Source organism: Aethalodelphis obliquidens, unplaced genomic scaffold (genome assembly GCF_003676395.1).
Source record: "Aethalodelphis obliquidens isolate GAN/ISIS:26980383/991018 unplaced genomic scaffold, ASM367639v1 scaffold10, whole genome shotgun sequence".
NCBI classification, from domain to species: Eukaryota; Metazoa; Chordata; class Mammalia; order Artiodactyla; family Delphinidae; genus Aethalodelphis; species Aethalodelphis obliquidens.
In genome coordinates, this window is record NW_020837954.1 from 11386149 (window position 1) to 11525001 (window position 138853).

General features: G+C 37.6%; 3 protein-coding genes across 9 annotated transcripts in view; 2 read left to right on the plus strand and 1 right to left on the minus strand.

The window, feature by feature from the left end:
• Positions 1–49779: 49779 nt before the first annotated feature.
• LOC113622672 (uncharacterized) lies at positions 49780–75344 on the minus strand. 3 transcript variants are annotated; one of them, XM_027111061.1, is made up of 8 exons: positions 74803–75344; positions 63646–63767; positions 61928–62066; positions 58836–58957; positions 56838–56948; positions 55122–55228; positions 51594–51684; positions 49780–50092 (listed from the first exon to the last, which is right to left on the minus strand). In XM_027111061.1, exons 1-8 carry the CDS (start codon positions 74897–74899, stop codon positions 49976–49978), a joined length of 906 nt encoding a protein of 301 aa, XP_026966862.1. In that variant the 5' UTR covers positions 74900–75344; the 3' UTR covers positions 49780–49975. The 3 variants fall into 3 exon arrangements, with proteins under 3 accessions (XP_026966862.1, XP_026966864.1, XP_026966863.1); XM_027111063.1 differs by having other exon boundaries at positions 74731–74834; XM_027111062.1 differs by having other exon boundaries at positions 50033–50092; positions 51590–51684; positions 74803–75009.
• SRP54 (signal recognition particle 54) lies at positions 75306–121510 on the plus strand. 2 transcript variants are annotated; one of them, XM_027111055.1, is made up of 17 exons: positions 75308–75586; positions 80591–80727; positions 83936–84045; positions 86495–86586; positions 87558–87642; positions 91552–91656; positions 92460–92526; positions 92604–92661; positions 103911–104061; positions 105139–105287; positions 105608–105708; positions 106196–106282; positions 109751–109824; positions 110035–110143; positions 115026–115196; positions 118598–118693; positions 119540–121510. In XM_027111055.1, the coding sequence occupies exons 3-17, from the start codon at positions 83968–83970 to the stop codon at positions 119629–119631; spliced, it is 1515 nt and encodes a 504-aa protein (XP_026966856.1). In that variant the 5' UTR covers positions 75308–75586; positions 80591–80727; positions 83936–83967; the 3' UTR covers positions 119632–121510. The 2 variants fall into 2 exon arrangements, with proteins under 2 accessions (XP_026966855.1, XP_026966856.1); XM_027111054.1 differs by lacking the exon at positions 80591–80727 and having other exon boundaries at positions 75306–75586; positions 119540–121484.
• Positions 121511–133732: 12222 nt separating this feature from the next.
• Positions 133733–138853, plus strand: part of FAM177A1 (family with sequence similarity 177 member A1) — a 27876-nt gene continuing 22755 nt past the window's right edge. For 2 of the 4 annotated variants that reach the window (XM_027111065.1, XM_027111064.1), the window contains exon 1: positions 133770–134052. In XM_027111065.1, coding sequence (XP_026966866.1) covers positions 133888–134052 — 165 coding nt within the window. In that variant the 5' untranslated portion in view covers positions 133770–133887. Of the gene's footprint in view, positions 134053–134884; positions 134972–138853 lie in introns of all 4 variants that reach the window. The other 2 variants (XM_027111067.1, XM_027111066.1) reach the window with 2 other exon arrangements.

The window sequence follows — 138853 nt, forward strand, 5'->3', positions numbered from 1 at the left end:
TCAGAAATAATCGTTTTTGAGAATTATCCAGAAAGGCAATAGGAGTAATACGAATCTTAAATTTGTCCAACTGAAGAGCTGACAAATCCTATCTCCATGCTTCAGTTAACACATCTAACAAATATAAACACTTCATGTCCCTTACCTCTAAGTAGCAGTGATACAAGCATTTAGAGTATAGCTGAGAAAGATGTCTTATAAATATATACAAGGAATATCTTCAACTTTATAACTCCTTTCCTTAGTATCTTTACCTGACACCTGTCTCAACTCTTCTGTGATCTCTTTTTAATGTCTTTCTAATTCATGGCATTTTGCCTATAAAAGATTTATATATATTGTTCTTTAGAAGCAATGAATATCTGTATTCAGCCTAGTATTAGGATAGTGGTGCTAGACCTTAGCTGCCCATTGAAATCGCCAGAGGGGTTTTTGAAAGATACTGATGCTTAGGTCATACCCTAGACCAATTAAAACAATTTCTGGGGTAGGGACCCAGGCGTCTGGGGTTTAAAAATCTACTCAGATGATTCTAATGTACTGCCAAGGCTGAGAACTACTATGCTTAGAGGAGATTGGCTTGTTAATGCTGAAGTAGTAATGTTGGCAAATTTGGAATTCATTTTTTATTCAACCATTTGTGATTAAAGTCATGAATTATGGGATGGTAGGAGGGGTTGAAAGAATGTCTATGGCCATCATCATTATCACAGTAATAGTTTACATTTAATGAATGCTTCCAGCTTGTCAAGCATTGTGCTAAGGGCTTTAAATGAATCATCTCATGCAATTCTTACAACAAAGTACTATTTATTACTTCCATTTTATAGATGAAGCCATTGAGGCTCAGAGAGGTTAATTAAGTAGTTTGCCTAAGGTCATACAGCCCAGAAGCAGAAAAGCCAAAATTATCAACTCTGGAGTCCAAGCTCCTTACTATTGTACTACTGTATATTTCCATGGGACTGATTTGCTAATCTAGCTCAGATATAAATTGAAACAGAGAACTTGAGCCAATGCACTAAACAGTTTAGAACTTGTAATGATCAAGAATGTTTGTTAGAGGAAACCATGGAGAATTTAAAAAATTATCTCTTAGTGGGGAAAGCTAAGTACCATAACACAAAGCCCAGAATCCATAAAGATAATTCTATAAAATAAAATTTTCTGCATGAAAAAAGCTACCACAAAGTTGGAAGATGAATATCAAACTTGGAAAATAATTATTTGCAACTCACTGACAAAGGGATAATTTTCCTAATATATAATTTCCTATTTCCCTGTCATCTACTAATAAATCACAATAACCTAAGAGATACAGAAAAAAATATACAAATGGCTTTTAAAACATAAAAAATTCTCAGCCTCACTCATAATAAGAGAAAAGCAAATTAAAACTACACTGAGATGACATTTTTCATCCTTCAGATTTGCAAAGATCACCATCATATGTTGGTAAGTCTGGAGAAACAGGCACAACCTCTATAAAGGGCAAATTGGTGATATTTATCCAAAATTACAAATGTACATAAAAGTTCCATCGCTAGGAAGATATCCCACAAGTATATTTGAATATAAGCCTCTTTAGGGACTTCCCTGGTGGTGCAGTGGTTAAGAACACTCCTGCCAGTGCAGGGGACACGGGTTCGAGCCCTGGTCCGGGAAGATGCCACATGCCGCGGAGCAACTAAGACTAAGCGCCACAACTACTGAACCTGCTAGAGCCTGCGAGCCACAAGTACTGAAGCCCAAGCGCCTAGAGCCGGTGCTCTGCAACAAGAGAAGCCACTCACAATGAGAAGCCCGCACACAGAAACGAAGAGTAGCCTGCGCCCCGCAACAAAGACCCAACGCAGCCAAAAATAAATTTTAAAAAACCCCACAAAAACTTTAGTTTGGCTTTGTTAGGAATAGCATAATGTTAAAATTAATGGAAATGTCCATGATTAAACAAAATTATGATGTGTTCATACAATGGAATGGTATGCAGACATAAGTAAGAATGAGAAAGTTTTAAAAAGTTCATTAAAATATGTATGGGGGGGCTTAATGTATATACATATTTGCTTGATACATAAAATGGACCTGGAAAGATATATTGGAAAATAACACATTGGTTGCCTCTGGAGAAAGAGTTGCTAGGGGACAGGGATCAAAGGAAGACTTCTCACTTCGTAGAAAGATGAATAAAAATTTTTAAGATACAGAGATTAGATGCTAAAGCGGCAGGTCAGGACAGATAGCTGATGTAATAAAGTCCTCCATGCAACAATTGGAAATAAGTTTAGAACTGCAAATAAAAAGTAAGAATGTCTGTTAAATTTTTTACAGGGCCTAGCATAGTGCTTTTCCCATGACAGGAGTTCAATACAAATTTGTTGGATGGATGAACTGTTAGATGGATATATAAAATACAAACTTAATTTGATTATAGTAAAAGAAGCAGGGTCACATGGGTGGTTGCTTTCATCTTAACCTAGAAATAGAATTTAGATTACACATTTCCAAGAAACTCCCTCTAGACTGTTTATGTTAATTATTAGCTATATACCAATTTACAGAACAAGTCATACTATATTCAGCCAAATAGATTTAGTATTATTTTTTAAAATAAGACATATAAGGAACAAGTAGAAGGTTTTAAAATTTGAAGTACAGGGTTCTTTTTCTTATTTTTATCAACTGCAAAGCTAATTTTTAAGTTTTAATCTGGTAAAATAGCTACCAGACAAAAGTTGCACTAATATTTACCATCTCATTTACTAATTTCTGTTAATACTGAGTATAAAATACTGGAATATACTACTTTGTTCCTCTTTTTCTTTAATGTTCAGGCTATAACCTATTATCAGATATTATCTTAATATTACTATATAATTTTTTAAATCCTTTTAAAAAGATTTACTACCATGCCTGGAACACAGTAGGCACTCAAAACCTATTATAGAAAAGTACTAAGTTCTTTCCTTTTTCTTATAGTATTTAAATAAATATTATTTATAATATTTATAATTAGGACCATGTCTTTTTTTACCAGTTAGCTCAAGTGGTTGAAGCATGGTTATTCATGGTATACTGCAAGTGTGACACTGATAACTAGCCCCATATTGTAATGCATACATGGACTACCTGGCAATTATGGATGAAGAGACAGAATTAAGACAGTTAAAATTCAGAAACCAGTTCTGAACATATTACCGCTAATTTCTAATCTAAGAGTTCCTGGTGAAACACGTGCTAATGCTACAGGCACGATAAGATAAAGTATTTAGGGTTTTCTCCCTTTTACCTCTGTTGCCATCATCATACCTAGAACCCAGGAGTCATGCTACTATCCTATTTTCTCTAGTCTAAATGTTTAGGTCAAAACACCCATCTTTGGGTGTATCTTGGCACTGTGTCTTGACAACTGAAATTTATCTTTTTCAGCTGAAAAAGCTTTTTTAGCTACGAGTAAACTCTTTCTCAGTAACTTTTTAGCATCTAGAAACCACATACCTGGCGTCTAGGAACTGGTTTACCTACCAGAACAAGCATCTTGCCTATTTCAAGTACAAAAACCAAATTCCCCAATACTAAACATCTCTCTTTTTACCATTTCAAACTTCCCTCTTAAAATAAAGACCTCACTCTCGGTCCGGTGTGGTAGGCGGAATAATAGCCCCCAAAGATGTCCACAGCCTAATCCCCAGAGCCTATGAATAGTTATCATACACGGCAAAAGAAACTTTCAGATGTGATTAAGGTTAAGGACCCCGAGATGGGGCAAGCTGCCTGGATTATCCAGGTGGGCCCAGTTTAATCACTTGAGTGCTCAATGTAGAGAACCTTTTCTGGGTGTGGTCAGAAATAGATGGGAGGACTGAATAAAAGTTAGAGGGATATGATGTTGCTGGTTTGGAATGGAGAAAGAGGGCCACAACCAGAGAATGTGGTGGTCTCTAGAAGCTGGAAGAGGCAAGGGAACGGATTCTCTCCTAGAAGCCTCCAGAAAGGAACATGAACCTGCCTACACCTTTATTTTTGCCCAGTGAGACCTGTGTTGGACTTCTGACCTACCACTAAGTTTCTGGTGATTTGTTAAAGTAGCAATAGAAAATGAATACATCCAGCATGAAAATATTCTTAATTCTCAACTGATTTTCATAGGAATGAAAATCATAATGAATGATATCTTTGAACTTTAATGAAAGATTTAGATTTTTCAACTGAGGTTATTAGCAACTCCTATTTCTAGAGTTTTCTGTCATGATTCATCCAACTGCTACTTCTCCAAATTGCAAAAAATTCATCTAGTCATTTCATAATGCATCTTCACCTTAACCATATACAACCATAACATATATAGAGTCAGAATTAGCATGTATACAGTAAGAGGATGATTATAAACAGACAAAGACTTTTTTCCCTCATTAGTTTCTATCTCCTCAGACCTCCAAAGGGATCTTGCTCCATCAATCTTCCTTCTATCCAATATCAGGCTTTCCTTCACCATTGAGATCTCTGCCCTTAGGCTGTAATCTAGTGCAAGTTTCTTTCATGGGGTGGGGGGGGGGAGGATTAAGTACATCTTTCTTTATCTTCAGCACTATTTCTCTTCTCTTCTCAACCAACATTTAAAAAAGGAAACCTATGCTCCTTGTTTCTACTTTTTTATTTCTTAACCCTCTGTAGCCTCCCCATCCTCCCCTAAAGCTGCTTTTGATTCTTGAATCCCTAATTGCCAAATCCAATAGACTCTAACGAAGGAAGAGTACACCTTATTCATTCTGCTCCTTGACATCCTCTCCTACCTTGGCCTTTGTGACACACTCTCCCCTGGTTTTCCTCCTACCCCTCTGAACTGCCCCGAGTCTCTTTGGCATCACCTCTTCCTCCTCAGCCTATTCCCCTAAACCCTGGTGTTTCCCAGCTTTCTTCCATCCTTTCTCGTCTCCCGTCACTCCTCAGGGAAACCTGTTCTAAACCAATATCTCCTCCTGACTACATTAACTGCTCCTATTCTCACTGGAATATGAGCTCTTCTAGGGTCTTCTTGTTTCCTTGGGGACTCTACCACAGCTTCTTGAAGATATTTTGAGATGAGGAATGAGTCATCAAACTGACATTTTATAAAGATTAAACTGGGTGTGGTATGTAAGACTGACTGTATTGGGTAGAACCTGGAGGCAGGGAAACAATTGAGAAGACACAGGAAAAGTACGAATATGGAATGACAACAGCCTGAATTATTGCCAGGCTGAATTAAAGCCAGGGGAAATATTTCAGTGGATGTATTTAGTGACAGAACTTGATGACACATTAAAGAAAGGAGAGGAAAAGTCAGAGATGACTCAAAAATTTCAGATCTAGGAGACTGGAAAGGTAATAACATTAACAAAATTGGGGTAATCGGGTATAGAAATAGGTTTGGGAGGAAGATGAAGCATTGCATTTTAGATATGGAATAGCAAAGCAGTAGGAAGACTGGGCTCTGAAATCAAAAGAGAAATCAGGATTGAGGCTATAGATTAGGGAACTGTTTCCAGAAATATGATTTTAAAAGCTACTAAAGTTGATGGGTATACAGTAAATAGTTAATACTTGCTAAATAAATAAACCTCTTGATATTCTTTCCTCTACTCAAGTGCTCAGCTCAAGTAGCAGGATGCTCTAGACACTCACCAGCACTCCTATTCCCACCATGAGTAACCCCCAGCATTTGCTTTCTGTTGCCTCTTCCTGATTGATCACTGGAAGGTACTACAAAATGTGCTCTCTAATCTTAGAGCCTCACAGACACATCTTAGGGCCGCACAGACACGCTAACCTCCTTTAAAGTCATCTCACGTTGACAATCTATTGAACACCCTACAACAGTTTTTCTAAACCTCTTTTCATTTTTCTCAAGCCTCTCACCTGATCTTCCTTTCTTAGCCACACCTTGACTCCTAATTTATTTACAAAATCTGGGCCGGTCAGATTGAGAACAACTTCTGTTCTCAGCCCAAATTTCCTTTTCACCCCACCTTCTTTTCCTTCCCTATTGTCTTCTCCTTTCCAAGGCTACAGCTGTGCCTTTGATCATATTTCTTTCAACCTCTAGGTTCTTATTCCATGACTTCTTTCTCTTGTATCTCCCCACTTCAGTTTCTCCTTTTTTTTTTTTTTTTTGCCTACTAACAAATTCAAGCCCACCTTATCCTTAAAAAACCTTTTTTCCTTCACTTTGATTTCCTCAGAGCTACCATCTTATTCCTCCTTTTTGGTGTTACTAAGTAATATAAACTTTACCACTGTATGTCATCTTGATAGTGGTTTGAATTCTTGCTGGAGCAGTTTTACTTAGGTGAGTATGTCCTATATATTTGTGTCATAGTCTCCAAAATGTAAGTTTCAGTAGGGCAGAAATCGTGATAAATTAATCATAAAATATTTTTAGTTATGACTAATCAAGAAATAGTTGTGATGCTGACTTCTGAGAAACAATAAATAATATAATACTACTTTGCCTTTATCTGTTTCCAAGGAGTTAAAATTGTAAATGCACTTAGAGTTGTCATATGATGGTTATCTCTTGGTCATAAGTCGGGATTTTTCTGATGTCTATAACAATAGCAATTATACTCATTTAAGGCTGTAAGCAAGAGCTACGGCAATCCCTACGGCAACAAATGCAGAAGTTAGCACAAGAAGTGGGCAGTCAAGTTTTAAACCTAGTAGGCACCTTGAGAACACTAATTTTTTTCCACTATTAATTTAGATACAATTAATCTTACTTCACAGAAGTTATTTATGTTTTAGAACTTTCTAGCAGGAAAGTTGACAGTGCCTTCCCCTCTGTATGCTACACATACACCTACGTTTCTCCTTCTATCATAAAAAGCTACCTTTTCGCCCTGGTCCACTATAGCTGCCTTCCTAATTGTTGATGAAGTTAGAGAAAATGCCAGAATGTATTGCTAAGTATTTGGGATTTAAGAGCTGAAGAATGAGCTATGTAAAAACTAACTAATTTGTATAACCAACTTTTAGAAAAAGTTATTTTTATAATTTTACAACAATAAAATATGTATTTTATGTTATCTCAACAAAATTAAGGCCCCACAGCTAGAAAACTTCTGAAAAATATCTAAAGATATTATGATCTATAATAAAGCAAGTTTAGTCCTTATAATTAAGTATAAAAATTCAATTAAAAATCATTTAGAGAGCAACTGCTAGGTATAAAGCACTTTGCCAAGCACTGAGCTTAATATTTAAGTATAATATAAGAAAGTCATAATGCATATATACACTAATATGTATAAAATAAATAACTAATAAGAACCTGCTGTATAAAAAATAAATAAAATAAAATTCAAAAAAAAGAAAGTCATAATGGCTCAGATTAAAGGTCTATGTTACAAATATGTATAGGAGAACTACATTCTATATTATTATTCTTGTCTTAGAGATAATAAAGCTGAGGTAAAGCAGGGTAAAGAAATCATCCAAGACCCCATAGTGTGCAAGTGGAAGGAAGAGCTGGGATTCGAATTCAGATTGATTAGCCGTCAAAGTCTATATATTCAACACATACTTCTGAGTGCCTTTTTATATGTTAGATACTGTTCTGGAGACGGGCTACATCAGGGAAGAAGACAGAATAAGATCCCTGCATTCTTGGTGTTTACATTTGTTAACTGACAACACCTCTGTCTTCTCCCCTGCCACCCATCTACACAAGTAAAGACGAATTTACTCTCCCAAGATTAACCCTTCCACCGAAGTTGTTGATTTTATAACCTTTATCGCAAGTCTCCTTTGAAACCTGGCTTAATTATTGTCTCTTCCACTGGATCCGTCCAACTACATTAAATACACAGGTCTCGTCTTGAAAAATGACTCTACTTGTCCCTATTTCCATTCCTTTTTCTCGCTCCACACCATACCCCATATTCCACAGCACTCTTCTAACCATCTGCTACCTCATTTTCCTTTGAAAGGTTGTTTACAGTCCTCATGTCTCTCAGTTTGTCTACAACATTTAACCATTCTGACCACTCCTGAAAAGTCCTTTCTTGATTGATGAGAAGTGACCTTATCCCGGCTTTAAAAGAATTGTATTTTTACATCCATAAGAGTATCTTTTTATTTTATTTTATTTTTTTTACATCTTTATTGGAGTATAATTGCTTTACAATGGTGTGTTAGTTTCTGCTTTATAACAAAGTGAATCAGTTATACACATACATATGTTCCCATATCTCTTTCTTCTTGCGTCTCCCTCCCTCCCACCCTCCCTATCCCACCGCTCCAGGTGGTCACAAAGCACCGAGCTGATCTCCCTGTGCTATGCGGCTGCTTCCCACTAGCTATCTATTTTACGTTTGGTAGTGTGTATATGTCCATGCCACTCTCTCACTTTGTCACACATAAGAGTATCTTTAAGAAAGGAACAGGACCATCTCCTGTAAATACTGTCATCACAGTAAGATGTTGGATAAGTCAGAAAATTGGCTAACTTTTTTCTTGAAATCAACTAGAGGAATTTTTCCTTTCACATTTTTTTAACATCTTTATTGGAGTATAATTGCTTTACAATGGTATGTTAGTTTCTGCTTTATAACAAAGTGAATCAGCTATATGCATACATATATCCCCATATCTCTTCCCTCTTGCGTCTCCCTCCCACCCTCCTTATCCCACCCCTCTAGGTGGTCACAAAGCACCGAGCTGATCTCCCTGTCCTTTCACATTTTTAAGAGCTTTCTAATACAAACAAGAAGATACAAATTCATATTTATTGTATCATGTATTTCATTGGAAAGTAGAGATAACTACAAGCTAGTATAAAAGTCAGATTTCATTTCTACCACTCAGAAGGTGACTCAGACCGCTTCTGACTCAAGATACACACTCAGAACCAGATACAAGAATTTAAGAAGCATGGATTTGGAGTCAGTTAATGGTAGGACAAAAAGTTCCACATAAATCAAGTGTATTCCAGCCCAGAAATACCAACAATTTAGTGCCTCTAAATCATTAAGAAAAGTTAAAATTATATTCAACATACTATTCAAGAGTCTGAGCGTGTATATACTATATATACCATATATATGTATATATACTATATATACACACACACTTTTTAAAAAATCCTTTCTATTGTGAATTACATGGAACAACGCACAAAATAAATACACAGCTCAATGAATTATCTCTCTCTCTCTCTCACACACACACACACACACACACACACACTACCCAGGTAAAGAAAGAGAATATAGCCTGTACTCCAATGTTTATGAGATTCATCTATGTTGTTACACATAGCAGTAGTTTATTCATTTTCATTACTATGTGGCATTCTAGCATATGCATTCACCACAATTTATCCATTCTTCTGTTGATGAATATTAGTTTGCAGTTTTTGCCTATGAATATTCTTGTGCATGTCTCTTGGACATGTGAATGTATAGATAAGGGTGAAATTGTTGGGTCATAGGATATGCATATTTTTAGCTTTAATAGATAGTCAAACTCTCCCAAAGTGGTCATACAAATTGGCACTCTCACCAGCAGCATTATTTAAGTTCTAGTAACTGCATATCCTCACTCATATTTAGTATTGTCTCTCTTTTTAGCCATTCCGGTGAGTATGTGGTAATACCTCACTGTAGCTTAAATTTGCATTTTCCTGACTGCTAATGAGGTTATCTTTTTATATGCTTACTGGCCATTTAGATTTTTCTTTGGTAATACCCTTTTTACATTTTAAAAGATTTTTATATTAGGCGGTAATAAACAGAGTAAATTTTGTTAGGTGGAACAGGGACAAAAAACAGCCATTAAAGTGCTTTAATTTTGCTACTGGTCTCTCCGAGCAAGGCAAGAAAGGACCAAAAGCTGCTCTGTACAACAAAGGAGAGTCATTGTTTCCATTGACTGAGCTTGAGGCCAGCAAATACAGAGAAAATATTATTTTCTCAACAGGCTTTAGAGAAATTTAACTATGTTTCAAAGCTTCATTTGTAAGTTTTGTGGAGTCTAAAAGAACAAGGAGGCTGGAGCCATAGGGATACTACTCTATCATATCCCCTTGTAGGCCTGAGGAGAGAGAAGGCATTAGCTTAAAGAATGGACTTCAACCAGTTTCTAGTGGCTTTCAGTAGCAGCAGAGAGTCTCATAACCTGGAAGAATATTTTCAAGAGAGAGTATAAGCCTGACTGGTCCTCCCCCATAGGCTAAAAGTGAAGCTGCAGTGGAGGCTGGGATGGGAGGGACAGCTAACCACGGGGTGATCATATATGGGAAATTCACAAATACAGAAGTTTCATTTCCCCTCCACGTCAGATTATTGAAGCTTTTGGTAAATTCTGCTCTATCAGATGAGAATAATCCCTTATTTTCCAGGTATCCCTATAATAGTTAAGGCTAATTAATTATGCTAGAGAAGCAATAGGCTGTTGCAGAAAGCAAATGCCTTGGTAAGACTGGGGTTTTAAGTTTCTATTTGGCACCTAAAGCCTTGGGAAATGAAGTTTCCTCATCTATAAAGTGTAGAGGTAGATTCCAGGCTCATAAATGTTTCTATGCAAATTCAATCAAAACTTTGAGGCATACATACATTATAATCAATAGTATCTAATCTATTATGGAAAATAGAATGCTATGGAAAGCTTTATTATTATTCATTTTATAAAGTTAGCATAACCTGAGAACAAAATCTGAGGCACATAGCACACACACGCAAAGAAAACCACAGATTAATACCATTTATGAAAACTGATGCAAAAAAATCCCAAATAAAATATTTGCAAACAAATTCAGTAGTATATTAACAGAATAACACACACTAACCATGAGGGCTTATTGTGAGAAAGAATAGATTGTTCAACATTAGGAGATCAATAAATTAATTTCAATACATTGATGGATCAAAAGAGTAAAATCCAAGAGTGTTTTGAGAGAGAACAAAAGAGAACTTGATCAAATTCAATGTCTGTTCCTGGTTTGTAAACAAACAAAAGTGTAAATGAAGACACAATAAGGCTTATGCTTTATACAACAAATTTCAAACTTAACATTAAAACTTTAGTTACATTTCCACCAAAATCAAGAACAATAAAAAATCCCCACTATTGTTGTTATTCTTCATACCTGTTCAGGAAGCTAGCTAATAAATAAGACAAGAAAAATAAATAAGAGGTATAAGTCTTAAAAAAAGAGAGAGAAATTTATCACTATGTGTAGATGATCTAATTGTCCAGAAGACGAAGTGTCAACTAAAAGACTATTACTACTAACAAGAGAGGTTCAGAGAGATATTTGGTTACAAGAAAATTTTCCTATATAGTAGCAATAACATTTGGAAAATATAAGGGAACTGAGGGTGAAGGTACATGGAATCTCTCTGGCATTTTTTTAAACAACTTCCTGTGACTCTACCATAATTTCAAAATAAAAAGTTTAAGATGTTACACAGCCCACAAGTGGAAGCTAAGAAAATGAACTTCTAGAGTCTGTGGTATACCAGACGCTTACTGGACTCACCTAGGATGTTTTTCCAGTGAAAAATGGGACTTAAAAACAAACACACTGAGATAGATAGACCACCCTTTCTACATAGCAGCAAAATCAAAGTGGTCAATGTTTTTATTTGTCCTCCTACCAAGAGAGGAACTACTCATGCCTTATCTCTGCAACCTGAGATATGTCTTTTCTACTTTTAGGGTTTCATGTTCATTTTAACCTGATTTTACCTTTTAAAAAATGGTGGGGAAAAAAAAAATGTTGGGCAGGCACCCAGTTTAACATGATCTGGGCTCAGCCCCCTCTATAAATTGTGCTAGTGTCCTCCCCTCAAAGTTATAGCTGTGGGCTTCCCTGGTGGCGCAGTGGTTGAGAGTCCGCCTGCTGATGCAGGGGACACGGGTTCGTGCCCCGGTCCGGGAAGATCCCACATGCAGCGGAGTGGCTGGGCCCGTGAGCCATGGCTGCGGAGCCTGCGTGTCCGGAGCCTGTGCTCCGCAACGGGAGAGGCCACAACAGTGAGAGGCCCGCAGACCGCAAGAAAAGAAAAAAAAAAGTTACAGCTGCACTCACACGTTTCACCTCTATTCTTATGCTGTTTCTGTTCTTCCTCAGAGTTCGTGTAGGCCCCCTGATCTAACTCACTAAGAACACCTGCTCTGATGCCTCTATGCTACAGCAACAGCAAAACTTTACTTTTCTAGGAAGGTCCTTGGGTCCCATGGTAGCTCAATGCTACTCACTTTAAAAGTAAGATTCTTTGGGACTTGCTCTCTGTGGAGTATTTATTTAGTCTCTGACTCTCCCAGGATTTAGCTTCCCAACAAAAAGCATATTCTCTCTATTCTAACAAAGTAGGAGGTTTTGTTTTAGCCTGAATATTGCTTCTCTGTCTTTTCAGGCTTACAAATCATCTATTAGTAGCATAACTTTCTATGCATGTCCTCAAGGACAGCCTAAAATTTTGCTGTAATTTAGCTGTAACTCTGTTCTTCTAATAATGGGGTTTCTCAATTACGTAGGCTCCTGTATCTTCCAGCGTCTACTCCTACCGTATGCTTGGACCTTGGGAAGTATATTCAAATGTTAAGATTCCAAGAGGCAATCAGCACAGAAGGTTCTCTGCAACTTGCACTTATCTGTTTTTTGCATTATCTGTGTACAGTTTAAAGCCTGAAGCAAAGTAGCAGGCCTAATAAAAAGCAAATTTTGAACTGTAGTGTTTTTGTTTGTCTTTTAATTTTATAAACACATTCCAAAGCTGTTGCGACCAGTCTGTTCAAGAACAAAAGCTCATTAGTATGTCTCAACAGTCAGAGAAAACATAAATTGCAATAAGTAGGCCTAAAATTTCCAAAATAATCAGGACCTAGGAAAGTTCTTACATAACTTTAATTGGCCCAAATAAAAACTACTATTGCGTTCAAATTTTGTACGTCAGATATACTTGCATGGCCCAAGCCCTTGTTTTGCAAGTACAGATTAAGAAAATGTATTAGACTAAGCACTATCTTCTCAAGGAAGCACTTGCTGTGCCTCCAACCCCAAACATCCATAATTCTCCTGTGGCGCTTACTCCCCTGCAGGCCTCCTATGACACATTGTATCCATTTGTTTATATGCCAGTCATCCTGGGATAGGGGTGGGCAGGGACCCTGCCTTCCTCCTCTAAAACAAGACCTGCCATACTGTAGTCCCTTATTTAATGTATCCTGAAGGAAGGAATACAAATGAATGAATGCTATGAAAAATCTGGACTGTATTTTTGCATGTCTATTGTACGAATTTATAGAGAATTTGAAATAGTTTTTCCTTTCTTGAATTATGAACAAGGTTGAAATAGATTCACGTTAAAGGTGGGATGGAAAGAACACCAATGGAAGCCAAGAGATTTAGTCTCTTCCATTAACTCTATTCACCAAACTTCTGGTGGTGGGTTAACAAATCTATCAAATAAGAGGTTTAAATCAGATGCTTGTCACAGAACTAGCTGATTCATTGATTTTGTGAGGCCCCTCATTATTCCATAGTACAAAAATGTAGCTTTGTGCTTTAGAGAAATTGGTGTTATTAACAGTCCTTGGAGTGATTGTTATTAATTATAGGAAGGTATTTTGTCTTTTCACATGACATTGTCCTTGTGCATTAGTAGAATAGCACTTTTGTAAATACCCCTGTTATAGCACTTGTCACTGTAAGAGCTTATGGGAAAGCCCGAACGAACTTTTTGGTCAACCCAATATAATTATTTGCCTCCTTGATGGTTTCCCTCATTAGACAGCTAGTTCTTCAAGGAGAGGCGCCAGTGCTGCTATATCTTATGCATCCTTGTATTACCCCCTCCAGCACATGTCTGATGCACAGTGGGCCTCTACAAATATTTCTTGAAGAATGAATTAATTTTCAATATCTTAGGTCCACCTTGAACTAGTGCAAGCATAAGGTTTCACATATTTCTAAAGGAGCTCTATTTTTGAATTTAGGAGCATTCATGGTTATTTTAAACTCCTTTGTATTTCTCTGTGGCTTGCGCTGTTATTGTTATTTAAATTTTTAAATTTCACTTTAAATACGTAAGAGAGCTTATTAACCAAGAACTGATTCATATATCAAGTGGGTAGAGCACAGAATTTAATTACTTATTAACTGTTTGTCAGAGGGGTTGTGAATTTTAATATCTGCAAAGGCTTTTACCATGCTGGGATAAAAGACAATCAAGACTAATGCATCATTAGCAACAGGGCTACCACAATCTACGTGCACCAGTTTGAAAGTACATCTAAAATACCATTTCAAATTTTGTAAGAAGACATGTAAATGTGCCACATCACAGCTACCACACAAAAAAGAAATAATTTAGATTTGTACTAATGCTTTTTATAGTCAATGACTTCTGGGTAAAATATTTTATCTTTGTTAATAGAACTTAATGTTCAGCTACATTTTTGGAGAGTTTTTGTTTTGATTTATTGCTGCGGTGGTTGTTAACACAATTAGCCCCCAAATTACTTTATCTCTAAAGCATGCCAATATTTCATGGCAAAACCACTTCATTGTCCCTTAATTCCCATGATCCAATCCATAAAAATACTTCTTTTCTTTTAAATATCACTCAAATCAAATTTAATTTTCCTACTTATCACCGTGATCACCGTCCAAACGCAAACCAATCATCTCTGGCCTAAAATAGTTCCATGCCTTCTTACTCTACCTGTAGTTATTCTTCCTTCTCTCTAGCAGCTCTCCATGCTACAGATTTTTTTCTTTTTAAATAAGACCTAATCATGTCACTTTCAACTCTACAACCTTCAGTGTCTTCCCATTGTCCTTAAAGCCCACACTCGTTAGCACAGCCTTCGAAATCCTGGTCATTCTGGTCCCTCACCTACTCCAGGTTGCTATTCCAATCACTGCTCAGGCTCCCTTCTTTGCCAAACTCACCTTCTTTCATTCCCTGGTACTCCTGATCTTTCCTGGTGCTGCTTTCTCTGCCGGGAATATTTTTCCCACTGTTTTTTGCCAGTTACTTGTACTCATCCTTCAGAGCTCATCTGTCTCTTCCTCATGGAAGCCTAGCATGACTTCCTTAACTAAATTAAATCTGTTTTCTATAATTTCTCAAAGCACCATGTGCGTCTCTTCATTACCACGAGGACAGTTTTACATTTATTTGAGTGATTATTTGATCCTTCTGCTTCTCCCACGAGACTATATACTCCATGAGGCACCATTTGTTCACCATTAGAGTCCCAGCTCCTAAACAGTGTCTGGCACATAGATGCTCAATAAATACTTGTTAATTCTATTCTATTAATGTTTCCTCTAGATTTACCACTGCACTAAAGTAATAAATAAAGATTTTGAAAAGCGGAATCCTAAAAAATGAAACCACTTTCCAGAAATAATTTTATTAGTTTAATTATTAAATCTGATAATACAGAATTACATGAGATCAGAAGATTTATGTTATAAAACTTTTCACCAGCAATAACATTTTTACTGGCACATATCAATGTCACCCTCTCCTTTGAACTGTTACTATGAAATAATCATAAAAATAACATGACATTTATTGAATGCTTACTATGTACAGGCACTGTGTTAACTGCTATATATGTATTATCTCATTTAATCTTCATAATACCCTCGACATAGGTATTATTAAACCCATTTTACTCATGAGGCTCAGAGAAGTTAAGTTGACTTGCTCAGTCAGACAGCTACTAAGTGGTAGAGGCCGTATAGGCAATAGTCAGCCCAGATCTGTCTGACTCCTGATTCCTTTCCCCATCATTTCTTAAACACGAACATCAGTATACTAAGAGGTACTAGGACATCATAGGCTATGTGAGACCAGCTCTGACTTTGAGACTCAGTTGCGGCACTGACAAGCCATTTGATCTTAGACGAATTATATAACCACCTCACTCCCACCCCCAACCCTCAGCTTCTATGAGTATAAAATGGAAATAATAGCACCTATCATGCAGGGTTGCTGTAACAGTTAGGTATACTACTATACTGTATATAAAGTGCCTGACATATGATAGTCAATAAATCACTTTTTATTATTGCCTTATATGGTGTCTTTATTTTTTTTCAAGTAACTTGTATTTGGCAACATTGTGTTTTAGATTGTCCAGGATAGTCCTCATTCCTATGATTCAGAAGCACAGTCACCAAAGATATATTTGCCAGAGCATGTGTCCTAGTTTTTTGGTTTAGAAAATAGGATCGTTATACTCAAATATCATTTAGTCTAGTGCTATGCCTATAAAAGATACCTAATAAATCCATGTTAAATAACTGAATGATTATTGTACAGCAAATGTTTGAAGAATTCACAGGTAAACAGAAAAATCTACTTAAAGTGGATCAGAAAGAATAAGCAGAGTTCACAAATTACCTCTGAGTTTTATCTCTGATTTATTCAGTTCTGAAAATATAGATCCACTTTCATTTTTACAATTTGATGCAATAATGAAAAAGCAACATCACTGTCTTCACATTTAAATCTATATTACTGATTAGTCATAAAGTTATGATTCACCATTCATACGAGCAAAATAAATGAGCAAATATAATGTTAAAATGATGCACAATATTTAATCATGCTCATGGGAAAATACAAAAAAAATTTTATTTAACTGAAAGAAATACATATGATTCAAATTGTCTACAAAAGTGCTGAAAGTTAATTGAACTATCTGGATGATGGTAAACATATACAGGAACTCTCCAAAGTAATTACTGAAAACAACTCTGCTTTCAAAGCTATGTGATTTTTCCCCCAATTTCTCCCTCAGGGAGAAACCCAAATTAGGTACTACAGTTTAAAACCAGATTCATGAGGTCTACAACTGATATATACACTACGTATGAAATTTAAAATTATAACTCAGTTTATATCAATCAGCAGTATTGATTTAAAACCTATAATTAGTGCTAATGTAAAGTGCCACTTGTTTTCTTATTTTATTGACTTGCTAAGTAGGGAAAAATTTCACACACACAAAAGTTAAATTCTATAGCAAATTCATTTTGAGTGTCTAACACTTCCAAAGTTTTATCCACCCTGATTTAATACTGATATTAATTAACATATTATACACGTTTTAAATTAGAAATTTATAATGCTATATTTAAACCTGTGTACTTTTATAAATGGTAGTATTGTAGAAAACCACAAGATGACGATTTTAATCTCATAATTGTTATTTATTTTATATTTATAATGTAATGAATAATTATTCATTGCCATTACATTCCTATGAATAGGACCACATTTTATTCCTATTTTATAAAAGATTAATATAAGGATGCATATAGGATATCTACTAGTAACAAGGCCAGGAAAAAGATGAGTTTCTACTATGTGATTTTGGTATCAGTTTCCTAATTCTTACTTCAAATCTGGATGTTAAAAAAATTATTCCCACATGGAAGACACAACTAAAGCTAAGCAATAGCCCCGTAATAAAGAACTATTTTATATTTAAACAATACATCCTCTCCAAATGTAAGTACTTGTCAATTAATTTGGTTAGGAACAAGACCACTTTTGGAGATAAGCTAATTAATCTGTCTCCCAGGTGGGATTTGAAAGCCATAGGGAGAGGCCTTTCTCAAACCTCTTCCCTAGATTCCCAAGGCAGCTGTCAGCCACTGACGTGTTAGCTTGAATCACTTTATCAGTTACCAACCCGAGTAAGACTTGCAGGAAACAGGAGCTCAGTGCAGAAAGGGAAAGAAAGGGACAGCTGCCGAGCTAGTGAATCTGCAGTGGAGACAGTAGGCAGTTTGGGGAGCAGTCCCTGGAAGAATGGAGAATGTGGAAAGATGCCACAGAAAAGGAGATAAAGGATTCATGGAGAAAAACTTCACCTAGTTCACAATTTTTCAGATAAGCTGGAGTATTTAGACAGTTGATTCCAAGCCGTATTCAAAATAGTCAAACTGTAAATACTAAATGCAGTTACAGATAACGAAAGTTCTAAACAGCTAAGAAATACTTAAATAATTACCGTTTTTTGGTGTTGGAAAGTTATAGGCTGAATTTCATATTGCTGTGAATGTATTCTATTTATTCAACTGGTTTTTTCCTTCTAGCAGTTAAAAACCAGTAACTTACAGGAAAACAGTACTATAATCTCAACATTCTATTAAAGTCGCTCATAATCAGTCGCTGAGCCAATACTGAAGTGGTAAGGTGATTTACTGTCAGTTACAGTGACGTAAAGATATACATGTGTTTTTAATCTCTTTTATTAGAAAAGATGAGATTACTCAACCCTTAAGTTATTGCAGAAAAACATATTCTTACTCTTTCTCAGTTATTCTTTGTACCCAGTTCTGATATATGGGCTATAATCAGGTATTGAGTTCAAAATCTGAAAACGTAATATAGATAAAGTATTTGGGGGAGGGTATATGTCCATATTTTTGTCTGTTTCAGATATGTGCAGGGATGCCAAAGACAGAAAAGAAAGCCTATATTCAATAGGCCCTCTGGGCACTATTGAGCCCAAGAAGCTCTCCTCAAAGAATAGAGCAGAGGACCTAGAAAAGGACCATCCCCCCCACCCTTCTTTTTTTCATATTTCCCTGAAGGAAATCAAAGTGTGTTATTAAAACAAAACAAAACAAAAAACCAAAAACCACCACCACAGACACACAATAAGGATGGAATTAACAAGAGATGAAATTGCTTAGTCAGCAGCTTCCAAGCATCATTTCAAATCTGAGTCTTCGATATCCCCCTGACAACTTGAAGGCAGGCAGGAAGGTAGGATTTACCCACTAGTGTAGCAAAGAACAACAGCATATAAGAGAGCAGTTGGTATGATGCTTCCTCACTTATGCCCTGAAGTCTGGCAGGCTGGGGTTTGAATTTCTAACTCTGGCACTTTAACAGCTGTGACTAAGCAATGTGTGTCAGTGTTTATTTCCTGATCCTGTGCCTATTTCCTGACCAATAATGGAAGTTAGTGCCTTCCTCAGAGGGTTGTTCTGAGGATCAAATAAAATAGGCACCTGGCATGGAGTAAATATTAGCTATTCAGGCATCATAATTAGCTCTCTCCCCTACCACTATTCTGAAGTTGGAAAAGGCAGATTTTGAGGCAGATCATAAAATATGTTACGACTGACTTGTTGATAAATATTTGTTGAGCCAAGTCTGCCCTTAGCATTCTAACTGTATGCCCAAGACACTGAAGATGTTAAATTTCTGTCTTGATAATAAATATTCTTTCTTTATCTTTCACCTACAGATTCTCTTCAGGAGTTTGTGGGAAGAAACGCTTCAAAGAAGAAATAGGTCTACTGCTTGAGGGAAATGATATGATTTTAGTAGCTGAAAAAAAGAGAGTTGAGCTACTTGATTACTATATTGCTTCCATCTTCTAAGCAAAAAGAAATATTTTCAAGCTGGAAAAAAATCAAACTACTACTTGGAAACAGGTCTCCAGCCCCTTCAAGATAAAACTCTGAGCATTATCCACACCCCTAGGACAAGCTTTAAAAATCTGCAAATATCAGTATCAGTATCAGTATCAGAAATTCAGAACTTTAAGGCCAGCTACACACAGAACTTCATGTACCCCATCCAATCTACTTCATTCACACAAGAGTGTGTATTGGTTGGGGACATACATATCGCCACCTTCAGATGGAAAGTAAACTCCTTGATTATTCAAGTTTGTCCAAGTTCAGCACACTGTGGTGCTTCATTCATGTATGTTAAGTGAACAAACCTAAAGGCAGACTAGAAGCTCACAATATGTGAAGAAATAACAAGAATTAGCCATTCCAATAGAGTTCAAGACTCCAGGACTCCTGAGAATTACACATTTAGATGCTGGAAAAATTTGGCCATTGATTTCAGTGTCAGTGTTAGTAATCTCTGAGAAATAGTGCTTTAATAAGGGATAGCGGTGAACAGGTTTCTGGAAAACTGTAGACTGGTTACTTTTCAAATTTTCAATAGTATATATTTCAATAATTATGCAACGTAAAGCTTGATTCTGATAGCCTGCAACATGGAAGTACATAGTGATTATTAGAAGCCAAAATGTATTCCCTCAGAATGTCATTCAAAATGAATCCCCTTTCCTCTTTTGCTGAAGTTACTGGGTTGGTGTATCCAGGGAATTCTATAGACTGCCTTCGCTAATCACCATGGGTGAACAGTAAGAGGAGCTGACCGCTATGAGAGCCATTCATGAGTATGGAATTTTAACTGTACAAGGAAATAAAATCTCTCAAATCAAACCTGGAACTAGTAGGCAGGGATCAAATTATATCAGGTTCATGAACAGGAATTTTTAAGGCCGTAGTACAGAAACACAGGCAGGAATCAATCTATGGCTGCTTATTAGAAATGGCAGACAAGTCAGAAACCTTTACTGGGTGTCAGAACAGAAAGATGAAGAGGTGGTTATCAGGAAGCAAGAGTCATTTATCAAGGAAACCAAAGAAATGGTGAGGGGAAAAGGCAAGCCAGGTAGGCATGACAACTAAGTTCTGGGGATACAAGTTACATGGATAATGCTTTTGGATCACAGTTTTTTTTCCTAATGACACCACATCAGATGATAAAGGCATCCTTCCTGGTTTTTAAGTAACCAGGACCATAACAATGGCAAGCTGTAATTCTAGAGCACTGTTTCTCATCTCTGGCTGCAATTAGGGGTTTTTAAAAATACCAGGGCCAAGGGTCCCAACCCTAGACCAATTAAATCAATCTCTAGGGATACAGTCCAACCTTCAGTATTTTTTAAAAGCTCCCCCAGGTGAATTTAATGTGCAGTGAAGGTTGTGAATTACTATCCTACAGGGAAATCTCTATTGTACACTGCTCTCAAACTTTAATGTGTATACAAATCACTTGGGGAATCTTGTTAAAATGCAGATTTTGAATTAGTAAGTCTGGGTTAGGGCCTGAGATTCAGAATTTATAACAAGTTCCCAAACGATACTAAGTGGGGTTGGTCCATAGGCCATACTTAGAGTAATAAGGCCTAAGACAATGCTATAGGCCTCTAGTTCTAGCCCTTTTCTGTTGAAAATTTTATATTGGATTAAGATCTATAGGCATGGTTATCAAATATTATGATCATACAAAAAAGAGAGATAGCAAAACAGTATCTCAGAATTAAGATTCAAAAATACTTTCACAAGCTGAAGTAAACAAGATGAAATTTATTCCTTAACAGGGACCATCTCAAATCTATCCTATAAGCTAAGACAATTGTGAAAGAAAAAAAGATATTAAAATATATTATAAAGCAATAATAATTTCACATTGTGGCAATGGCTTATGAATAGACAGATTAAATAAATTGAATAGTAATTAGAGAAATACATTTTAAAACAAAAGAATTTGGAATATGACAAAAGTGGCTATTTAATATGGGGAGGATTGTTCAGTTAATCAAACTGAAACAAAAGAAAAAATGTCTGGCTTATTTCACTTAGCATGATGTTTTCAAGGTTCATCCATGTTGTACCATGTATTAGAATTTCATTCCTTTTTAAGGCTGAATAATATTCCATTGTATGTATATGTGACATTTGTTTATTCATCTGTTGATGGGCATTTGGATTGTTTCTACCTTTTGGCTATTGTGAATAATACTGCTGTGAAAATTGATGTACAAGTATCTGTCTGAGTTCCTGTTTTCAATTCTTTTAGGTATATACCCAGAATTGGAATTGCTGGATCTTATGATAATTCTGTTTAATTTTTTGAGGAACTGCCATATTGTTTTCCAGTATGCACCATTTTACATTCCCACCAGCAATGCATGAGAGTTCCAATTTCTCCACATCCTCACCAACATTTATTTCCTTCTTTTAAAAATAATAGATAGGGGCTTCCCTGGTGGCGCAGTGGTTGAGAGTCTGCCTGCTGATGCAGGGGACGTGGGTTCGTGCCCTGGTCCGGGAAGATCCCACATGCCGCGGAACGGCTGGCCCCGTGAGCCATGGCTGCTGAGCCTGTGCGTCCGGAGCCTGTGCTCCGCAACGGGAGAGGCCACAACAGTGAGAGGCCCATGTACCGCAAAAATAAACCAATAATAGACATCCCAATGGGTGTGAAGTAGTATAAGTAGTGTCTTAGTGTAATTGTGGTTCGTGTTTCCCTAATGACTAACATCTTTCATGTGATTATTGGCTGTTATATATCTTCTTTAAAGAAATGTCGACACAAGTCCTTTGCCCATTTTTAAATTGGGTTGTGTTTTTTGTTGTTGTTGTTGAGCTCTTATATATTTGATATTAATCCCTTATCAGATATATGATTTGCAAATGTTTGCTTTAATTCTGTGGGTTGTCTTTTCACTCTCTTGATAGTGTCCTTTGATGTGCGAAAGGTTTTAATTTTGATAAAGTCCAATTTATCTATTTTTTTCCTTCTGCTGCTTCTGCTCTTGTTGTCACATCCAAGACAACCCTACCAAATCCAATGTCGTAAAGATTTCCCCTATATTTTCTTCTTAGAGTTTTATAGTTTTAGCTCTTACATTTAGGCCTTTGATCCATTTTGAATTAATTTTTGTATATGGTGTAAGTTAAAAGCCCAACTTTATTCTTTTGCAGCTGGATATCACCAGGCCTTCTACTAACATCTATTTTTCTCATTTATAAACAGGATTGTAATAGCTACATCCTACATTCTCTTTTAAACCTGTTATATATAACATCATATTGTTAATAAGATGACTACACTGTGGGCAATTTAAGAAGTAGATTTTAATTCAATAAGACATTTTTTGTTGATTGTATTTCGTAGGTTGACTACACTCTACACCACAGCGTCTTAGGGGCCTATAAAGAAAGACATCAGCTGTGTGGAAAAAAGAAGTGGACCAGGGGCTGAATTTAAACAAACAAACAAACAAAAATACCACCAGGGGTTGTTAGGAAGAGGAGTCAACTCTAGAGATGAGCGCTGCCTTCACCAATAGGTTTGGAGACACGTAGTGTTAAGACCCCAGCTACCATTAAGGACTTTTATAATTAGAAACACAGTCTAGAAGAGTCCTCTGATGTTCTTGTGGAATAAAGGCATTTCTTGGTAGTTTGCAGCAGATCAGTTTTGTTTTCTGCCCAGCGTTAACCAGGGAATTTTACCACTCACCCCGGCTGAGCGGCGCGGTCGCCCTCCCGCCAGGCCCGCGCTCACCCCTCGCGTCCGGGTCGCCCTGGTCGCGGTCCTCGCATCCTCCCTGGGGTCCGCCGCCCCTCCGCGGGCCTTCCCATCCTCCCTGCCCTCCTTGGAGCCGGCCGCTCCTCTTGAGCCGCGGGACTCGCGCATCTCGCGGCTCCTCCGCAGCCGCCGCTCGGCTGCAGAGGCCAGCGCTCCACCCCGAATAACGCCGTGGCAGTTTGCGGGGCTGTGTTGTTCCAGCTCCCGCAGGGCGAGCCCTCCGGCGTGGGGCCCGGCCCTGGTGTGTGGCTGTGAGCCCCAAGAGACCTGTAGACCTCTTCAGACCACCGTGTGTCTTTCAGGACAGGATTTCTGCGGACAGCATTTGGAGTGTCTCCCGCCAAAAGCAAAACACTCGGGACGACAGAAGCTTAACTCTGCTCTTCCCCCCAGCAGAGCTTCAGAAGGTGGGGCAGGTCGCTGTTGAGCAGGGGAGGCTGGGTCGCTGGGTCGCTGGGTCGCTACAGGGATGGGGATACGGGTGGCGGCAAGCAGAAGGGACCTGAGCACGTTTACAAATCCAGCCTCTCGTGAGGTTATGAATCGTGGCCTGGTCCGAAGGTTATGACCTAGTGAGACAATTACCCACCCCTGGGCACCTACACAGCACTGCCTTTGATTGAACGATACCTTTTCAGAGCAGATGCTCGGGCTACCTCCTTTAATATGTACATGTGGGGTGGATATCATAAGTCATAAACTTTAGTGAGAAGTAGGCTGATACTCATCAAAAATTAAAAAGCAGAAAAGAACCTCAAGATGATTATGCCTAAAAAGCCTGCTTACAGACAAAATCATAGAAAATGTATTCTCTTCTTGAAGATTCCTAAGTATGGAGATTTAAAAAGATTATTTAGATAGTTAAGTTCTTCAGCACATGTAAATGTAATTCACGTATGAGTAAGGCAGCGTGATAATAACGGGAAAAGTCAAGAACTTGCAATCAGGGCAAACGTAATTGAGTCCCGTTTCTGCCTCTTTTTAAATTGCGGACTTGGGCAAATCACCTAACCTCTCCCCCACTTAATTTCGTCATCTTTAAAATAAGAATAAGAATAGCATCAACGTTATAATACCGTTACAAGAAATAAATGAGGTAGAGTATATAAAAAGTATACTGTAAAATGCTATATAAATATTAATTTTTCAACAAATTTGTGTTTTGTACCCAACTTACACTGTAAGCATTTTTCCCCAGAACCACTTATTTCTATTTTTTATCTTTATAATCAACATTGACACTTTTCCTTTTCTCTACATCATTGTATTGGTCACTGCACACCACTTTAAAATGGTTTTTTGTCATCATGTTCTATAACTTTAATTTTGATAAGGCCAACCTTATGAAAATTTATTATCTTCTGTGAGCCATGACATTTACAATTCAGGTGCCACCAAGTGGACAGTGGTGCCTGTTTTATGGTTGTGTGGGCTTACTGACTAGCATATTCTCTGATTTGGATAAGAGAATATAGATTAGTCTATAACCTAGCCAATTTTTTCTATCATGTCTATTAAAAAAATAATAGTCCTAAAGTATGAACTACTTAATGACTAATGACATACGTTGGAGACACACAAACACATATTCAAAGCCCTTTCCTCACTCAATTTCAACTTTTTTTTTTTAATAAAGGGATTCTTTAAAAAAAATAAATTTATTTATTTATTTTTGGCTGCGTTGGGTCTTTGTTGCTGTGCACTGGCTTTCTCTAGTTGCAGCGAGCAGGAGCTACTCTTTACTCCTTGCGGTGCACGGGCTTCTCATTGTGGTGGCTTCTCTCTTTGCGGAGCATGGGCTCTAGGTGCGCGGGCTTCAGTAGCTGTGGCACGCGGGCTCAGTATTTGTGGCTCATGGGCTCTAGAGCGCAGGTTCAGTAGTTGTGGTGCACGGGCTTAGTTGCTCCGTGGCATGTGGGATCTTCCCAGACCAGGGATCGAACCCCAGTACACTGCATTGGCAGGCGAATTCTTAACCACTGCACCACGAGGGAAGTCCTCAACTCTTTTTAATAACAACTTGCCAAAACCATCAAAGGTTCTTTTGGAGTTGAAGCCAGAGCTGGAATGTTGCAGCTATTAGAATGGATGAAATGTGAAGGCAGTAGAGAACTACTGGAGTGGTGCATTCCTGAAAGCCCTGAAGAACAGGTGGGTCAAGTTACCAAAATAGAGCAGGTTGGGTAGGAACCAGAAAGGAGTTGTAGTATGCTCAGCATTAATCACTGGGATGTCAGGGAGAATGTTGACATCAAGTCAGAACCAAAATGAGCCAGGAAATTAGGAGACCAAAAATGATGCCTTACCAGGGCAGCATTTAGGGACCAAGATGAGTCAGGCTGCCATGGGAAAAAGCCAATGTATCCTTGTATTAAATCTTGTATGCAAATGAATGCCACCTGGAAACTAGAATCTCCCTTTGGGTTGATGTCAAGAGCTTTCCACAGTTGTCTTCCTTTTTAAAAAATCTGGTATTTATTGGGCACTTGGTATGTGCCATCAGTGTTCTAAGCACTTTATTTGTATTATCTCTTGTAATTTTTATAACAATCTTATGAAGTAATCTATTTATCTGCATTTTATAGAAGAAACTGAGGCAAAGGAGGTTAATCAGCTTGTCCAAGGTTACTCACCCAATAAATATTAGAGCTGTGACTCTATTTCAGGCAGACCTCAGAGCCTATGCTCTAAACCACTATAGTACATGGCTCGCTGCAGTTTTAACTCATGCTTATCAACTATCACCATTTCACCAGGCTCAGCCTTGAGAGAGATGGCTAGAGACATGCATATCAGGTCCAGATATTATTTAGTCTGTTTTTTTTTGTTAAGGACATAATATTTTAATAATTTTTAAAGAAGTATAACTTAAGGGGAAAAAATCTTTAACTTTATTCCCTTTGAGGTTAAAAAGCCTCTATATAGTTTGCTGCATAAAAGCACTTGAAATTTTGCCATCAGAATTCTTCATCGTGGATTCTGCTCAATATTGTTCATTTATGGAAGACAAGGTAGCTTTATTGTTCCTCCTTCAAGGAAAGACCACATTTACCTCTCTGCATTCTAAACTCTCAATCCCTGCATCTTTTCTTTCTGGGGGCATATTGGATTTAAAGGGATTTCAGGATATCCAAATGAAAATGTCAGCAAATGAGATATGTGGGGTTAGAAATCAAGAGAAATTAGGACTAGAGCTATGAATTTGGGTGTTACTCATGGAGAGGTTATAGTTTAAGTTGTGGGAAAATATTCAAAAAATGAAGAAAGAGAGCTCAATCCAGATAGAAAAGAATTTATAGATCATTCTAGTTCAGTCCTTTCCACAAATCTCAACTCCCCAGAACAAAAAAAATCCAGCTCTACTGCTGTACCTGTGATGATGGAAACTCATTATCCCCTGCATTAGTTTCCTCTTGTCACTGTAACAAATTACCATGAATTTAGTGGTTTAAACAACACAAAAATACAGTCCTATGGTTCTGGAGGTCAGAAGTCCAAAATGAGTTTCACTGGGCCAAAATCAAAGTGTTGGCAGGGCTGAGTTCCCTCCAGAGGCTCTAGGGTAGAACCTACTTCCTTGCCTTTTCCCGTGTCTGGAGGCTGCCTGCATTCTTTGGCTCATGGCCCTTTCCTCCATCTTCAAAGCTGGAAACATAGCATCTACACATCTTCCTTTGTCTCTGGCCCTCTGCTTCCGTCATCACATCTTCTTTGATTTTTCTGCCTCCCTCTTTCATCGTTTAAGGACCATTGTGATTACACCAGGCTTATCTGGGTAATCCAGAATAATCTCCTTAAATTAATCATATCTGCAAAGTCTCTTCTGCCATGTATGGCAACATATGCAGGGGCTCCAGGGATTAACATATGGACATCTTTGAGGGCCATTAGTCTACCACACCCCCCAAAGTAGCCCACATCCTCATGGCTAGAAAGTTCTTATATTGAGCTAAACTTTGCCTACATTTTGTGCATTGACCCAGGCTTTGTCTTCTGAAGTCACAAATATTAAGTTTAATATCTGCCACATAACTCTCCTTCAGGTACTTGAAGATATATTGACCCCCTCTCCCCCAAACAAAACCATTTCTTCAGTAGCTTAATAGGATATAGTTCTAAATCCTATTATTTTGGTTGGACTCCTGTGGAAAACTTTGTTTTATCAATGTTTATTTGAAAATGTGGTGTGGCCTGATCAAGCAAGAATAGGTAGGGCCAATATTCCTCTGGTTCTAAGCACTGAATTTTAATTAACGAAGCCCATGATTGTAGCCTATTAAATTTTTGTCTTTCCAAATACTACTGAAGGACATGTTTACCTGAGCTATAACTGTAAAGTTGATTTTTAACTAAAATACTGGCTTTTACAATTAGGTTTATCAAATAATTCTTTAATGTCAATGAACAAATTAATAATCCTTAACTACATGTGATCTACACACTTAATTACATGTGAGTTCCTATCCAAATCATTAATAAAAAAGTTAAGTGTGATGGAGCCCGTAACAGGGCCTTGCAGCATAACTGAAGGATTCGTCCAAGAGAACATTTATCTGCTTTCTTGGGCCTAAGTCCTTCAAACAGGATCTAACTGCGTTATAATCTGAGCCACAGTTTTTCACCTTGTCCACAAGGAGTTCAATGTTTTATGCTCTTCATATAGCATTTTCCTTGACTACCAATATACCAATATTAGCTGAAAAAGAAATAAAGTTAGTGTAGCTTAAGTTATTTTTGGTAAACTCAGGCTGGCTGCCAGTGATCAACGTCTTCTCCTTAAGTGCTCTCAAATCACCAATGAAAATACATTCTAGACTTTTTCCTGGTACTAATATTAAGTTTGCCAGAATACAGTATGCAGACTATATTTTCCTTCCCTTGTTGAAAATTGTCTTGTTCTGACTTTACAGTCTTTGGATCCCTCTCTTCTTCCTTACAGTTCCTCAACTGTGAATCATTGTGATGATGTACAGCAGGAATGGCCTCATCTGGAAACCCTCTTGGTCCAGGCTGGGTTGTGAGGCACGTTCAGCTCCTCAGAGACTAATAGTAAGGAACGCAAAGAGTAGTTTCATCATGTGAGAGGAATGGGGTAGATGGTATATGTGGAGGCTGTATCAATGATTAAGTACAAAATAAATAAATTTCATTATTTTCAATTTAATTGTTTATTTACTTAGCTTCCTTACAAGTCTACAAAGAAGTTAGAAGGTGACTAGAGGAGCAATAGGAACCTTTTTGTTCTGAAGCGTAGAGATCTTTGATCAAGTACATACTGGCAATAGGCTTAGCAATATATAACCAACACAACCAACAGTGAATAGGTTTTTAATCACAATTAATCACTTTCCAGGCTAAAAAATCCTTATTTTTACATGTGAATAGTTTATACTCATACCATTAATTAAGAAAATATGGCAACAGAAGCATAATCTACAATTTTGATGATTTTTAATAAATAATCTGGTGAAAGACTTTTAGTGTGATAGATGCAATTATGTACATCCCTGGTTTGGTGCTCTGAAACATTTGTGGAGGCTATAAATTTAGTCTGTTTCCATAATATAAGAATATATAGATATTGAACAAAGACTAATTTAAAAACTAACGAGTTTAAAAACTGACTTTTAAATGTCAAATGAGAAAGGTTTTTGGAAATGGTTATTCTCCTCTTGGGAAAACTTGCTCATGGTAGACTTCCAATTGATATTTGTTAAATGATTAAAAACTTGATAGTACCATCCAAATTATTGGTTTAATTTAAATTTGTCTATGTTAGCAAACTTTCTCTCTAGCTGCAAAGGGCAGCATTAATAACTTGCATACAGAGAGAGAGAGAGAGAGACACTTGTGTAATGAGATGCCATAGACATTTCTAATAATTATATTTTTATGAAAAAAATAGAGAAAAAATCCTCTAGCTATTGAGATGTCTTTGCATTGTTTTAGATTTTTCAACTTGTTTTTCTTAGTTTTTATAAAATATTTCATATTTCAGCAAGGAAAAACTTTAAAAACCTCTGGCATGTATAGCACCATGTTTTTAATTAAAATGCAAAGACTATTTATTCTCTTCTAATGCTAGGTAGATGTGTTTATTAGAGCATAAACTCTCTGAGCATAGAACTTTGTGCTATTTGTCTTTATAGCCCCAGTACCTGGGGCGGGAGGAGTTCAGTAAACGTTTGTATAAATGAAAACATCACCTGTCAGATCATCTGCATGAAGAGAACAGAACAAAAGAGGATGTATAAAGATTTTCACTTACTTAATTTAGTACATCTTCTTTACAGATGTTTGGTGTTTATCGTCTCTGGAGAGCAAAAGTGGTCTGAAGCTGAAGAGATAGTTCTTCATGACTTAAGCAATGACGAGAAATGAAGAACGGTTCCATCTTTACCCATTTGCTCTTAAACTTTAGTCTGAGTTCTTTATATCCCCTCCACAAAATGCGCCAAGTCAGTTAAGTAAGGTTAACAAGAAGTTTTGAGGATATGTGAATGAATGTGAAAAACCATTCATTATAACAGCTACATAAACGTTGTACACATTTAAGAAAAGAATAGTGCTATTTAAATTTTGTATGTATACAAAATTAACAAATCCTCTTTGGTCTATATCATTCTAAACAGCATTTTTATACCTACAGTTTGGGATTTTGACCTTTTGGTTAATCCAGAAATTTGGTCCAGTTAGTTCTTTCATTCATATGTGCATGGGTGTGTGTGTGTTTGTGTGTAAATTTTGGTTTTGCTCTCACATCGGGATTTCTCACTTGTCTCTGGCAGTCACAGATAACATTACTTCACAGAACCACTCTAGGAGGCGGTTTAGAATAATTATTGAGCTTTATGGTCTTGTGAAGCTAGATTTGTTTTTTGATAGAATGTATGTAATATAAATCTTTCTCATTAAAGTCCTCCTAACAATAGAGAAAAGTAAATATTACTATCTCAACTCTCCACAAAAGATCTGGAAACCAGTGTAGCCCTAAGATGTTCATCTTTTTCAAGTCCCATTTTTAGCTTTAAAAATTCATGGACTGGGCTTCCCTGGTGGCGCAGTGGTTGAGAGTCCGCCTGCCGATGCAGGGGACACGGGTTCGTGCCCCGGTCCGGGAAGATCCTGCATGCCGCGGAGTGGCTGGGCCCGTGAGCCATGGCCGCTGAGCCTGCGCGTCCGGAGCCTGTGCTCCGCTGTGGGAGGGGCCGCGACAGTGGGAGACCCGCGTACCGCAAAAAAAATAAAAATAAAATAAAAAATTCATGGACTATTTTGCCAGAATACATATGTTCATTATCTTGATTGTGGTATTGCCACAGGTATGTACATACGTCAAAACTCATCAAATTATACACTTAAAATGTACAGTTTATTGTACATCATATATCCTAAGAAAATTGTAAAAAAAAAAAATGTAGCTTCGTGGAAGAATGAGTGAACTATAGTAGCACAAAACATAGATGAATACCACAAACATAATGTTCAGCAAAAAAAGCCAGCTACAAGAGTACATGATATGTGATTCACTCTTAAGGGATGGTAGTAACTCAAAAGGAGTATAATGAGGTCTTCTGAGGTGATGGTGATTTTGTTTCTTGAATTGGATTACATGGGTCCATTTACTTCATGAAAATTCATTGAACTGTGCTTTTATGCACAGGATCTCTGTGGTGAGGGAATAGTTCTGAATCTTGATTATGGTGGTAGTTATACAAATCTACAAAGATGTGATAAAAATCTCGTAGATTCTTTATACACACATACAAATGAATGCATGTAAAAGTGGTGACATCTGAGTCTGAGTGGTGAGGTCTGTGGATTGCACCAATGTGCAATCAGTTTCCTGGTTTTGATATTATACTACAGTTATGTAAGATGCTACCATTGGGGGAAACTGGGTGGAAACTCTCTGTACTGATTTTTCAACTTCCCGTGAATCTATAATTATTTCAAAATAAAAATTCTATTGTGTAAAGTAGTATTTTAGTATGTGAGCATCTTTTGAATTTTCTACTTACATCCCCTTTCTAGAAATTTCCCTCCTCCCCCCGCTCAGGATTGCGGTGAAAGCTGTTATGTTCAGTCTAAGTGGTCCCAAACCCAGATGGCAGTTGACTAGTCCAGGGGTGGGCATCTATCCTAATGAGGGAATTAGAGCCTTTTCCTGAAAAAATGGCATTTGGACTGGGAGCTGTCTCTCTTCATGTGCCTATACCTTGTGAATTCAAGAGCTTTCCAGAGTGTCCTGTTTTCCATTATGTAGTCAGGGGTAGCAGAAGAACCTGGTCTACAGAGAAAAGGTGGTATGAAGTAGATGTACAAAAAACAGGAGACACAGGAGAGGGAGAGTCCTTTGGACATTCCTGGCTCCTTATGTGCAGCTGAATTCCCGTCCTTTGGTTTGCAAGAGCCTTTTATGCCTTTATAATAAATTCATCTTCCTATCTAAAAAAGATCCATTTGGATTTTTATTACTTGCAATCATAATGAATCCTAATAAATACATCTAGGAAGATAAAACCGTATTTATCCTGAGGCTTACACTTAGAATATGTTTTTTTTTTTTAATTTTTAAATTGATGTATAGTTGATTTACAATGTTGTGTTAATTACTGCTGTGCAGCAAAGTGAGTCAGTTACACATATATGTACATTGTTTTTAAATATTGTTTTCCATTATGGTTTATCAATTTTTTTTTAATTTAAGAAGTATGACTTTACAGTATCTGAGATAAAGATTTCCACTTCCCCATAGTGCAATCTCACAGGATGTACAAAAGATTTAACCCATCCCTCACATTTTCAGGTTAGAAAACTGAAGCCAGAAAAGTTAAGGGACTTAGCCAAAGTCATACAGCCAGTTTCTAGAAGATCCAGAATCACTGTCCTGTTACCTCTCTCACTCCGATATTACATTGTATGTCCTGGACGGAAGCCCCAGGATGCTCCATTGAAGGTTTTATTTGCTTGTTTTTAGTGTAGAAGCTGCATAACTAATGACTCAGAACGTGGTTAATAAGGACCTACTTGAGAGATCAAATGAATAAGGGGTAGGGAATAGGGCTATAAATAGAGTTATAACTATAAGCGGTTAATACTAAGAAAAACGTTAACTTTTATCATTATTAGTCAGAGATATTCCATTTATGATTAGGACAGATATACATAGTCTTTTGAAAGTCAAAGGAAACATAACTTCAGGACAGATTACTTGAACGTTTTAATTCAAATAGTGAGTATCTAGAATTGAGGGAAAAATTTAAGACTATGTTAAACAGGATGTCAATACTCCGTTTGACGTACACTTCCTGAGAGGTGGAGGTTTGCTCTGAAACTTCCTGCTTGGTCATAAAGGGGAACAAAGCAACTGGAACACGTTAGTCTTTCTCTCTCAATCTGGTCCAATGTGGTTGATGAAAAATGCTGATTTGGGATTATTCTTAAAAAACAAAAGTAGCTGAAACACAGCTTCGTGTTGACTGTATTTCAGGGGGCACCTGTAAGGTAGGAAAGAAGTATTTATCCAGTTTTTAAATAAAGAGAAATCTGATAAACACGTGACTTGCTGGAAATCAAAGCACTGAATAGAAAAAGTGTAACTTGCAGCTTTCAGTTTCTATGTTCCCTTAATGGAAGTAGCTGCTCTTATCACTGCCAATGCATTGACCCCCTACAGTTGTAGCTGTCTGCTTTTTGATGAAAGTTGTCTGTTGATCGCGCCCCAAATGTCTCTGCTGGGGCTGTGGACCATCACATAGCCCTCTGTTATGCGTACCTGTAACTCTCACTACTCTTGTTCTCCCCTAAACCACAGATCGTCCTATCATTTTAGTAATTCCACTTGTAGAGGGGCGTTTTAATATTAATTTCCCAAGAGTAGGGAACCCAGCTCCATCACCCCTCAGGTGCATACGGGTTGTGCTTGGTCTTGATTCCCTGGAGCTGTACTCTCCCAGAGAGCAAGTGCTCACGCACTCACATGCTTGAGACCTTAATACCTTTGGGTTAGGGGGAAAGAAAAAATTTTCTCACTATACAGTTGCCTAAGAAAGTAAATAACTAAAAAAATATAAAAAAGGAAGGAAGGAAGGGAGGGAGGGAGGGAAGGAGGAAAGGAGGGGAGGGGAGGGGAGGGGAGGGAGGGAGGAAGGAGCAAAAAAGAAAGAAATAAAGGCTTCCCGGTTTCTTAAGATGTCTTCTGAGGGAGGGGTGTAAACAGGGCAGGAAAGGCTTCTTTGACCCTCATCGCAAGTACATTTCTTCTTGTACTTGAGTAGAGCCCCAACGCTTTCATATTCCGTTGGCTTCCCAGTGTCCACACTCCTTTCTGGAACATTTTCTATCTCTTCCTGGCCTGCAGCATTGCATCTTCATAATATTGTTTTGCAAACAAATATATCATGCCTGTGGCTTTGCTACTAGCATTTGGCATAATATTAATTCATAACCCACTCCCAAGTCCCCATCAGGCACAGTTCCAGCTTGCAGCTCTGTCACAGAGTTATCCTTATAAGTGTATTCAAGTTAATTTAGCAAACACTTGTTAAATAGAGAGATATGGTGAGATAAATTAGAACTCATAATCCTATAACTCTGAAACTATGATAAATATCTGACATTGACAGATGATATTAAAAAGGTACAGACAATAAATAGACACTCAGAAAGTGATGACAGGAGAGAACAATTCCAAATGAGAATGGTGGGATTTTAGCAAAGTAGAACCTCGTTTGAAAAAAATTACTATTCTTTTCTTTGATGACATAAAGAATACCAGCTTTTCATTCTTAAAAGTTTGAAAAACACAGAAAAGCAGAAAGAAAGAAAAAAGTACCCACCCCTGAGATAATCACTTTTAACATTTTGGCATACACATTTTGATATTTCATTTACATACAGCCATCAACACACACACATACAACGGGGATCTTATCTATGCAACACTGTAACATTTTTTAACCTAATAATATATTGTGAATATTTACTTACATCCTGAAATATTCTTCTATATCTGATTGTCAATTCCAGAATATGGATGGTCTATACTTAATCCCTGCTCTTAGACATTTAGTTTGTTTCCAGTTTTTAAACATAAACAACACTGTTGTTAACTACCACAGGTAAATCATTTTGTAAGTATCAGGTTATTTTCTTAAGTTCCTAGAAATTGAACTGCTTAGTTACGTATTTAAACATTTTAAGGCTTTTATGACTCTCCTACTCACAACATGTGAGGATTTCCTATGCTGATGGGTAAAACTTTTCTAGGGGTGACAATATCTCTTCTTTGAAAACTTGATTTGTTTTGAAGATGCAGAAATTGTATAACAGAGATTTTCCTTCTTGGTATGTCATACCAGGAAAGAGACAGAATGCTCTATCCATTCTACCCTGCCAGCTTGGTGTTTGGGCGGGGAAGGGTAAGTTTGTGTTTAAGCTGGTATCACACCCTTGTCACGTGAGCTACAATACGTAGATCAAAGAGGAGAAAAGTTCGGGGTGGTTCTTTTCATCTCCAGTTTGCTTGTGCTTAATGCCTTCTGTGCAATACTAAGCAGTCTACTACAAGTGGACAGTATGGGTCTTTCTTACCTGAATCTTCTCCCCTTCAAAGATAACAAATTCATTATTCATTATTTCATCATTTTCATTAAATATTCATGAACTGAAAGATCAGGTCTACGCAAAGTTAGGGGATTTTTTTTTAATTTAATTGTAAACTATGTAATTTTTATTAAAAAAAAGAGAAAAAGAAAACCAAGTGGCATTAACTTGATTTGAGTATATGCATGATGAGGGTTAATCCCTTCCTGTTTTAATGAGTATGGCATTAAGTGTATATATATCTTAAATTTTAGTGCAGTTCAACCTATCATTGAGAAATTTCAAAACTGTTATTTAAGATGTTGATTGTATGATATATAGGTGTCATATGTGTGTCGTTTAACCTAAGACACACTTAGGAAAGGGGACAAAGTATATTGTGGCTTTATTACAAACCTGTATTAAGAACTACATAGTAATATATATATGTATATATAGTAATCCTGGAATAACAATAGGTCATATATTATTGAAAAATATTATGTGAAGCAAAATTTCAACTAGTGATTTATTTTGCTTGTCTAGCACTCACCACTCCCACCCCTCCCCCAAGTAGAATATAAAGACTGTGAGCTTGTCTGTCTTGTTCACTGCTGCATTCCTATCTTGAACAGTTCCAGATCTGCAGTAAAAGGCTTACAAATATTTGCTGAATGAATGAAAAATAGACATAATTTTAAAAGAATAAAAAATGGCCTTAATTTATAAAAGTACTATAAACAAAAGTTCTAAAGGCATCCAGTTATAAAACAAACCAGATTTTTCAACAGAGTTGCATGTTTAATCTAATTCCAAACCTTAAAGTGGTAATATGAAAAAAAAAATAAAGTGGTAGCACGCATTACTGGTTCTCAATGAATGATGTAGCTGGATATTAGTAGTAATAGTTAAAATGCAGGTGACTAATTAAGGCGTAGAGGGGTTCATAATACCAGTGTCAAAGTTAGCCTTTGGGGTTCTGACTGAACATTTGAGAAAGGGCAGAGCATCAGTCCATGTGGGCAGGTGTTTAAGCCTATAGAGGATGAAAAAGGAGGTAACTGCAGTAGTAATTTCTCTTTTTCTGATTTTGTGGGCTTCTATTTAACTTTTGTTTTTCACCCCTTATCATCCCAAATTAAAGGATCAATTAACTCCGGGGCACCTGAGTAACTGATCTTTGGTAACTTGATAACTTACATAATTTTAGGAGAATTAATTAAAATATGTTAAACGTAATGGAAGCTTAGAAAGCCCTATCTTTTTCCAGATGGCTACCATGTGTACCCTTTAAACTTGAACTTTTAGCCAAAGTCTTTAATATCAGAAAAAGGCAGATTTTTTTAAACTCATTTTTATTATAAAATATATACACCAAAGAGCATATAAAACATAAAGATTTTTAAAATAATGACTAATGTAACATCTATGTACCCACCAGCTTGAGAATAATTTCTTTTATATACATATATATATATATATATATTTTTTTTTTAATTTTTTGGCTGTGTTGGGTCTTCGTTGTTGTGCGCAGGCTTTCTCTAGTTGTGGCGAGCGGGGGCTACTCTTTGTTGTGGTGCGCAGGCTTCTCATTGTGGTGGCTTCTATTGTTGCAGAGCACAGGCTCTAGGCACGCAGGCTTCAGTAGTTGTGGCACGCAGGCTTAGTTGCTCCACAGCATGTGGGATATTCCCAGACCAGGGCTCGAACCCGTGTCCCCTGCCTAAGCAGGTGGATTCTTAACCACTATGCCACCAGGGAAGCCTGAGAATAATTTCTTAAATTAACTATTTATGAAAACTGTCAGATGAATTGTCTGTTTTCCAGTTGAGCTTTCACAGAATGGTTTAATTAAATACATAAGTCTATTAAAATCCACAGCTCTGATCATATCTACTGCAGAGCACTTATTTCCAGAATTGAAGATAGTTACTATAGAGTTAGGAGTATACTATTTTTCAGAATAGTGGAGAGCTAATTAGATACTTATGGCTTGTAAAAATAAAACCTCATGATTTTTAAAAATATTTATTTATTTCAAATTTATTTTGTTATGCTGGGTCTTCGTTGCACCTTGTGGGCTCTTTGTTGCAGCATGCGGACTTCTTAGTTGCGGCATGAGGACTCTTAGTTGCGGCATGCATGAGGGATCTAGTTCCCTGACCAGTGATCGAACCTGGGCCCCCTGAATTGGGAGCGTGGGGTCTTACCTGCTGGACCACCAGGGAAGTCCAAAAGCCTCATGATTTTTTAATGGAAAAGTGTGACTGGAAACTACAGTTCTTTAAGATTAATTTCTAAACTCAGAAGTGAGGTCATGACACAATCTCTAGGCAAGTTTCTAAGATTTTTCTGGGCAATAACTACCTTAACTGGGTAAGGAATAAATCTCAGATGAATATTAATTTCTTCTTTGAGTGAGATTTGAGCTAAGGGTAAGTTAACATTTATCAAATGGAATCTGTATTAGTTTTATCTATTGCTGCACAACAAATTACCACTTAGTGGCTTGAAGCAATAAACATTTGTCTCACAGATTCATTTCATTTTGAATAATTTCAATTGCTGTATCTTCAAGTTTACTGAGCTTTTCTTCAGCAGTGTCTGGTCTGCTGTTAAACGCATCCAGAGTGTTGTTCATTTTAGACGTTGTCGCTGTTGTTTACCTCTAGAAGTTTGATTTGGGTCTTTTTTATATTTTACATACCTCTTCTTATCATGCTTGTACTTTCCTCTACCTATTTGAAGATATGGAGTATATTTATAATAGCTCTTTTAAGTATACCTCACAGAGTTTATGGGTTAGGAAGCTGGGTATGGCTTAGTTGGGTCTTCTGACTCTGGATCTCTGGCAAGGCTGCAGTCAAGGTGTTGGCTGTTGTTACAGTCTTCTTAATGCTTGACTAGACCTGGATCCACTTCTATTTCACTCAGGAGGATGTTGGGAGGAGTTAGTTCCTCTCAGGGTGTTGCACTGATGGCCTCAGTTCCTCACTGGATGTTAACTGGAGGCTGCCCTCTGTTCTTTGCCACCTAGACCTATCCATTGGGCAGTTCACAGCATGGCAGTCTCCTTCATCAGAATGAGTAAGTAAGAGATCAAGAAAGAGAGGAAGATGGAAGTCATAGGGTATTGTAATGTAATCTCAGATAGGACATCACTTTTGTCATATTCTATTCATTAGAAACAAGACACTAGGTCCAGTCCACCCACAACGGGAAGAAATTACACAAAGGTGTGAAATCCAAGAGGTGGGGATCATTAGGAGACTCAAAAAGGAGCAGAAGATGTTTTATTCCTGGGCAGTTAGTGGAGGATAATAACCACATCCCTGGCCCATTGACAGCCTCATATAGTAGCATTTCTACTTTTATCAGTAGCCTTGTGGGCTCGTTTCATCCATTTGTCAGGAATGCTGACCATACAGCTTTTAGGTGATTACGATCCAGGAATGCCTACTGGAGAGGTCACTGTATGATAGTCCCTCTTCGGTTGCACCACCCCATATGAAAACTGTGTTTGAAGCTTTCCATGCTTTTTGTCAACCTAGAGGTGATTATCTTTCTGTTTGGAAAATGTGAGCTAACTCATCTGAAGTGATTTTTTAAAATCTCACAGGGAAAAATGTATTTATTGTTTCATTTTGAAACTTTTCTTTTAAAATAATTTCTTCTGAGTTGCTGTCTCTGCTCTGTCATTCTGTGACTTGTGCTGGAAAATGATTCTACTTGGTTTTGGCTTCATTATAGTAACAAGTGACTACTTGAAAATTAAGTTTTATGCTCAATGCCTTCCATAATTAAGCTAATTTGTCATATTTTACTTATGAGCAAAATTGCAGTTGTACGGTGGGTTTTTAAAACGCTGCTAGACCTAGAATGTGTTTAATACTTGAAGCTGTAAAATCGAGATATAATAAATGACTAAAAGAGTTTTTGATGTGTTTTCTAAAAGCCTTTGAGGAGCTACCTAAGTTGCTTAACTGTTAGATACTTTGGCAAAGTATCATGATTGTTTTCCTCATTTCTCAGTTGTTCGTTTTAGGCTTTTTTTTTCTGCTTCCCACTTTTTTAGCTTCCTCCATCTTGTGAAATGATTCAGAAATTTTTTTAATGTGGATTGTTTATTCAATTAAGAAAATATTAGGAAATAAAAAATTTATGGTATCACTTCTGTTATCAGTATGGATGGCATAACAGGGACCAGAACTAGTCTCCCACCTAAAAAAATATTAAAACTGAACAAAATGTGTGAAGCAATAGTTTTCATGTAGCAGATAGCAGGCAGTGCAGGACAGTGATTTCTCAGGAAGGAAATAAACAAGCTGAGTCCTATGATTGCCTCTAGCTGCAGGAGATCTTGCAGCCTGCAGCATAAGGAGAAGGAACCCAAACAGAGATCACCTACCCCTTTGAGTTGAGGAAACAGAATTTGAAGATCTGGGAGGTGAAGGCATCAGATTTTGATGGTGAAAACCAGAGGAAAGAGCTGCACAGAAGAAGAGCTTGGATCTTCAGCTGAGTATTGGTCAGTACATGCATGTGAGAAAACTACCATGGCTGGAGAAAGAATCACTGGAAAAGAACAAACAGGACACAACTTGGAGTCACACAGGCCAGGAGTAATTTGTGTTCCAATCAGAGAGAGTGGAAAGACCTCCTAACATGTAGTGCATCGAATAGAGACTTCAGAAGGTTATTGCCTCAGTAGTTGGGCCAAATAAACCCTATATTAAAGGCTGTTCTGGACCTGCCCAGCAAAGCTTAAAAGTAAGCTTCGAAAGGATCAAATTGTTTTCAAGTAATGTAGCTGCATCCCAGAACAAAACCCCCAAATATGTAAAATTCCTTTACATTCCTTTGCATTCCTTCGTATTCCACAAAAACTCCAGCACAATGGCATCTAGTCAAAAATTAGGAAGTATTCAAAAAGAGCTGGAAAATACAATCTGTAATGAGGAAAAAAATCAGTCAATAGAAACAGTCCCAGAAATGACACAGATGATAGAATTAGTTAAATTAGTTAGGGATATTAAAACATCTATTTTGAGTATAGCTCCATATCTTCAAAAAGGTAGAGGGAAGTACAAGCATGATAAGAAGAGGTATGTAAAATATAAAAGAGACCTAAATCAAACTTCTAGAGATAAACAACAACAATGTCTAAAATGAACAACACTCTGGATGGGACTAAGAGCAGACTGGTAAACTATATATATTTTTAAATATTTATTTATTTGTTTAGGCTGTGCCGGGTCTTAATTGTGACATGTGGGATCTTTGTTGCGTCATGTTTAGTTGCGGCATGCGGGATCTTTAGTTGTGGTATGCAGGCTCTTTAGTCGCGGCATGCAGGCTCTTTAGTTGCAGCATGCAGGCTCTCAGTTGCGGCATGCATGTGGAATCTAGTTCCCTGCAGAGATCAAACCCGGGCCCCCTGCATTGGGAGCACAGATTCTTACCCACTGGACCACCAGGCAAGTCCAAGGTTTAGTGAACTATTGCTATGAAGACATAGCAATAGAAATTATTCAAAATCAAGTGCAGAAAGATAAAAGACTGGGGGAAAAAAAGAGTAAAGCATCATTGAACTGAGGGATGTCATGCAGCCCAGCATATATGTAGTTAGAGTCTTTAAAGGGGAGGAGAAAGATGGAGGGAGGAAATAAATATTTGACAAAATAATGACCAAAATTTCCCCAAATTTGGTGAAAAGTATAAGCTCACAGATCCAAGAAGCTCAACAAATCCCAAGTCAAAGAAACATAAAATATAACACACCAATGCTCATCAAAATGAAATTGCTGAGGACCAGTAACGCAAAGAGAATATTAAAAGCAGCCAGAGAAACAAGATACAATTACAGAGAAACAAAGGTAAGAATGACAGCAGTGCAAGCCAGAGTACATAAAGCAACATCTTTAAAGTACTGAAAGACAGAACTGTCAATGTAGAATTCTGAATCCAATAAAAATCTTTCAAAAATGAAGTCAAAGACATTTTCAGATATGTAAAAGCTTAGAGAATTCATTGTCAGCAGACCAGTTGAAGAAATGGAAAAGGTAGTTCTTTAGGCACAAGGAAAATTATAACCTTGTGGAAATGTGGATCTACACAAAGAATTGAAGAGCTCTAGAAATGGTAAATGTGTGGGTAAATATAAAAGTCTTTTTCTTTTAAAATATTTTTGAAATAATGGTCTGATTAAAGCAACAACAACAACAACATATCATGTGATCTATATGGAACTAAATATGTACGACAGCAATAGCACAAAGGCTGGGTGGGGACAGAGGGAAGTATATGGTTATATATGACAAAGGGAATATATATGGTTAATATATAGCACAAAGTCTGGACGGGGACAAAAGGAAGTATATGGTTATACAATCTTTATACTATACAGGAATTGGTATACATTTTTGTTTTTGGCCACGCCGTGTGGAATGCCGGATCTTAGTTCCCCAACCAGGGATCGAACCCATGCCCCCTGCATTGAGGACACAGAATCTTAACCCTGGACCGCCAGGGAAGTCCCAGGAATCACTATGATATTATGTAAGGTAGCCTGTGATGAGTTAAAGATGTACACTGTGAACCCTAGAGCAATCACTAAAAAACCCAAAGATCTATTGCTAATAAACAGATAAAGATAAAATAAAATCATTGAAAGTATTCTAATTAATCCAAAAGAAGGTAGGACAAGGGAAAAAGCAAAGAACAGATGAGACAAATAGAAAACAACAAGAAAAGTGGTAAATTTAAATTCAATCCTGTCAATAGTTATAGTAAATGTAAATGGTCTAAACACACAGTTTGAAGGTAGAAATTGTCAGAGGCAAGCATTAGCCTAACAACCAGATCAGACAAAGACATTTCAAGGAAACAACAACTACAATCTACACACCAATATCCCTTGTGAACATGGATTCAAAAATGCTAGCAGGGGCTTCCCTGGTGGCGCAGTGGTTGAGAGTCCGCCTGCCAATGCAGGGGACACGGGTTCGTGCCCCGGTCCGGGAAGATCCCACGTGCCGCGGAGCAGCTAGGCCCCTGAGCCATGGCCGCTGAGCCTGCGCGTCCGGAGCCTCTGCTGCGCAACGGGAGAGGCCACAACAGTGAGAGGCCCGCGTACCGCAAAAAAAAAAAAAAAAAAAAAAAAAATGCTAGCAAATCAAACCCAATAATTTATAAAAATGGTAAAACATCATGACCGAATAAGGTTTATCCCAGGGATATGAAATTAGTTTAACATTTGAAAATCAAACAATTGAAGTTCACAATTTTTACAGACTTAAAAAGAAGAATCATGTAATTGTGTCAATAAATGCAGAAAAATAATTTGACAAAATTCAATATCCACACATGCTAAAATTCTCATCAAACTAGGAATAGAGAGGAACTTTATTTAACTAATAAAAGACATGCACAGAAAACCTATAGCTAATATCATACTTCAAGGTGAAAGACAATGCTTTTCCCTCAAGACTGGAAACAAGACAAAGAGATTTGTTCTTACTACTTAGGTTCAACATTTTACTGAAAATCATAGCTACTGCAATAAGGCAAATAAAAGAAATAAACGTGTATAGATTGGAAGAAAAGAAATAAAATTGTTTTTCTAAAGAAATCAATAAGAAACCTACTAGAACTAATAAATGAATTTAGCAAGATTGCAGAATACAGGTCAATATACAAAAATCAATGGTATTTCTATATACTAGCAACAATTAGAAATTGAAAAAAAATTAAATACCATTAATTGAAAATATTAAAAATATGAAATGCTCAGGAATAAATTTAACAAAATAATTACAATATCTGTACTCTGAAAACTATAAAATATGCTGAGGGAAATTAAAGGAGACCTAAGTAAATGGAAAGATATACCTTCTTCATGGGTGAGAAGATTCAGTATTGTTAAGGTGTTTATCCTCTCCGAATTGATCTCTAGAGTCAATGCAATCACAATGAAAATCCCAGCATGCTTTTCTGTGGAAATTTACAAGTGGATTCTGAAATTTGTATGGAAATGTAAAAGACCTAAAATAGCCAAAACAATTTTGAAAGAAAAACAAAGTTGGAAGTTTTACAATGCCTTATATCAAGACTTATTATAAAGCTATAGTAATCAAGATAGTGTGATATTGGCATAAAAATGGAAGAATAGACTAATAGAACAGAATAGAGTCCAGAAATAGACACACATTATATGGCTAAATGACTTTTGACAGAGTTTTCAAAGCAATCCAGTGGAAGAAGGAATAATCTTCTCAAAAATGGTGTTGAATAATTGAATATCCATATGCAGCAAAAAAACCCAAACTAGTTCTCTACCTTATACCACATATATATGTATGAGCTAAAAGTGTAAAACTTCTACAAAAAAACATAGGAGAAAATCTTAGTGACTGGGTTAGACAAAGATTTCTTATATAGGAAGGATCATAGAAAACACAAGCTATAAAGAAAAAATTGATAAAGTAGACATCATTAAAAACTTTTGCTCTTTAAAAGACACCACTGAGGAATTGAAAATTCAAGCCATAGACTGGGAGAATTATTTGCAAAACATATCCTATAAAGAATTTGTATTCAGAATATATTTAAAAACTCTTACAACTCAATAATAAGACAACCCAGTTTTAAAATGGGCAAAATTTTTGAACAGACATTTCTTCCCCCAAAATATACAGATGGCAAATAAGCATGTGTAAAGATGCTCAACATCATTAATCATTAGGGAAATGAAAATTAAAAGCAAAATGAGATACTTCTATATACCCATTGGAATGCTTAAAATGAAAACTGGCTATAGGAAGTGTTGGTAGAAGAACTGGAGCTTTCATACACTGCTGTTTGCAATACAAAATGATACATCTACTTTGGAAAGCATTTTGTCAGTTACTTAAAAATTTAAACTTATATCTCTCGTATGACCCAGACATTCCAGTCCTAGGTTTTTACCCAAGAGAAATGAAGGCATATAATCGCACAAAAACTTATACACAAATGTTTATAGCAGCTTTACTTGTAATTGCACAAACTGGAAACAACCTGAAGTCCATGAAATGGTGAATGGGTAGAAAATGGTAGTATATCCATACCATGGAACACTATTCATCAATAAAAAGGAACAAACTATTGACACATACATGGATGGATATTAAAATCCTTATGCTGAATGAGAAAAGTTTGACCAGGAAAGTGTATGCGGTATGATTCCATTGATATAAAGCAAACTGATCTATCATGACAGAAATCAGATCAGTGTTTGCCTGGGGCAGGGGTCAAGAGAGGGATGGATGACAGAGAAAGAAATCTCTAGAGGAGATGGAAATGTCTATCATCTTGATTGTGGTAACGGTTTCAAAGGTGTATGCTTATGTCATGGTATAGTTACTAAACTTATTGCAACTTATTGTATGTTGATTGTACCTCAATAAAACTGTATGGTTTGATACCAATATTAACATGAGATGTAGTACATAGAAGAACTAGTTAGAAATTCTAAATGTGTATCTTAATAGAGCCCTACAAATTGGTTTCTACAAATTGTTTTACCTGCAAAAACTGTAGTCCTTTTGCCGTAATCAAAGACATATTTTATCAGTGCCACCTCCTTCTCACACAAGTCACTCTGATCCTTCGGTTTTGGGTATGTATGCATCTACCAGTCCCAGTAGCTATGATCAGTTTCCCAGCAAACTCTTATAAAATACAGAGAAAAAAGGACAGCATATTCCACTGCTTTTAGGCCTGCTGTTCATTGGTTTTTGGAAGATTTGCTCTCTTTTAGAACCTGGTCAGTCAGACATGTTCATAAAACCTTGTTTCAGGTCTACAATTATAAATGTAAGAGTTATCTTTAGTGCTAAAAAATGTATGGGGTTTCCCTGGTGGCGCAGCGGTTGGGAGCCCACCTGTCGATGCAGGGAACACGGGTTCGTGCCCCGGTCTGGGAGGATCCCACGTGCCGCGGAGCGGCTGGGACCGTGAGCCATGGCCGCTGGGCCTGCGCGTCTGGAGCCTGTGCTCCTCAATGGGGGAGGCCACAGCAGTGAGAGGCCCGCGTACCGCAAAAAACAAACAAACAAACAAAATGTATGAAAGCTATGAAAATTCTGGATATCCATCCAGGGACCTCAGTGGACTTACATGAGAGGAGGAATAGAAGACCACTGGTTTACAGTGTTTTCAGACTTATAACTTTCTGTCCACATGTATATGAAACAGTAGGTGATAGTACTAAAATTATCTCATTCCTCCTAATGAGCCTACTGAGATTAAGACAATTTTTAATACAATTATTTGCCTTCTGAAAATCAAGCATGTACTTGTTAAACTAAGTACAGGTAGTTCTCTCACTTTATAATTTAATAATATCAACACTGCTGTGCTAAATAATTACCCAACTGTTACAGGACAAAGCCACAGATTATTTACAACCTAAGGTACTTTTTTTTCTACCTCATTTCCTTGTTTTTTAAAAAAACAGTTTTATTGAGACGTAATTCACATACCATACAATATATGGTTTCAACCAGTTAAAGTGTATAATTAAACAGTTCTTAGTATATTCACAGAGTTGTGCAACTGTCACCACGATGTAATTCTAGACTATTTTTATTACCCCTAAAAGAAACCTCGTACGTGTTAGTAGTCATTTCCCATCCTCCCTCTGCCCCACTCTCAGTCATAAACAACCACTAATGTACTTTCTGTCCCTATAGATTTGCCTGTTCTGGACACTTCACATAAAGGGAATCATACAGGGACTTCCCTGGTGGTGCAGTGGTTAAGACTCCACGCTCCCAATGCCGGGGGCCCGGGTTCGATCCCTGGTCAGGAAATTAGATCCCACACGCATGCTGCAACCAAGAGTTCGCATGCTGCAACTCAGGAGCACACCTGCTGCAACAAAGACCCGGTGCAACCAAATGAATAAAATAAATAAAATAAATATTTAAAAAAAGGAAATGCTGTGGTTTAAAAAAAATAGACTCATATAACATGTGATCTTTTGTGACTGGCTTCTTTCACATAGCATATGTTTTAAAGATTCATCCATGTTGTAGCATGGATGAATATTTCATTTCTTTTTATTCTGAATAAGTTAGTTCTATTCATCAGTTGGTGGGTATCTGTTGCCCCTACCCTACTTTTTGGCTATCATAAATAATGTTCTGTGAATATTTGTTCATAGTACAAGTTTTTATGTTGGCTGTATATTTCCCTTTCTCTTGGATACGTATCTAGGAGGGGAATTACAGGTCATATGGTAACTCTATGTTTAACATTTTAAGGAACTAGCAAAACTTTTGCAAAGCAGCTACACCATTTTTTATTCCTACCAGCAATATAGAAAGTTTCCAATGTCTCAACAACAACCTAAAGTACTTTTCAAGTTTCATTTTATCCCATAAACTGTGGGTCTCATGTTGCCAGAACACAGATATGTTTTAAGGAAGTTGCTTTCCCACTTTGCATAGAAGCTCCAAATATAATTTTTCTTTCTCTAAGAAAATGGAGTTAGACTAGTTTATCCTAAGGTGTCCTCTAACTCTAAAAGTCTATCCTTCATCTTCCAACAGAAAGAATGGCTCTTGTTATTTGCACCTTACAGTTTGACCTAAATAATGATGTCTGTTTGGCAAGGAAAAATAAACAAAGCTGGAGTCCAAAAACTGAGTCATTGTTTTAAGGAAATCATGTATAGTCTCTCTCTACTAGTTGCCCTTTCTGCCTGTCAGCCAAAATCCTGGCCTATTTTCCATGTTTCCAGTTGATTTTGAAAAGCTCAAGTATGATTTTATTATGTATGTACAATTTAGTAAATGGGGGAAAAAAAGGAAGAGACTGAACCTACTTTCTATGTAGGTAACTTTCAATGTGAAAATAGAATCACATTAATAATTACCATCTAGGATGTTATATTCATAGTATCAAGCAACACCAATAAAAATATTAAAGCCATATTATGCTTCTCTTTTATTCAAAAGCCACAAATTTTGAACTATGACCTAGTTGTCATTTTTCCACTTGGGTTGAAGGCCCAACAGATTTACACATCAAGGCTGTAGCTCATACGTTTGACAGTTACTCAAGCATGTTGATGAGGAACCCAAAGGCAAAATGAAGATGCTTCTCTCCATCAGACTCTGTAAATTTTGTCATTAATATTAGGCCATGAAATGTAAAATATAGAGGCAGCATAACAAAAGAGCATAGGCATTGGAGTTCAGACAGAAAATTGGGTTGAATCTTGTCTCTGCCATCTACTAGATGAACAACTTTGGAAAGTTTCTTACCTTCACTAAAACTCAGTTTACTCAGCTGTTACTCACCTGTTAATAGCTCTTACTTCACTGGGTTGTTGACAGGATCAATAACACACTGTGCACAGGTAACACACCGTGCCTAAAATATGTGTTAATAAATTTTAGGTTTTTTTTTCCTGAAAATGTTCGTTGAGGGCTCAGGATTTAAATATATATTACCTTCCTGGTCTGGGAGTCTGTCTTGATTTAGGTCAGTATGGAAGTGTCTTAACAGAGCCTAGTTAAGAATTGATTCCTTAGCTTGTGATATTTTCCTTCCATTAGATTTAGGTGAGGTTTTTCATACATTTATTTTCTTCTTAGTCTACAGAATTACATTTTCATTAATCCATGTTGAATGTATTCCTAGGAGTTTATCTTGGGCATATTTTTCTTTTCCTCATCTTCCCAAAGAAAGCAGAAATTTGAGAAAATCAATAAGTTTTAGACAATTTAACGACCAGATGATGATCATAGTTGTTGACAAAAAGCAACGTAATGGGGCTTCCCTGGTGGCGCAGTGGTTGAGAGTCCGCCTGCCGATGCAGGGAACACGGGTTCGTGCCCCGGTCCGGGAGGATCCCACATGCCGCGGAGCGGCTAGGCCCATGAGCCGTGGCCGCTGAGCCTGTGAGTCCAGAGCCTGTGCTCCGCAACGAGAGAGAGGCCACAGTGGTGAGAGGCCTGCATACCGCAAAAAAAAAAAGCAACGTGAAATTCGACTCTCTTAGAAATGAGCATTGATACAATCGCTTGATACAGTTATGATTATTATATCTGTCAGTTTTCTTGGGACACCTCTTTAGATAAAAAGACTAAAATCAATTTCTAATTCTATTTACGTGCTTTTTCATGTGTGTATCTCAAGATATTCATCATTCAGTTAATGTACATAATACTCCTGTGAAACTCACAGTTTGAAAACATGAATTAACTTATTTTACAACTGGGTGAACTGCAGCCTAAAATGGTTGAGCTGCTTAAGGCATCTGGACAAGTCTAGGGAAGTTAACAGCAGCCCAAGTTCCAAGGCCTGTATAATTAATATTGTAACCAAGAAATGAGTTCCTCTTAAAAGCAGAAAACTGTTACTGTGCTAACACATCCCCAGTGAAACCCTTAAGGGTGTTTTTTGTTTTGTTTTGTTTTTCTGTTTGTTCTCCTGGCTCTATTCTTATTTATTTACATGAAAAATGTTTGGAACTTTGTCTCAACCAAATCCTTCTCTTCAATGCTAATAATATTGTTTATCTTGTGTGTGTGTGTTTCTCACTCTTGGTAGGTTCCTTTTCTAGCTGTTTTCTTAATTTTTGCTTCCCAGCGTTCTTTTTTTTTGGCCATATACTTAGTATTTAACCATTTTCTTATGCTGATAGTACGAGATTCCATTTATTAGATTTCTTGCTATTATCTTTTGACTTAGTAAATTTGCTGTAATGCCTCATTGATTTTATGTATCTTTAGAATGTAATTTAAAAAATTCTATTCACTCTGGGTCTTTGTACTCCCCCAACAAAGTCCCAAGGCCTCCTAAATACCTCTGACTCTTCTTTTCCCTCCATCCCCAGAGATGCTATCTTAGTTCATTCTTACTGGATTCACTGGACCACCACAGTGGCTTTCTGACAAGGATATCCTCTTGCCTGTTGTTTTTAATCATCATAGATAATGTCTCCAGAATCATGTTTCTATAGTTTTGTTTTTCACTGCTGTGGCCTCTCCCGTTGTGGAGTACAGGCTCCGGACGCGCAGGCTCAGCGGTCATGGCTCACGGGCCCATCGGCAGGCGGACTCTCAACCACTGCGCCACCAGGGAAGCCCAGTGTTCAAGTTTTGACGTTTCACTGTATTCTTGGGAAAAAAAAAGTTTTGCTTCTCCTGATTTCAAAAGAAAGTCATTACAGAAAAAACGGAAAATTCAGAAAAGTACAGAAAAGAAAAGAATAATAAATTACCAGTAATTGTTCCACCTAGATATAACCTCTATTTATATTTTAGAGGCTATCTTTCTAGTTTTGCTTTTTCCTAGCAACTGCAATTATTTTTTATTTTAGTCCTTGTGCTAGCCTCCTCAGATAAAGCTGTGTACAAGGATCTTACAGAATAGAGATCTAATAAATGGGGTACAGTGTAACTTACCTTCCCCTCCACCCCTCCTTCATAATAGAAACTACTTCTGGTCTTTTGGGGGACCATATCTGGACTTGGTATATAGAGTTAGTGACTAAAGAAGGACACATGTTGGGATTTCCTTGGTGGTCCAGTGGTTAAGACTCCGCACTCCCAATGCAGGGGGCTGGGGTTCGATCCCTGGTCGGGGAACTAGATCCCTCAGGCATGCTGCAACTAAAGGAGCTGCATGCTGCAACTAAGACCCGGTGCAGCCAAATAAATAATTTTTTTTTTTTTTTAAAAAGGGAATTCCCTGGGGTGCAGTGGATAAGACTCCACGCTCCCAATGCAGGGGGCCCGGGTTCGATCCCTGGTCAGGGAACTAGATCCCACGTGCATGCTGCAACTAAGAGTTCGCATGCCACAACTAAGGAGCTGGCGAGCCACAACTAAGACCCGGTGCAACCAAATAAATAAATAAAAATTCAAAAAAAAGAAAAGTACACGTTTATATTTTTAACAAAATAAAAGAAACCAGGGGAAAACCAAAATTTTTTCACACAAATATTTTAATAAAATTATCACGCAAAGTTGTATATATACACATACAACTATTTACAAATATGTAAGCATATGTACAAAGACTAGAAAGGAATATACAGAAAAACTATGTGTTAGGATACTGGGGTTCTGTTTCTTTTAAATTATTTTGTAATTATTTTACACTGAGGTAGGACTATTGTAGTGTTAGAGAATCTTGTATAAATGTATTTGTTCAAGAGCTTCCTTGTCAATATCCTTTTCTGGGTATACATCATAGTTCAGTGGTACCTCTTCAACCCAGGGAGATAACTGTATATTAACCTGGAAAAAAAAAGGTCATAAACAAATATGAAAATTGCAGAATGAACCTATTCTCTTGAATTTTGAGAAATCATGACTAAGTAATTGAACACAAAGGATTTTTATTACAATGAGAGGGACTAAGTTCTACATGGTGCCACAAAATTCTTTGTCGTACTAAATGGTAAGTTTGTGGATTCAGGGACTTAATTAATTTACCTTGATTTTGGAATTTGAAAGAATAAAGAACATATAGTATAATTATTTTAATGTAAATAGTTTAATAATTAAACCAGCTTAAACAATAAAAGATTAAAACAACAATGGGAGTACACAGAGAAACGGTTCATATACACACAGTGATGGTGCTAAGAGGTTGCACGAGAGGGGGTAATCTCCCTCCATAACGTTTATCAGGCCCTTCCCTTCACACTGCAAATTTGGGTCTCCGGGATACAGAAATTCTGGAGCCACCAATGGGTATATTTGTTAAAGAAGTTTCATTAAATAGGAAAGCAATAACGTTATTCAAGAATTCATATATAAGGGCTCTTTCAAAAATATTTTACTTTGGTAAGTGAAAATCACTGAATTATTTCAATACATATAGATATTATAAACTGGAGAGCACATATTTTAAAAGGTATGTTTTTATGAGTATGGAAAAGTATGGTAGAATCTTACCACTCACGGGGTAGGGATCTCATGGGGAGGGAATTAGGTGGGGGGGAACTGGGGAGATCAACATTGTTTCTTTATGTATCTCTGGATTATTTCCCTTGTTATGACAAACATGAATTACTTTTGTAATTTAGATGATTGACAAAAATTTTTAAAGAAGGTATTATTGATGATTGTTTAGTTCTTTAAAGGAAGAAATATATATTTAAATTTGGCAATGCTTATATGTGAGGAAAGAGATATTAAAGAAAATGATAATATGACTCTGTACTAAGAAATGGCACAGTATCTTTCATCTAGGGATCTCAAAGAGCTTTACAAACATTAATTAACCTTTATAAAAGGGTCAACTTATTGGGCTGAATCTTATTATTAAGTATCAGCCTTATTTTGTACGGAGAATCTGAGGAACATGGAAGCAGTTTGTGCAAGATTCCAAACTTGACCTAGAAGCTCAACTGTGTTCAGGATGTGGGCCTCCAGTCCACTTACTGATTCTAGAAACCTAAACAGCTCTGTTCCTTTTGTTCTCAGGGAAAAAGTTATGATGTGGGTGTTCTAAGTCTCTTACAAATATTTAATAGCATTTGTTAACCTAAATAAAACTGTAACCCCACAGCTGGAAAAATTGGGTGGAGAAGCAAAGGAATCTGTACACTTTCAGAGCTCTTGATGCTAGTGAACAAACCACAAATCAGTTCTTAAGCCATAAGGTTTTGTTATTCTTTCTATCATTGTCACTATATTCAGAAAGAATATTTCTAGAATATTTTAACAGCTATCAGAAAAAAGCAGAAGAAAAGTTTTGACAATAAAAATGCTGGGAAAGAGGCTTACCTACCTGAAGACTTGAGAGAGAATCTTCAAGACTTGGCACGGTCACTAATAAGGATCCTCGTTTCCTTACATTATGGCTGATATATTCCCAGGCTCTATAACACATTCAAAACTTATATGTTATGCTTTACCAGACACTGGATATTTTTTCAAAATGAGGATGACAAAAAAAAAATATAGCCCAGGCGATATGTAGAAATCCAGATGGGTAAAAATGTTTGCCAGCAGAAAACAGGACCGCAGCAAGATACTAGAAATTGGTAAATTCAGTTCCTGAAGGGATGTTGGCAAAATTGTGAAGTTACAATACTGAGAGAGATTTAACAAGATGGGGATTAGGGTTAATACAAGGGATTGTGGGTAAGGCCAAAAGGAAGTTTTCAGAACTGATAAAGAAATCAAAGCTGGATCAGCGTTAAAGCCTCTTCAATTCTTTATGAACTGTCAAACTTTCTGCAGAATGGAACAGGGCTGAGGGGTGTGAGTGGGAAAGAGTCATGGAGAAAGGCCACAGAAGCCAGAAAACAAGCAAAGACTAAAATAAGAGTGTAACATAGAGATAAGATCTTTTAAAATAATATCAAGAGTGAAATCATACTTTATTTGGCTGTCAGAAATATTCAATGGAAAGAATTCTGGACATTATGGCACCTGAGAAGTTTAATGAGATCAACTAGATTTAAAGCACGATGGCACACCATGGGCATGTATATGTGTCAGAGGGCAGTGTCTGACCAGTTCTGATTAACCTGTAGAGCAGACATGAATGGGATTTCTACACTGTGCATGAGTTTTGACAGTACACCCTGCTATTGGGGAGCAAGGGTCAAGCAATGCAGGGATGTGCACCCCTTGTAGTGGGGCAGGTGGGCAGCAGTACCATTTGCACTTATTTTAGTTACAGCAATGGTTATTGGGTTTAGTATATTCTGGAGCTTACTAGGCAAAACGATACAAATGTTCTTTTTCTCAGGCTAGATATAAAATCAAGAAGCAGTGTTTGATAATAAATATCACTGTGCTTGGGCTAGAGCTGTTTGTTGTCTTGATGTACTTCCTTAGAAATTATATATTTTACAAGTCTATTTAGTAAGACTGAAGAAGCTGAGTATACTGGCACGGTTGGGCATGGCTCTCAAAATAGCACTTGCTGTTTCTGAGAAGCTGTCATTGTAGTAGTTGTATATGTTTCACCTACTGAAAAAATACAGAGGCACCTTTTAAACAAAGAATTACTCTACTTGCTACAATACAGAATTATATAGGTAAATGATCAATTTTGTCAGAACGATTCCAATATCAGAATGCTTTACTGTATCTTCTAAACTTTCTCCCGTGTACTGTCATTCATGATGAAGGTAATTAACCATGAGAGGCTATCATCTATCTATATTTAGAATTCACTGCATTTGATTAACTTGGAGAAATGACTGAACTAACACATGGTCAGTACCTATTTGGTGAGTCAAGCAGAGTTTGTGAATTAATTTTCCAAGATAGTTTTTTTTTTGAGTTTTTTTTTTTAATTTATTATTTTTGGCTGTGTCTGGTCTTAGTTGTGGCATGCGGGCTTCTCTCTAGTTGTGGCGTGCGGGTTTTTCACTGGACCACCAGGGAAGTCCCCCAAGATAGTTTTTAAAACAACCCAAACATGAAAATACTTTCCAGTATCAAGTTAAGAGGTAGCATTCATCATTCTTCAGCATTCAAAATCTTCCTATACGAATCTGTGAAGAGTTTAAGGTGTTTTTCTCTTTAACTTCTTACACAGCATAAACCTAGTATATTTCATTCTCCAACAATGATGTAATGTTTTGACTACTGGTCCTGAACTTCAAAAGGTAAAAAGCTATACATACTTTGTCCACTGGAAATTAAGCTTAAAGAGTGCACTATGATTAAAACAACTTGTTCATGTTGTGTTTCTGGCCTTTAGCCTGTGACCAAAAAATCATCACCCATTCTGGCTGAGCTCTGAGGATATGATTTGCTTTCTGTTGAACTAGTTTCTTTTTAAACTATTTACACTGTTAATTTTGTACTAACCTTAACCTACAAGTAATAGATATGTGTGTGTATGTGTGCGAGAGAGAAAATATAGACAGTAAAGGGGTGGCAGGATAAAGAGGGTTACTCATTCAGGATTCTACTCCATATTAACTGTTTATGGTCTATAATTATGTCTTTTTATTTCTTGCAGTAGAAACCTCACTGATGCACTAACCCAAACGTGTGTAATGCCCTTTCATAGATATGGAAAGGAGGTTTCCTGCATCCAGAGTATACGTATGTCATTATGATAAATAAGTCAGCAAGCCTAACTGACCAGAAAATCAGTGTCTCAGACTACAGGAATTTTCTAATTAGAGGAACCTATAAGTCCTGATGAGAAGTCAGAAAAGCCATCACAGGGAATTCCCTGGTGGTCCAGTGGTTAGGACTCCACACTTCCTGCCCAGGGCGTGGGCACAATCCCTGGTCGAGGAACTAAGATCCCACAAGCCCCGCAGAGCAGCCAAAAATTAAAAAAAAAAAAAAAAGTGATCGGAGATTTGCTAATTTTTCTATTGCTTGAATAGTGGAATAAACTCCAGGAACCTACTATTACCACATTAAGAACGTTTTAAAAATTTGATCATTATTCACTGTTTTCTAGCTGAATATTCTTGTATCTTGTTTTTTTTAAATTTTTATTTATTTATGGCTGAGTTGGGTTTTCCTTGCTGCGTGCGGGCTTTCTCTAGTTGTGGCGAGCGGGGGCTACTCCTCTTCATCACAGTACATGGGCTTCTCTTTGTGGTGGCTTCTCTTGTTGAGAAGCACGGGCTCTAGGTGCGTGGGCTTCAGTAGTTGTGGCAGATGGGCTCAGTAGTTGTGGCTCACGGGCTCTAGAGCACAGGCTCAGTAGTGTGGCGCACGGGCTTAGCTGCTCTGCGGCATGTGGGATCTTCCTGGATCAGGGCTCGAACCCGTGTCCCTTGCAGTGGCAGGTGGATTCTTAACCACTGTGCCACCAGGGAAGCCCTATATCTTGTTTTATAGTCATTTATAGGCACCAGTTAATTCCCATAATTTTGTGATAGGAGAGCATAGGACACGTTTTTTCAAAGAAAAGAAAACTGAGGCAGAAAAGAATAAGTATAAATACCCACTGGGAATTGATAACTTCTTGCATCCCAGACTGCAAAGCAAATGCTTGGGTCATGAAACCATTTTATAACTACTCAAAATTAGATGTAATATTTACAAGGTTAGACAACTAAAGTTTATTTTTATTTTCATTTAGACATGACACATTTCCTTATTAATATAAACTCCTGACAGTTGAAGTCATTTCTGAGAAGTTTCATATCACTGCTGGGTCCCCGGGTTTGATCCCTGGTTGGGGAACTGAGGTCCCACAAGCCTCACAGTGTGGCAAAAAATAAACAAATAAATAAAAAATTTAATATGAAAACACTCTACCAATCCCTTTTCATACTTTGTTAGATATATTTTAACAACAGATTTCTTGCTTGAATAAATAACGTACCTGGCCTGTTCTGCCTCATTAAGAAAATATTCAAAGACATTATTCATTATAATAACATCAGCATTTTGCAGAAGTGAACCTTGTGTACAGATGTCTGCATGAAGCACCTAAAAAAGAATAAGTTCACGTAAGAGAACAAAGACACCGTATCATATAATCATGTAAGAAATAGCTATTGATTCAATGATGTTGTGAGGCAATATGGGAGATTCACACTTCTTAAAACGGGAGAAAAGTATATTTAATACTACTACCTATGGAAGATACTCAATACCTAATAAAAACCATAAGCTTGTGAAAATTTTGTTTTAGATGGAATCATTTATATAGTTATAATTACACTCTTTTCACTCCCAGTTCAGAGCTTTTTCCATTATATCACTAGTTATTCTGGCTCCATCATCAACTGGATTTGTACATTTGGGTAGTCAGTGTCTTCCTAAATAAAATGGAGTAATACATGTCCTGATTCACAGAATCAAATGGGACCATATAAAATTTAAAAAGTAATTTATAAATTGTAAAATGTTAATACAAATATTTTAACTGGCCTTGTCTGACTCTTCATCTAAAATTCACTTGAATATATTATCTATCCAAGAAAGCAAACAAAATAATTTATTGAAAAAACTATATACCTCAAAAAATTAACTTCGACTACAATCAACAAGTCTTGTAGACCACAGGCAAGATAATAAGAGGAAACATGTATTTGCTCAAGAGCAAAGCAAATAACTTTTATTTTAAAAAGGAGAGAAAAAGTTTTTTATATCATATGATTTCCTTCCAAAAAAGAACTTAGCCTTACAAATAAATAATATCCAGAATGTTTAAATCTCGATTTCTAATTAAATCAATTTTCCTGTTAGTTATGTGATTCTTATTATGTAAGAGCAGTGTGTTTTTGTTCATTAAATATGGGATAGTGAGAAAAATCCATGAACTTATTATTGGACAATGAATTCTCTTTGATCAATTGCCTCTCAATTTCCAAGATGAGAGAGAAAGAGAAAAAAAAGGCAAGGATGGAAGGAGGAAGAGAATGAAAAGTTTTCCTTCTATAAGAAAGGGGAAAGCTAGATCCTTAATCTTACTAAGATATGTCTTTCAATATTTGATTGCATTGAACACCAGAGATCCTTAGATACACAATACTTCTGTGCATTGCCATTAGAAGTGTAGGATCACTAGTGAAATGACAAGGATTACTGCATCAACCAAAAAACTTCCTTTCCCCTTTTTTATTTTTCCCTTTACATATAAGAAACAGAAAATTTCTGTCATAGCCCAACCCAGGACATCATTCTCCCATGAACTGCTATTCTGTGGCACCCACAATTCCTATTGAAAGCTTATAAAAAGATAAAAACTGTGAGCATTACTTAACCTTTTTGCTTACTTTCAACATTCAGAGTTTCTGACCAACATCAAGAGATTCAAAATTAGTGCTACCAAAACTATAGGTGATACGAAGAAAATTAAGAAAAAAATTCTACTTTCTAATAAAATTTGGGAGGAAGAGAAAAATGTGAGTGGAACATATTGATAATAATTCAACTTTATTATCAGTGTTTTAAAATATTAAGTTAACTCAATCTGTTTCTACACAACAGCAATCAAGAATAGATTCAAAAAGTGTTTCCAACTCCAATGCAGAAGAAATTTGGCTAAACTATGCTATACAGTGGGTAACAGAATAAACATTTAAAAGGGTACCTTTATTCTGTCAGTGAACTGGTACTTTTTTATGACCATTTCCTGCAACTGGCAAAAGTCTCCATTCAATTCTACTCCATATAATTGTGATGCTGAACTGTAAAGATAACCCTGAAATATGAAGATACATTATGATACAAAAGAATTAACTTTTAGTTGTGGGCTTATTTCTACTTGAAATTTTAAAAGTCAAACTTTTTTTTTTTAAAGTCTTTATTGAATTTGTTACAATATTGCTTCTGTTTTATGTTTTGGTTTTTGGCCACGAGGCATGTGGGATCTTAGCTCCCCAACCAGGGATCGAACCCGCACCCCATGCACTGGAAGGCAAAGTCTTAACCACTGGACCACCAGGGAAGTCCCTAAAAATCAAACTTTTAAAAATAGAATTCAATAAAGTAAAAATAAAGATAAAAAGGAAAGATAAGTAACATTTTATAATTTATGTAAAACAACTTTTAAGAACTTAGACTCTTACTCATCAAGACCTTGATTGTAGTTTATTAATTTCCGTTATTTAAAAGTAATCATATTTTTAAAGATTGATTTCTTACTTTTCCTGATAAAACTGTGCATTCAACAAAGTTGGAAATGAGGAAAGTGATCACATATAGATTCTTTGTTTAATACGCTACTTCCGTAATTTCTTGGGAATTTCAGGGGAAAGCAAGAAAGGCATTAACCTGTGGGAAATATAATGGAAACTCATGCACAGTCTGACACAAGAGGAGGGTGGCTGGAGGTGTGTCCTGTTTGGCTTTGAGAAGTCAGCCTGGTGTCTGGCAATCCACCAAAGACAACTGGCCATTAGTTAACAAGGATCATCAAGAACTGTCTATATATTATTATGTATCTATTTTGGTTATAATAACAAAAAATAATCTGGAAGGAGAGGTCAAATCATATTCTGAAGACCATTATACATCAACTAACACTTACGTGTAAACTAAATTTATATTCATAGTTCATCATGGATTTTTAGAATATGTTCAATGGAGCATATGTAAGTATTCAAAAAATTTTTGTTGACTGAATCAGTGATGTACTATAGAGGAAAATGACAATATGTCTAAATTCATTAATGCTGCCAAATACCTGCATAGTCACAATTATTTCAGCTATATACTTTTCTAACAAATAAAAAAATTAACAAGAATGGACAAAATATGGTAAATAAGCATAATCTCTAATGTTCTCCAAACAAAGCCATCTGATAAACTGTACTTTCTATTATGGCTATTTTTCCTAATTGTAGAATAAAAGTCAACACTGAAAAATAAATGAACCATGAAAGAGTTAACTGTTTCTGTTTAGAGCAGGCAGTGATGCTGGGAACTGATAGGGCCTGTTTCTGGCATGAACATCTACTGCTGTTGGCCACATGTTTTAACACATCTGCTAATGACAACCAGAAACCACATTTCAGTTTTTTGATAAAACCATTTAAGAATATTTAAAATGCTCATGATTTGAATTTTTTAAAAAAAGCCACATTGAAGACACAGAAGTCTACATTCGAACTTTGGATCACAGAAAACTAGAGCACTGGATATCATTTAGTTTGCTCACTTACAGGTCAGGAACTTGAGGCACAGAGGTGTTCAGGGACTTGCTCATAGCCATAAGCAATTTCCCAGGTCAAGTAAATTTGTCAGTTTTATAAGAGCTCTTATCAAAACTCAGTATACTATACTATTTTAGTACAGTACAGAAAATGGAGTTAGAAGGGCAGTGAGTGACAGAATAGCAAAGTGTTATGAGGGTCACCTGTTGCTGTTTTGCTGATATTCCTTCACTTGTGTCACAAAGTCAAACTAGTAACGGAAATCAGAGCTGGCCTTTGAAAGTCCAAATTTGATACACTATTTTAACCATATTATTCTGTTACTCTAATGAATAAAGCCAAGCTGTCACCTTGGATGGTGGCAGGCAAAACTGATGCTAGTAGGAGAAGAAAGTATTTCCAAATGTTGAATATGTCTACAAGCTGGACTTTACCCCGTAAAGGACGGTGCCAAGCCTGGAGCCAACGTCAACCAAGACCTTTCCCGATAGATCAGGGAGTACATGATGATAAATGAACTTCAATTCCATGAGAGAGAAGGAATGAGAAATAAACCCTGGAGAATTAGAACAGAGTAAACATTAAATTCTGCTTAGGGATTAACAATTCCATTCTGTATTTCTAATTCTTTCACCTGTAAAGTGTATTTCATGCTTTTCTTAATCAATGAAAGCCATTCAGAGGTTATTTAGAAAAAATTAATGTGATAATTTTGTATTCATTCACTCTGAGCTGTATTAGACAAGAACAAATATGAAGTCTCTGACATTTAAAAGGCCTCTAGAGGGAACTCCCTGGTGGTCCAGTGGTTCCACTGCAGGGGGCACGGGTTCCATCCCTGGTCAGGGAACTAAGATCCTACAAGCCGCGCAGCACGGCCAAAATCATCATCATCATCATCATCATCATCATCATCAAAGGCCTCAAGAAAACCGCTACTCAGCTGCCTGTCCCTACCCCCATGCTCCTCATTTCCTTCTTGCTGCTGCTTAGGGTGTCCTGGGTTTTCCTGTTCCTCTTCTCCCTCTGACCTGCTGTTCCCAGCAACTGCTTCCTAACTCCCATACCATCTGGCTTTCTCACCCTATCCCACAGCCAACCACAGGGCTTCCACCTCTTGTGGCATAGACTGTAAACTACCCAATGAATGACCATCTCTGCAGTGGAACAATGTGGCAGCCCTGAGCAACCTAGAGTGTGTTCTGGAGTGCAGGAGAGGGGTGGTATGGAAGGAGGTTAAGACACTCCTAAACTGTTATTTCCCTTAGTTTAATTGCTACAATTTCTAGTCTCCTAACCCACCTTCTCACTCCATTATTTCTGTAATGAATCACCTGGGAGAGCCTGAGTCTGTTTTTTCTGATATGGAGGTAACCCAAAGACTTTCTCTACTGTATGCTACATGACATAATGGTCAGGAAGGGGAGAAACTTTGATCATAACTAATGACTGGTGGCAAAGAAAATGGAAGCAGGCAGGCTAATCCCTTGGAAGAAAATAAAGGATGACTAGGTCTCAGAAGTAACACTGGAGGTGATGGGGTGGAGGGGGGTTGACCACCATAGCCCTTATCTCCTCTCATCCTCACGATCCTCTTTGCCACGTTAATGCTCCTGCCCTGGGCTCCAGAGTCATCGTTCGTGTCTTGTAGCTGGACAAGCCCCTTTCATATAGGGAATAAGAGGCCCACACGGCGATAGCTTTTTCAGAGTCATTATAGTTATCCAGGCTGGTCTGGGTGTCCAGACACTATTTACAATCTGATTTTTATGTGAAAATACATCCTAACCTCCAAATTTTTCTGTGTCAAACATAGCTCTTCTGTAAATTTCTGTACATCAGATCTGATATGGTGTTATTTATAATTCACTTTTTAGTTTTCCCTCTATTGTTCTTTTTCTTTTGGCTGCGTTGGGTCTTTGTTGCTGCGTGCAGGCTTTCTCTAGTTGCGTCGAGCAGGGGCTACTCTTTGTTGTGGTGCACAGGCTTCTCACTGTGGTGGCTTCTCTTGTTGTGGAGCACGGGCTCTAGGCGCACGGGCTTCAGTAGTTGTGGCACACGGGCTCAGTAGTTGTGGCACATGGGCTTAGCTGCTCCATGGCATGTGGGATCTTTCTGGACCAGGGATCAAACCCGTGTTCCCTGCATTGGCAGGCGGATTCTTGACCACTGCGCCACTAGGGAAGTCCCTTCTTCTACTGTTCTTGTCTAAGTCCTTTTCTATTCTGTGAATTTCAACTATTTCAAATGGAAAAAAGTACTATCTAAAAATAGAATCTTAAATCAGTAAACCAGGGTAGTTAGATCCCCAACTACAATACAGGTACTATATATTTGTATTAGCAAAATACTACAAATTTGGTAGTAGTTAATTTTCGAGAATAATATTATCTAAGATCAGTAATATGAGCACAATATTACTTATCCCCTCTAAGCAACACCTCTAAATCTAAGTGAGCAGGGAGATTGAAATAGCATGTTTAAATTAATAGCCTAGCCAATAATATCCAGTTTGAACAAAAAATATATTAACAGAAGAGTTAACATCTTAGCAGCATAGAGTCAGTCTAGTTTCCCATTTGAAACACAGGTGCTGCATCTGAGGGACAGAGATGCAGGAGACTGTCACTAGAGTTGTTCTGGGTTATAGACCAAAGATGCTCCATGATGTCAAATCATGGCCTGAATAGACTGTCAAGATTATCTATCTCCGTCCTCTGAATCCATGCCCATCCAACAATATCTGATTACTATCTGACTTCTCAAGTAGATGTTTCTATGTGGAGAACGTTTTCAGTCCACTTGGCAGTTATATTTCTCATTGTAAATAAATCAGCACTATGGTTAAATGTGAATCTCTTTTGAGTATATAAAGTATGAGTCAGTTTCCCTGTATTCATTCACTTCTGATTAGTTGCTGGACCTGAAAAGTCACCTCCAATTAAACATGCTCAGTGAAAAGCAGAAATATCCCCCTGGGAGAGACATGAAGTGGCCTAGCTTCCCTGGACGATGTTTCTGTTTAGTTTCCCTGACTGCAATAATTGGTAATGGCTAGGCTGCTGGCTGTCCTTTTGCTTTCCAAAAACAGCGAATGCTTGGGCAAGAATCTGCATACTCGGGACTTCCCTGGTGGCACAGTGGTTAAGAATCCGCCTGCCAATGCAGGGGACATGGGTTCGAGTCCTGGACCAGGAAGATCCCACATGCTGCAGAGCAAATAAGCCCGGGAGACACAACTACTGAGCCCGCGTGCCACAACCACTGAAGCCCACGCACCTAGAGCCCGTGCTCCGCAACAAGAGAAGCCACCACGATGAGAAGCCCGCACTCCACAATGTAGAGTAGCTCCCGCTCGACGCAACTAGAGAAAGCCCACGTGCAGCAACGAAGACCCAATGCAGCCAAAAATAAATAAAAAAATTAAAAAATAAAAATTAAAGATATTAAAAAAAAATCTGCATACTCATGACATGTAAGGAAAAGTACACACGAAGTCATCAGGTTTGCAGGCTTGAGTGCCCACCTAAAGGCGCCGTCTGGTGTGAGCCGCACACCATACAGTAGTATCTGCTCATTTTTCCTTCCTCACATAATGAATCAATAAAGTCTTCATCATAAAGGAATGCATCAACGTGAACTGTGGGTTCTGGCTGCTGCTGTATCTGGTGGAGAGAAGAAAAACATCAAAAGAAACAAAGTACAAAGAAGTCTCTTTTTATTGCTAAATAAGGCAAAACATCAGTGGTTCATATGCTAAAATTCTGAGAGCAACGACAAGGCCCAGGAAGACAAGTTTTGATTGTGGAAGTCAGCAACTCTGCTCTGCTTTTGTTTCATTTTTCAGACACTAGCAACTTGTTATTTGACATGTCATGATGCAAAACATGGCTATGAGAAATAGATGAAAATTTTAGATGAAAGGAGTATTTTGAGACCATCTTGTCCATCCTAAGTAGTATATTTTACAAATAAAGAAAGTGATACCCAGAGAGATTTCTCCCAAGAAATGACACTAGTTAGTTAAGAGCGGGAAGAACTGAAACTCATATCAGGTCTTCTGAGTCCTACATGTCAGCGACTTACCCATCAAAATACTTAGCAAGTAATCTTTGCCCAGAAGCAAAGTTTTCAAATAATAACAATGTTAGTAAAACTCCATGCTTACAAATAATAGCACTTTATTAATACTGGTGGTACATGATATAATAGCAAGGAGCTACAGAGGAAAATATGTCTGATTCCTTCTACTTTAACACTAAATAAAGAATCAACCTATCTGCTTGGAAATCTACAAAATTATATCTACATCTGTACACACACACACACACATATATAAGTATATAAAATGTATGAACATATACAAGGACCAGAAAGAAACAAAGGAAGAGAAAAACAGTTTGTTGGGATGGGGGATTGTGGGTCCACCATTAACATGCAATGAATACTTTTTTCTCTCTTTATATATTGTGTTATATCATGAGACTGCTAAGATTGTTTTATTAATAACATCCAAACTGTATTACAAATATTGCTCTCAGTTTTTATACGACCCACTATTTTCCTCCTGTAAATGACTGGATGTTTACTAAGATTTACTGACTGCTCACAATGTGCACAGAACTACCAAAAATGTACAGGATTTAGTACCTCTGCTCAGGAATTTACATGCTGAAAAACCACATGAAGCACTGCTACTTTCAGATTAGTGGGGGAAGAAGAAATTATTATTCTTAAGTTTTGCTTTAGGAAACAGTATTCATAGCATATGTGTCCCATAAGAGTTGGGCTTTGAAGGTACTTGAATGAGGGGGTTGTCTGGAGAAGAAAAGTGAGAATTCTAGGAATAAAGGAATAAAAGAAGCAAAAAGTGTGTAACGCAAAAGTAGGAGAAGGAAACAAAGGGGCGAACTTCACCCTTGATAAAAGCCACGGAAATGAAACAGGGAAAAGAAAACCAGGACAATGGTGTAGGCAGGGACAGATTAATGTCATGCCTTGATTTTGGGGGTGGGGGTGGGGGGTTGAGTGCTTGGCAAACAGGACACCCTCAAAAAATATCTGTTGAATGAATGGTACTAGGGAGCCAGAAGGTTACAGACTCAAAAGAATTGGGGACATGATTGAAGCACCAAACGAAAAAGCAGAATTCAGGACTGATTAGACTGGAAAGGCTAATGGGGTTAGGGGAGAATAGGAGAATCCTCAAGTAGCACTAAGAGTAAATTAATTTAACATATTTACTTTTTGGAGGGCTAGATGTTCTGAGGAAAGCATGGTTTCTAGAGGTAAGCAATTCCGAAGGTCTTCTGCTATGTTTTTCAACATAATGTCATTATTGTCTTGAATGAATTCATCAAAATCTCCTGCAAAAAAAACCCAAAAAAAACCAGATATAGCTTTTATGGATGTACTCATACCTAGACTAAGTGATTACAATGGGTGGATATTTTCCATCAGATAGCATCAATTTATAACAATAAATAAACTTTCTAACCAATGAAATATTTCAATTTTAACAAATGTTCCATTGAAAACACTGAGTTTTTCCTTTTTTCAAACTGCTTGAAAATATAAAACTTGACTATTTCAGCCTGTTATAGAACAACAAAGGCATGTAAAAAATATGTAGTACTTTTACTACTTTATTTTTACTTAAGGAAAGTACTGCTATTAGTTTTTAGGGTCTTAAACTTACCAGTAAGTAGTCAAATATTCCTTTTGTGACCATATAGATCTTACAAGTTTAGGAGGCATCACACAGGGATTACTAAGAATATAACTTTAATCCGAGCATCTCTGCCTCCAATAAAATGTACTCAAGACTTTGGATAACAAGAACTAACAGATGGCACCAACTATAGAATAAACTTTATAAGAATCATGTTGCTCCACTGCATTTGAACAGCAGATAAAATGATCATTAAAACAGCACATTTCTGATGGCTGTGGCCTACCTTTGGATAATCTGGCAAAAAGGGAAGTGTGCGTGCATGCCGATGTATATAGCAATTAAGATGGAGAGGGTAAGAGACTGACGGTGAATCTAGGTGAGGGTATAAAAGTGGTGTTCATTGTTCTGTTTTTTCACCTTATCTGTGTGTTTATAAATTTTTTTAAATTGGCTCTACAAAAGTATGATTTCTAAGCAGCTCATATAATTTTAACTAGAATGTGACTTATCTGGAAGTAAAATATTCTAAAATTTAGCTACAGCCTGAATGCCAAATATAGACTGGAAAGGACTACTAATGAAAACATTTTACCTTTTTCTTAAAAGACTTATATTGAATTCTTGCTAGAGTAAAAGGACCTCGAAGGGGTTGTGTTTTTCTTACTGTTTTAAAACAGCTATAGAAGGAAAACAAGGAGATTCTGAAGAAAATATCATCCATCTCCACATCTTGCCCCCTAAATCTTTGGTTGTTTTTAAATAAGTTCATGATTTCCTTCTTAAACATAATAATTCTTGTGTTGGGTCAGAATGCAATTTTCATGTCACAAACAACAATTAAAATTTGGATAATATTTTCTAGTTTGCAAAGTTCTTTCACATAGAAACTAGGTCATTTAAGTATTATAACATCCATGTAAGGAAGACAAAGCAAGATTACACTCTCTGATTTACAGAGGAGGTAACTGAGTCTTTGAAGGTTAAATGAACTGTGAAAAGTTACAAGGCAGGCCAACAGCAGCACAAGAAGCAAACCTAGGTTTTTGGCTTCTAAATAAAGCTACTCTTCTTTTTCACTTTTTCCACTGTTTCCCTATGTACAGAGGTTCTTTCTCTGTATAACTTCCTTTTGAGCAATAGTAGTTAATATGAAGATACTGATATATTTTTTGGCTCCCTGAACTAATGTAGAAAGGCCTTTTAGCTCTTTTTTCTTTCCTCACCTACCTAGTATAATGATCTAAGTTGTTGCTTCAAATTATTTCTAGAAGGATGCAAAATATAAATTATAGAGAAACGAAAATACTATGAAGATTCGTTCCAAATTGTTTTAGGTGGAACTTAAATAGCACCTGTGATGCATTTTTAAAAAAACTGGCCTTTTAAAAATTGTATTCTTAAAATCTAATTAAATTTTCTCAAGGTGTTAATTAATACCTAACATCTGCTTAGCTTCTCTCTGTAGATGGGAAACTGTCTAGAAGCCTCTATGACTTGCATTTAATTCTAATAATATCACTCACACCATTGATTCTTAGCAAGTTCTCTCAATTTGTAAATGGTATATAACTGAAGAAGCCAATAAAAATCTCATTATACCAAACTAAGATATCTCATAGCCCAACTTCTTTGGATTTAATTCTGTAACATAAACAACCACGTTAGGAAAACATAGTTTTCATGTGGGTCGGCCTTATAAGAGTCTTATGGTGGAAAGGGAACTTAATTACGAACTATTACCAAATGGCAGAATCCATCCATGCATCTCTGACATATGATTGTTTTTCAGTCCTCACCTGAACACATTCGGGAAGTGCATTTCTTCCATGTGCTGAGCCAGAATCTACCTTTCCATAACAGCTCATTTTTCTAATTTCAGCTCGAGAGGAATCATCATCTTTAATGCTATTGCTATACGGCATTTATTGAATGAGCACTTTTAAGGCATGCTAAATTTTGTGCAGTGCTTTTCAAACAGTCATTTAATCCTCAGAATCCTATATGTGGTGCTATCATCACTTCTATTTTATAACAAAAGAAGAATGTGAGGTCAGAATTTAAGTTACTTGTCTCAGGTCATACTGGCCAGAAAGTGGTAGAGTTGGAATTTGAATGTAGGTCTAACTCTGAACTCTTAGTTACTATACCATACAGTCTCTCTAAGGGAGCTCAGAAGGCAGCTGGCTAGTAAGAGCTCCCCTATCACTGACTTAGCCTTCTCTTCTCCCTAGCTCTGACCACGGTTCCTCATATATTGTGGGAACCATGTCCACTGCCATCTGGTTGCCATCTTCTGGACTTGTTCAACAGCCCCTTTAAATGTGGCCCTGGAACTGAACTCAATTTGGCAATTTAGTTCTCTAATCCATGACTACCTTAGCTTATTTTCCTCTTCTATCACTTTGTAGTGTCTAGGGCTCTGATTGCTACTGCTACTGGGTTATTAATAGACTTGGAAGGGGTGGTGGTGGTGAACCATCTAAACAGTCATATGTGAAGATCAAGGGAGCTGGAGAAATGAAAGATGGGAAGGGCTGCAAATTCTGAACCATCACAATAGATTTCCCGCTGTCTCCCTAGTTAAATATGTTTATTTGGGAGTTAATCCCCCAATTAATGTAAGCATCACCAGGCAAGATGAGAGATATTATGAAATTGTGTGTTAAATTACTCAGTCATTTTAAAAAGGCAGTATTAAGTGAAGACTCATTCCCAAGGATACCAGGTGAAAATGAGAACTGACACCTCTTATCCTGGACAACAAACTCTGATTCAACTACATTCAAGGGTAAAAAGAGATTCCTTCAGTTATAGCAGTGATTCTTCACCATGGTCCTAGTTAACAGGATCCACATATGGGCTTTATGTGGTCCATAAAAGGCCTAAAGTTGCATGCTTGGTTGTATACATAAATATGTATAGTTTTCTAGGAAGAAAATTCTCAAAAGATCTTTCATAATAATAGTTAATATTTGTTGAGCACTGTATGTAAGGCACTGTGGAAATTTTTAGCTCAAGAAGGCTAAAATTAGTTTCATTATCTGTAGTGGTTGGCAAATAACTTCTGAAAAGAAGGGCAAGACATTTTTGCCCTAATAATGGCTATAAAGCAGGTGGAAAAGGCATGATATGATAGGATATTACTGCAGTGTGTAAAACGAATTCATTTAACATTCTATCATCATAAGTATTTGTTATTAAAATTAAATTCCTTAAAACATTATTTTAAAAGGCTGTGTAATATTCCACCATATGTATATTACTTAACCGTTTAGTCCTACTACTATACATTTAGATACAATTATAACTGTGAAAAATTGGGAACACTGCAACTAACATTTTGGCATACATCATCTCTTTGTATTTATTTCCTTACTATGAATTCTTAGAAGTAGAAGAACTTAAACATTTTAAAGGCTTTTGCTACATATTGTCAAATTTCTTTCCTGAAAGATTATACCAATTTAATCTATCAGAAAAGAATAAGAATATGTGTTTCATTAAAGCCTTATAGCATTGAATAGTACCATAAAAACAAACTTTGTTGTTTTAATTTGCATTTCTTTAATTACAAGTGAGGCTGAACATCTTTTAACATGTGTAATAGCTATTTCAGAATGTGTGGTAACACTATGTTGCTTGGAAAAAGTTAAAGAAAGGTGTTAATCAGTTGCCTAAGGACAGTAAGGTTTTTCTCAAATTACATATGTAGGTGGGAAGGGAGTGGAGAAAGAAGAGCTTCACTAAAGAGCAAAATTCATTCTTTAAAAATTTCCTACTTATATTTAATTAAATACATGGGGACAGAGAAGTCACCAAAGCTGACAGTATATGAATCAAACCCCACTTTTCACATCTAGTCAGATATCAAGTCCTATCACTTTCTCTTTTGAATCCACTTCCTCTTTATTACCGCTTCAAATACCTCATAGGCACAGGCACCACCTCACATTTAGAATACCAGAACAAACTCACAATTAGCTCCTGAATTATCAGTTTCCCCCCAATATAAGATATCCTGCACACCGATTTTAAACTAATCTTGCTTCAACTTCACTTTGTGTCACTCCTTCCCCTTAACAATTTTGGGATAGCTTTTCAGTTTTCAACATATGAAGTGTCACTCTAGACTTTCAAGACCCTCTACATCACCAGAGTCTAACCATCCTATTTTCTATTCTCATTACTCTCTAACATAACTTCTGCTTAAGATGTGCAAATCTCCTCAGGTGTTTTCCGTACTCCTTCCTGTTCATACTCTATGACCCTGCCTTTTGCAATAAGGCCCTGCTCAAGTTACTTCATCTCCATGAAGTCTTACGTTCAAACTCTGGCCTTAACTCACCCATATCCTTACTTTTAATGACTTACAATACATAATTAAACATTGGGTTATATATTTCCTATTATTCATTCATATCTAATATTACTCTGAAGTTCTTATTCAAATTTTAAAAATTTACTGAGGGGACTTCTGGTCCTAGACAAGATGGCTACTTCCCTCTTTTTCCCCTGCTCTTCCCCTCGAAATACGATGAAGTACCCTGGAAATAAATCAACAGGCAACCATAAAGGACTCTGAAAGCTAGAAAAAAGGTAAACTGTCTAGGGACCTGGGGATTTAAGGAAGGAGGGTCACCGCAGTGAATTCCCTCCTGAGTTTTCCTTTTATCTTCCATGTAGCCTGGACTGGGCCCTGGAGAGGCCTGCATCCCAGAACTACCAACAGCCAGACTGAAAAAAAAGAACAAAACAAAAACTAAGAAAAGCCTGCTCTCTCTCACCAAAGACTGTAAAGGGGAAGAACAACAGAGACGTACTGGGGAGCCCTAATCCCTAGTCCACACCTGGGGCAGTGGCAGGCTATCTGGTAATGACAGGGGAGGCTGCTGTCCTCAGGCCCTCTACCCAGCAGGATGGAGACCCAGGCCTGAGGTCTCCCAGCCTTCTGCCCAGTGGCTAAGAGCAAACCAGGCCCTGTACTGCTTGTCCCCTACTCCCACTGGTGGAAGGTAAGCTCAGTGACATAGGGTGATCCAAGAAACTGTCCTTCTCCATGCAGGCAACACCAGCATAGACTGAGCAGGAGCCCCAGCAGTTTCCAGGAATGAAGCAGACCTGAATAGCACTGCAAGGGCACTGAAAACTAAATTGTTATCAGAGCTACAGCCCACAAAAGCAGGCCAGAACCAACAGGTTAAACTTAAGCAGGGTAACTGCCTACTAAGATAGAAGATTTGAATAGGATCAAGTCAGCATAATATCTAAAATATCCAGGATAAAATCAAAATTACCCTAGCATACAATCAGAATATCCAGGATACAATGGAAAATCATTTATACCAAGAACAGGAAGTCATAATTTGAATCTGGCAATCTAGATGCTAACATGTAAATTAATCAGAATTTGGATGATCAGACAAGGCTTTTAAAGCAAACTCCATAATAAAAATGCTTCAATAAGCAGTTAAGAATTATCCTGTAACAAGTGAAAAAAATAGAAAATCTCAGCAAAGAAGTAGAAGTCATAGAAAAAGAAATAGAAACTATAAAACTAAACAAACAACAACAACAACACAAAAACACTTGCTGAATGGGTTCAGTAGTAGAGATGACAGAGGATAGAATCAGTAAACTTGAGTTGACAGATCTATAAAATTTATTCCATCTGAACAACAGAGATAAAATAGACAGAAAAAAAATAACTGAACAGATCCTTAAGGATTTGTGGAATAACAAAAATCAAACATTAGTGTCAGAGCTCCAGACATAGGGAAAAAAGTGTGGGGCTGAAAAGTATTTGAAGAAATATAGCTAAAAACTCCCCAAATTTGTTTAAAGACATAACCTACAGATATAAGAAGCCAAGCAAACTCCAAATATGATAGAAATCCACATAAGAAAGAAATCCACATAAGAACATACCATAAACTTCTAAAAACAAAAGAGACAAAGAACAAATCTTAAAAGAAGCAAAGAGAAATGATTCACTCCCTGTAGGGAAACATCAATTCAAACAGTGAATTTTTCATCTGAAACCATGGGAGCAGACTTCCCTGGTGGCACAGTGGTTAAGAATCTGCCTGCCAATGCAGGGGACACAGGTTCAATCCCTGGCCCAGGAAGATCTCACATGCCGTGGAGCAACTAAACCCATGTGCCACAACTACTGAGCCTGGGCTCTAGAGCCCACGTGCCACAACTACTGAAGCCCATGCGCCCTAGAGCCCGTGCTCCACAACAAGAGAAGCCACCGCAATGAGAAGCCCGCGCACCACAACAAAGAGTAGCCCCCGCTCACTGCAACTAGAGAAAGCTCATGCGCAGCAACGAAGACCCAACGCAGCCAAAGAAAAACCCCCAACCCCCCCCGAAACAAACAAAAAAACCCCCAAAAAACAAAAGAAAGAAAAAAAACCCAAAAAACAAAACAGAAGAAATAAAAAACCAAAAACCAAACCAAAACAAACAAAAAAGCCATGGGAGCCAGAAGATTACAAAATTTTTCAAATGCTAGAAAAAAAGGACCACAAACTGTAAATTTTATATCTGATGAAATTATCCTTCAGGAATGGAGAAGTAAAGAAAACCTCAGATGCAGAAAAACTAAGAATTTGTTGCCAGCAGACCTACCCTTAAAGAACTGGTAGAGGAAACTCTCCAACACAAAGGAAATAGCAGAAGAAGGCTTGGAACTTCAGAAAGGAAAGAACACAACAGAATGGGTAAAAACAGAGTAAATTCATTACACTATCTTTCTCTTCATTAGTTTCTTAAACCATATTTGATGGTTAAATCAAAATTTATAAAACCATCTGTAATAGTGTTCAATGTATATAGAGGAAATACATAAAATAATCATATTTTTAAAGTGGGGGAGGGTAAAGGGACCTACATGAAAGTAAGATTTCAATACTTATTTCTAGTGTTAAAACATTGATACCAGTAGATGGTGATGTTACATATGTATACTGTAATAGAGTGACCACAAAGAAACTATACAAAGAGATAAACTCAGAAACACTATAAACAAGAACAGAATTCTAAAACTGTTCCATTTACCCACAGGAAGGCAAGAGGAGATAAGAAATTGAGAAACAGAAGGATCAAACAGGAAACAAGAGATTGGAAAATCTGTAAGTTATGTGGCTACTTCCTCAGTGGTAATAGCAATATAATATAGAACTGCAGTAGTATGCTGTTTGACAAATGTAACTAGATCCCAGGCTCTACTTTTTAGATTTGTCGGAATTTCACAGAAACTCTAACAACTCTGTAGCTGCTGTTCAGCAACAGGTTCAATTCTGCTCAATGAAGATGTATTTAAAATACAGGAAACAGGGCTTCCCTGGTGACGCAGTGGTTGAGAGTCCGCCTGCCGATGCAGGGGACACGGGTTCGTGCCCCGGTCTGGGAAGATCCCACATGCCGTGGAGCGGCTGGGCCCGTGAGCCATGGCCGCTGAGCCTGCGCGTCCGGAGCCTGTGCTCCACAACGGGAGAGGCCACAACAGTGAGAGGCCCGCGTACCGCAAAAAAAAAAAAATACAGGAAACAGAAAAGCTTCTAGTCACCTACTATTAACTTCTTTAAGCATTTAAATATTTTCTTGATTATTTTATTATTTTCTTATACACACCTTAATTTTCTATCCTTTATAATGTGATTCTTTTTTTTTTTTTAAAGCAGATTTACATAGACTTTTTTTTTTTTGCGGCACGCGGGCCTCTCACTGTGTGGCCTCTCCCGTTGCGGAGCACAGGCTCCGGACGCACAGGCTCAGTGGCCATGGCTCATGGGCCTAGCCGCTCCGCGGCATGTGGGATCTTCCCGGACTGGGGCACGAACCTGTGTCCCCTGCATCGGCAGGCGGACTCTCAACCACTGCGCCACCAGGGAAGCCCAGACTTTATTTTTTAATTTAAATTTATTTATTTATTTTTGGCTGTGTTGGGTCTTCATTTCTGTGCGAGGGCTTTCTCTAGTTGCGGCAAGTGGGGGCCACTCTTCATTGTGGTGCGCGGGCCTCTCACTATCGCGGCCTCGCTTGTTGCGCAGCACAGGCTCCAGACGTGTAGGCTCAGTAGCTGTGGCTCATGGGCCCAGTTGCTCCGCAGCATGTGGGATCTTCCCAGGCCAGGGCTCGACCCCATGTCCCCTGCATTGGTAGGCAGATTCTCAACCACTGCGCCACCAGGGAAGCCCTATAACTTGATTCTTAATAGAAATTTTTATGAGTTGTTGGTTTGACATCCTCATTTGTATTTGCATACTCAGGAAAAATTCAGAGGCTTCAGAATGGTGTTTGTTAACAGACAGCTGTTAACAAAATGTAATTTTTAATATGCCTATTGGGGACCTCACATACAGTTTGGCTCTCGATCAAGAGTCCACTATATACATATACAAGAAGTACAAAAGAACAGATGCTCTGCCACAAGATTAGAATCAATGAGCTGAAGTCCTGTTGTATTTTTTACTCCTCTTATTTATTTATTTGAGGGGGGAGTTGTCTTTGTGTGCTTTGTCCCTCAGACTTTTTTCATCCTTCTTTACTGGTGCTCATTTGTTTTCTAGACTTTGGCCTAAGCGGTACCAAGGTAAATACAGGCTCTATCTTTATTTTTTCTGTATCTTCAGTTTATATCATACTTCGACATGTGCTTGCCTCTGTCCTGGTCCAAGCTTCTGGTTCTATCAGCCTGATCCCAAATGACCTCAGGTCTTGGTATGATAATCCCACAATTTCTTCAGAGACCAAGAATATTATTCTTCCTTTTGTGTATTTAAAATTATTGTGATTTTTACCTGTTAGCAATATGTAGATATTTTTCAGTTTCAGTAAACTCTGTGAAACTCAAAACCAAAATCATGCTTATTATTATCTCTTGCTATTCCATTAAATGGTATAAAAATTCAAGGAGAGTTATAATTTTCAAAGGTCTAAGCAAATGTCATACAAGTAAGACATTATGCGATAATTTTTTTCCTGGAAGAAGGAAGTTAATTAGGAAAATGAAAAATTGTTGATTGGAAGAATCTTTTGTGCTGTATTTCATTAAAAAGTACACTATAAGTGTCAGTTTGGGAAGATGAGAATGTTCTGGAGGCAGATGGTGATGACGGTTGCACAAGGCAAATGTATTGTACTTAATGTACACTTAAAAATGGTTAAAATGGTAAATCTTGTATTATGTATATATTACCACATAAAAAACGTATACCAGTAAATTACACTACTTTTAAAGATTCATATTAAAACATACTCCTTCATTTTAAGCTAAGTGACACTCTCATTTCTTAAAATATTCATGTAATAAACATTCTTCAGAAACTCAGTTTGTGTTCTAAATTGCTTAACAAATTGCTTGAGCTTCTCTACTACAGGATCGGTTGGAGAAAGGCACAGAACGTGGTGTTAGTAAAAGTAAAAACATCTTCTTTAGCCAATGGTATTGGGTCTTCTTGTTTACAAAACCATCATACGAAACACGCTTTCAACGAGTTTGAAAAATGGAGTCTCAACTGATGCCTCTAAAACTGGAGATTTAGATTACAAATGGCTCCACAAAACTGAAATCTTGAGGGCAAGGATGTTTTAGTAATGGTGCAATTGCCAGAACCAGGCAATAGATGGCATTTTTGTAGGCACCCAGGGCTTTTGGAATAAAATATCTCGTAGATTCCCACCTTGAATCTCGTCTGTGTGTATAAATATGAAGCTAGCTCTTTGGTTTTCTCTACTTTCCAGGCTAAATCTCACTACCAGATGTCCAAGTTAATTTTAGTTTGGCATCTTATCTAAAATGATCCTCCAAAATGTGTAGTAGTAGTAGTAATAACAATAATGATAATACCCAAATTGACTCTAACATCACAAAGAGAGAAAGTTCTAGGAAGAACCTCACGGATGGAAGTCTAAAATTGGGAGTCATCAGCAAACAGGAATATTTCAAGTCATGAGTCTAGATGAAAATAAACATGGAAATCAACGTTTAGGGGTACAGAAGCAGAGCATGGTTTGGAATAGTTCTCCAACAAGGAATATCCTATCCTCTTGTGCTTTCACCAGGCTTCACTTTGCCAAAACAGATCTATCCCATTCTTCAATAACTCGACCTAATTACCACATTTCCTCGATTCTAACTTGTACTTTTTTAGTATTACTATCATTGAAAATCAAAGTCCTGTCCTCCCCTCCCCCTTTTCTCCCTCTCCCCACCTCGGAACACCTGCTATTAAATTGATGGCCCATTTTACAATTGAGAAAATAAATGCACTAGCTACACGTGATTTTGCCTACAGGGTAAAAACTTCCAGCTCTACAGCCTGAAACTTCTCTTGCAAAGGGCTTTTTCAGGTAGTATCCTACTGGTCGTCCCAAATCTGTGGGAGTAATGGGGAGGAGGGCTAACCCATCACCCCGCCATCCCCCCCCCCTTTTTTTTTCCTTCAGAGAAGAGGTTAGACACAAGGCGGCTGTAGCCGCTTGTCTGAAGTCTGTAGCGGAATCACAAACCCAGAGCCAGGTTCTCCTGCACCAATCCTAAACTGGATTCTTAAACTGACAAAAGTTTGCGATGTGCCCCCCTTCAACCCGATCCGTAGCAGAGCAGAGACCAGCACAGCTACCCTATGGAACGCTTCTGGCCTCACCCTAAGTCCCCAAGGTCAACGCCCACAGCATATTCTTGCCCCAACCGTCTGACTCTGGCTCTGATCGCTTACGGGTAGTTCTCATCCACTGGAGCAGAGCTGGGAGGTCTGCTGGAGCCACCGTACGGAGTAGCTGCAGTACTGCTTGCCGAGCTGAGCGGAATTCCATGTTGGAGGAAAAAGCAGAGCAGGGGAAGGTTCGCACTGCGCACGCGTAGGCGTAGGCAGAGGCGGGTCCAGACACCTGATTCGAGCCGGGGTGGAACCCGCCTCCCTTGGCTGCTAAAGTCCTAAGCTCCGCCCCCTCTTTGGAGTTCTCACTTGCTCCCGGGAATTCCTACACGCAGTCATCCCTACACCCCCATCTCTCTCCGCTGGTGGGGCTCAGCCAAGTCATTTTTTCTTAAGGTGGCGCCTGGAGGCTGGACTTCTTTCCTGAGATCGCATCCCTAGAGAGCTTCCTATCTTAATACTAACTTTAATGCCGCAGTTATTGAGCGAGAGAAAACGAATGTCAAAAGCCAGTCAAAGCAAAGAAACATCTCAATAAACCCTTTCGGTAAACGCACTGAAGGAACGCGGCGGGTGCCCCGGAAGCGGAAGTGTATCCTCTTCATGAAAGGCTGGACTACGCCGTGTGGTGACGTTACCACATAGGGCGGAAGGTTCGGTGGCAGTCATCGGTCTTCCAGCTGGTGGGAGTTGGCGTCGCGGTGCTGGGCGCTGGGGCCCTAGTTTATGTGGGGTAGCACCTGTCTGTCTGACCCCCGCTTTCGTTGTTTTCCTCCCACGGCGTGGGGCTTCGCGAAGGACTCCCCGGCCCGTTTGGGTCACGGCTGTAGCGGTACCTTTTGCGGTAAGTGTCTGCTTTTTCCCGCTCAACACTACCGACTAGCAGCTAGGGGCAGCCCTAACCCTGCTTAGGGGGCTAGACACGGCGTCCTTGGCCACCGGCTGTCGTCACCGAGACGGAGGTGCGCTGGCCCTTTTTCATCTCGTGTCTCCCATCAGAAGTTTTATTAAAAGATGCGCTTGTGACCCTTTTAAAATTGTCTTCAGATTTACCCGAGCCAAATTAAACGTAAGCAGTTGCAGGCTTGACTTTGTTTTGCTGTCGTGATCAAGGATTTAGATGTGGCTACTTCTCCGAAAATCTTTTGACTTGTACCAGATTTTATTTTTACATGTTAACTTGTGACTAATTAACACATTGTTCCGCCGATAGTAGACTTTCAAAAATGAATAAGGGATACCAGTTCAGTGCCGTTGACGACTTAAGGTATACTGATGGCTCTTTCCGTAGCATTTGGTGGTGCTAACCATTTCCTGAAGCTCTTTCGCCTATTGGCGTCCTGGATGCTATTATCACCTAGTTCTTTCATATGCTTCATTCAACAAAATATTTACTCATTCTTAGCTATAGTGATACAGAAATTAATGACATGAACCCTGGCACTGAAGAGCTAACAGTACGGTGAGAGAGAGGCAGATAAATATACATCACACCAAGATGAGTAATGAAAAATTCTAGTAAGGCATAAAGAGCCATGAGAGCTGTGGGAACACAGATGACAGTGTGCTACTTAAGGAGATTTGTGACCCTGAGCAAGTTGTTATTCTGATCTAGCCTCAGTTTCCTCATCTACCTAATAAGCTTAGTATGAGGATGAAAGATTAGGTAAGGTGTTTGGTACAGTGCCCAGAATACAGCAGTGGTGGTGCCAAAGGGGAGGGGAAATATTTCCCTCAAACCTCTTTCCTTTGATTTTTTGATCTGATCAATTAGTATTTTCCAACCGAATATGAAGTACTGTGCAAAAACATCTTCAAGCCCTCCTTCAAAGTGATTACTCCTGTAACTCCACCTGTCTAGAAATTCTGGACCTGCCACTGGAATACAGTAAGATACCCATTAAGTGGTCGCTTTTCTTTGTTTTCAATTGATTTGCTTCTGAATGCCTTCGGAGAGGGAAAGGGAATTAGTAAAAGCTTCTATCCTTTTGATTATGCTCAGTCTTAGGTGACTTTCTCCTTTTGGTTGGCCCTTCACCATGGCTCTAACCCAAATGCTCTCATCTACTTCCATGGTATTATCCTGGTATGCCAACCATTTCCACATCTTTTTCTCTAGCCTCTGTTTCATGAAATAGTTCTTTAGTTTCCGCAAATTCAATAGGTCTAAAACCAAACTCACTCTCTCCACCTTCCTTTTTTTCCCTTTCTAAATGACATACGTCCTACGCACAAAAGTGCGTAAAAGCAGGGATTCCTAGTGTATCTTTGAGTTTTGGCCCCATGTTTTAGTTGAATTTTGTGATATTTGTTTGTTCAGTTTTTAAAAGGATAATAAAATGCACACTCAATATCCAACCTAGTAGAAGAACATTACAAATAACCTTTAAAGCCCCTTGAATCATTTCTCTATTAACCCTTTTTTTTTTTTTTTTTTTTTTGAAGTACGCGGGCCTCTCACTGTTGTGGCCTCTCCCGTTGCGGAGCACAGGCTCCGGACGCGCAGGCTCAGCGGCCATGGCTCACGGGCCCAGCCGCTCCGCAGCACGTGGGATTTTCCAGGACCGGGGCACGAACCCGTGTCCCCTGCATTGGTAGGCGGACTCTCAACCACTGCGCCACCAGGGAAGCCCTCTGTATTAACTCTTTAACTTTCAAACCAGCTTCTCTTTTTGCCTTCCATTCATTGGTTAATGGCATCACTAGCCACCTGGTTAGTCAAACTAGAGGCCTTAGAGTCATTTTTGCCTCTGTTTCTCTTTCATTCTCCATAACCATTTGGTCATTAGGTCCTATAAATTCTGCTTTATGGTTAGCCCTTGGCTTGAGCCCCTTCCCCTCATGTTCTTCAAGCCCACATCTCTTGAATAGACTTTTGGAGTATGCTTAGTGTATATAGTCTCCTTGCTCTCCCTTCAATGCATCTGCTACATTATCTCTAATTTTTAAATTATAGAACAGGTGTTTCATTCTCTTGTTTCCCTTGAGGAGTGTTGCTTCATGCAGTGATTATTAACCCTGGCTGCACATCAGTATAGCCAGTGAAGTGTTTCAAAACGTAGATGCCTTGTTTTGCTCTCCTAATCATGAATTTAGATGAGGCCACTTCCCCCATAATCTTGTGATGTTACCATCCCTAGAGATTCTAATTGAGTATTTAATTTTTAGCTGACAGGTGTTAGCTGAATGTCACTGAAATTACCCATCGCTTGGGCATATGCCTCATCCCTCCTCATCCATATTTTCAGTCTGTGTTTATTTCAACTTCAAGGCAAACTATTTCCAAGGAATTCTTTTGACTTTGTTTTAATTTTCCTCTTGGTAACAGTTTACATAAAGATTCTTTTTATGAATGACTTGAGAGCCAAAAAGTATCTTAAAGAATTGATTCCCAGTGTTTTTGAGTTATTACGCATTGTTGCTTATTGAATTTTTTGGTATACCTTTTAATATTAAAATGAGTTTTAAATTCGAAAACAATTATTTTAATAAAGAGAATATTTCCTGATACTACTTTGGTGCGAAATAAGGCAGGGAAGTCAGTGGTGGTATGATGCATAATTTATCTTCTGAAATTAACAGAGGAGTCTTGTCTTTGTTAACTTGATGTAATTTATTGATTTGGAGTTAGAACTTTTCTCATGCTGGTACAATTCCTGGAGCACATAGTAGGTGTTTAATGAGTGACTAAAATGAATAAAAGTCACAACTCCATCTCAACCTCTAGTATAATATCATTCTAATTCTCACAGAGCATTTTGAAAAATAATTAATTTTCCCCTTAACAAAAAATAATAGTCATTACCAAAAACTTGAAAATTGCAAAAAGATATAAATTAGAAAATAAAAATTACTAGTTATTCACGATCCAGAGGTGACAAATATTATTATTTTCTAAAAGTTTTACTGAAATAAAATTAACATACCATACAGCTCACCTAAAGGGTACAATTCAGTGGTCTATAGTGTATTTGCAGAGCTATACAACCATCACCACCATCAATTTTAGAACATTTTCATCACTCCATGAAGAAACTCCATACCCACTAACACTCACTCCTCATTTTCCCCGTTTCCCAGGCCCTAAGCAACTATTAATCCACTTTACTTCTTTACAGATTTTTCTCTTCTGGACATTTCATATAAGTAGAATCATGTATATTCTTTTGTCACTGGTTTCTTTCATTTAGCATAACACTTTCAAGATTCATCCATGTTGCAGCATGTGTCAGTACTTCATCTCTTTTTATTATCAAATAATATTCCATTTGGTGGGTATACCACATTTTATTTATCCACTCATCAGTTGAGGGATATTTGGCTCTTTTTCACTTTTTGGCTAGTATGAATAATATTGCTAATGACCATTCAAGTACAATTCTTTGTGTGAATGTGTGTCTTCCTTTTTCTCACATGTACCTAGGAGTGGAATTGCTGGGTCATATAGTAACTCTGTGTTTAAAATTTGGAGGAATTGCCAGACTTCCAAAGGGCTGTACCATTTTACATTCTCACCAGCAGTGTACGAGGGTCTGATTTCTCCATGTTCTCACCAACAGTTGTTATTATAGCTATCTCAGTGTGGGTCAAGTGGTGTCTGATTGTGCCTTTGATTTACAATTCCTTCGTGGCTAATGCCGTTTTTTGGATATTAGTTTATACAAAATACAATATATGCAGTTTTGTAATCTGGGTTTTGCGTATAAGCATACTTTTAGCGTTAGCAAGCGTATTTACAAAAGATTTTCCCTCATTTCTTCTTTCCTCTTCATTCCCCCCAAACCATAATTCTTATGACAATTTGCCTAAATTATATGCATAAAAAATAAAATCTATAGGAATGTATTCCAAAGTATTATTGGTGGTTATCAGGGGGCAAAAGAGGGGGTAGGGTTAGGGGAATTATATTTCTACCTTTAATGTTTCTGTAATGTTTGAATTTTTATAACAAATGTGTATCCTTTTGTAATCACAAAACATAAAAGTGAATTATTTCTTTAGAGGACTAAGTATATTCACAATGAAAAAATATTCCTAAATTTAAAGTCATTAACATTATATTAGTTATTCAGGTATAATCATTTTACCAAATAAAATACCAATAGTCCACTTTGTTAAATAGTTTACTTTTCTGTGGTTCTAGACTATGAATACATATGCTATGCAGAATTAAAAAAATATATATATATACATATACACACACACACACACACACATATATATATATACACATATATATTTCGTCAGGAAAGCAAGTATTGGTTTGGGCTATTGACTAGTTTATAGAAAAGTATATAATATAGAAGTCATTTTTCTAAAGACATTTACTAATAATAGTATATTTGTATATTTAGTTCTTTAGTCTAATATTGATCCAATAAGTTAGTCATTGACTAGGGCTTAGAAGAACTTTTTAATAGGCATTTTCATTATAATAAGATTTGGAATCTCTAATCGTTAGGATCTGTTTGTATAATCTCAGATCGGGCAAGGTTCTGGCAGTATTATTTTTAATTGCTTATGTAGAGAAAAGTGGCTGTTTAGACACTCCAGCTTCTATTGAATAATAACCAGGTACACGTAATTCACACTAAATGTTAAATATTCTGGGGGAGTGATTCCTGGGTAGTGGGACAGTCACTTTAGTAGAGTTCAGAAAATTTCCAGTTTACTCACACTTCCGTTAATGATATAGGGAGAGCCAATTGATATCATTCAAGAAAGGAAGGAAAATAATAGTTAATATACTGTGCACTTGCAGGCAGTTTTATACATATTGTCTCATTTAATCCTCACAACAACCTTTCAGGGTAACTACCTTGATAATGGTATTATCTCCATTTTGCAGGTGAGGAAAGTGAGGCTCAGAGAGATTAAGTAACTTGCCCAGAGTAACCCAGCCAGTATGTAACAAAGCTGGGATTTGAATCCAAGTTTGTCAGACTCCAAAGCCCATGCTCTTTCCAGTACTTCACACTGCAGCAGGTAAGTATGATACTTGGCCCTGTGCTTAACTTATTTAGGGCACCCCAAACTTGACTGTTTCCATCACCTCACAATCCAACTCTTAGCCAGACTCCTGTTAGAAGAACATGTGATGGGCCGAGATTAGTCCTTGCACGTCCTGATTGCAGTGGTACTTATCAGTTCTTTCTGGACATTGCAATTATTACTCTTCTATGAAGAGGAATGTGCATCTTTGCTTTCAAAATATGGTTTCCTTTCTTGTAGTACAGCAGCAAAATTCATCCCAGGAGTTCGCCAGCAGGCGTATTCAACTGTATCGTCTAAAGCATCCATCATTCATACTCTAGGACCTAAGGCTCTGTATCCAAGGGACTGTAGGAAGTCATTATGCTTTTTTTGTAGGGAATGGCTGTTCCATTCCTTCACCTGCTTATATGGTAAAATTGTTGTGAGGGTGGAATGAGATAATAGATGTTAAACTATATGAAGTACTATATAGTAATCCCTTACCTTTCCAACAGTGCCATCTAAGTAGAGATTCTTCTTTTGTGAAACTAGTACAGGTATACACATAATTACTTCTATAAATCTTTTCAGTTAGCAGAGAGAATTTTGAGTGAGGGTGCTTAAACAGTAAATTATTCCAATTTGAGATATAGGGTTAGCTATTAACATTAAAAAAGATATTTTGTATTTTAGTGTGCATATTAGAACAAGGCGAAGTTAATTTTTAAGAATCTTGTTGGAAATTCTGAAAAGTTATAATAAATAAGGCAAATGAATACTAATTGTACAATATCAATTATCTAGGTCATTGTTTTTTTTTGATTTGTCATGTTATCTTCATTGGTTTATTTTAGTGGTCTTTTGAGAGATATTTGTAAGGCCTTTCATGACTTTGGTTCCCTAGTCTTGCTTTTTCCCTAAGGTCTTAAATACATCATTCACCCATAAGGTTCATTTTTACTAAAGGCTTACTACATAGGCTGAAGATAAATAAAGCATTGAGCCACAGAAGAGAGCAAAAGAGGCAAAAATCCCTGACCTCATGCAACTTATGTTTCAGTTGAGGGAGCTAGACTGCAAATAATATACAGTTGACCCTTGACGACAAGGGTTTGAACTGCGTGGGTAGACCTATGTGCAGATTTTTTTCAATATAGTACCTGTATTTTCATTTTACAGACTTTTAAATTAAGTGTGGGGATAAGTTTGTGTTCAATTAGAGATCACAATATGTGGAATCATAAGAACTAGGATTTGAGTCAATTCTATCCAAACTGTTTCCGCTTCCTGCCTTTGGGTGGAGTCAGTTTCTTTGTTTTTGAGGCACAGATAGCAGTGCGTGGATTTTCTGTGGAAGGGGTCGGTGCCACTAACCTCCCTTTGTTCAGGGGTTAGCTGTAAGTAAATCATGTTAATTGGTAAGAAAACAATGAGAGAAAATGAAGAGAAGGGAGGCTGCAGTTTTAAACAGGTGATGAGGGAAGGCCTCGTTGAGAAGTTGCATCTGGACAACAGCAGTCCAACAGAGATGAGGGAGGGAGCCATATAGTTAACCAGAGTATGAGCATGCCATCTGGTACTAAGGCCCTGAGGTGGAAATGTGTAGCAACAGCAGCAAGTAACAGAATCCTTTGGGGAGGGTGAGGAGAGTGCCTTATAGTCCATTCTGAGGACTTTACCTCTGCGTGAAATGGGAAGTCGTTGAGTTTTTGAACGGAATTTTGATACCAGAGTTTTCAGAAACACATCCTTGGAAATTGCAGGGGAAACACTGTATTAATAAAAGGTATTATTAGATATTATTCCCCTACTGAAGTGTAGGTTTTTGTAATCAGGCAAATATATTTTAAAATATGCTACCAATAAGTACTTACGTAGGAAAACTGTATTGGAAAACTTCACAGAATTTTTTTAATTTTTAATTTAAAAGAGCCAGTCACCATGGGAAGATAAGAGTTAACTGGTGTAGCTTTTTAAAATGGAGGATGAAAAAATAAATAAATAAAATGGAGGATGATCTGTTTATGACATGATCTCTAAAAAAGCTAATTGTGGTGTCATAATTAGGATTATATTACTCCTGGTAATGCAGTGGTAAAGGAGATAAACTGAAACACCTATCAGATAACTGAATCTTATCTCTTACCTGAAGAATATTTACTTATGTGATAATAATTTGGTATAATGAGTATGGGATAAGAAGTTAAAAGTTCTGGATTTTTTCTACGAAGTGGTTGCTCTTCCAGCTTACGTAACCATGTAATTGTAAAAAACAGAAAATTATGGTAAGTACATTTTTTCAGTTGCATCAGGTATTTCTAGTCAGCAGTCTGGCAGGCTTGAGACCCAGGAAGAGCTGATTTTGAGTCTGAAGGCAGAAGAAAGCCTATGTCCCAGTTAGAAGGCAGTCAGGCAGAGGAATTCCTAGATTCACTTTATTTTGCTGCTATTCATGTGCCTTGTCTTGCTAGCTAGTAGGTAAGCAACTTGAGGGCAGGAAATACCAGTCATATTTGCTTGCTTACCATCCATGAGTCCTTGCATCCTGACTTACGTGTAATAGGTACATCTACCTATTTTATAAAAACTGTAACATTTTAGAGCTGGAAGGGGCCTTAGAGGTTATCTTGTTTTAGAGTTGGGGAATCAAGAACAGCTTTTTAATAATACACCTCTTTCCTTAGTTTTTAGAAGAATGAAATGAGATAATGCAGTGTGCATGAAAAGTTAAGTGATTTACTAATTTTAAAACTTTTTTTTTTTCACTTAGAACATAAATCAAAATAGTTGTCCTTTAATTAGGCAATATTCCTGGGTGGAGATTTCACCTTTTTCTTTCTTTGTCTTTCTCACCCTTTTTTTCATTTAAAAATGTACATAACACATCAGTCAGTTATTCATATTTACAAGTATGTCCAAAATGAATACATTTAATTTGAGATGTCATCATTTCTTCAAAGCATATTATCTGACATGTTAAATTTGCTGATTCATACAGAATATTCCAGTTAGGTATTCAAATATAAGCCATCATAACCAAGTGGTAGCTTCAGCTTCTGGACCTGACAGTATTGAAGATGTAGGTTGAAGCTATAGAAGTTGAAGTTACAGTATCTAAACACGAGAGTACTTTAATTTGAACTAACTCTTCTTTAGAAGTCTTCAGTTATGGGAACTGGTGTTGATTGTTTATAGATGTTTTAATTTTTTTCCTTCCTAGATTTCTTGTAATCACGTCTTAAAGTCTTCAGGATGGTGCTAGCAGACCTTGGAAGAAAAATAACATCAGCATTACGCTCATTGAGCAATGCCACCATCATCAATGAAGAGGTATGTAAAATATGTAAAATATATGTGATTGTACATCATCACTAGCATTGGAGGTGGATGATTAGTAATCTCTATGTAAATACCAGTAGATAAAACCCAGAAATGGATACACTAGATAGCGTTTTTTATTGAGAAATCAACTGTCTTAATTTCAACTTTCAGTAATGAATTACCCCCCAAAAAACAAAACAAAAACCACCTTAACTTACATGTAATAATGATGTACCTTTTATATTTTGAAAATGGCTTAGACCTGGAAATATACTTTTGCTTTCTCTCTTGACATAGGCCTAAAACTTTAGTATCCTGCTTCTTGACTAGGCATGCATGTATCTGACCTTTTCTCTTTGACTTTTATTTAGCATTCTTATAAAAGGCTAGTATTTCCATCTTGGCTACAGTGATTCACTTCCTCTGTAATCCTCATTCGTTTTGGAAATTTTGTAAGCTGACTCCTTATATGGTATCTGAAATACTTTTCCTCCAGGTTTTATTATTTTAAGTTTAAGGTATTTCTTTCTCCCATTGTTTTCTCCACACATTGTATCTTAATGGTTTGTCAACTGAAAAAAGAAGATTATAGTATACTTTATATTTTGTGGTACCAATGGGAAAGTACTGAATTTGGTTTTAGAAGACCTTGTTTAGCATCCCACTAAACAAATGGTAGAGATTTGAGCAAGTCAGCTTCAGATTTCTTAATGTATAAAATGAGAAAATAGCATTTACCTTTCAAGATGATTTTAAGGATCAAATGAAATAATAGATAAAAAGTACTTTCTAACTTGGAGGTTTAAAAAAATTCTAAGATAGAATTTGATATCAACACTTTAATAAGCTAATGGAATTAAATAATTTGGGGACCATCTTTGAGCTCGGCTAGTCCAGCCTCTCATTTAACAGCAACGGAAAGTCAAGTTTCACATGTTTATTTATTGGAAGAAACAGGATTAGAACCTTTTTTCTAATTCCTATTTTTATAATTTTCCTAATTCCAAGGCTTTTTCTAATAATTATTATTAAGTAATAAACCATAATTTAAACCATTGTTTAGCCTTTGAAATTCTGAACAAATAAAACAACAGCTTTCCAAACAGTTTTCCCTGTTGCATAACCCTTATGGTGTTTGTGTTTATGGTAGGAAAATAAGAAAGAGACCAGGGAGAAGAGGTTGGTGGGAAGTAAAATAACAGATGTTGCTTGAATTGGCAGTTGTTTCTCTGTTCTTGGTACTTGCTACTAGGGAATTAACAAGGAGAAATCCCTCTAATGAGAGATCAGTTCCATTTTTATCAATCCCTTTAATGAGGGATAGAGAAATCTGATAAGCCGCTGTATGACATATGACTGAAGTTGATGATGAGAATTCATTCAAGAAGTAATTGAGGGGCTTCCCTGGTGGCGCAGTGGTTGAGAGTCCGCCTGCCGATGCAGGGGACACGGGTTCGTGCCCCGGTCCAGGAAGATCCCACATGCCGCGGAGAGGCTGGGCCCGTGAGCCATGGCCGCTGAGCCTGTGCGTCTGGAGCCTGTGCTCTGCAACAGGAGAGGCCATAGCAGTGAGAGGCCCGCGTACCACAAAAAACAAAAAAGAAGTAATTGAGGGCCTACATTTTTGCAAACATTTTTGCTGGCACCAGGGCTATAGCAGTAAACAAAGTAGACTAAAATTCCCATTCTCACGGAGCTTACATTCTAATCTGTAAACAGTTATTTCCATGAGCAGCTAAGGGCTCATCTTTTTTAGAGATTTTATAGCTTGTGACCATTTAACCACAGTGCCTTGCACCTCAACAAATATGTGATGATAGTGAGTTATTAATGGAGGATAGTTTCCTTTTCAACTTTGTTCCTCTGCTCTGAGTGGAAGTAGTAAGGCTGCTAGGTCAGACTGAGTCATTTTCTTTTGTCACATTTTCCTCCATGATAGTCCAGTTAAGCAGATGTTGTGAATATACAGCGCTGCATATCAGCAACAGGAATTCAATGACATAGAAAACTTCAATGGCAACATGTATTGTGTAGTAACTTTTTGGCTTGTATATCGTCTTTCCTATTATTACTTTAACGTAGGGATAAAATTGTGACGGTTAATACCTGGTTGAATAAAACAAAGTGGAATGTCTTTTGTTTTGGCCGTGCTGCATGGCTTGTGGGATCTTAGTTCCCCTACCAAGGATCGAACCCCTGCCCCCTGCAGTGGAAGCTCAGAGTCCTAACCACTGGACCATCAGGGAATTCCCTGAAATGTCTTATTTTGACAAAATGACTAGACATTTAGTAAGATTCTCTCTCGAAGACTAACTGAAAACCTTTCCGCCCCCCAATGGTATAGTATTGTTTTTATTAATATTAAGTTATGGTAGTATATGATGACTGGTCAATCATTGTTTTTGTATGGTTTAAATGATACAATGGGCATTTTAAGTTTTTATTTATTTACTTGCAGGTGTTAAATGCTATGCTAAAAGAAGTATGTACAGCATTATTGGAAGCAGATGTTAATATTAAACTAGTGAAGCAACTAAGAGAAAATGTAAAGTAAGTTAAATTAATCAAGTAAAAAACAGGCAAAACTAAACATAGTTTACTGGGATGAGGAGCTAACTAGAAAAGTCTGCCATATTTTGAAATGTTTTTGCTATACAGCACTGGGAAATAACAGAACTCATATGTTGGAAGACTTTGTTTATAGTACATTTCCATTATGATGGTTCAAAGAATAAACTACATGTGGCTTTCATTTAATTATGGATTTCTTTCCATTCTACTACTCCTTTATCTGAATGGATTCAATCGTATACTGTATAGTATTTTAATAGAAAAGCCTGTTAACAATTTAGATGCATCATAGAGAAGTGGTGCCATTTTAATCCTCTTCAGACTAAAGATGACATTAATCAGCCTCCTTTATTATTGGAGAATTATATTCTTTTTTGTCCCCTTTTGGTTTCTCTGTCCATATTTGAATAAAGGAGTAACGTGTGTGGTCTCAGTTATTGTGTTAATTGGGAGGGGCACTGACTGGGACAGGGCACATAGAATAATTGAGGGCATCTCGATTAGCTGCCTGAATCCTAGCCCTTGTCGTGCTCAGGCCATCCCTCCTTTTCATATTGTCAGACTGGGTACTAAATAGAGAACTACTAGCATTTAAGCATTTACACTACAGGAAGTAGTCTTATTTTCTGCTAGGTGTAAACATGTATAAATTCTGTATGCTGCCAGAAAAATAAAATCAATACTTTACATTAATATGAGGACAAATTAATATTTGGACTTTCAAAAGAAAGCCTTGAAAAACTAACAAAAGTCTTACATCTAACATTTCATGGTAAATTCTTTATGGTATGGACTTATGACTCTGTAGTAATTGTATGCATGTTAATTAGAATACTATTAATATGAATGATTGAATATTCTTACATTCTTTGGGGCAAAAGCTAATTTTCTTTTTAGAGTGCCTTAACTGACTTTTCCCCCTTCTACCCTCAAAAACCATCATCATGAAGGTCTGCAATTGATCTTGAAGAGATGGCATCTGGTCTTAACAAAAGAAAAATGATTCAGCACGCAGTATTTAAAGAACTTGTGAAGGTAAAAGTATATCTAGCTTGTGCTGTGATTTTCTGTAGACTCACTACATTAGCACTGCAAACAGTAATACTATTTCAGAATACTTTTTTGTGTTTTTATAGAATATTTATCTGTATTAAAAATATTAATTGAAGGATTATTAACTTTTCTGAAGTGGCTTATTTTTATCATAGGCTTTCCTGAATACAAAATTCTGAGTACAGGTATGAAGGCCAGTATTACTCCTGCAAAAAAATGCCAAAGCCAAGTTACAAAAAGTAAAACTTCACTATATATTAATTGATGGAAGAGCCTCTCTGAGTTTATCCTCTTTTAATATCAAGTTTTGCCTATTGAGTGTCTTGCTTTTGTACAGAAAGTCACTCTTGGCAAGAGTTCTTTTCTACACTTTCATTGTGTCAAAAAGTCCCTTTGAAAAGATCAAATATCCCTATTCTTGCCTAGATTTTAAGCAATTTTGAATTAGTGAAGTTTTATTTTGCAAGTTGTAAATATAGCCTATTGCCCTGTTCACCTTAGAATTGATATTGCTGCTGCTGTTGTGAAAATTATGATGAGAGTCTTAGAGCTTTAGAAAATATGTTTGAGTCCAGTCATAGGGGAAAAAAAGAAAGGAACTAAAAAAAATTTTTTAAGAGCAACAGGTATCTGCTAGTGGTCTCGAGTATTTTTCCCTATGTTGTGTGAATAGTTTCACTTAACTCCTTTGGTTCTAGCAGAGCTGATTGGTACTTTGAAAAAGTCTAGTACCTTGGATGGTTGTGTCATTTCAGTTTAGTCCTGTAGACTAATTAATTAAGTCTAATTAATTAGTCTACAGGACTTAATTAACTAATTAAGTCCTGTAGACTAATTAGTCCTGTAGACTAATTAACTTTCCCTCGTGGCGCAGTGGTTAAGAATCTGCCTGCCGATGCGGGGACACGGGTTTGAGCCCTGGTCTGGGAAGATCCCACCTGCCATGGGGCAGCTAAGCCTGTGAGCCACAACTACTGAGCCTGTGCTTTAGAGCCCACGAGACATAACTACTGAGCCCACATGCCACAACTACTGAAGCCCGCGTGCCTAGAGGCCTGCTCCGCAATGAGGGAAGCCACTGCAATGAGAAGCCCGCGCACCCTAGGGAAGAGTAGCCCCTGATCGCCTCAACTAGAGAAAGCCCGCATGCAGCAACGAAGACCCAGTGCATCCAAAAATAAATAAATATATTTATTAAAAAAAAAAAAAAAGAAATTCAGAACCTAAAAGAGGTCAGGAAATTTATCCAGTTTTCCTTCTCAGTTTGCAGTTGAGAAAAGTAAGACAGTTAGTGGTAGACCCAGGTCTGATCTCCAAACTCCTCACAATATTTCCAGATTGTTTTTCTTCTAACACCAGAGGTCAGCACAGGGTGAGTGAACATTTTTATTTTTAGGGGTTGGAATCTTTCGGCAATTCTGGAGCATCAGGTGCTTTGTTAAGATGGCTTTACGGAGTACCTACTTTATTCTAGGCAGTATGCCAAATACTGCTGATAACAAAGATGAAAAAGACTGGGCCTTATACTCAGAAGCTCATGGTCTAGGACAGTGGTGTAAAAAGCAAGGCCAAAACTGTTTTCATAATAACACTAAGACATTATTTGCGTTTTTTCAGCCTTCTTTACTGCAAAAGCAATGGTGGGTGAAACCACTGGGTAAAACTCCCTAGCATGAATCAAGGCAGTGGTACCAAACTATACTAGTAGTCATTGAACTCCTTCCTCCCACACACTTGCAGTGAAGGAAAAAAAAAAGCCAGTTTCATTTAAGAATGTCTTTGATGGAGCAGTAGAGGTTATTAGTAGTATTAAATCTTGACCCTTGAATACACATGTGTTTATAAGATTTTGTGTGATGAAATGGGAAGTATGCTGAAAGCCCTGTTGCTGTGTACTGAAATTTGATGGTTGTCTTGAGGAAAGCAAATGTGTAATTGTTTGATTGCAAGCTGAGCTAGCCACTTCTTTCATAGAATGCCATTTTTACATGAATGAACAACAGACATAATCTGTGGTTATTTACACTTGGGCCTTTGGCAGATATTTTCTCCAAAGTAAATAAAGTGAGCTTGTCACTTTAAGGCAAATAACTAACGGTATTGTAGCCAGTAATGAAATTCCAGCTTTCTGGTGAAAACTAGAAGCTTGAATCTCCACCATGAGTGTCACAGTGTCCCAATATTTAACTTTTCTAGTGAGATCATTATTGATATTAATAAATAAAATGTTTTGATGTTGTATAGTGAAATGTGTCAACAATGGAAGAGCTGCCTGAGTGAACCAATATTCTCTAAGTGATTAATGTATGATGTTACAAAAGCATGCACCAGGATAAGATCGATTCAAAGTCCAAGATAGAATAACAGATTTTAATGTAATATAGAGTATGAAAGTTCAGTACTGCTGTTCTAGGATGTAGGAGGAAGATAAGATATATTTATTTTAAAAAATCATTATTCAATAAAACTTATAGGTTGCAAATAGTAGGTTCATAGAGAGCTGAGTGATTCTGCCATGGGATATAGAGAATGGAGGTGAATATGGGGCCGCATTAGTGTTCTGAAAGGATCTAGGAGGAAGGGCAGTGGATTTATGTTTAAGATAGATTTTGTTCATTTCAACCCTGTGCCTGGGAGGGAGATCACAAAATGTGTTTTCTTTTCCTCCCTTTTCTACCACATGGCTTTCCTTGAAATTCACGTATAATATGGATTATGTAACCTTTATGGTATCATCTAGCATGGGCTCAGCAAATTTCTCTTAAGAACAAATAGTTTTGGCTTTGTGGGTCATATGGTCTCTGTTGCAACTACTCAGGTCTGGTGTTATAGCACAAAAGCAGTAAATGAATGGGCATGTCTGTGTTCTATTAAAACTTTATTTACACATAGTTGTAAATATGGTCTATGTCATCTGGTCCTAGGACATTAACTACTATTATGGTTTTATTATCATATGGAGATACAGGTTTCAAGCTCCGAACAACTGACTTGGAACTGAATTATTTTTTTAAATGAACTTTAAAAATGCCTCATGCTTGTTTATTTGGGGACTGTCCATATATGTATGAATGCCTTAATTTTCCACTGATTGTCATTATAAAATTAGTGATTATTTTTTACTAACACTTTAAATATAATAACTTTATAGAACAGTACATCTTTGGCATTGGAGAATTTAATATTTGACTGACCTGGAAAGTCTTTCACATGTAATTTGTAATTTTGTTCATATATAAACATTTGTCAAATTGAACATGAAGATAGGTACTGTCCCAATATGGTAGCCATTGGCCACATGTGGTTATTGAGCACTTGTAATGTGGCTAGTCCAAATTGAGATGTGCTGTAAGTAGGAGATACATGTCAAGTTTTAAGACCTAGCATGGCAAAAGGGAATATAAAATATTTTATTAATTTTTAAATATAGATTACATGTTGAATTATAATATTTTAGATATATTGAGTTAAATAAAATATTAATATCACTTGTTTTTACTTTTTTTAATGTCACTACTAGAAATTTAAAAATTCATATGTGGCCTGCACATATATTTTATATTTCTGCAGTGCTGTTGTAGATTGCTCCTTTGGCTCAAACTTGGTCTCACATTCACACTCCAGCTTGTTCTAAAAAATATTTTGAGATCCTTACCTCTGAATTGGTTTGGGCTTGCTTATGACTTCACAGTGTACTATTTTAAATTTTTAAATTTCACTACGTGTGTACAAAGGGAAATAGAGTTGTATTAGAATGGTAGGATTATGGTTGCCGCTTATATTTAAATGTCTATAAATTACTTTTTCAAGTTAAAAGTTGTGGGGAGAGGGGTTTTGAATGTAAGCATAGGTTAACCTGATTTTATTTTTATTTTTGTTTTTGGTTTGTAGCTTGTAGACCCTGGAGTTAAAGCATGGACACCCACTAAAGGAAAACAGAATGTGATCATGTTTGTTGGATTGCAAGGGAGTGGTAAAACAACAACATGTTCAAAGGTAAATTATACTTAATTAAAAAAAACAAAGTCATGGAGAAGATATGTTTGTATAAATCAAGTTTTACGTTAAAGTCAGGATTTGTAGTATTGTTCCTTTAAAATTTTGTGTTGTTTGATGTATCTATTATGTTTTTGTAATAGCTCTTTGTAGGATAAGAGCAAAGAATCCCATAGTCTTTCTCGTGATAGCTTTTTGCAAGAATGGTAGACTTCTATATAACTATGCTGTTTCTTTTACCAAAAAGACTGTTCCTGTCCTTTAAGGAGATGAGGATATGATTTTTGGAGAAGTGAACGTGGAAAGTTTACCTTATCTCCTATGGCTCAAGACTCCCTTTTCACAATGTCTCACCCAGTGTAATACATATGAATCTTCATTTTGCATATCTTTTTGCTAATTTTAAATTCATTATACCACCCCTTCCTCCATAATTGGGTAACTCAACTTTGTTACCAGATTTTACTCCACAAGCCTCAACTTTGTATAGTTTAGAAAGAAAAAAAGAGGAAAGGATTATTTCTTAGAGGGTTATGTTATTGTTTGTTTTTAATTAACGTTAATAACATTTTTTACCATGATCATTTGTTGCTTCATCATTTTATATCCTTCGAATGTGGCTGTATGGCACTTAGAATTTAAACTCTTTAGGAAATTTTCTATACTCAGAATTTAATAATATTACTTTTAGGAGAATATGAGCAGTTTTATTTTACTCCTTAAGTAAATAACAAGTGTAAATAGAAACAATTACATGTATAATAAATTTGTATTTATTGAGTTTTAAAATCTTCCTTTCCCAGTTAGCATATTACTACCAGAGGAAAGGTTGGAAGACCTGTTTGATATGTGCAGACACATTCAGAGCAGGTATTGTGTTCAAATTTGAAAATTGTTTCTAAAATTTGTATTTTCAAGTTTGAGGACTCATTAACTCTATTTCATAGGGGCTTTTGACCAACTAAAACAGAATGCAACCAAAGCAAGAATTCCATTCTATGGAAGGTGGGTTCCAGTTTTTATTTTTATACTCATGTGTCTCACCTTATCTGTCTGACTTTATTTAATGCTATCTGGTCACATTTTAATATATACTTATAAGCTTAAATCCTTTCTGGAACAAAGTAGAGGTATAATTAATACATTGTTATCTTTTATTATTGTAACATGACTCTTCTGACCCAGCCTGATAGATCAGAGCAGATGTTGTTTAGTTTATAATTCTGCCTGTACTTATCATCCTGCCTTGCATGCTTTCCAGCATCCTTCTGCTTCTATTCCAGTTGTTTAAGACCTATCTGAAGCATTCCTCCATTCAACACACTGGTGAATTCCATATTGTCTGGTTCTTTAGTACATCATCTTTGAAAGTTTGTGTTGATCATCCTAAAATGCTTTGTGATCTTGAGTTATCTCAGAGATTCTGATCGTTGCTATCCTTCATTTGCTACATTACTGTTCAATTAGGTGGTTTGTATATGTTAAAATGACTAATTAAAAGAATCGAGTCGAGATTGAATTTAGAAGGACCTATTTGAGGGAATAGCATTTCTCTTAATGTTATTAATATCAATATAAAAAGATTATTAATATAGAAAGCTTAAAGAAGCTAAAATTTGAGGTAATTAAATGAATGATATCATTTTGTTGGTCTTTATTTTCTACTTTTTGGCTGGCCAAGAAAACTGGTGAACTTTAGCTATGGTATGTTCTTTATTTAAATTCTTTTTCTTTTAGTGTGGTTTTTTTGTTTTGTTTTGGTTTGGTTTTGGCCATGCCACATGGCATGCGGGATCTTACTACTTCTCTGACCAGGGATTGAACCTGGGCCCTTGACAGTGAAAGCGTGGAGTCCTAACCACTGGACCACCAAGGAATTCCCTCTTTTAGTTATTTTTTTATTTTTTATTTTTTGCGGTACGTGGGCCTCTCACTGTTGTGGCCTCTCCCGTTGCGGAGCACAGGCTCTGGACGCGCAGGCACAGCGGCCATGGCTCACAGGCCCAGCCACTCCGCGGCATGTGGGATCTTCCTGGACCGGGGCACGAACCCATGTCCCCTTCGTCGGCAGGTGGACTCTCAGCCACTGCGCCACCAGGGAAGCCCTTTTAGTTATTTTCTTATGATAATTTCTAGCAAGTAGATTAAAGAATAATGTTAGGAATTTTATTTTTAGGATAAGAACTTTTTCTTACATAGATTTAAAAATCAAGGGATAATAAACAGCTGTACCTTTAGGGTTCACAATTTGCAAATGATATAATTTAGCTGATAATTACTTGAACTATCAGCCAAAGCCAGAGCATTGATTTTTAACCAGTATTCTCAGTACCGTTTATTAAATAATCTCTCCTTTGCTTATGTAAACTTAAATAAGATACTACGTATATGGAGTAAAGTATTAGCAGTCATTGTTTCCTCCAGGAGAGATGAAGTAAATGGGGCTGGGGGGAGGACTTGAACTGTATCTCCAATATTAAATTTACATATTAGCATTTATTGGGGGGGTGGTAGATATGTTTGTTATAGTATCATTTGTTCTTTTTTTAAAAAACACTATTTTAATTAAAAATTTTAAAGAAGTGAAAGCACTAGCAGTTTCACTTCCCAATTATCAGCTTGTAGCATGTCCATCTGTGCTTTTTTCAGTGTCTATATAAACAAATACACAGACATACATAGATAATTTTTAACTGAAATGGACTCTTATGTGCTTTGTACCTTGATTGCTTTGGTAGTGGTTATATGGGTTGTGTAAATTTGTCAAAGCTCGTTAAAATGAACAATAAAAATAGTGCATTTTATTGTATGTAAACATACCACTATACAGTTGATTAAAAATGGGATCTTACGACAAGGTAGTTATTACTCTTGGGAAGGAGTGAGGTGCTAATTATGTTGTTTTCTTGATCTGGGTGTGTTTGCTTTGTGAAAATTCAACAAGTTTATAATTGTACAGCTTTTCCACATATATGTTATACTTCATTAAAATGTTTACTTAAAAAATGGGATCTTAATAATTCTGGGCAATATACTGTTTAAGATAATTCTTTTTTATGACATCATTGTATTCCATTAATCAATGCCCTTATGAACATCTTTGATAATATTTCTTTCTACATTTGTAAGTTTTATTTTAATAGTATTTTTATCTTTTTTTTTTTTAATTTGCATGCATTGGGTCTTCGTTGCTGCACACGGACTTTCTCTAGTTGAGGCTATTGGGGGCTACTCTTCGTTGTGGTGTGAGGGCTTTTCATTGCAGTGTGCGGGCTTTTCATTGTGGTGGCTTCTCTTGTTGTGGAGCATGGGCTCTAGGCACATGGGCTTCAGTAGATGTGGTTCGTGGGCTCTAGAGCGCAGGCTAAGTAGTTGTGGCACACAGGCTTAGTTGCTCTGTGGCATGTGGGATCTTCCTGGACCAGGGATAGAACCCATGCCCCCTGCATTGGCAGGTGGATTCTCAGCCACTGTGCCACCAGGGAAGTCCTTCTTAATCATATTTTAAAATAGCTGGTAATGCTAATTTTTGTCTTCTTTTTCAACATTTATTGCTTCTTTCACCTGCTTATTTTCCTGGGAAAATTTTGGATTTTTTTTAATCAAGTTCTAGAAAGAAAAATCTCCCTAAAATTGTGATTAGAACTACCGTGAATCCAATTAATTGAGGGGAGAACTGACATCTTTACTATACATGTATAGTTCCATTCAGGAACCTGCTATGTCTTTTTTGTTAAAAAAAATTGCCCTTAAGTATAATAGTTTTCTTCATTTAAGGCTCACATATATTCTTTTTTTTTTTTTTAACATCTTTATTGGACTATAATTGCTTTACAATGTTGTGTTGGTTTATGCTGTATAACAAAGTGAATCATCACATATATTCTTATTAAGTGTATTTCTACTTGATTTTTGTTGTTAATTTAGGGGGAAACTTTTTTTTTTTTTGCGGTATGCGGGCCTCTCACTGTTGTGGCCTCTCCCGTTACGGAGTACAGGCTCCGGACGCACAGGCTCAGCGGCCATGGCTCACGGGCCCAGCCCCTCCGCGGCATGTGGGATCTTCCCGGACCGGGGCACAAACCTATGTCCCCTGCATCGGCAGGCTGACTCTCAACCACTGCGCCACTAGGGAAGCCCTACTTTTAGTTTTTTGAGAAACCTCCATACTGTTTTCCACAGCGGCTGCACCAATTCACATTCTTACCAACAGTGTACAAGGATTCGCTTCTCTCCTCGCCAACATTTGTCTTTTGTATTCTTTTTGATGACAGCCATCCTTTTGTAAGCATTTTATAAAATAATTAAATGTTCTTGTAAAACATGACTTTTAAGTTATGTAGCATTCTATCAGATGGCTATGCTATCATTTATTAAATAAATGCCCTACTGTTGGCCATTTAAGGTTTTCCAACTTCTTGGTCTTAAAAATATAGCCAAAATGAATAGTACGTAATGTTGTTTCTGTGAAATTGTTATGACATACTCCTACAAGTTGAAATTGGATCAAACGGTCTGATCATTTTGGCTTTTGGTTTTTAAAAGGAAAATGTCTCAAAAGTTTAATTTCATTCCTATTTTACTACACTTTCACAATCCTCAAAACTGTATTTAATTTGGGACTTCCACTGGCTAAGACTCTGAGCTCCCAACACAAGGCGCCTGGGTTCGATCCCTGGTCAAGGAACTGGATCTCACATGCATGCCATAATGAAGAGTTCACATGCCACAACTAAGAAGTCAGCATGCCAAAACTAAGAGTCCACATGCCACAACTAAAAGATCCTGCACACCACAACGAAGATCCTGTGTGCCACAACTAAGACCCAGCACAGCCAAAATAAAAAAAATAAATATTAAAAACAAAAAAACCAAAACTATTCAACTTGAAAATCAAGAAACGGATCTCATTTTAATTTGGCTTCTTTTGATTATTGGCAACTTTTGATACAGTTCAATACTGTCAAATGAAAAAAACATATAATGTTAACAAAAAGTTTCCCCCTGGGCTTCCCTGGTGGCACAGTGGTTGAGAGTCTGCCTGCTGATGCAGGGGACATGGGTTCGTGCCCCCATCCGGGAAGATCCCACATGCTGCGGAGCAGCTGGGCCCATGAGCCGTGGCCGCTGAGCCACGTGAGAGGCCCACATGAGAGGCCCACGTACTGAAAACAAAACAAAACAAAAAAAACTAAAAGTAGAACTACCATATGACCCAGAAGTTCCACTCCTGGGTATACATTCGAAAAAAAACCCCACTAATTCGAAAAGATACATGTACCCCAGTGTTCATAGCAGCATTATTTATAATTGCCAAGATATATCCCCAAATACAGTAAGTTAAACAAAATGAGAAGACAGAGAAATATGCAGCAGATGAAGGAGCAAGGTAAAAACCCACCAGACCTAACAAATGAAGAGGAAATAGACAGACTATCTGAAAAAGAATTCAGAGTAATGATAGTAAAGATGATCCAAAATCTTGGAAACAGAATGGAGAAAATACAAGAAACGTTTAACAAGGACCTAGAAGAACTAAAGAGCAAACAATGATGAACAACACAATAAATGAAGTTAAAAATTCTCCAGAAGGAATCAATAGCAGAATACTGAGGCAGAAGAACGAATAAGTGACTTGGAAGATAAAATAGTGGAAATAACTTCCATAGAGCAGAATAAAGAAAAAAAAATGAAAAGAATTCAGGACAGTCTCAGAGACCTCTGGGACAACATTAAACACAACAACATTCGAATTATTGGGGTCCCAAAAGAAGAAGAGAAAAAGAAAGGGACTGAGAAAATATTTGAAGAGATTATAGTTGAAAACTTCCCTAACATGGGAAATTAGTCAATCAAGTCCAGGAAGTGCAGAGAGTCCCATACAGAATGAACCCAAGGAGAAACACACAAAGACACATATTAATCAAACTATCAAAAATTAAATACAAAGAAAAAATATTAAAAGCAGCAAGGGAGGGGCTTCCCTGATGGCGCAGTGGTTGAGAGTCCGCCTGCCGATGCAGGGGACATGGGTTCGTGCCCCAGTCCGGGAGGATCCCACATGCCGCGGAGCGGCTGGGCCCGTGAGCCATGGCCGCTGCACCTGCGCGTCCGGAGCCTGTGCTCCACAACGGGAGAGGCCACAACAGTGACAGGCCCGTGTACCGCAAAAAAAAAAAAAAAAAAAGCAGCAAGGGAAAATCAACAAATAATATACAAGGGAATCCCTGTAAGGTTAACAGCTGATCTTTCAGCAGAAACTCTGCAAGCCAGAAAGGACTGGCAGGACATATTTAAAGTGATGAAAGGGAAAAACCTACAACCAAGATTACTCTACCCAGCAAGAGTCTCATTCAGATTTGACGGAGAAATTAAAACCTTTACAGACAAGCAAAAGTTAAGAGAATTCAGCACCACTAAACCAGCTTTACAACAAATGCTAAAAACTTCTCTAGGCAGGAAACACAAGAGAAGGAAATGACCAACAAAAACAAACCCAAAACACTTAAAAAAATGGTAATAGTAACATACATATTAATAATTACCTTAAATGTAAATGGATTAAATGCTCCAACCAAAAGACATAGACTGGCTAAATGGATGCAAAAACAAGACCCATATATATACTGTCTACGAGAGACCCACTTCAGACCTAGGGACACATACAGACTGAAAGTGAGGGGATGGAAAGAGATACTCCATGCAAATGGAAATCAAAAGAAAGCTAGAGTAGCAATTCTCAAATCAGGAAAAATAGACTTAAAAATGACTATTACAAGAGAAAAAGAAGACACTACATGATGATCAAGGGATCAATCCAGGAAGAAGGTATGACAAATGTAAATATTTATGCACCCAACATAGGATCCTCTCAATACGTAAGGCAAATGCTAACAGCCACAAAAGGAGAAATCGACAGTAACATGATAATAGTAGGGGACTTTAACACCCCACATTCACCAAAGGACAGATCATCCAAAAGGAAAATAAATAAGGAGACACAAGCTTTAAATGACACATTAGACAAGATGGACTTAATTGATATTTTTAGGACATTCCATCCAAAAACAACAAATACACTTTCTTCTCAAGTGCTCATGGAACATTCTCCAGGATAGATCATATCTTGGGTCACAAATCAAGCCTTGGTAAATTTAAGAAAATTGAAATCATTTAAGTATCTTTTCCCACCACAATGCTATGAGACTAGATATCAATTACAGGAAAAGATCTGTAAAAAATACAAACACATGGAGGCTAAACAATACGTTACTAAATAACCAAGAGATCACTGAAGAAATCAAAGAGGAAATAAAAAACTACCTAGAAATAAATGACAATGAAAACAGGACAACCCAAAGCCTATGGGATGCAGCAAAAGCAGATCTAAGAGGGAAGTTTATAGCAATACAATCCTACCTCAAGAAACAAGAAACGTCTCAAATAAACAACCTAACCTTACACGTAAAGCAATTAGAGAAAGAAGAACAACAAGAAAAAACCAAAGTTAGCAGAAGGAAAGAAATCATAAAGATCAGATTAGAAATAAATGAAAAAGAAATGAAGGAAATGATAGCAAAGATCAATAAAACTAAAACTTGGTTCTTTGAGAACATAAACAAAATTGATAAACCATTAGCCAGACTCATGAAGAAGAGAAGGGAGAAGACTCAAATAACCAGAATTAGAAGTGAAAAAGGAGAAGTAACAACTGATACTGCAGAAATACAAAGGATCATGAGAGATTACTACAAGGAACTACATGCCAATAAAATGGACAACCTGGAAGAAATAGACAAATTCTTAGAAAAGTACAACCTTCCAAGACTGAACCAGGAAGAAATAGAAAATGTAAACAGACCAATCACAAGCACTGAAATTGAAACTGTGATTAAAAATCTTCCAACAAAGGAACTTCCCTGGTGGCGCAGTCGTTAAAAATCCTCCTGCCAATGCAGGGGACACGGGTTCAAGCCCTGGTCCAGGAAGACCCCACATGCTGCAGAGCAACTAAGCCCGTGCTCCACAACTACTGAGCCTGCACTCTAGAGCTCACGAGCCACAACTACTGAGCCCACGTGCCACAACTACTGAAGCCTACGCGCCTAGAGCCTGTGCTGCACAACAAGAGAAGCCACTGCAATGAGAAGCCCACGCACCGCAACAAAGAGTAGCCCCTGCTCACTGCAACTAGAGAAAGCCTGCATGCAGCCAAAAATAAATAAATAAATAAATTTATATTTAAAAGAATCTTCCAACAAACAAAAGTCCAGGACCAGATGGCTTCACAGGCGAATTCTATCAAACATTTAGAGAAGAGCTAACACCTCTCCTTCTCAAACTCTTCCAAAATATAGCAGAGGGAGGAACAATCCTAAATTCATTCTTCAAGGCCACCATCACCCTGATACCAAAAGCAGACAAAGGTGTCACAAAAAACGAACACTACAGGCCGGTATCACTGATGAACATAGATGCAAAAATCCTCAACAAAATACTAGCAAACAGAATCCAACAACACATTAAAAGAATCATACACCATGATCAAGTGGGGTTTAACCCAGGAATGCAAGGATTCTTCAATATATACAAATCAATCTGTGATACACCATATTAACAAATTGAAGGATAAAAACCATATGATCATCTCAATAGATGCAGAAAAAGCTTTCGACAAAATTCAACACCCATTTATGATAAAAACTCCCCAGGAAATAGGCATAGAGGGAACCTACCTCAACATAATAAAGGCCATATATGACAAACCCACAGCCAACATTATTCTCAATGATGAAAAACTGAAATGATTTCTTCTAAGATCAGGAACAAGACAAGGTTGCCCACTCTCACCACTATTATTTAACATACTTTTGGAAGTTTTAGCCACGGCAATCAGGAGAAAAAGAAATAAAAGGAATCCAAATTGGAAAAGAAGTAAAACTCTCACTGCTTGCAAATGGCATGATACTATACATAGAGAATCCTAAAAATGCTACCAGAAAACTGCTAGAGCTAATCAATGAATTTGGTAAAGTAGCAGGACACAAAATTAATGCACAGAAATCTCTTGCATTCCTATACACTAATGATGAAAAATCTGAAAGAGAAATTAAGGAAACACTCCAATTTACCATTGCAACAAAAAGAATAAAATACCTAGGAATAAACCTACCTAAGGAGACAAAAGACCTGTATACAGAAAACTATAAGGCACTTTTGAAAGAAATTAAAGACGATACAAACAGATGCAGAGATATACCATGTTCTTGGATTGGAAGAATCAACATTGTGAAAATGACTATAGTACCCAAAGCAATCTACAGATTCAGTGCAATTCCTATCAAACTACCAACAGCATTTTTCACAGAACTTGAAGAAAAAATTTCACAATTTGTATGGAAACACAGAAGACCCTGAATAGCCAAAGCAATCTTGAGAAAGAAAAACAGAGCTGAAGGAATCAGGCTCCCTGAGTTCACAGTGTACTGCAGAGCTACAGTAATCAAGACAGTATGGTACTGGCAGAAAATGCAGAAATATAGATCAGTGGAACAGGATAGAAAGCCCAGAGTTAAACCCACGCACATATGGTCACTTTATCTATGATAAAGGAGGCAAGAATATACAATGGAGAAAAGACAGCCTCTTCAATAAGTGGTGCTGGGAAAACTGGACCAGGTACATGTAAAAGAATGAAATTAGAACACTTCCTAACACTATACACAAAAATAAACTCAAAATGGATTAAAGACCTAAATGTAAACTCTTAGAGGAAAACATAGGTATAACACTCTATGACATAAATCACAGCAAGATCCTATTTGACCCACCTCCTAGAGAAATGGAAATAAAAACAAAAATAAACAAATGGGACCTAATGAAATGTAAAAGCTTTTCACAGCAAAGGACATCATAAAGGAGGTGAAAAGACAACCCTCAGAATGGGAGAAAATACTTGCAAGCGAAGCAAGGGATAAAGGATTAATCTCCAAAACATACAAACAGCTCATGGAGCTCAATATCAAAAGAACAAACAATCCAATCAAAAAATGGGCAGAAGGCCTAAAAATACATTTCTCCAAAGAAGATATACAGATTGCCAACAAACATATGAAAGGATGCTCAACATTTCTAATCATTAGAGAAATGCAAATCAAAACTACAATGAGGTCTTCTGCCCATTTTTGGATTGGGTTGTTTTTTTGTTATTGAGCTGCATGAGCTGCTTATAAATTTTGGAGATTAATCCTTTGCAAGTAAGTCAGAAAGAGAAAGACAAATACTGTATGCTAACACACATATATGGAATTTAAGAAAAAAAAAATGTCATGAAGAACCTAGGGGTAAGACAGGAATAAAGACATAGACCTACTACAGAATGGACTTGAGGATATGGGGAGGGGGAAGGGTAAGCTGTGACAAACTGAGAGAGTGGCATGGACATATATACACTACCAAATGTAAAATAGATAGCTAATGGGAAGCAGCCGCATAGCACAGGGAGATCAGCTTGGTGCTTTGTGACCGCCTAGAGGGGTGGGATAGGGAGGGTGGGAGGGAGGGAGACGCAAGAGGGAAGAGATATGGGAACGTATGTATATGTATAACTGATTCACTTTGTTATAAAGCAGAAACTGACACACCATTGTAAAGCAATTATACTCCAATAAAGATGTAAAAAAAAAAAACTACAGTGAGGTATCACCTCACACGGGTCAGAATGGCCATCATCAAAAAATCTACAAACAATCAGTGCTGGAGACGGAGTGGAGAAAAGGGAACCCTCCTGCACTCTTGGTGGGAATGTAAATTGATACATCCACTATGGAGAACAGTATGGAGGTTCCTTAAAGGTATAAAAGTAGAACCACCATATGACCCATCAATCCCACTACTGGGCATATACCCTGAGAAAACCATAATTCAAAAAGACACATGTACCCGTGTTCATTGTAGCACTGTTTACAGTAGCCAGGACATGGAAGCAACCTAAGTGTCCATTGACAGATGAATGGATAAAGAAGATGTGGCACATATATACAATGGAATGTTACTCAGCCTTAAAAAGAAATGAAATTGAGTTATTTGTAGTGAGGTGAATGGACCTAGAGTCTGTCATACAGAGTGAGGTAACTCAGAAAGAGAAAAACATACTATATGCTAACACAGATACATGGAATCTAAAAAGAAAAAAAAGGTTCTGATGAACCTAGGGGCAGGACAGGAGTAAAGATGCAGACGTAGAGAATGGACTTGAGGACACGGGGCGGGGGAAGGGTAAGCTGGGACGAAGTGAGAGGGTGGCGTTGACATATATACACTACCAAATGTAAAATAGATAGCTAGTGGGAAGCAGCTGCATAGCACAGGGAGATCAGCTCCGTGTTTTGTGACCACCTAGATTGGTGGGATAGGGAGGGTGGGAGGGAGAGGCAAGAAGGAGGGGATATGGGGATATATGTATACGTATAGCTGATTCACTTTGCTATACAGCAGTAAATAACACAACATTGTAAAGCAATTATACTCCAATAAAGATGTTTAAAACATTGCTTATGAAAGGGTGTTAAGTGGAAAAACATGTTTAAAACACTATGTAATACAAGTTCAGTTATTAAAGAAAATGTAAAAAAAATTGAGGAATTCACAGCTCATTCAGAAAAGATACACAGCAGAATCATACAGGATTTTGGGCTTCCCTGGTGGCGCAGTGTTTAAGAATCTGCATGCCAAAGTAGGGGACATGGTTTCGAGCCCTGGTCCTGGAAGATCCCTCATGCCATGGAACAACTAAGCCCGTGCGCCACAACTGCTGAAGCCCGTGTGTCACAACTACTGAAGCCTGCATGCCTAGAGCCCATGCTCCACAACAAGAGAAGCCACCAAAATGAGAAGCCCGCGCACCGAAACGAAGAGTAGCCCCCGCTCACTGCAACTAGAGAAAGCCTGCGCACAGCAACCGAGACCCAACGCAGCCAATGATAAATAAATAAATATGGGGGCTATTTATTGTTTTTACATAAATTTATTTAAAAAAAAAGAATCATACAGGATTTTGTAATTGGAAAACTGATTACTGCTTCATGCTGCTCTAGAAGTGGGTTGTTATATTTAATACTTATTAGATTTTATACTTCTAAATTGAAATTGTGATCATTATGACTTTTTCAGAGTAGACTAAGGGTGCACTAACAGTTTCCAAATTTTTCTTATTTGGAAGTTTTGCTGCTAACTCATTTTTCCATGTTAAATAGCTATACAGAAATGGATCCTGTCATCATTGCCTCTGAAGGAGTGGAGAAATTCAAAAATGAGAACTTTGAAATTATTATTGTTGATACAAGTGGCCGCCATAAACAAGAAGACTCTTTGTTTGAAGAAATGCTTCAAGTTGCTAATGCTATAGTAAGTAGCTTAATTTAACAACATTATTAAGACTTTGGTTAAATTAATTATAAATCCTGATTGAGTTTATGAACCATATAAATTATTTTTTGCCTGTAAGAAAGATTCCAAGTAATATATTTTTATTTTGGGCTCCTTTGTCTGTATGATAAGGACTTAATCTTCTGTACATTAATATGAAATTTTCATGAGTATTGAAATATTTCCTTTCTCACTTAATCATCTTATTAGTATGTATAAGAAAAAGTAACAAGCAAAAAAAAATGAGAACCTTTAATAGCTGTTGAATTTCCTTTCTGTAAATTATTTAAATTAAATTAAAAACATTTGCTTTAGGTGAATTTTGAAAGATTTTTAAAATGAAGCATTTAAAAATATTAATAATCATTTAGTGTCTCTTTAAAATTGTGATGGAAATAACGGGAAGAAGAAGTGGTTTATAGGTAATCTATAGCACATATTATGAACCCATGTTTTGCCATTGAGGTGTTGGCAGTAATTCTTTGGTTAATGATTAATACTAATACATTGTTTTGTTTTGTTTAGCTGTGCCATTATTTTGACCTAGGTGAGCAGACCTAAGGGAAATATTCTCATCTGTCCTTTATTTATTTTGCTTTCAGCGCACACTCTTCTACTTTTTTTCTCTGATTTACTGTTGCTATTGCATTTGTCTAGAGTGTGATTCCTCTAGATCATTGCTTAACTTTTTCCTCTTTATTCAGGCCTCAGCTCAAATGTTACCTCCAGACAGGTCTTCCCTGACCACCCTACAGAAAGAAACCTCTCACACCTCAGAACTGATTTTCTCTGTTCCATTTTAATTGTTGTACATCTGAAATGTTTATTTGCCTATTTTTTTATCTGTCTCCAGTGATTAGAATGTAGGTCCCACAAGCGTAAGGATTTTCTTATTCATCTCTTTGACTGAGGACATAAATGGTGCCCAATACATAGTACTCCCTCAGTAAATACTGATTGATTGAATAATTATAATAAATATTTTTTATAGCTTCTAATGATGAAATTTGCTTAAGGTCAGTAAAAATATATATCTTTTCTATTTAAATTTTCTAGCAACCCGATAACATTGTTTATGTGATGGATGCCTCCATTGGGCAGGCTTGTGAAGCCCAGGCTAAGGCTTTTAAAGATAAAGTAGATGTAGCCTCAGTAATAGTGACAAAACTTGATGGTCATGCAAAAGGAGGTGGTGCACTCAGTGCGTAAGTATCATTGATGTTATTGTCCCGTGTCTTGGGCTTAGTGTGTGTGTGTGTGTGTGTGTGTGTGTGTGTGTGTGTGTGTGTGTGTGTGTATTTATGGCTTTCTTATTAATCATTTAAAATATATTCCAATAGTGGACCTAGTATGGTCTGTAAAAGAAGTTTAAATAGAAACAGAATTTTGGAGTACCTCTGATACAGTTCTCCTTTAGCTAGTGAGAAGAAACTTGAGCTATGTACCTTTGTCTAATTACCTTTAAAATCTTCTAGAAATTTCTTTTCCTTTTTGAGGTTATTTTGTGTTTTCTTTTTCTTTGCAGAGTTGCTGCCACAAAAAGTCCAATTATTTTCATTGGTACAGGGGAACATATAGATGACTTTGAACCTTTCAAAACGCAGCCTTTCATCAGCAAACTTCTTGGTGTGTACAGTGGTGGGGATATAGAAAAACCTTCAAGAAATAGTATGAATTTTTAGAACAGATTAGGATTTTAATTCTGCCCTCTTGCTAACTAGCTCAGGAAAATAATTTTCTTCTATGATTTATCTTCTTTACCTGCAAACTAAGGATGGTGGTTATCTGCTTCCTGTAGTTAGAGTGGTAAAATGAGCTATTAGATGGAAAGTTCCTTGGAAAAATTTTAGAGCTCAATACAGAAGCATGTGGTTGTAGTAATAGCAGTGATAATGGCAGCAAAACTTTCATAATGTCTCCAGGTGTTTGAGAGCATGGAATTTGGAATTAAACCCTGGGCTGCAGTTCCTGCTTTGTCACTTAACCTCTCCAGCTTCAGTTTTTCACCTATGAAGTGCCTATCTCACAGGCTTATTATGTATGTGCATGCATTTTGCATAATGTAAAACAGATACACTATTGGTTATTAATTTTACTTTTTTGGGTCTTATAGGTATGGGTGACATTGAAGGACTGATAGATAAAGTCAACGAGTTGAAGTTGGATGACAATGAAGCACTTATAGAGAAGTTGAAACATGGTATATGAGTAGCAAAAAGCATTTGATCTCAGATGACTTACCTGGATTTCTTTTGATAAAGCTATAATTTGTTTGAAATGATACATCCATTAAAGTCAATTCTTCAAATGTTTACTGTTTTAGATTTATATATAAATCATTTTAAATCTCAGGCATCTAAGCAATTGTAGAATGGAGTGTTTTTATTTTCTTTCTTGTAATCAAATTGCATTAAGATTAAAATTGAAGCTTTCATTGGGTTCCTTGGAGTAAAACAGGTTAAAAGTACGTTAGAATACTCTCTTCTGATTTGTTTGTTTACTTATAAATTTTATATTTATATGTAATAAAACATATAAAAAGAAATTTAAAAGAATGAGATTAAATACCCACACATGTTTTCTTTACTCCACATTGAAGTCAACTCCTATTGAAATGTGATTAAGAGCTCAAGTTTTTTAATCTAACATGTGACTTTTTCAAATTACTTAACCTCGGACTACCCTGGTGGTCCAGTGGTTAAGACTCCACGCTGCCACTGCAGGGGGTGCGAGTTCAATCCCTGGTCTGGGGAGTTCCACATGCCGCGGGGTGAAGCCAAATTAATTAATTAATTAATTAAATTGAAAAAAATCATGTTCAAATTACTTAACCTCAATTTTCTTATGTGTAAAAAGTAGATAATACTATCTTCTTCATAGAGTTGTGAAGATTAAATTAGCTGATATATGTAAAATGTCCAGCATGTCAGAAGCATTTAACATATTATTGACCATTTCTGTTTTTCTCAAAATGGTATTACTCTTAATTTCCATGGCCACATACTATGCTGCCTCTTTGCTCCTTCTCGTTCATCTTGTCAGGTGCCTATGCCTTTACTTCTCAAATGTTGATGTTTTCCAGGGATCATTCTAGGCCATCTTCTTTCTCTGGAGCTTCAGACTCATATCTGTATGTTTAGATGCTTAGATCTTCCTTAGACATTTAGTTCAGTTTATCCTTGTCTTCCCATCCTAACCTCCCACCCCAATGTTATCATCTATGAATTTAACATCATTTGTCTTGTTGCCAAAGTCAGAAACTTGGATGTTGTCATCAACTCATCTCTTCCTCACTCTGGCCAGTCCTTTTCCGATCAGTCATTAGTCCTAGTGATTCTACCTCCTAATTATCTCCATTCCATCCCCTACTTCCCAGCAACTATGCAAGTTCATCTCTTATCTAGATTGTTTATTCTAAGTCTTTTAACAGATATTCCAGTTTTTTGGACTCTTCCCCTTGGATCAGTTTTTTGTACTTTAGCCGAAATGATCTTTCAGAAATGCAAATTTGATCCTCTTACCTTTCTTAAAATCTTTCAGTAGCTTCCCATTTCCCTTAGAGTAGTTTTGAATGACTCCACTATCTAACCCACATCTTCCGAGTCATGTTTTGACACTATTGTTTTTAGCATTCCGTGTGCTGGTCATGCTGAATTTCTATCAGTTTCTCACATGTACGCTGCTGTCTCTGCCTTTGCCTTTGCTGGTCCCTCTGCCTGTTAGGTAGTTATTCTCTCTTCTTCCTACTTCTGTCCTTCTTTATCCCAGCCAAACCGGCTAACTCCTACTAATACTTCAAGTCTTTCCTTAAATGTGCTTCAGGGACATTCTACCTTATCCTTAGACTAACTTAGAACCCCCTACTGTATGTTTCCATTGAATCCTGTAATTGCTGTATGAGTCATCACAATGATTTGATTGATGTCTGTCTTCCCTGCTGGAAAGTGAAGGTAGGTTTCATAGCTGTGTTCTTCCTCTTTTATGTTCACAGTACCTAGTACAGTTTCTGGCACTTAGTAAGTCTTTAGTAAATATTTGTTGAATGAATGAATCTATCCTTTATTGCCTGATTCTTTCCCCCTGCTACTACCACACTAAACTGGGTAATATATTCCTAGTCAGTCTGCTTTCTGACTCCTAGATCTCTCTTTATATCTCTGCATTTTGCTTCTGCTTCTAACATTCTACTCCTTTCTGTTATCACCAAGGGCCTCCTGATTTCCAAATGTAGTGACCTTTCTCTTTCCTCTTGGCTCCCAGTATTTAACAGTTTTATCTGCCTTTTATATTTTCAGACTCTTCACTTGGGTTCCATGACAGTGGATTTCTTATATTTATCATAGCTTCAGTTGTCATTTCTGTATAATATGTATTTTAGCCTTAATCTTCTCTACCACTGTTTTATTTTGCATTTCTAGCTGCCGGCTATAACATTTCTTTTAAGATATTGTACTGCTAACTTCAAATTCAGAATGCCTAGAACCAAACACCATTTTTGTTTATATCTTTGGACAAAAATAGAAAATAATCTTTCTCCTTTGTCTTGTTCTTTCTGTTTTTCTCCTTAACTGAATTTACATAATGATGAAATGCTCAGATTCTAAGAATATCATTCAATCAACTTTGACAAATGCACAATAATCTACACTCCATCAGGAAATAGAATATTTCCATTACTCTAGAAAGTCTGCTTATTCCCCTTCCCAGTAAATACTTCATATTATAGGAATCCTAGAGTGTATCTTTTTTTCCCACATGGTTTCTGTGACTCAGCATAATATTTTTGATATTCATCCAGGTGGTTGTACTCACCTGTAGCCTGTTCTTTTTTTTTTTTTTAATTTATTTATTTTATTTACTTTTGGCTGCATTGGGTCTTCGTTACTACACACGGGCTTTCTCTAGTTGTGGTGAGAGGGGGCTACTCTTCGTTAGAGTGCATGGGCTTCTCATTGCGCTGGCTTCTCTTGTTCAAGAGCACCGGCTGTACGCGCCTGGGCTTCAGTAGGTGCGGCCCGTGGGCTCGGTAGTTGTGGCTCGCAGGCTCTAGAGCGCAGGCTCAGTAGTTGTGGTGCTTGGGCTCAGTTGCTCCACGGCATGTGGGATCTTCCCAGACCAGGGCTTGAACCTGTGTCCCCTGAATTGGCAGATGGATTCTTAACCACTGTGCCACCAGGGAAGCCCATAGCCTGTTCTTTTATTGCTGAGAGTAGTATTTCATTCAGAGTCTATCCACTTTCCAGTTCATGGACAGCTAAGCTGTGTAAGAAACTCCAAATAATCTTCTAAAGTGCTTTTGCCCATTTTACAATTCTCATCAGCAGTATATGAGAGTTCTGTTTGTTCTACATTCTCTTTAACTTGTGTTGTCAGACTTTATAATTTCAGTTATCCTAGTAGGTATAGTTTGTCTCCTTTGTTTTCACATTTCCTGTATTTATGTCCATTTTCTCTGATAGAATATGAGCTTCTCTAGGATAGGATCTATCTGTCTCCACTGTATTCATCCTGTGATCTTGTGTGTAGTAACTGCTGAGTGAATATTTATTGATTGGATATTTTATAAGTGTGCTTCAAGATGAGCCCATGATTAAGGAAAATCATTAGGTTTTATTGACTGGAAATGTTCATTCTCTAATATATCTGCATCATTTATATTGTATTTCAGGTCAGTTTACGTTGCGAGACATGTATGAACAATTTCAAAATATCATGAAAATGGGCCCCTTCAGTCAGATCTTGGTTAGTTATACTAAAAAGTTTTTTTCTAACCTCTTTTGTTTTTGTTAAAATTTCTAAGAACAGATACACTTGCTTTAATTATTTTAATATTTGGGTAAAAATAGATACTTTTAAAACTTAGTATTAACATTAAAGCCATTAGTTAAATGTGAACATTCTGAACAATTAATCTCAAGCTATTATTGATTTTATGTTTAATATATCTTTTAGGGGATGATCCCTGGTTTCGGAACAGATTTTATGAGCAAAGGAAATGAACAAGAGTCAATGGCCAGGCTAAAGAAATTAATGACAATAATGGATAGTATGAATGATCAAGGTAAGGTGGTAGATTATTTGACTTGGAGGACAATGTTCTGAATATCAGTAAGTTGAGAGTTTAACTATATTCTTGTGAACAAGATGGGGAAAATTTAGACTGAAAGATGATTGTTAGGGAGATTTCTAGCTCCTTGAAAGCTCTTGCTCAAAGGGTTGGGATTACTGGGTTGACCTCCTCATTGAGAGAAATGTCTAGTATAGTGCTTCTCCAAATGAGTTCTGTGGAGAGAACACAAGTTCTTTATGGTGTTGATAGAAATAACTTAAAAGGGGAGTTCTGTAGTCAAATAAATTTGGGGGAACGCTGAGTTAAAAAAAAAACACTAGTAAGTTTATTTATTGTATGTCTCCTCAGAGCTCTAATATGCTAACATGAATTGGGAATCTGTAAGAGAGAGAGAGTTTATGCAGTGTTTACCAGCTTACTTTGCTCTGTAACTCTCAAGGTTTGGTCTTCTCAAGTACACTGCTTTATCTCTAATCCTACATTATCCCTTTCTCCTGTACTTTCAGGTCCTCAGCCCATGAATATCTCTAGACCCATGACTTCTTTATCTTTTTCCCAGTATTTGTAGCACCCTTTCCGATTGAACCCAGCAGGCATGCCAAATATTTATCACCCTTTTGTAGGCCTTCTACTCTTGATCTCTGTTCTTACTTACAAAGAAATACAGGCTTTTGGCATTGAATTCTTTCAGCCTTTGGCTGATTTATCTATGAGATTGTGACAGCCACAAACCATTCTTAAAGCTTTTTCAAGGACCTCTCTCCATCAGTAAAATCCTCTGCTATATCTGCAGTCTCTCCTTACCTACTGACTTTTTTCCCCCATCAATATATAAACATTCTTTCTTAAGTTCACAATTTCACATTTTCTAGGCTTCACTTCTCCCGCATGCTTTTACTCTCTCTTTTCAGTCAAGCTTCTTAAAAGAATGCTTTATGTTCCCAAACTACTGAAATCTGACTTCTCTCCCCACCATTACTGTGAAATAGATCATACAAAGATTTTCAATAACCTTCCACTGGTCTACTCTAATGGATACTCTTCAGTTTTTTTCTTGACCTTTACAACATTGGATGTTAAACACCTTTTTCTCTTGGTTTCCGTTATACCATCTCTCCATTTTACCCTTACCTTTATTGGTTTCTTTTTTTTGTTTGCTTTTTTTGTTTTGTTTTGTTTTGTTTGTTTGTGTTTTTGGCTGTGCTGTTTGGCTTGCAGGATCTCAGTTCCCAGATCAGGGATTGAACCGGGGCCACGACAGTGAAAGCCCAGAATCCTAACCACTAGGCCACCAGGGAACTACACATACCTTTCTTGTTCACTTAGTCTCTTTCACTGGTCTCATCCTCACCCAACCTCTTAAATGAATATCTGCTACAGTTTTCTGTCCTCAGCTAGTGTTTCTTATCATTCTGCTCAGTTTTGAATAATTAATCCACATCTATGCTTTGTCTACTACCTGATTGTTTTTTGTAGTCTCTACGTCTTTCCTGATCTCTAGGCCTTCATAGTAACCCAAATAATGTTTCTCTCTCATCTGTGTATCTTCAACACTATTAAAAGTTGTGCAGGGCTTCCCTGGTGGCGCAGTGGTTGAGAGTCTGCCTGCTGATGCAGGGGACACTGGTTCGTGCCCCTGTCCGGGAAGATCCCACATGCCGCAGAGCGGCTGGGCCCCTAAGTCATGGCCACTGAGCCTGCGCATCCGGAGCCTGTGCTCCACAACGGGAGAGGCCACAACAGTGAGATGCCCGCGTACCGCAAAAAAAAAAAAAAAAAAAGTTTTGAATGTAGAATTGATAACTGCAGCCATATCTAGAGTGTTTATTCTGCCCTAGGTACTGTCCTGAGCACTTTACATATTTTAACCCACAACAACTCTTAAGGGACAATTCTGGGGTCAAAATCCAATCTAACTGTTACAGATTAGGACACAGGGAAGTTGAGTAATCTGCCAAAGGTCACTAGCTAGGAAATGGAGAGGCTGGGCTTCTGGCTTGAGAGTCTATACTCTGGATCACTTCCTGTCTAGGTGCTCACTGAATGGTGGACAGACATCTCTGTTACACGTTTGAGAGTTTTCTGAGGTACATCAGTTCCAAAATGTAGTGCTTCTGCTTTGGTGAGTGACACTTCCACCTATCTATTCAGTTACCCAAGCTAGAAACTGGGGTCAACTTAGATTTACTGTCTAGTCATTCTATTGATTATGGATATAGAGGTATTGAGATGCCTAACTTTTCTCCTTTCAGTTGTGTCAGTTTTGCTTCGTGTATTTTGAGGCTCTTTTGTTGGGTGCATACACATTTAGGATTGTTATGTCTTCTTAGTGAATTGACCTGACCCTTTTATCATTATGTATGTAATGCTCTCCTTTGCCCTGCTCCACTTTATCTGATATTAATGGAACCACTCCAGCTTTCTTTTAATTAGTTGTTTGTATTATATATCTTTTTCTATCCTTTTACCTTTAACCTACCTGTATCATTATATTTGAAGTGAGTTTCATATTAACAACATGTTATGTTTTTTCTTTTTTAATATTTCTGATAATCTTTTAACTGATATATTATTTATATATTAGGATTTAAGTTCTGCCATTTTATCTTTTGTTCTGTTTGTTCACTCTGATTTTTGTTCTTTGTTTTCTCTTTTCTATCTTCCTATGGATTGTTTGAACATTATTTATTATTCTATTTTAATGTATCTGTATGTCTTTTAGTATGTTTCTTTGAGTAGTTTTCTTAGTGGTTGCTCTAGGTATTACAATATATATACATACTTAACTTATCACAGTCCATTCGTATCAGTATTTCATCACTTCAAGTACAATACAGAAACCTTAACATCACCTTAGACTTAATGAGTTATACTTCCTAAGTATTTCTCGTATCTTCTTTCTCCTCTTTGTCTCTATATCCCCTGAATTAGTTCATACACTCATCATTCCTTACCTGGATTGCTACAGTAGCCTCCTGACACTTCCCTTTCTCTTTTTTCACTCTTTTTTTTTTGCGGTACGCGGGCCTCTCACTGTCGTGGCCTCTCCCGTTGTGAAGCGCAGGCTCAGCGGCCATGGCTCACGGGCCCAGCCACTCCGCGGCATGTGGGATCTTCCCGGACTAGGGCTCGAACCCGTGTTCCCTGCATCGGCAGGCAGACTCTCAACTGCTGCGCCACCAGGGAAGCCCTTTCACTCTTTTAATCTGCCTTCCTCACTGCCACAAGAATAATCTTTCTAAACATAACGATTCTGGTATCGAAATCTTTCAGTGGCTCTATGTTGTCTTCATGATGAATTCCCAACTCCTAAGCCTGGTGTACAAGTTCTGTTATAATTTTGTCCTTACTTACTTTTATAATCTCTTACATCTCTCAGCTCTTATCCATGCATTGTTCCTTCTACACAAAACTAGTTTCATTTATTCTAGGACTCCATGTTCTGCTTCCTAGAATATCCCTTGCTCTTTTCTCTTCTTTACTTATACTTGTCCTTCAGGACTACACAGTTAAAGAGAAACCACCAGCATGGAGCCTTTCCTGACTTCCTTTCTTCTTTGAATTATGTCCCCTTCTGCTTTTTGCTTAACTCTCTCCTATTGCTGGCCAGGATGTGCTGTTATTCACTGTCTTCTTTCTCTCACTCCATTTGAGCTCTTGGAAGGAATATGATACACATTTTCTAAATATTTTATCATGAAGATGTGGCTTAAAAGCTGCATTTATGAAATGGATTTAGAGGTTTTAACAGACTATAAGTTTATTATGAGATAATTTGATCTTTATTTGTATTACATGAGTAATTAGTCTTCCCCTGGATTTCAGTTCACTTCTGGACAATATGCTTAGAGGGCATAGACAAATTAGAAAATGTAGTTAGGAAATCAGCTTGGTAAATGGGGTGCTAAACCGTGTTATAAGAGGAACAGTCAAAAGAGTTGGATATTTGTCACCTGGAGAAAATTCACAGGAGACATCATGGCTCTCAAATAGTTTGAAAGCCTTATTCTTTATGCCTGGCAAGGAGACATCTATGCAAAATAGGAAGGAATGTCAGGCAAACATATTTCATTTTAATATGTGAAAAGATTTTCCATAATTATGGGTATTAGAATGGCACAGATTGACTTATTTTGGATAGTGGATCATCTCTCCTGGGGTTGTTAAATCAAAGTTAGGTGATCACTTATTGGGGGGTATTGTGGAGAGAATGCAAACATAATAGAAATTTTGTTCCTGAGATTGTGTGCAACTAATGCCATAAGAAATGTACCTCGTATTCTAAGAGTTATCAAAACACTGGAAGGAATTAACTCATTCTTTACGTTACAGAAGGCGTTAAAAAACTAGTAGTAATTACTTGATTATATAGGAAATATACAATTATTCTGTTGATTATAGATAGAACCTACCTACTTCTACTTGCTTATACGCCTAAATTTATGATTTAAAGGATAATAGTTATTTAGAGCTAAGGTAAGCCCTTTTGTTCCTCTTTGAAATATACCTTATACCTCTGGCATATACTCTGAGGAGCAGTTGGATATGAGCTATAGAAAGGGTGGACAAAGAAAATTTTTTCAAAGAAAAATTTCCACAATGTTCTATTTTACTTAAACTGTAGGGTGAGTAGATGTGTATTTGTTTTATTGTTTTTATAGCTTATGGATATTATAAATATTCTTTTGAATATATTCCATGTTTAATTTTTAAAAACCAGATGAAGACACAGCAGATGATAACAACATTTGTTAAATCTGGTTGGTGGTTTCACCACTGTATTTATTTTCTGTGTGTAAGATATTTGCATGTAACTGCTTTGACAATGAATGTTAATTGTGTGTACGTGAAAGTTATTGACCCTTGCCTACAGAACTGGACAGTACTGATGGTGCCAAGGTTTTCAGTAAGCAACCAGGAAGAATCCAAAGAGTAGCAAGAGGATCAGGTGTGTCAACGAGAGATGTACAAGAACTTTTGACACAATATACCAAATTTGCACAGATGGTAAAAAAGATGGGAGGTATCAAAGGACTTTTCAAAGGTAAGAAAAATAACAAGCTCATCATTAGTTGACACACTGAAAGGAAAGAAAGAGGTTGAGAAACTAAAAATTAAAGCCAGGGAGTACTGCCAGTATTAGAAAATACACTGCTGAATTTCATGTTATATTCAAGTACTTCCAGGATTTATAATGCAATCTGTGATTTATCTGTTTTCAGATTCAAGGTAATAAATGCTAATATTTTAAAAAATCACACTTAATGACTTTATTTTTGTGACGTTATAGTATATATTAAAGAAAATTTAGAGAATATAAGGAAATATAAGAAAAAAATTTAAAACACCCATTACCTTTACTCCCCAGAGAATCCCATGGGTCTTATTGCAAATAACATTTGATATAACTAGTGCTTTTTCTTTTCAAACATCATGACTTTTTTTCCATATTGTCAAATATTCTTCAGAATATAACTTTTAACCACTGAGTACTATTCCAGTTACGCATGTATCTTTGTTTAGCACAATGCGTCTTTGTTGGATGTTTAGGCTGATTTCATATCAGTATCAGTTCCTGTATCAGTTTCTGTGCAGTCTTCCATGAGGCCAGGGATTTTGTCTGTTTTGATCATAAATACAGTAGATGCAGAATAAGTTTTGTAATAATTCAGTATTTCCAATTTAATGGTCAAATGTTTTTCAATATGTTTTTTCGATTACTCACATTTAACATTTCTTCGTACATTTATTGGTTTGAATTTTCTTGGTGAATCCCCTCTTACTTAGGTTACTTGTCCATTTGTTTTATTTTTTCCTTATTGCTTTGTAATAACTCTTTAAAATTCTTGGACTATACCTGCAAATATTTTTCCCAAAATTTCATTTGCCGTTTATTTTTAATTAAAAATGAAGTTTTAATTTTTTTAATTAATTAACTAATTTATTTATTTGGCTGCATCAGGTCTTAGTTGCGGTATGCGGGATCTTCGTTGAAACATGCGGGGTCTGTCATTGCAGCACACAGGCTCTTTGTTGTGGCGCGCGGACTCTAGAGCACGCAGACTCAGTAGTTGCAGCATGCAGGCTTAGTTGCCCCGCAGCATGTGGGATCTTAGTTCCCCTACCAGGGATCAAACCCACATCCCCTGCCTTGGAAGGCGGATTCTTAACCACTGGACCACCAGGGAAGTCTCTGAAGTTTTCATTTTTAATGCAGCCAGGCCTTTTGGTTTGGTTTCTTTTATACTCATAAAAGCCTTCCCCATGTTGATACCACAGTAGTCACCTATACTTTCTTCTACTTGTTGTTGTTTTTTTTTTAGGTTTTTACTCTTTATCCCACCTAGAATTTATTTTGCTGTGTATTGTCTAAGGTAAACAGATAAGTTTGTTTTTCCAAAGGGTTAAAATCAACTGTCCTAGCCCTCTCTTTAAGGTTTTTTTCTATATCATAAACACTATTAAGGTGAATTTATTATTTAAGAAGTATTGATTAGGTAAGCTCCAAAGATGAATAATACCACTGAATAGCTTTAAAAAAGATGGGTATTTACATAAGTTTTTATCACGTTTTTTAATTTTTTTTATTTTTAAATTTTTTTTTGTGGTACGTGGGCCTCTCACTGTTGTGGCCTCTCCCGTTGCGGAGCACAAGCTCCGGACGCACAGGCTCAGCGGCCATGGCTCACGGGCCCAGCCGCTCCGCGGCATGTGGAATCCTCCCAGACTGGGGCACAAACCCGTGTCCCCTGCATCGGCAGGCAGACTCTCAAGCACTGCGCCAACCCTGTGATAGGGAAGCCCTATCACATTTTGTCTTTGACAGTTTCCTTATTTTCCTTGCCTACTATGTCCTATTTTCTTTTTTGTGACAAGGGAGAAAAGTTAGACAAACAAGTTTAAAATTGGTCATAATTCCTAACACCACATATTATTTCAGATAGTGATTTATAAACACATTAAGTCAGTTTAACATCTTTCCCAAATGACCCTGACTGTTCTTGATAGAACTACTGCAGATCTGTTGGTCAGATCTTGTCTAAGCATTAACTGCACAATAAAGGCACAACCAAGATGAAGTGGGCAGTGGATATGGTACACGTCCTTGTCACACCAAAGTCTTAATAATTTTTCGAAGTTTTAAGTCCTCAGAGACAAAAACTCTTACAACAAATCATCAGTGGTTGTAAAATTCACATCTTACACAAATTTATTAATTATGAAATATTTTTTACAGGTTTTATCATCTTTTATAAAAACACATCTTATAGTTCTTAATTCATTTAATTTAATCATATTAGCCAGCTTTGATCAGAGAATCAGGGTCATCTTTGATTTGCATTTTCACAAATGTTCCTGAGAAGTACCAGAGTTAATGTTCCTTTGAAATAAATAGTTTTGCTGAAGCAGCTCTACTTATTCATTGCTATTGCATCAGTGATGTCTTTGGCTTTCTGTCTCTTAAGAGCACAGCAGTTATTCTCTAAAGGATGCTCTTATCGCTTCTGCCCCAGTGTGCATCTCTTTCATTGGCTGCCTTTTTACTGTGGAGTTTTGACTGAGTGTGTAGAAATTCATTAATAAATGGAGTTGCATTATTCTTTCTATTCTCTGAAGCTTTTTGTTATTTATAATAGCTTCTTAGATATACACATCTTCAGGTTCTCTCAGACTCATTCTTTCATATCCATTTATCAGTAATCCACTCTCTTTCCCAATTAACCCATATCTGTAAAGTTTTTTGTTCAGCATTCTACCATGTCACTATTAAACAATTGTTATAGCTTACTATTAATAACCACTGGATATGGTTTTGCTTATAGTGGCTCATTCACAGGTATAAGTAAAAATGTTAACAAAAATTGTAGCCCTTAAGAAAGTTCCTTAGGGCTTCCCTGGTGGTGCAGTGGTTAAGAATCCGCTTGCCAATGCAGGGGACACAGGTTCGAGCCCTGGTCCGGGAAGATCCCACATGCCGCGGAGCACCTAAGCCTGTGCGCCACAACTACTGAGCCTGCACTCTAGAGTCCGCGAGCCACAACTACTGTGCCCATGCGCCTAGAGCCCGTGCTCCGCAACAAGAGAAGCCACTGCAATGAGAAGCCCATGCACTGCAACGAAGACTAGCTCCCACTCGCCGCAACTAGAGAAAGCCCGAGCGCAGCAGTGAAGACCCAACGCAGCCAAAAATAAATAAATAAAATAATTTTTTAAAAAAAGAAAGTCCCTTAATATTGAGTTTCACTTGTTCTTTCTCAAAAATATGTATGAAATTGGGATAAAGAGTAGAAGGGGAATATGTACAAATAGAAATAATTGTGTTAGAGTGATAAGATTATAGGTTTTTTTCTTTATATTTACTCAATTTCTATGATACCCTGATTATATTACAGTCTATTGAGTCTATATTGAGTCTATATTGACTCAAAACCTTTTTTTCTTCAGGTGGTGACATGTCTAAGAATGTGAGCCAGTCACAGATGGCAAAATTGAATCAACAAATGGCCAAAATGATGGATCCTAGAGTTCTTCATCACATGGGTAAATTGGTTTAGTTTATAAGGGTTGAGTTTTAATATGCCTTTTGTTATGATATGAAAATCTGTTCAAACAATGTATGATTTAAGTAAAAGGGCTATCTAACTTCTAAGTTGAATGGTTGTAACAGTGCTGTATAAGCTGAGGTTTTATTTACTCCTCTGCTGCTGTTTGTGATTTTTGAGCAAGCTACTTAATCATCTTTTGTTAATGCTTGTTCTGGTGACCTTTTTCCTTAGTTTAGAATCTGGATAGTTTCATTGATTAGACTTTGGAATTATATAACGATTTTGAAAACCCAGTTCCACTTTTACCATGTAACCTATAAAAAGTTCTTTAAACTTTCTGAACCTCACTTTCCCCTTCTGTAAAATCACAGGCAATAGCTCGTCAGGAAATTATGATGATTAAATGAGCTAATAGATAGGAAAGCATTTAGTACAGTTCTGGGCATAGAACAGATGTTCAATAATGGTGAATTGTTTTCTTACTTTAAGTCCTATGAAATAACTACCCCCCATCCCTGCCCCAAATTATTACTATTTATAAGACTCAGACTCCCCAGGAAAAAAATTTTTGTTTAGATTTACTGACTCCCTACTGTGTGACAGGTACTGTTCTGAGATCTCTTCATGTAGTATGTATTTCTCATAATGTGATGAGGTAAGTTATTCATTCTCTTTTATAGATGAGGATACTGGTTATAATACAAATTTTTATGTACTTTAAGGCTGATGCAGTCAGAACCCAGTATATTTTTTTAGAAGTTCAAGTACTTATTAGGCAAAAGTAACAAATGTTTCAAGTTGTGTTTAATAATTATTTGATTTTATTCTACTCTCACTCTAGGTGGTATGGCAGGACTTCAGTCAATGATGAGGCAGTTTCAACAGGGTGCTGCTGGCAATATGAAAGGCATGATGGGATTCAATAACATGTAAAGAAGATGCCTTAATTTAAACTGACTCAGTTGATTACATTGTTTGCTGAGACCTCAGAGTTTCCCTCCTTTTTGCAAACAGGAAATAAAAGTCTTTTTCTTGTCTGTCTTGCCCCTTTTCTTTCTCTCCTCATCTTTTTTCCCCCTCCTTTTCTTTTTCCTTCCTTCCTTTTTCCCTCCCTCCCTTTCATATAAGGGAGGAATATATGGTTTTTGTGGAAATCATTATATTTTTGCTTTAGATTTTCTTCTGTTAGTTTTCAGCCATCATAACACATCATAACAATTCTTAAGTTAAACAAATGATGTAAAATTTTAGTATTGATACTTAAAAGTTTTTAATTGTCTCAAAGGCCAAGCATTGCATTTGTAAACAGTCCTGGTCAATAGTTACATGATGTCTCAATAAAAGTGCTGTAAAATAAACTTCAAAGTCGTTATAAGTTAAGGGGTTGTTAACTTTCTTTATGGCTTAAAATTATCAGTGTATCATGTTAAAAGGCAGACAGAGAAGCTAATATTTAAAACTATTCTCATAAGTGTACCTTTATTGGGACATATGATAGAGTAACCTAACCATTAGTATTAGGAATTTTTGTTTAACTTGGAATAATCAAGATAATTTTGCCATAGAAAATCTTAGGTCTGCCATTTAAATGGAAATTGTGAATTTGGTTACAGTTCACAATTTAATGTTTTGTATATAACTTGCATTTTTTTACCTCATATTTTTGAAGCCTTAACGGCAATATTTGATTTTCTTGAAAAGCCAATTTTGTTATGTTTCTTACATACCAAAAATCTGCTTGAAGAAATTGATATACTTTGATGATAATAGCTAATGTATAGACCTCCTAATGGGAATATAACTGCAAATATTAGGCTGTCACTATTATATATTAAAAATAATGAGACCATGACAAGATTGACTTGGTGGTTGTTACTTTGGATTGCTGCATAGTTCAATTAGGACAATGGCTTTTCAGTAAGTTATGGAATTCATTTAAAATACTAGAATAATTATTATACCTACTCATTATTGACATCATGAAGATAATGGATGTGGTATAACAGTGTATTTTGAACTAGGGTGAACTGATTTTGAACTAGGATGAACTGATCTTCAGCAAAGAATTGATTTGTAGAAGTAGAAGAGAGTGAAAGAAATAGCTAGTTTTTATAGTATTAATTTTTTATAACTCAAGTGTTTTAAAAGGGTCTTAAAATCCAAACTATCTTCAGAAAATAATTACATAGAGAATGCAACCGATTTTCTTGTTTATTTGGGCAAAGATTTTATATCCCACCAAATAATTTTCACCAGCCAAAAACTTTAATATCCCTATAAAATATTTGTATACCCTGTAAAAATTACGTATCTTGTGTTCTGCAGAAATGTCATCACAAGGTCCAGCTACAGAAATTTGACAATAGAGAAAATATTGTTCTCCAAATTAGTTTCTTATTAAACTGATGCATACCACCTTTTCTGGGCATGCATTTTTGTGATTTCTATCCTCAGGGTGCCACTTTTTCATTTTGACCAAAAAAGGAAATGAGACACTTGGCCAAACTGTATGGCTTTGGGCATTGTTGTTAGTATTTTTGGGTGTGATGCAAATTATATTTTTCAGAAGCAAAAATAACAGTGGCAAAGGACAACTAAAGGTCCAGAACATGTAGTTCAGCTTCTGTTTCTCTTGTCTCTTCTATAAAATGAGGAAATTGGGGATGTTCTCTGAAATTCTGATTCCATTAATTCCTCAACCTGGCATCTTTTTAGTTACAAAAGCTATCTTTCATTTCTCACAGTTTCTATCAAAGTACTCATTTTTTGAAAGCGTAAGTACTATATACCAGAATTAAATTTTTTAATAATTCTAACAAATGTCCTTTTATTTTTCACTGTTGTTAAAATTGGTTCCTTAGCTTTTTGATATATGTTATATTTCCAACTTAGAGCACTAACTAGATCTAATATCATACAACATTGCATTCTTCTTGGATTTTATTATAATGTTACTTAAATATGTACAAACATAAAATTAGGTATAATTTCTTACATTTACAATGCTTATGTAATTTTAAAACAAAACCAAACAGAACTTAATTATCAGAAAACTACAATACCTAGAAAAGGCAAATTAATAATTTAATCTGATGGATGTCAGTGTTCTGAAAGTATCGTATTTGCTAGCATGTAAAATATAAGGTGTATACACAATGCATCGCAACTTTATGGAGGAATTTTTTGGAAAAAAATAATTACTTTTCATCATGTAGTAAAAGCAATTTCAAAGTGTGTTACATAAACCATTATATTGTTCAAATAAATACAGTGTGTCATAATGTGAGAAGTCCTAAGTTCTGATATGTAGTAATATTGTACTAACCTTGAATAGACATATAACGCACATAGCTAAAAATAAATGTATTGTTATCAAAAATACTGATATAGAGAAGGCAATAAGACCAGGAAATTTACTAGAACTAAAGTTTCATCATGCATATTAATGTTGGAAAATTACTATATTATTAATACCTTATGTCAGTGAATGTAGAGGTTCTGAAAAGTAAACCATAATATAAAATAAAATTGAATGATTTTCTTTTACAGGTAGCTTTAGTACATATAAACAAAAATTTGAGTAAAAAATGGAACAAAGTGTTTAAAATAAATGTGAAGGAATTTCAGCTTGTTGGTTGTGTATGCAGTAAAAGCAAATATTTTACTATAATAAAAAATAATAGCAACCACAGGATTTGAATGAGCCAGGGAGAACCATGGCTAAATAACAACTAAATGTAAATAAGTTTTGATCTTCCTTAAAACCTGGCAATAATTATTAATAAAGCCAAGTAAGGTGCATATTCAAAACTAGGAAGCCATCATCACAGCTCAAATCTGTTTCTGTTCATTGCTGGCATTCACTGGATTAGAAACGTAGTCATCTTCAAAATTCTGCTCTAAACTCCAGTTACCATGCTCTGAACATTAAGCTATTGCATTACAGTTAAACCTAATGCCTTTTTTGCTTCTGAGCCATGAGTTACAGGAATGATGGATTTATATCTCAAATTTTGAGGTATTAATTTAAATTTTACTTCTAGATCACCTGTATAGTCTGTGACTTGTTGATGTGATGTGAAGTTTTGCTATGAGTCTTTTCCCAACACTTTGCAATTAGGGGTAAATAACAATTTATTTGTGCTCATTGTTGAGTAATTGCTAACCCAAGCCTCTAGTCCCTATCCTTCTCTACTGACCTCTTGTCTGTAATATGGGCGTATTGAGTACAAAGTAATTTTTGGATGCTTTTAAAGGAAGCTGGTAAATTATGGCACATTTCCTTTGGTAGTATTAATGTGGTGCATACAAGCTGTTGAGGTTGGCATGCCTATGCTACTGTTTGCAACTCTCATTACTTTTCTTTCTCTTCATTCAAAATCATTATTTGAAGTGCATATAGATCTTTTAGCTTCATTTGGCTTAAAAGTTTCTCTCATTAGCCTAAAACAATGCATTTCTTTTTTTTTTTTTTTTTTTGCGGTACGCGGGCCTCTCACTGTTGTGGCCTCTCCAGTTGCGGAGCACAGGCTCCGGACGCGCAGGCTCAGCGGCCATGGCTCACGGGCCCAGCCGCTCCGCGGCATGTGGGATCCTCCCAGACCCGGGCACGAACCCGTGTCCCCTGCATCGGCAGGCGGACTCTCAACCACTGCGCCACCAGGGAGACCCAACAATGCATTTCTTGTACCAGTTGGATCATAAATGGAAAGACAATCAAGAAATTGCACAGCAGTACCTGTTTGTAGGAGAGATAATTTAGATGAGTCTGACACTAAGAAAATCCCCTACGTGGGGCCTGAGACTACTCTGACATAAAGACTTTCTTCTCATGGGAAGCAGAAGTGAGTAATATCCTGTAATTATGGTCTATTTTTCTTAAACAACACACGCAAAAGTTTTGTGACCTTCCAGGGAAAAGTCCTGTGTGATGTCTGCATATCTGCATAATTTATGTATCTTGCTTGTTTGCTTTTTTGATTTTAAAATAGAATGAGGGAAATTAAAGAGGTAACCCAAAAGAGGTAAGGGTTGTTACTGGATATATTCATGGACCAGAAATTCCCCAAGTTTCTGACTTTGGGAATCAATTAAGTGGTTCAGAATTTTATGTCTGACAGAAGTGGTACAAGAAATACCCACCTGTTTCTTGACATTCCATTTGATAGGAAATATAGGGAGTGTGAAGCCCTTCAGTTGATGTGTGTCCTTTGATTTTTTACAGTTTCCTTCTTATAGTTTACCAAGAACTTGGATTGGAGGGTAAATTTACTCTATATACACAATTGGGTTATCAAGCGCATCTCATCTGTTACTAGGGAAAGGTATGGTTTCCTCAGTCCAGAAAAAGTACAGTTCTCAGGATTGTTTTTTCCTTTTGGCAACTCAGCCAATATCAACAATTTTATTTTAGAGAGTTCAGCAAAAGTTCAGCGTGGGCAGTGAACCTGGAGCTCCTCGGGGCATGTCTCAGTCATTTATGCCATTGTTCCTTTCACATTTCCCCCCTTTGCTCATGATTTTTCCTGGAGAAAATATCACCAGGGCAACTTTTAGTCCCACATAGCTGGAGTGGCTTGGTTGCCTGTTCTGGATTCATCATGTTCCTCAGAGTGGGGGTTGGGTGTAAGAGTCAATAAATGGATCAGGAAAATCATTGGCGGCATCATGATATTGTGCTGCCTCAAGCATAGTGGTCTGTGTGAGCCATAACCAAGCAGAAGAATGGTTAAGTATGGAAGTAATCAATTTAAGCAAGGACTTTATCAACATAAAGAAGCTAACAGCTATTAAGAGCAATAACCCAGTTTGCAGAACAGTTCTGAACCAAGATCCAATGTTTGAGGGCAAACAGCTGAACAAACATTAGGGGAGTGTTAAGGGTATCAGAGTGAAGCCAAGCGGGTTTCTTTTGTAGGACCTCAGAGTTTCTACTATATCAGAAGTATTTATCCAAGTACAGCAGGTGGCATTTAAGATGGCACAAATACCTCCATGTTCTGCCAGAAGGTAGTCTAAGACAAATCAGTTATCTAATATAACATGAGTAAGTGAGTTTAGGGAGTTAACTTGGTCACTTAATGTTATGACTGTGGCATCAGCTATGTCTGCTATGGTGGCAGAGAGATTTTGAACCAACTTGTCAAGGGTTCCAATCCTCCACTTGGGGAATATAATTCTTAGATATTTCTGAAATCCCTAAGAAGAGATTTCTCAGCAGAGGAAGGAAGTAGAGCATGTGTGCTATTCGGTAATTTCTGGAGAATTTAATACAGTCAAAGGGGCCATTAAAAATCCTAGGGGACATTGAGAAGCTGGGGCTAGGGCTGTTGAGGCAGGTCATCTTCCAACTACAAAGATATAGCAGATGGGGCACAAAGAAAGGAGTTGTCAAGGTGAAATTAAACCCTTGGTCAGTTATATTTGAGCAGCCTAGTAGCCTTCCTTGATGGAATATGTGGAGGGTCATCATGAGGACATATTCTGTTGCACAGCAAGGTAAAGTTGAGAGCCAATGTTTCTGGGTAACCGCAGGGTACTGTTGGAACAAATTGTTCCTAAGAACTATTGGGGGTTTTGTCTGATTCTATTGACGAAACAGGAAAAAGGAGCTGTGAATTCAAGTAGGCAAACATGGTATGCTGGGAGAATAGATGAATTCTGAACAGGACATGGTGGAGGGATATTAGTAAGCTTGGAGATAGCTAAGGCAAGGGGATCCCAGTGTTTGGTAAGTGATTTGGGGTGCCAATGGCATAGCCAACAATCTTAGATTTCCTCCAGTGGCTAGACTTTGGGAATTGCAAACTAGGGCATTACTCTTCCAGGCATAAGGTTCTGGGTGGATTTTAAGAAAGAATAATAACAGAAGTCTAATGAAAGAACTATCCAAGTAAAATCAGCCATTTTAATATAAAGAGGAGAAAGGGTGGCTCATGGCCTTGGTTAAAGAAAGAATCCTAAGCTGAATAGATTAGTTGAATGGCCAAGAATTGGAGCCAGAGGCTTTTTCCCAGGAGAGTTCTGGCAAGATACATGGTTTTCATAGAATTACTGCCAAAGGAGGATGCCCACTGTATGTAGTAGGGCTAAGAACATTAATAAACCTGAAACCAAAAGGAGTCGTCTCAGAAGTTCAATTCTCCAGTCCTTCATAGTCAAACTTAAGGGACCAAAGGACCTGGGTCATTTCTTTTAAATTTTCATTCCAAGCAACACCCGTGCATGAAAATTTTCACTCCTTGAGCATGTGTCTATAAGGAGTATAAGAAGGAGAGTGGCAAGTTGATATATCATCAATTGCTACATATCGAAGGAGACATAGCAACTCTGTGATAATGGCAATTAGAACAAAGGTAAGAAGAGAGATTTCATTAATGGTGATCATGGAGTCTTGGGAGAGTTGTCTATATTAGGTGTCATTTGTTTCACTTTTGGGTCAGTTTCAGCTTGAGGTCTCCAACTGTTTCAGAGGCCCATTCAGGTGGGGAAGCCTTTTTGAAATGAGAAACCTGAATCTAAGAATCAATGCCTTTATTGGCACAGAGGTTGGTTAAGAGTACCTGATAGGGTCCCTTCCACCTGGGCTGCAAGTAATCCTTTAAAAGATGTCTTTTCCAATAAACATAGTCCCCTGGTTGTAAATTGTGATGTTCTAGGTCTTGATATCCCAGGAGCGCTTTACTGTGTAAAGGTTTTTCAACCAGGTGCTCATTTTTCTTTAGTCTTAATGAGACTTTGGCAATAATGTAAAAGATCTCCCTTGACTAGAAGGGGCTCGTATAGCCCTGAGTCAAGAATCCTAAGTGTTCCAGTAATTATTTCAAATGGTGACAACTTGTATTTTCCAAAGGGTGTAGATCTTAAGTTTAATAAAACTATGGGTAGTAATTTAGACCAAGGAAGACTGATAGCCTCAGAGAGTTTTGCCAATTGTGTTTTGATTATGCTATTGGTTCTTTACACTAGACCAGAGGACTGAGGATGATGGGCGCAGTAGAAATGTTGTAGTATAGACCAGATTTCACAAACAGCATTTAGAATTTGTCCAGTGAAATGGCTACTTTTATCACTATGTAATTCCAAGGGAATTCCCCAAGTAGAACTAATCCTTTCCAACAATATTTTGGCCACCGCAAGGGTGGTTGCTCATCTGCAAGGAAAGGCTTCCACTCAATGGGAATACATACAAACCGTCACAAGAACGTATTTGTATCTTTGAGAGAGAGACAGCTCGATAAAATCCCATTGCCAGATAGCAAAGGAACCAAGAGATAAAGGAAAGTGGCCTTGAGAATATGAATAGGTTTTCCTGGGTCATATTTCGGATGATCTGATACCTTTGACATATTTCAGTCGCTACTGTGGGAGGTTTCCAAAAGTATTGTTTTCCCCAGGCTATCATTTTATCAGTTCTTTAATCAGTCATTTCATGTATTAATTTTAAGATGGTTTGTTGAGTGACACCAGAAAGAGCAGGGTAGCTGTTTGGCCCATATCAAAGCCCAGGATGCTGGTCAAATATGCATCCATCAGAAACCCACCTCTGCTGTTCCTTAGCTGTAGCATTCACTTGCCCATCTCTGATAATATCTTTTTTTTTCTTTTAATTGGAGTATAGTTGCCTTACAATGTTGTGTTTCTGCTGTACAACAGAGTGAATCAGCTACATGTATACATATATCCCCTCCCTCGTAGACCTCCCTCCCACTCCACCCCATCCCACCAATCTAGGTCATCACAGAGCACCAAGCTGAGCTCCCTGTGCTGTACAGCATGTTCCCACTAGCTAATGATTTTACACATGGTAGTGTGTATATGTCAATCCTAATCTCCCAATTCATCCCACCCCCCTGACGCCCACCCCAGGCCCACACATTCGTTTTCTGTGTCTGCGTCTCTATTCCTGCCCTGCAAATAGGTTCATCTGTACCATTTTTCTAGATTGCACATATATGTGTTAATGCACGATATTTGTTTTTTTTCTTTCTGACTTACTTCACTCTGTATGACAGACTCTAGGTCCATCCACATCTCTATAAATGACCCAATTTCGTTCCTTTTTATGGCTAAGTAATAATCCACTGTATATGTGTACCATACCTTCTTTATCCATTCTTCTATTGATGGACATTGATGGACCATGTTCTGGCTATTGTAAATAGTGCTGCAATGAACACTGGGGTACATGTGTCTTTTTGAATTATGGTTTTCTCAGGGTATATGCCCAGTAGTGAGATTGCTGGGTCATATGGTAGTTCTATTTTTAGTTTTTTAAGGAAGGTCCATACTGTTCTCCACAGTGGCTGTATCAATTTATATTCCCACCAACAGTGCAAGAGGGTTCCCTTTTCTCCACACCCTCTCTGGCATTTATTGTTTGTAGATTTTTTAATGATGGCCATTCTGACTGGTGTGAGATGATAACTCATTGTAGTTTTGATTTGCATTTCTCTACTAGTTAATGATGTAGAGAATCTTTTCGTGTGCCTCTTGGCCATCTGTATGTCTATTTAGGTCTTCAGCCCATTTTTGGAGAAATGTCTATTTAGGTCTTCTGCCCATTTTTTGATTGGGTTGTTTGTTTTTTTAATTTTGAGCTGAATGAGCTGTTTGTATATTTTGGAGATTAACCCTTTGTCAGTTGCTTTGTGTGCAAATATTTTGTCCCATTCTGAGGGTTGTCTTTTCATCTTGTTTATGGTTTCCTTTGCTGTGCAAAAGTTTTTAAGTTTAATTAGGTCCCATTTGTTTATTTTTATTTTCATTACTCTAAGGAATGGGTCAAAAAAGATCTTGCTGTGATTTATGTCAAAGAGTGTTTTTCCTTCTTTTTCCTCTAAGAGTTTTATAGTGTCTGGTCTTACATTTAGGCCTTTAATCCATTTGGAGTTGATAATATCTTTTAAATGTTGGGTGTCCTTCCAAGTAGTATATAGTTAACTTGGTGTGAATAGAGTGACCAATGGGAGGAGGTTTCTTTATGAAGCCTGAATCTTGTAATGCTGCGGACTTAGCAACTCTGTCGGCCAGTCAGTTTCCCTTTCCTTCCTCAGTGTTGTCTTTGGAATGCCCTGCAGCTTATTGCCAATTGTTGTGCAGCAAGAATGCATCTAGCAAAACCTTAACAAAGGGGCCCGTTTTCAATTTCATTTCCCCCTGAGCTCAAGAAACCTCTCTGTTTCCAAAGCATTCCAAAATCCTGAGCTACTCCAAAGACATACCTGCTATCAGTGTAAATGTTAGCACATTTGCCAGAGGGCAAAGTGCAGGTGCAAATAGTGTGTATGGTTCAGCTTGTTGGGTTGAAGAAACTGAGGGGCAGAGCATTGGATTCTGTTATAGTGAAGGGAATAGTGATAGCATATCCAGATTTCAGTTGTCCAGCAGTATTTCATAGATAAACCAAGAAATGTCAAGGTTGTCTAAAGGTGTTTCTTGCAATCTGGATACGGACTAGTCAAAAGATCAGTTGTGGTTATGTAATCATGTGAGATTTTATCTGTTGCTGATGGTAAGAGGGTAGCAGGATTTAGGGAGTTACAATGAGACAAAGTGACATTTGGAGAGGAAAGCAAGATTTCACAGGACATCAGTCAGCTAGCAGATACGTGTGTGTGATATGACTTCAAGAGTGCCTCAATAGAGTGAGGGACAAACACCTGTAAGGGAGACCCCATAGCTGTCTCTTCTGTAGCCTGCAGAAGGGCAGCAGTGGCTGCTATTGCTTGGAGGCAAGGTGGAAGATCTTGATCTATAGGGTTCAACTGTCTCTAAAACCCAGTAGGTCTCTGTTTGCCCCCATGGGCTTAATGAGCACTCCAAGGATGTTTCCTGCTAACTTCATGAATGAATAGAAAGTGAAGAGAATAATTAGGGTGTCCTAAAGCAGGGGCTGTGGCCAACCGAGTGTCTAAAGTTTGAAAAGCTGATTCAGCCTCATTATTCCAAACAAGAGGATCAGGCCTCTATCCTTTAGAAGGGAAAAATGAGTTGTTCATACAAGAAGAAATTAGGAACCCAACTCTGCAATAGCCTGTTAGCCCAAGAAAAAGCATCTCACTGGCACTTGGTGGCATAAAGTGGGAAACTGAGATATGCCCTGGACACATGTAGGATCCAGTGTTAGCCCTTGAGGGGTTAGCAAATGACCCAAGTATCTTACCTGGGTTTGAACAGATTGGAGCTTTTTCCTTGAGACCTTATGCCTTTGTGTGCTAGCTGAGTGAGGAGGTATAGGCTGTCCTTGAGGCGTGCTTCCTCAGTAGGGGAACATAACAAAAGGTTATCAACATATTGAAGTAAAGTAGAGCTGTGGGCAAAATTCACATTGGCCAAGTCTTGTCTCAATATCTGTGAAGAGTAAGTAGGGTTTTCTGTGTAGCCATGAGGCATAGTGGTCCAAGTATATTGATGTCCTTCCCAAGTAAAGACAAACAGGTATTGGCTATCTGGATGGACAGGAATGTTGAAGAAAGCACTACGTAAATCTATGACGGTAAAGAACTGTGTGCTCAGAGGGATTAAACTGGGGGTGGTGTGAGGGTTGGGGACTGTGGGGTAACGTGATATGACTCTATTGTTTACAGATTAGAGATTTTGAACAAAATACCAACCTTGGCCATGAGATTTGCCCATGGGAAGGATTGGTGCGCTACAGGGACTGGTGCATGGGATTACGGGGCCCTTGTGGAAGTGTGCCTTGACAGTGGGACGAATTCATTCTAGGGCCTCAGGCCTGAGACCTGTTGAGGTGAGGCAAAGGTTTATTAGGATCTACCTGGATCCTAATTGATAGCACCTAATGAATGTGTTCTATGTCATTTGAAGAGGTAGACCATAAGGTAGAAGGAACAGAATCTAACAAGTCCTTGTGATTGGGAATTGACAAGACAGAAGCAAGGAGGGGAATCTCAATATCAGGACTAGAGCTGGAAGTAGACCTTGAGGAGTCAATTGCAAGTGTATTTCTCCTTTTTGGGAAAAGGAAATATTAGCCTGTAATTTTTCCAGGAGATCTTGGCCCAAAAGGTGTACTGGGACAGAAGGAACAAGAAGGAACTGATGAGTTCCCTGCAAAGAACCTATCTCAAAAGGCAAGGAGAGAGGGGGGGGACTTCCCTGGTGACACAGTGGTTAAGAATCTGCCTGCCAATGCAGAGGACACGGGTTCGAGCCCTGGTCCAGGAAGATCCCACATGCCATGGAGCAGCTAAGCCTGTGCACCACAACTACTGAACCTGCGCTCTAGAGCCCGCAAGCCACAGCTACTGAAGCCCGTGCTCCGCAACAAGAGGAACCACTGCAATGTAGCCCCCATGTGCCACAACTAGAGAAAAACTGCACAGACCCAAGGCAGCCAAAAAAAAAAAAAGGCAAGGGGGTCAACTTGCTTACCTTCATAACTGTGTTGGGAACTCACACCATTTGGACAATTTCAGTAGTATGAAGAAGAGCGCCTTGAGGCTGGTGGGGTTCAAGACAGACAAAGTTGTTCCTGTGTCCACAAGAGTGGTAATAGCTTCAGATCCTGTATTAAAAAAAAAAAAGTCCAATTCTCCCAATGGTGTTAGTGGAAGTACCAGGAAGATCCCAACACTTTCCTCAGAGCACCATGTGTCTACAAAAGGGGGGTGCTTCTCAAATTTCTCAGAAAGTTCATGAAAAGGGTCAGAGTGAGTGGCTTTGGGCTGCGAATAGGGCCTTCTTTTTAACTTTGGGCAATTCTTCCAGTGGCTAGGCCACTTATGATAGTGGCAGGGACCTGGGCTTAGAAGGAACCCTGAAGAGAATTTTGGTCTTTCTGTTGAGGTAGCTGCTGAGTGGCAGTGGTCAGATGCTGCAGCTGCAAATTCACGATTTTGGTGGTCTTGCATTTCTCTGTGTGTTTGTTTTAGACAGCTTATTAGCCAAATTGACCAAATCAGGAGTGGCCATTGCTTTAAATCAACCTAAAGTGCATTTTTATTTTTAACAGCTTTTTTTTTTTAACATTTTTCCTTACACATGATTGATTATGAAACCATATCTCCCTACTTGAGGAGTGGGTTAACCTTAAAAATATTCTCTACTAAAATATATATGAAAGTCTTGTTTTTTATTTGATGGACTCTCCGTTATTGAATTTTATTCAGCTTTGTTGTCCCAGCCATTCACAGAAATAGGTAGATCTAAATTTACCTTTTTAGCTCTATATGGATCATTAGATAACTAAATTTAGGTAACAGTTATGTTTTCAAGTAAATTATAGTAATACCTGAATTTATTTTTTGTCATAATAATACAGTACAACTTATACTACAAAGTGAAAGAGAGCATGATTTGGCATGTTGCTTTGTTGTCCACTTTTAGTTGATCTGTGACAGTCTGGAAACAATGACAAAAATGTCAATGCCCAAAATAAAACCATTAGAATTTCTATGCTTTTCTGTTGCTATGAGTTGTTTGTTTGCAAAAGACTGCTCTTCAATTGGATATTTGTGTTAAAAAATAACTCTTCTTAGGAAATACTTCTGGCTCATGCTGGAATGTGACTTGCATTTTGAATTTTCAGTAAACTAAGAAATGGACTTGTAAACCATGAAAATAAGTTCTGCCTCAGCAGTGAAAATTGTAATTTGATATTTAATTGCCATTTTTGCAAAATAAAGTCGTGCATTTATAAACATTCCACTAATTTTTAATGATAAAAGCTGTTGACTATCCTTCTTGCCAGTAAAAGGAAAGAGATTTTTGAATACTTGTAATGTAGAACTGTCTTGTTTATGAAAGCCAATTCATGAAGGCTTTAACAATTGGTTCTTTATTTTTCTTTTCAACTTATGCAGTTTTTGCTGTTTTGGATTGTCTCAATCCCATGCTAATGTCACTAGACAGCACTTGTGAACCTTGGCAACAAGCTAGTTTGATTTTATTACCAGAATATACATTATGAATTTCCATCCAATTAAAAAATATATAGATGGCTTTCAAATAATCAACTTTTGTTTTTAAGGTTTTCAGTTTGGTTTTTAGGTTATCATAGTCATATGCAGGATAGAAAGTGTACAAAAATACTAAGCAGAGAGTAAGGAAAAAGACCTTTTGCACAGGAGAGAAAGGAAGAATTAAGGTTATATGGGTGTTGGGCCTGCTGTTGCCACGCTGAATAGAAGATATGCTGGGCCATAACTCTGGGGAGCATTTATGAATTTGCCTGGCATGAAAATGGAATCTAGGGTATCGAATGAAGCCCCTCCTCCACGGCCAAAAGAATGTATTTTATTTTTGACCTCTACAACTAGTGAAAATTGCCTGAAAACGCTCATACTAAAACTACAATTAAAGACCATTTACATGGAAATGTTCCAACTAGAGTAATGCAATAATCATTGCAATCATGACTTTTTTATTTGGTTGAACACTGGGAAAAATCTGAAAAGTCCGAAATGTTCCCTCTTACACACACACACACACAACAGATAATAAATTATTCCTCACATTTGTTAAAATGGAAGCTTGCTAGCCCTCTGCTCTCCTTCAGGTCTCTTAACTTTTTCTACAGTTACATATACTTAAGTACTTCAGACAGGTGTAAAAGCAAAATTCGCCTTTGAGGCTCTTATTTCAAGGGTAGTTTGACTAGACTGTCATCCACATGAGAAATGGAATAAGCATGAGCCGTTCATTAAAAAATATATTTTCAGCAACCACATCTCGTCACAAGGCTTTGAAGCACACTACGCAGCCGTTCTCATTTCACAGTGCAGAAACCAAAGTCTGGGAGGTGACTGCCCAGGATGCAGCTGGTGAGCGGTTGAGCCAAGATCCAGAAGCCGGCTTCCCGGTACAGGTACGAGGCATGACGTCACTGGTGGTGCCAGTCTGCGAGCTCGGGACGCGGGCCGGGCCGGAAATTGTACTGCAGAAGGCCCCGCCCCGTCCCGCCCCGCCCCGCAGGAGCCGGGAGTTGTGCAGTCCAGACGGTGCTCAGCCGAGCCCCGGGAGCTGAGCCGGGTGGGCGGGGATGCCAGAGGCCCCGCCCCTCGGACCTGCCCCACCCCCAGGTCCGCCCCGCCCCGCCCCGCCTCGCCCCGTCCCGTCCCGTCCCTCCAGCAGTGGCTTGGCCGGGCTCGGCGCTAGGCTGGCGCTGCCGGTGAGTCCCACTTCCTGACAGCGGGTTCGGTCCGCGCCTGGGCGGGGACGCGGAGAATGGAAGCGGGCTTATCGGCCATTACTTTGTATCTCGCCAGCGCCTGCAGTCCTGTGGTGGCGACAACGATGGACCGGAAGCCAGTGAGCCGTGCAGAGGGAGGAGAAGCAGGGGTTGCCTCGGGAGCTGCGGCCGCCGCTCCGTTCAGGGAATCGACACAGCAGGTAGGAGCGGCCGCCGAGGCTGAGGCCGGGAGAGCCCAGCTTCCTGTCTGCCTCGCCTGCCGCCTGCCTTTTTGGCCTGCCCGGCCTTCCTTCGAGCAGGCCACCCGCCGGAGGTGCGTCCCGGGGCTCCTCTTCGCGGTGTCCCCGGCTCCGAGCGCCGGCTTGAGGGAAGGGGCGGACGAACCGCAGTCGGAGCGCCGCTGGGCATCGCCTCCTCTGACAGCGCCGCAGACTCCGGGGCGGCCTCGGATTTCGAGGGGTGAGGTTGCAGCTTCGGGTCTGCGAGCGCGAGAAGGAAGGCGTGTCCCCGAAAGGCTGTCCTTGGAGTAGCTGGAAGCCAGGTGACGCCGGCTGCGATCACTACTCAGTCTCTCCTTGTGGGAGTGCCTGACTTGGCATCTGCCCTTTGGTTAGCAAATAGCAACTGGGTGCTATGCGTTTACAGGCTTCCCGCCCGCACCACTTAATCCTTATAACTTCTGCATGAGGTGTGAGTTATCCCCATTTCACCAGGGAGGTAACTAAGGCTCAGAGCTGCGCTGTCAATAGACATATAATGCCAGCCGCATTTTAAATTGTACATTTTCTCGTAGCCACATTAAAAAACTAAAAAGAAACCGGTGAAATTAATTTTAATATTCTATTTTATTTAACCCAATTTATCAAAACATTTCAACATGTAGTTAATATGAATTGAAAATTTAATATTCTATTTTATTTAACCCAATTTTGTCGAAAACCATTTTAACATGCGATTAACATGAAAGTTATCACTGAAATATTTCACAGTCTTTCTGTGGTACTAGTCTTTGAAATCCTTTGTGTGTTTCAGCACATCTCAGCTTGAACTGGCCCCATTTCAAGTGAGCATTAGCCCCATGTGGTTACTCTATTGGACAGCATAAGTTTAGAGCATTAGGTAAGGTTTGGAGGTTTGTTTTGTTTGGGATTTGGTAGTCTGAAGTAGTAGTGTAGGATCTTTGGCCAAGTAAAACTAATGAAGAAATGGCTTTACCTGAAACCGGCTCAGGAGTATACAGTTTTGATGTTAAAAACCTGAGTTGCTTCTGTGTAGAAATCTTCCCACCCTGAGTGAGAACAAAGCTTTTCAGTGGCTTCATTTTTGAGACTAACTACCTGAATGTTAGTAAGACATTTCCCCCAAACTACAGATTCCTAGAGAATGGTGCCCGAATGTGAGTATAGTTCTAATATTATAAGAGGTAGTTTGCATTAACAAAAGCTTTTTCTCAGGCTAGTCTTTATATGGACTTGTTTTTTCTCCTACTTAAGAAGGGGGAAGGTAACCTGCAAGAAGGAATTCAGGGAAAATGCTAATTGATTAGGAAGCCCACTTATTATGTTCGAGACCTGTTGTTGACAGGTGTACTTGAACTGAACCTTTTTAGTCCACAGCGTTTGATGTATTTTCCATTTGATTTTTCCTTCTGTTACTATAATTGTTTTCATCACTACTTCAGCTTTCAGTCTTTCTAATAGCAAAGTAAACCTATACTGATTTACCAGATAAATGTTGTTTGTAGAGAGGCTCTTTATTGTGGCTTAGTGCTAATATGTTATCTTCACACTCATGGTTAAAAAATAATAAAATAAATAAAACGTAAAGAAGGCCATAGAGCAAAAAGTAAAAAGTCATAGGAATACTCCCATCACCCGTTTCTCACATTCACATTCCCCAAAAGTAACTGTTAAGTTTCTGGTGTATTCTTTCTGGGATCGCCTATGCATATATAATCTTTCCTGTTAAACACAAATGGGTTCATACTATACAAACAGTTTTCTAACTTTCCCTTTGTGCTCTCTCATTCACATTCCTGAAGCAGAGACATTTCCAGGAACCCCAAATCTATGCCTACTTGACCACAGTAAGAGGGGAGAGGCCAGTGAAGTGGAGACTTGGGTGGCAGGAGAGGCTGCCATCCTGTACTCCTTCATTGGTTTGTCAGAACTGAGAAATCCCAAGTGTCATGTAGGGAAGGAAGAGTTAGGAGCTTGGGTCTGTGCTCAGAATTAGGCCTCAAACCAGGACATTCAGCAGCTTATCTGACTAGACTTTTGACCAGAATCTCAGCTTCAGTATTATTAAAGGAGTTAAAATTTCAGTACTACTTGTTCATTTATTTATTTAGCACCCCTGCTACCAAGCACTTACGATGTGCCAGGAACTGTAGGCTAAAGGATAGGGCAGTGAAGGATACGCACTGTGCCTACTCCCATTTTGCCGATCACCTATTTGGGGAAGGTGACGCAGAGTAAATTCCAAGTGTCATACGTGTTTTTATAAAGTTCTGGGTGCTATGGGAGTATGTGAAAAGAAAATTGCCACTAAAAACAGGCCCCAAGGAACAAGATAAGCAGATTTACAGTACTGTTAACCATAAAATGTAATAAAATGTTAATTGACATTGCATCTCATAATTTCCTGGTGTTAGGAAATTGTCTTTTTAGATCTTTGGAGTTTGTTGAAGTAGAGTTTGTATGATTGACAGTGAAAATTTTCTGACCTGCAGGCTGACTGTTTATCTGTAAAAATGAAATGTTTTCAAATTCAGAGAATAACTTTCATTTATAATTGTTGGAAATTTTGAATCAAATTATTTTCTGGTTGGTTTTACCCATCAATACCTCCCTTAACTAACCCCACACTCCCCTCTTTGCCAAGTGGAGGTTGTGATCATATGGCATAGATTCTTTCACAGATTTTTTTACTTGACAATCTGGTTCTTTAAGATGAGGGGTTGACAAACTAGAGCCTATGGGCCAGATCCCACCAGCCACTGATTTGTATAAAATTTTGTTGGAACATAGCCCATTCATTTTGTATTGTCCATGGCTGCTTTTGCAGAGTTCAGTAGTTGTGACAGAGATTACATGGTCCTCAAAGCATAAAATATTTACTATCTGTCCTTTATGGGAAAAATTACTCAGTCCTGCTTAAGATGATAAATGTAAAACTTGGGGTTTACTGTATCAAAAATTAATATTAAAATTTTAAAAGAGAGCTCTTAAATAAAAGTTTCTTTAATAAAAATCTTTATATGAAATGTGATGATTAGAACAAATAAAGTACCATTTACATATTATGTATAGAGAATATTACTCAAAGGTTTGTTTATATGTGACTAATAACTTTGGTATTAGAATGAAAAATATGAATCACCTTTCAGCCTTCACCTTTTTTTTTTTTTTTTTGTGGTACGCGGGCCTCTCACTGTTGTGGCCTCTCCTGTTGCGGAGCACAGGCTCTGGACGCGCAGGCTCAGTGGCCATGGCTCACGGGCCCAGCCGCTCCGCGGCACATGGGATCTCCCCAGACCGGGGCACAAACCTGCGTCCTCTGCATCGGCAGGCGGACTCTCAACCACTGCGCCACCAGGGAAGCCCCAGCCTTCACCTTTGTAGATTTTTTTTTTTTTACCTTTTGGATAAAATATAGCCAAGAGTCAGTTAATGGAGTTAGTAGATAAGTTTATTCCTGTTATTATGACCTAGCCAGAATGTTTTTATTTATTAAAGTTGTCTAAGGAAGACAAGGTACTGAACCCAATGAGAGACGCCCCTTCTCCTTTGCCTGTGTCTTAGAAAAGACAAATTAAGCCAGTGAGAGATTGGTAGAGGGAGAATGAGAAGCTGCTTGCTCTGATGGGGGTGGGGTGGGAGTGGAATAAGGCAGGGTGATGTACTGTGAAAGGGCTCAACTCTGTTCATTGACTGGGACTGTTGCTTTCACATCAGATCCATCCAGTTAGTATGATAACTGGACATCTAACCCAGCTCCTCTGACTTTTCCTTGCCTATAAAGTCATGGTCCAAAAGGAGACATTGGTGTCAGGACAACCATAAACCAAATCTCATATGAAGGGGGAAAATGAGATTGGGTAGGAACGGCTCACTATGCTTAGGGACTGGTGATAGAAGAAAGATGGCCTGGGTGGACCATTTGTTGTTCATCTTATTTATGGACACAATGAATGGGCTGGTGTTCCTTTATTAAGGGCTGGGATATGTTTGAAACCTCAGGACAGGCTAGGGAGAATTGTGGTTTTTGTTTTTTCTGGTTGATCCATAGGTAGCCCATGCTGTCAAGGTTTTCATGGTCTCAGTTTGCTCTACAGCAGTTATAGTTGCTGCCAGTGATGTCCATGTGTGTCATGGAACAATGCGTGTGTTCTTTGGGTTGGATATACCTGGATTCAAATCCTGGCTAATGACTAAACTTACCTTTGGGAAGTGAAGGACAGAGAACAGCCATATCTGTTTTCTAAGAAGAACCTTAGAGGATTAAGAGGAAACAATGCATAAAAATAAAGTTACATATACTTGCATAACTGGGCAATTCTAGTCCACTATTTTTATCAGTACAATTCCATCTCTGCAAAAGCAGTTCAAAGAACTTTTCTAGGGTTGAACAACAATCATGGGTTTAAATTATGTGTGGTCATATCTACAAGTGTAAGAATCCTTATAGAGGATGAAATTTTTGAACTCTGGACTATCTTGGACAATCCCACTGATATGGACTCTAATCATGGCAGTCCTGTAGTCCTGTATCATTTTGCTTTGGTTTAGTTTTAAAATTGTACCAGAGCATATTCTCATCATGAAAGTAAAACAACAACAAAATACAAAAAGAATAGGTGGCGCAGTGGTTGAGAGTCCGCCTGCCCATGCAGGGGACACGGGTTCGTGCCCCGGTCCGGGAGGATCCCACGTGCCACGGAGCGCCTGGGCCTGTGAGCCATGGCCGCTGAGCCTGCGTGTCCGGAGCCTGTGCTCCGCA

Coding starts and splice junctions, on each gene's coding strand:
- LOC113622672 (XM_027111061.1), bottom strand. CDS start 74,899: ATGGAATTCCGCTCAGCTCGGCAAGCAGTACTGCAGCTACTCCGTACG. Junction 63,768..74,802: donor CCAGTGGATGAGAACTACCC/GTAAGCGATCAG, acceptor TTTTTTTTGCAG/GAGATTTTGATGAATTCATT. Junction 55,229..56,837: donor AGTTCACTGACAGAATAAAG/GTACCCTTTTAA, acceptor ATTCTTTTTTAG/GTGCTTCATGCAGACATCTG.
- SRP54 (XM_027111054.1), top strand. CDS start 83,968: ATGGTGCTAGCAGACCTTGGAAGAAAAATAACATCAGCATTACGCTCA. Junction 87,643..91,551: donor TATTTAAAGAACTTGTGAAG/GTAAAAGTATAT, acceptor TTTGGTTTGTAG/CTTGTAGACCCTGGAGTTAA. Junction 104,062..105,138: donor TTCAAGTTGCTAATGCTATA/GTAAGTAGCTTA, acceptor TAAATTTTCTAG/CAACCCGATAACATTGTTTA.